The sequence below is a fragment of the Rhinolophus hipposideros genome (assembly GCF_964194185.1).
Source record: "Rhinolophus hipposideros genome assembly, chromosome: 8".
NCBI lineage: Eukaryota > Metazoa > Chordata > Mammalia > Chiroptera > Rhinolophidae > Rhinolophus > Rhinolophus hipposideros.
The window spans coordinates 11,718,910-11,863,088 of NC_138054.1; the positions used below are offsets into that span (position 1 = coordinate 11,718,910).

The following is a 144,179-nucleotide window of genomic DNA, read 5'->3' on the forward strand; positions in this document are numbered from 1 at the left end:
TCCGATTCCTCTCACACCACTCTGTCCTCAACCCTTCACTTTTTCTTTCAATCTGACCTCCTAAGGACGTCAATGATAAGTCAAGTGCTTCCAAAGCAGTGAGGATAGAACAGTGGTGCATGTGCGAAGAAGCAGACAGTGCACGTATATTTCAACAAATCTCAGAAAGAGCAGCAAAATATATTTATTCAAGGTGAGGGGACACTCTCAGAACCAAAAGTTCTCCCTTTTTTTCTACACCAATGTAATCAGGGTGCCTGGACTGGCAGTAAGACTGTCTGTGGACTTGGTTTGGTTCTGAAAAAGCAAAGGAGATGAGGCAAACTGAGAAAACTCACAAATAAGCTGAATTTATAACTACCTATCCAACCCCCCAGCAAACATGTCAGTGGACTGTGGAATCTCAGAAGCATTTTCTTTAAAAAGGATGCCCACTGTCACTCTTATTTTAAAGGAAATTGTAGCCAGCTGAGTAAGGCAAGAAAAAAGATATAAAAATTGGAAAGTCAACTAATTGGTTATTATTTTCAGACAACGTTTGTCTAGATAGAAAATAAGCTAAGACTGTACAGGAAAGCTACTAGAATCAATAAACGAGGGCAGCAGGTTACTGGATATAAGATCATTACATATCAGGAAATGGTGTTCATATATACCAGCAAAGTATATTTACAGCAATGATTAAAAAAACACAAGTCATTAAGGATAAATCTAACAAATGATGTCTAGGATCTTAACAGATAAATTTACACATTTTACCAAAGACTTTAAAATGGAGTGTTATATCATTGCAGTGGATCAAAAGACTCAATATTTTAAGGATGGCAATTCTCTCAAATTAATATATGAATTCCATGCAGTTCCAACAAAAAGTACAACAGGATACCTAACAGAACTGTACAAGTTGGTCCTAGAACTAATTTGCAAGTATAAGGACCCAAAACTGGAAGTCTCTGTAGTTCTATTTTAGTTGCCTTTATTAACTGTTTCCTTAGGTATTAGTTCTTCTGTTTATTGAATTGGGGGTTTCTTTCATGTTTTCATCTTCTTCAATTGTTGTTGATATTTGTTGGTACATCTGCTTCACTATTTTTAAGATTCCTTGTCGTCCTGTCTGTGGACACTGATATAGTCATCATAGTCTGTGATTTTGGGAAAAGGGCAGGCTATGCTTTCAGCTAGCGGATGTTGTGCCCTTTCAAATATATCTTTGCTCTCATTCCTCTAGTCACTAGCCATTTGGATATTGCACAACTTCTTTCCCGGTTATCTACACCAAGGGCCAGCAAACTTTCTATAAAGGGCCCGGTAGAAATATTTTATGCTTTGTAGGCCACATATGGTCTCTGTCATACATTCTTTGCTTTTCTTTTTTAATGCTTTAAATGTAAAAATGTATATGTAAACCGTAAAAACCAAATATGTAAAATGTAAACACCATAGCTACCTTGCAGGCAAAACCAAATAGGTCACAGGCTGGTTTGGCCTGTACACCATGGTTCCTGACCCTTGCTCTGATTCTACACTATTGCTCCAACCTAGGACGTGGCTCTCCTTCTTGTTGCTCAATGTAAGTGGAGGATGAAAAAGAGGACTGACTTATCAGGTTTCCCATAACTTAGTTTCCCAACCAAGCACTCTGACGTTTGCCCCAGGGTTCCAAATTCTTTCTTCTGAGCCTTCCTTCTGCTTCTGAGCTTGATGTGATCCCAGAACCCTTTTTACTCTAACCAGAGCCCATCCATTCCATAAGCTTTGGATTTTGATTTACTCTTAATCCTGTCCTATATGCTCTCTGTCCTCCAGAGGACCTTCCGATATTACTCTCCTTTGTTTTCCAGTGTTGTCAATTACATCTAAAAAATATACATATCTTTCCTGAGAGACAGAGAGATCCTTTTTCTTTTCTTTTTTTTTTTTTTTAAATTTTATTGGGGAAGGGGAACAGGACTTTACTGGGGAACAGTGTGTACTTCCAGGACTTTTTTCCAAGTCAAGTTGTTGTCCTTTCAATCTTAGTTATGGAGGGTGCCACGTTCAGCTTCAAGTTGTTGTCCTTTCAGTCTTAGTTGTGGAGGACACAGCTCAGCTCCAGGTCCAGTTGCCATTGCTAGTTGCAGGGGGTGCAGCCCACCATCCCTTGCAGGAGTCGAACCGGCAACCTTGTGGTTGAGAGCCCACTGGTCCATGTCGGAATAGAACCGGCAGCCTTTGGAGTTACGAGCATGGAGCTCTAACTGCCTGAGCCACTGGGCCAGCTCCCAGAGATCCTTTTTGTCATAGGTAGAAATTATGGCAGGAGGGAGAATATATCTACCTCTACTTTGCAGGAAAATTTTTTTCCTACAAAGTAGATTTTGTTATGAGCCTCAAAGCAATGTAATCAACAACTATTTAGACTTAATTGTGAGTTTAACTTATTTCTGTTTGCTATTTTTTCCCCTGTATTCCATTTCTCTTTTAGATTAATATTTTATTGAGTTGGAGTACACCTTTGAGTCATTATTTAATAAATGTTCTGAAAGCAGTATAAACTATTTGAGTTCTTGCGTTTGATTTCACTCTTGAGTGATAGGCTAATTTGATAGATAATTCTGTATTTAAAATAATTTCTCTTGAAACTTTGCTTGGACCACTTTCAGTATCAAGTGTCACTAATGAGAAATCTGTTACCAAAAGCTTTTTTCTTTATAGGTAATCTGTTCTCTCTCTTTCTCTGTATGGAAATTTTTAAAGGTTTTATCTCTGATTTTAAAGACATGAAATTTCATCAGGTAGTGACTTAATTTTTTCAATAATGTGAGGTAGTGATCTGAATTCATTCTTTTCCATGTAGTCAATTATTCTAGTATCATTTGTTGAAAAGATCATTCTTTCCCCACCAAATTGTCATAGCAACCTTATTGAAAAATCAATTGACCATAATTATAAGGGTTTATTTCTGGACTGGCAATTCTTTTGTATTGATCCAAATGTCTAGCCTTGTGCTAGTACCAAACAACCTTTTTTTAAGGCAAAATTCAATTTTAATTATTTTGGTAATACATAACACATGTCCACAGTACAAAACTCAAAGTTTCTAAAATAAAGGTTGGTAGTTTTTCATCTGTGACACTTTCCACCCCACCCCCAGCCATTCAGTTTCCTTCCTCGATCCAAACAGTCTTCATTGCTGTCACTTTGTAGTTAATGTTCAAATCAGGAAGTGTGCTCCTCCAATTTTGTTCTTTTTAGAGGTTGTTTTGGCTATTCTGGAGTCATTAGCTTTTGAAACTTACTCTATTCTTTATTATTTTTTTTCTTTCCTTATACTAAACATAACTGAAGAAGGCCTTCCTGTTTTCCTTCAAATTTCTGCAAGCTTTAGCTCATTCAGGACCTTATTGTCTTTCTTAATATTCACATGGGTTTACACTACTCATTTTTATTTATATCCCCTTCTATATCTATCATTTTAGAACCAAGATCATCAAATAGTTCTGCATAAGTCTCATGAGCTACTTCCCACTTTCTTCACTGAAATCACTTGTGACTATTGTCTGGTTCTTGTTCTTTAGAGCGTCCCGCCCCCTTCCCCCCTTTTTAAGAAAAGATTTTATTGGGGAAGGGAAAAAGGACTTTATTGGGGGAACAGTGTGTACTTCCAGGCCTTTTTTCCAAGTCAAGTTGTTGTCCTTTCAATCTTAGTTGTGGAGGGTGCCATTCAGCTTCAAGTTGTTGTCCTTTCAGTCTTAGTTGTGGAGGGCGCAGCTCAGCTCCAGGTAGAGTTGCCCGTTGCTAGTTGTAGGGGGCGCAGCCCATCATCCCTTGAGGGAGTTGAATCAGCAACCTTGTAGTTGAGAGGACGCTCCAAGCAACTGAGCCATCTGGGAGCTCAGTGGCAGCTCAGCTCAAGGTGCCGTGTTCAATCTTAGTTGCAGGGGGTGCAGCCCACCATCCTTTGCAGGAATCGAGGAATCAAACTGGGAACCTTGTGGTTGAGAGCCCACTGGCCCATGTGGGAATCGAACCAGCGGCCTTCAGAGTTAGGAGCATGGAGGTCCAACCGCCTGAGCCCCTGGGCCGGCCCGCGTCCCATCCCTTTTAAATCATCTTTTCTTTGAGATCTTCTGATCATAAAATTAGATGTTTCTATTTTTTTTCCTGAACTTCCTAAAATTTTGTTTTCTAAAGTCATGCTCCAGGGTCCATCCTCATTGTTATGGACAGTTGTTTGCTAAAAGGCTCCTGATTCTGCAAAAAATTGGTGGTGGTGGTGGTACCTGGGGAGAGGCATCAGGACAGCCAGCAGCAGCAGCAGCAGCTTTACATAGGAAATTTTTAGAATTGAAAATCTTCAGGTCCCACCCAGACCTATGCAGTCACTGAGGTTTCTAGTAACTCGGTGATTGCTCAGTCCTCTGACCAGCAATAAGACAACCATTTGTCAGCATAGCTTGGAGGGAGATAGGAGCAGAGGTAGAGAGTGCGGTAAGGAAAATTGCAGCTGCTCTGGAAGACAGGCTGGGGGTTTCTCCTAGGGTAGTAGCTGTGTATCTTGAGAGAAGTGGAGAAATCTGAGGTAGATATATTGTGACATAAAGGTGACATATTGTGATTTGTATAATTCCATTGCTATGAAATGCCCAGAATAGGGAAATCCACAGAGACAGAAAGTAGAATGGTGGTTGCCAGAGGCTAGGAGGAGAGAGAAATGGGGAGTTACTGTTCAGTGGACACAAACTGTCAGTTTTGCAAGATGAAAAGAGTTCTGTGAATGGATGGTGGCAATGGTTGCACAACAATGTGAATGTACTTAATGTCACTTAACTGTACTCTTAAAGTGTTTAAGATAGTAAATTTTATATTATGTGTATTTTAGCACACATACAATATTTTAAAACCCTGCTTTAAAACTCTTCTGCTCTGGGCACCTGTGAGGGCAGCCAAAGCAAGAAAATAAGCCTCTGCCACCCCACCTGGGCGAGATCTTCGTTAGAGTGGGCGGGTGCTCCACCACCCTACAGCCTCCATACCCACCTTTCCCCAGAGTCAAAAGCAAAACTTACCTTCTAGTAACAGCAATAAATTCATAAAGTTGTCCACCGCCTCGCTCTGAGATCCAAATCCCTTCATATTAAAGACAGGGGTATCCACAAGTATTTACCATTGGTTGATAAGAATATGACATTTATTGACATAGGTAAAAAAAAAAAAATGAATCCATTACAAATGTGGCAATTTTGCAATGCCTATTTGATAGCCAAGATAACTAGTCAAGTAAACAGTAGGATACACTTAATGTGGAGCTCCAAAGGCTTGTGCTGCAAAAATAAATGTGGGCTACTTGCACAGAATGCATAGAGAAGAATGGAATAGGAATGGATGAGCAAGCCCTAAGAAAAATGTAGATAGAAGAACATGCAGCCTAGGAGGGAGTGAACTAGAGGAATGAAATTGAAGAGCATCACCCAAGCATTTCTAACTTGTTCACATATATAAACATCTAACCACTATGCTGTACACCTGAAATTAATATAAAATAATATTGAATGTCAACTGTAATTGAAAAACTAAAAAGGGGAGGGAGAAAGGTAAAGGGTTTAAATTTCCAGGTATAAAACAAACAAGTCATGGGGCTGTCATGTACAGCATAGGGAACATGGTCAATAATATTGTGATAGCATGGTACGGTGTCAGATGGTTCCTGAACTTACCATGGTGATCACTTCTTTAGGTACATACTGTAAATGTTGAATAACCATGGTGTACATCTGAAACTAATATGATGTTGCCTGTTAGCTATCCTTTAATAAAAATCTTAATAAAAAAGAAAATGGAGAACATCACCCAAGTTTTTCTAACTTGTTCACATAGGATGGCCAAATGAAGAACTTGATTCAATTAGGACACTTTGGGTTCCAGTGAAGGAACTTGAACCCAAAAGGGAATTGGAAACTTCTGTGATTCCTAAAAAGAGCAAGGGTGCAGAAAATGAAACACTATAGAATAAAACACCACATGACTCTCTCCCTCTAGCATTTCTGTCTGCTTCTCTTTGTAAATTACTTCATCCTCCACAGTAGGAAACATTGCTGCAGCTGCTCCTGGGTCACATGGCTCCCAGCTTCATCACCAGAGGCCTGAGTTTCTTCAGAAATTCCAGGAAAGAACTGATGGATTCAGCTTCGGTCAGGAGATCATTCCTACCAATCTGCTAAGGCAGATACTATGTCTTCAGCTGGGTTGGGGCTCACCCCTTGACCAGTCACCAGCTGTGACCAGTGAGGATGGGTCAGTAAGGATAGGAAAGGCCTTATCAGAATCTCAAGATAAGAGGCAGAAAAGCATTTTCTAGAAAAGGTAGGCTGGACAGACGAAACCAAGTGCCCACTACACAACATCCAGACTCCGGAGGCAGAAGCCTGTTTATTGAAGGTACAGTGGATAAATTGATGCCAGCCACACTCCCTTTAAATCCCTCTCCTTGTTTCCAAGACAGGTCACATCTCAATAACTATAGGACACCTGCTGGCCTGTGGACTGCTGCTGAACCCCGAACTGCAATTCATTTGGGGGAAGCTGAAGCATACCATTAAGTTTCAAAGCATCAGTGTAGGACAATCAGCATACACCACCACAAGCTCACCCGGGAGGAGGGGGGCAGTGAGGGGGGGATTGGCATTTCCTCCCGCTTTCCTCACAAGGAAGAGCCTAATCCTTCAGTCCCATGTCCCTGCAGCTTACTCAATCAGAAGAAAGGGCTCATTGATATTGGACCATCAATCCTAATTGCCTCATCAGAGGCTGGGGATTCCACTCCACTGGCCCAGTGGTTTTTCTCTTTCTAAATAGAGCACAAAGTAGCAGCGCCAGAAATTAAGACATTTTTCCAAGCAGCGGTCATCAGGCAACAATGAGCACAAGGCCTTTCTTATCTCTCCAGCTCTCGGCTACTCATCTCCATGGACGAGATCATCACAAACAGAACTACCAAGTCCACTGGTGATTACCTATGACTCACACTGCTCCACAAAATAGGCCTCATGGGTTTTGATCACAATCAATTCGTTCACTTACTATCAACTGTCAGCAGAAGGACTGGAATAGTCTAAGGACTTGGTGGGGTCACAACTATCAGTGATTGATAATATCGCTATTACCCTGAACGTTAGTAGAGGCTTCTCCTTATCTGTACCAACCCACGAGAATTACAAAGTTAACATTGTGTAACATTTGTGTTTCTGTTAACCTCTTTTTTAGAATCTTAGAGCACCCAGCCCTTTTTGCAGCTGTAATTCGTTCCAATTGGCTGTAACCACGGCTTTGCATACTCAGTTTGCCACTGCCGTCAGAGAGAGCTCCTCTGCTCACACTAGACTGTCTGTCCCTATCACTGCTGGCACAGAAAATTCTGAAAGAATCATCGTTCTCCAACAATCAGCGATACCAGGCATTCTTGCTTCCTCTGTCCCACCATCCAGCATTTGCTGTCTCTCAAGTTACCTCACCCCACGAGGTAATGGAGAATGTAAAGACAACCGTCATGCCTCAGCTGGATGTTAACCATTTCACAGGACTAATAGTGATAAGCAGAATGGTATCAGAGGCAGTGTGGGCTATTCCAGCAAGAGAGTAGGAGACTTTAAAGCATAGGAATTCATGCTGTGGGCTTTCATTTTATCCTTCACTGAGTTATCTTACTCTAAATCTAGACCTTCTTAACGAAGCCTCATCAAACTTTGCATGTCATATATATTTCTCCACCAAACAGTTTCAATTACAATGCTGCCCCAAACTTTGAAACATGACCACTCACTTGCTAAATTCTGGCTATTCATCCCAGTCACATTATGTGATGCCACATTCCTTGCACATTTATAGATCAATACGCTGTATTTCATTGGATCCAAACACCATTGATGACAAGACCCATAACTATTGTATCACTGAGAAATACAAACCTTGCCAATTACACTAGGACAGTGCTTTCTTATCATTTAAAATATTTACTTAAAACTTTTTAAAGAAGTTCTTCTAGAACAGAGGTGGGCAAACCATGGTCCTTGGGCCAAATCTGGCCTGACCCTGTTCTTATAAGCAAAGTTTGATTGGAACACAGCCTGGTTCATTCATTTACTTACAGTCTGTGGCTGCTTTTGCATTACAATGGTAGGTAGGATAAAGACATATGTCCTACAAAGCCAAAACTATTTGTTATCCACCCCACCTCTGTTCTCGCTTCATTTAGACCCATTTTAAAAAACATATTTTCCTCTTTATTTATACACAAGAGCAACATAAATGAAATAGTTCCTTTATAACAAATATGCAAAAACACATGTATTTGTGGTCATTTCTCTAACAAATATTTGCTTCACTAAATTCAAATTTTTGCAGTGCTGATTTGTCTGTGCCCTGTTCCTTTCACTGCCAAATCAAGCTGGCCTGCCTTGGCAGCTCCTATGCAGGTCTCACCTGGGGTTATTCATGGGATCATAGTCATAGGGCAGTTGCAAGATGGCCTCACTCACACATCTGCCAGGTGCTGCTGGTTTTCTACGGAGGGCACCCCAGTTCTCCTCCACATGGCATCTCATCCTTCAGGCTTAAGTGGGCTTCTTCACATGATGGTGGAAATGTTCCAAAAGACCAAAACCCCAATGTGGAAGTGCTCATCAAAGCCACTGTTTGCACCACATTTGCTGATGGTCGATTGGCTAAAGCAAGACAACATGGTCAAGTCCAGCATTCACGTGAGATGAAAGTGCACAAGGATGTAGCTACTCACTTGGGGACAGTAAGTTAACAGTCTATCATAAGAGCACTAGAAAAAACACATCCCATCCCTTCTTCGGGTAGGGCAAATAGAAACAGAAACCCCAGCAAGGGAGCTTAAGTATTATAAAAGCCTTATTGGGAAAAACAGAGCATGCAACTAGGACCTAATTCTTGGTACATCCACTCAGGGTTTTTTTTCCATTAATATTTTAAAAATCTCTGGGAGAGGGGTGGGGATGGGGAGAAGGTGAGAGGATTAGAAAGCACAAATTGGTAATCACAATATTGCCACGGGGATATGAAAGACAGTTTGGGGAATATAATCAATAATGTAAAGATTTTGTAGGGGGTCAGATGGGCACTTGTCTCATTAGGGAGACCACCTCAGGGATGGTGTAGATGCCTGATCACTGCACCATACACCTGAAGCTGAATAATATTGAATATCAACTATAATGTGTGTGTGTGTGCGTGTATATATATATATATATATATATATATATATATATATACACACACATAGTCACGGGATGTGGAGTACAGCATAAAGAATAGAGTCAATGGAAATGGACAGCTACATATGATGTCAGACGATAGTAGATTGGGGGAGGGAGGTTATCTCTTTGTGAGGGCTGTAAATGTCTAATTATTACATTGTTTTGTACATCTGAAACTAATTAAAAAATCTCCATCATTTTGGTACTTTGAATTTAAAGAATAAAGGCACAAAGCGCCCATCCTGCCACTTGTTGAATTTCTGCAGAAGTTCTTTCTTTAGCCTATTTCCTCCTATTAGAGGCTACTCTGGTTAAACAAAACATGCATATACCAAGTTTCTTTCTCAGTAGGTCCACCAATACAAACATCTCAATAACGGTCCACATTTGGCTGAAGAGGCAGAAGGGGATAGATTCCTTCCTCCTGCAAGCTTCAAGCAGGAGTGGAATCAACAACACTGGTGGAGTAGATGAATCTCAAAAGGTTCAAGCAGTCCCTGCACAAAGTCTAACAGGCATCTCATTTCTAACCTGTCCATAACTGAAGTTTTGATAAACTACCACCCTCCTCCTCCCTCCCTACTGCTCTCCCAGTTTTCTCCATTTCAGTAATTGGAACCACTCTCTATGCAATTACTGAGGCCAAAATCTGAAGGCTAACTCTGGATTCCTTCCATCTCCCTCATTACTATCAACAAGAGCTGTCATTTCATCTCCAAAATGTACCACAAGTTTCTCCACCTCTCTCCCGCTACACAGCCTCTCTCCAGGGCAGCTGCAAGTTTCCTTACTGCGCTCTCCATCTTTACTCCTGTCCCCCTCCAAGCTATGCTCCATAAAGCAGCCCGAGTGATATTCTAAAGACAGAAATCAGACCTTGTGAGGCCCCTCCTTAAAATCCTTTAGTCACTTCCCAATAGTTTTAATAAAATCCAAATTCTTTGTGGTGACCTAAAATCCCTGCCTGAACTAATTTACGAGTAGCATGGTAACCCATGCATTCTCATTAGGGGAGAATATGGCCCCCAAAAGGTAAAAATTGGTTCTTGAGAATGGAGGAGGGGAATGAAACAAATCTTAATCTTTGCAATTTATAAAAGACAGATATACAGTATATATAATATCTATGGAACTAAAATTTCATGGAGGGGAATGATTAGGAAAAAAATGTCTAAAAGGTCTCCTGAAGGGGCTGTAATGAAAAAATGGTTGAAAAACACTGCTCTAACCCCATGTGTGAGCCCCTCACCCCCTTATCTAGTAGACCAGAGTTATACAATAAAACGTGTGCAGTGATAGAAATGTTCTGTAACCTGCACTGCCGACTATGGTAACCCCCAGCCACATATGACTACTGAATACTTGAAATGTGGCTACTGCATTAGAGAAACTGAATTTTTAATTTGCACTAGTTGGAATTTAAATTCCTATAGCCACATTGGGCTCTTGTATTAGACAATGCAACTCTGTCTTCTATTGTGGACAACCTGACTGTTTTGTTTTTTTTAAAGATTTTATTGGGGAAGAGGAAGAGGACTTTTATTGGGGAACAATGTGTACTTCCAGGCCTTTTTTCCAAGTCAAGTTGTTGTCCTTTCAATCTTAGTTGTGGAGGGTGCCGTTCAGCTTCAAGTTGTTGTCCTTTCAGTCTTAGTTGTGGAGGGCGCAGCTCAGATCCAGGTCCAGTTGCCGTTGCTAGTTGCAGGGGGTGCAGACCACCATTCCTTGCGGGAGTCAAACCGGCAAAGTCAAGCCCGCACTCCAACCAACTGAGCCATCCGGGAGCTCAGCGGCAGCTCAGCTCAAGGTGCCGTGTTCAATCTTAATAGCAGGGAGCGCTGCCCACCATCCCTTGTGGGAATCGAGGAATTGAACAGGCAACCTTGTGGCCTGTTGAGAGCCCACTGGCCCATGTGGGAATCAAACTGGCAGCCTTCAGAGTTAGGAGCATGGAGCTCTAACCACCTGAGCCACCGGGCCGGCCCCCTAATTGTTTTTTTATTTTTTTGTTTTTTTTAATTCTGAAGAGCTTTATTATTTTTTTTAACTAAAATGTGTGCAAATATCTATACTTTTATTATGAATACTGAAACATATTTCACCATTATTTATAACACAGTTGACCACTGCAGCTGGAAAGGTGTTTTTCTTCCTTCTAGAACTCTCTGGCCATCTTAAAACCTTTACACAAAAGTGAAACTACGAGGCCCTGAAAAACCTGTATAGAAAGAAAAGTTTTATTTGGTGGCAAAAGTAGTTATCTTTGGCTTATTTGCATTTTTCTGTTTACTTTCCCTTCAGAATTAGTTCCTATGCTCACAAGCAATTTTAATTTTTTTTCTCAATTCACATAGAACTTTCCTTTTTTTCTTCAGGAGTCTTAAACACTTTAGAAGAGCCCTGACTCTTTTTTGGGTAGAACTAGACTGAATCAATTAGGAATTTCCCAATGCCAGTGGTTCTCAGAGTGTGGTACCTGTGCCAGCGGCACCAGCATTCTCTAGGAAATTTTTAGAATTGAAAGTTTTCAGGTCCTACCCAGACCTGTGGAATCAAACTCTGGGGGTAGTAGCCAGGAATCAGTGTTTTAACAAGCCTTCCAGGCAATTCTGATGCACCCTGAAGTTTGAGAACCATTGTCCTATTTCAGTGGTTCTCCACTGGGGGCAATTTTGTCCCCAGGAGACATCTGTCAACATCTAAAGACATTTTGGTTGTCATACCTGGAGTGTGGAGTGCTACTAGCATGTAGTGGTGGAGATCAGAACAACGCACAGACAGCCCCCACAACAAAGAAGTGTCCTGCCCAAAATGTCACTAGTGCCAAGGTTGAGAAAGCCTGGCCTAAGCTATGAGGTAGAGCAAGCTCCTTTCATGTGGCTGCAGCCGACCTGGCTCTCCATATTGGATTTGGCGGTTTGAGCCTCGTTGGGACAAGGATTAGCCTGTCTTCACCACTCCAGAGCAGAAGAGACTGATGAGCTCTTCTAAGCAACAAGTTTTCAGGCCTTCAAGTCACTCGGATCGGTCCGAGGGGTCTCACTTCAGTGTCTATCCATGGCCAAGCAATAAACAGGACACAGTGTCTATCTTCAGGACAAAAAAAGAACACATTTAAACACAAATAAACAGGACACAGTGTTTATCTTCAGGACAAAAAAAGAACACATTTAAACACAAATAAACAGGACACAGTGTTTATCTTCAGGACAAAAAAAGAACACATTTTATAAGGGGCACAGTTGATATATGCATTGAAGTTTCAGAACCGGCTTTTATGGAAGCCCAATTCCTCTCTTAGAAGCCTGACAGGCAAACTTTTTCCATGCTTAGGAATTTTTCTGTTTAATTGAGAAGAGTCCCTCTCCCCTGTCTATACTGTCTAGCTCTTCCAGGAGAGAGCCTGAGGGTCAGGAAATGGGAGATCAAACATCTAGTTCTAATCGCCATTTCCTGTACAAGATGTAGGTGAGAAACTGCATCTCTGTGGATAGGATTTCTCTCCATGAAAGTTTAACATTAGGGCAAGCAGCAAATCCCATCACGGAAGCTAAGACCACAATCAGTTCAGGTCAGAACCATCTCATATTAAACCTATTTTCAAATGTCTTACGGTGCAGCTTGTTCTACCATGACCTCTTCTGCCACTCATCTAACATGACACACTTCTAGAAACAGATGTGCTGGTAAAGTTTATTTATATTATGTTCTGTCATATCAATCATATTTAAGTCCCGGAAATTTGTATTTAGATGCAGAAGCCAGTACGTTCCTGGGGAAAAAAAAAATTCTTTTTTTTGTTTTTGGAAAAGCAGAAACAAAACAGGACACAATTAACATGATAATTGGATAGCTTAATGAAGATCTGGCTTCTCTGGGGTCTCATCTGGGATTTTAGAGTCAGCTGTATCCAGAGGCTGCCAGTGGCAATTCATGAGAGAGTCGTAGAGTTCTTCACTTTTCACCATAAACTCTTTGTTTAATTCCTCAGTATTCATATGAAGGTTTGGATCTGCAGAAACCAATAATGCGTATTGGATTAATAATGCAAAAAAAGAAAGTTTGGCAGGACATATATTAGAAATGACTTAGTTTTTTTAAAAAAACATTAGTAGGAAATATTGCAGACAATTAGTGTTAAAAATTTAAATTGTGTCTTTCCTTTCAATAAGACTTGAAAATAGAAAGTAGATTAAAAAAAAAAGAAAGAGTAGTGCTACCAGACTCAGTTAGCATCTGGATGGTGAATGAGGAGAAAATAGATGGAATCAAGAGAGGTTTTGGAGATGAATGGACAATATTTGGAGATGGAGTCAACTTGGGGTAAGAGAGAAGGGGAGGGCTGAAGATGACTCCTGCCTGAGTTTCTGGCAGCAGCACCTGGGTACATATGGTGCCAAACGGTGAGCCACGACCAAGTCCCTGATAGGGCTTTGAAAAACTAACCACGCTGCTTTATCTGTTTAGTTAACAGATTGATGTAAGTGAATAAACTGTATATAGCAACTAATTCAGAAACAGAGAGGAAGCTGGCCTTCCTTCTCTAAAACCTGGAATCCTGGGATGAGGAGGTGGAGTTATGTTATTAAGAAAGCATCAAATCTAGATATTCATTTTCTGTTGCCAGGTTTCCAAGGTCACTGACTTCTTAAAAGTAGTCCATTTCTTTTCTCCTTATGCTGAATGTAACTGAAGAAGCCCTTTATGTTTTCCTTTATAAGTTTTGCAAGCCTTAGCTCATTTAGGGCCATAATTTGCTTGCTAATACTCACATGTGTTCACACTATTCACTGGCATTTATATGCTTGTTGTAGACGGTTGGTACCCCTCTAAAATTCACATCTTGAAACTAACTTCCAGTGTGATGGTATTTGGAGACGGAGCTTCTGGGAGATAGAGTGAGATGAGACCACGAGGGTGGGGCTATATAGTCTGATGTAATTTCTGCCCTTATAAAAAGGAAACGAGAGCTCAGGAGCTCTCTGCCCTCACCACATGAGGGTATGAGAAGGTGGCCATCTGCAAGTCAGGAAGAGAGCCCTCACCAGAAACCACATCAGCTGGCACCTGCCTTATCTGGGACTTGCCAGTGTCCACAATTACGAGAAATAAATTTCTGTTGTTCGAGCCACCCAATCTGTATATTTTGTTATAGCAGCCTGAGCTAATACAATGTCCTTCTGTATTTGTCATTTTAGAACCAAGATCATCAAATAGCTCCTGCCCATCATATGTTTCATGAGCTATACTTCTCATTTTTCTTCACTGGAGTCATTTGTGACTGTGGTCTGATTCTTGTTCTTTAGAGCTTCCCATCCCTTTTGAACCATCTTTCCTTTGAAAGCTTCTGGTCATAAAATTAGATGTTTGTATTTTTTTTCCCTGGACTTCCTGAAGTTTTCTTTCATAAAGTCATGCCCCAGGGTCCTTTCCTTCCTTGCCATGGGCAGTTGTTTGCAAAAAGGCTCCTCCTGACTCTGCATGTTCCTGCTAAGGGGAGAGGTGTCAGGACCACACGCTATGAGTACTTTCTCTCTGTAACCTGTGGCCTAGAAAACAAACACAGTGTGGTCAGCTAGGAACCCCAGATGAATGATGCAGGCCCTTCCAGTGATGTTGGCTATAGGGGAACAGAAGCCTATAAAAGACAAACTAATTACATCGTCCCTAAACCTGTGGGCCCTCTGTACCTGTGCTGTCCGAAACAGTAGCCACCAGGCACATGTGGCTTCTGAGCACTTGAAATGTGGCTAATCCCAGTTGAGATGTGATGTAAATATACACTGCATTTTGAAAACCTGGTATTAAAATTATTTTATCTCATTAAGTTTTTATGTTGAATACATGTTGAAACAATGTTTTGGATACATTAGGTTAAATTTAAAGTATTAAATTTAATTTCCCCTGTCTACTTTTATTTTTTTTAACGTGGTTACTAGAAAATTTAAAACTACCTATGTAGGTGGATCTGTGTTTTGTATTACATCTCTACTGGACAGAGATGCTCCAGATAGATGACTAGCTAACACTTGAGTGGTTATTATGTGCCAGACCCTGTCAAAGCACTTAAGAACACTTTAGAGCTATTGTCATCACACTTTCTAGAAGGTAGGTTTTAACATCCCATTTTATAGCTGGGTGGGGACACCAATGCACTGGAGATTAATTTGTCTGGAATTATGGAGCTAGGAAGAGATGTTCACATCTGGCACACCCTGGCAGTCTGGACCCAGAAAGCTCATTTCTTATTGCACGTCTTCCTCCTATTTTTATAGACTGTCTGCAGAACTGATGAAAGCAGGGAGAACAGACTCACACTTTAACCAAAACGAAATACCCCTGAAAGCTGGAACGACCATCCTTTATTCACATTTCAATCAAAGTACTAAAAACTAGAAATGCCCTGTGGCATTTGAAGATTTCTTTTAAACATCGATTTCATTCCACTTAAACACTGAGCATTAACTACCACGGAGACTTTGTATCAGTCACAGGGACTACAAAGACACATGCCCCCATCGTTGATAAAATCACAAAGGCACTAGGTGGGCTTGTCTTACAGGGGTGGGGTGAGATTAGGGGAAGAGACCAGAGGGACATGTGATAAGACAGACTTGTGATAAGAAACGGGCAAAAGTGTTCTCTGCATTTCTCTTCGACTTCTCTTTCCCATAACTTAAATAAAAGAAGGCAAATGTTTTCCTCCCTTCCTCAAATAAGACACATTCAGAAACAGGATTCTTCTCTGGGCAGACACATTTTGTTCTTTTCAGAACAGATCAACACGGACAGGAAGCACCACATGACACTCTACAGGAGGCCTGCTAGGTCCTGCAGAACCAGTAACACTGAGGAAGGGAGGAAGCCAAGGGCACAGCGACTGCCTCATGTTTTTCTCCTTAAAACTAAAACTAAAAACTAAAACTAAAAACTAAAACTAAAATCCCACAGTCTAAACTTATGGAGCAACAGATCTTAAAATCAGCTTATGGCCTTCTTATTGTTTGCAAATGTCCCCACTGCCCAGTCCTTCAGAAAGACCAAGAGAGGAGGCTCAGCTAAGGCTGTTCTCACAGAAGCCATTTCCCCAAATCAGAGGAACTGCTGCAGAGAATGGCTTAGGCAACCTACATTGGTATTTTCCAGTAGGATCTCTCAGTTTCTAGCCAGCTGAGTGAATGAGGAACCTGGAAATTGGGTTAGTTTTGTTTTCAACTACCACAACACAAGGTTTATATTACCTTCTAGTAGGTCTTTATCTTGGTTTTCAGCCAGAGCTGTGGTTTCCTACAATGGAAATCAGTATTTTAGGAAAAAATGGTTTTACTTAAAGGTTTATTATCAACACATGCTTTCTTGGAAAAATCTCGTTCTCAAAAATAATTATCTAAAATACTAAACTCCCTTTAGATCAAATTTATTTTGAATTTTGATTAGAAGAATCTTTAAATGATATAGTATTACAATTATGAAATGTGTGAACTGAGTCCACAGAAGAAAAGTCACACAGGAGGAAGAAGCCTGACAGAGGCCTCTAGCCTTTCTGAAGCTTCTGAGAACTGGGGTCCTAGGGCCTGGGCTAGAAACCGGACACCAGCGAGCCTGGCATCCATCCAGACTCCATAGTCCCTGCACGAGATGCCCAGCTCTCTACCTGGAGCTCTGCCCTTCCTTCCAGATGACAATCCGCAGACCCCACAGTCACATCCCCCAGCCCTGTGGCTCAGCTAAGGACCAAGACAGTAGTGGGAGCTTAAGGAAATGCAGAGGCTACACAAAATCAAGCTATCAGCCATCTTTTTACATTATGAAAGAAGTCCAGAAGCACTCCCAAAATAAATCTTGGCAGGTTAATCGAGAGGCTGCTGGCTCTGTTGGGGCAGCATAAGTGTTTATGACTCCTCTTTATGGGCACCTGCTGGGAACCTGTCTTTGCTAAGGATGTCCAGCTGTTCCACGGAACCACCCCCTCCAGGAAGGGCTGAGCGAGCTCCTGGCACAGGGACCTTGATGAAGCCATTAGGCCTCCACTATTGATAAGAATGAGATTATATTGAAAGCCAAAGGTCCATCACCTCTTCTTTTCAATCTATTTGAAAGTATGCCCCCCTTTCACTCTGAAATAGATACTGATTTGGAAAATCAATTATATGGTTACCATAAATGTAATCACACCATCTGTGTATTTTTGTCTATTTAGAAATGGCTAAGACAGCCAGACTCTGTGCTTAGAATACAGTGTGCTTATAATACAAGGTCCAAGTAACCTTACATTTCCTCCTTGTCAATGTGTGCTCTGGTAAATGTGCATCCTAACATACCAGGGAAAGGTGTGGTGTGGGACCCCAAAGACCCGACAATCATTTTGCAGACATCCACTTCCTCTCACCTTAAGCAAGACACAATGTTAGAATGGGGAGGGCTATCAGAAGCCTAACCCCTTAACTTCGGGAGATACGGGCGACGGACACAGGTGTGCCATAGTGGGGGAAGTGGACAATAAAGCTGTGACATCTCACAGAGGACACAATTGATTAGGGGAGGCTCAGGAGAGGATGTGAGTGAGAGAGACCCACTGCAGAGCCTTACCATCTTGAATTTGCTGACCAGCTGGGAACTGGGAACTCCCACCAGGTGAGCAGGCAGGTGGCAGGAGTACCGTAACCAGAGCTACCAAAGAGAAAGTAATTGCGGTTTAAAAGATTAAAAATAATTGCAAAAACCGCAATTACCTTTGCACCAACCTAATATTTATAATTTTTGAAGGAAAAACTGTATGGTATAGTAATAATTTGACTAGAGAGTGAGATTAAAAAAAAAAAAAAAACCCGAAAGTGCCAACAAAAAATTGGGAGGGGAGAAAGGGTAGCGGGGAGAATAAAAAAGGATGTTAATTTCTCAGTTTTTTAATAAGTGGAGAGAGAAATACTTTCATTTCTGCAGTCGATAATACACTCAAAACTATACTCCTCTATTTAAACATGTAAAGATAACCACTAGAAGACAGACCATCTCCCAAAAGAGCAAAATAAAGTAAGGGGTAAAGAAAAAAGTTATGATAAAACCTCAGGCAATGCAGCAAAAGAGTTCTTCTTCTTCTTCTTCTTTTTTTTTTATGTGATATAATATCAAGCATCTGCTGAAAGGGTAAAACCCAAATTGGGTTTAAAAGAAAAAGAAAAGCCGAGAAATCTAACAAAATATTTTCTCTAAGAGGTACACCTGGAATAGACTTGAAAAACTGAAAATGAAAGTTTGGGCACAAAAATACCAAGCAAATGCAAGTTTTAAAAACTGAGGGTTTAGATGTTAAATTCGACTCTGGCGTTAAGGACAAGGGCATCACACAAAGAGCGTTACTGTGCACAACTGGAAACACACTGGGAGTAAAATCTGTAACACTTTGACTGCAAAGTACTGATTTCCCTAATATGTAAATATCTCACACAGTCAAAAAAAGGGGGCAGAACCCTGCATAAAAAAGGTAGACAAAGTACATCAACTAAGTTGCAGAACACAGATACCAGTAAACATTTGAGAAGGCATTTGCCCTCAGTAGACAAATGCTTTCCTCACCTGTTGGATTGGCTAATCACACACAGGAAAACATAGACAAGAAAGGTCACCTACAACGGCAGTGGAAAGCGGAAAGACTCAGGCAGGCTTTTCAGTAAGTTGCTGTTTAAAATTGTGTTATATCCTTGAATCCAGATCTCCCACTTCTAAGAATTTTTTTTTTAAACAAAAAAACACTCAAATGCTTGAAGATAGGTAAAAGGAATTTTGTTAGAGCGCCGAAAACATTTAAAATGTCAGACAATAAGGGAGGAGCTAAAATCACAGCACAACCACATGAGCAACTTTTAAAGAAAGCTGTCTTGATGCAACTACAAGCAGAGGGAAGGATCAAACCAGTATATACTACAGTCCATTCTTGCCCAAAGCGCCCCCAACTCCCCAGAGATAAAGGCCAATCCCACCGATTTAGCAAGAGTACAGGGGAAGAATCTAGAGTACAAGACCCACTTGAGCAGTGTTTTCTTCTAAGTGAGGAGGGAAAAGGGAAGTGGGGGGAATGAGGGACATTTCCCTCACTCCAATACATCTTTGTGTGGTTTCAGAAATAGATTAGTAACCAAAGTATTAAAATATCTTTTTAAAGCGTGTTAACCTTCACTGTTATATCAAGACAATAAAAAAACTACTTTGTGTCCTATTTTAAGTGTTTAAGAGTACAATCTATTGAAAGACAATAATCTAAAATTTAGTCTCAAGAATTTAGGCACAGACGTCATCAGTCTATTTATTTTTGGAAGACAATGAGGACTTAAATCATTTGCAAGTCAAAATTTTGTCGCAGGTCATCAGTTTTTACTCCTCATATTAAAATAGGGAGCAAAAGCTAAGAGAATATGAATGACAGGATGTGGAGGTGTGAAGCTAGGAAAAAGATGTTTCCATGTTGGGCATGTGAATGACACAGGATTCATTTTAGAAAGAGATACCTTAGGCCTAAAGGAAGTTTTAGCTGGGTGTCCAGAGATCCCACGCTCAGAAAGGTTGTGTCCACTCCTGCCCACTGCACAGTCACAGCTGTAGTCAGAAAGAGGACAACAGCTGGGCTGTTGCTCATACCAGTTGATGAAGGGGTAACCCTGGCGGGGCTGGAACTCCGGCTTCACTCTAATAGCAGAGGGGAGACAACGGGAATGACATCAACAACCAAGGTGGAATCATTCAAAACCCCAGGATTCTTTAGCTTCTTTCCCAGGAGTTACAAGTAAGGATGATTTCTGCTTTAACTGTTTAAAAATATCTATTTTCAAAGCAATAGTTTGTAAATTGCCAAAAAATTATATGAGAAATAGGACACTAACAGCTTTCATTTTCAGAGTAAGAAAAGAACAGCTCACCTTTGCCAGCACCAGTAATAATTATTTTGTTGAGCTGTGTCAAAACCTGCAAAACTCTCCTGTCCAGCCATTTATCCAGAAACCTGATAAAACGAGACAAGGAATCCTGTTTTTGTTCCAGCATCAAAAATTCCAGCTCTGAGCTAAAACCTTTCAACCAGATAAGTAACTCTCACAACTGCCTCAGAGAGCTTAAGTAACTACATTTAGTGGCAATTCCTGCTGGGCAATTAACTGCTTGACTTTCAGGACAATTCAGGGGAGGATGGGCAGGAGTGCATTGAGGTCACCTGGGGGAACTTGTGCAGACTACTCCACGTTGCCAGGCCCTCTCCCAACTGTCAGGCCTGCGGAAGCTTTCCAGAACCCCGGATGGAAGAAGGGGAAGTGTGTGATGGGCGACTGGGAAGAACAATGAAGCCGTCACCACACCTCCTACAATAATAGGACAGTCACTTTTAATAATTAGAGCCTTAAGACAAATGCCACAATTTGATGGTTCCCCCCTCAGTTCAGTTATCTGCAAATAATAACTATTAGAACCAGCATCTTAGTGGACTTTTGTTTTTAATCTCCTGCAGGTTGAAATCATACCAAACCACTGGGTGGTATGAGAAGAAGTGGTACATTGCACAAACACACCTTAAAGGGAGTACAGAAAATTTTTAAAAGTATTTCTGTGGTTCAGTATTTTTTTAAAAAAGCATAACAAATCTTCCCAAACTTCAGTGCACTTTCATATAACCTGGGCATGTTTAAAATGTAGGTTCTAATTCAGTAGATTTGGAGTGGAGCCTCAGATTCTGCCTTTCTAGCCAGCTCCCATGCACTTTAAGTACCAAGTCTACATAAAGTGTCCGAATTTAAGAAAATAACTTTTGAGTCTAAATAGGAGCACTTAGGGTTTGGCCATTTCCCTGAAGCTTGTTAATAACCAACTATTCCACTATTAATTAACTATTCCATTATTCAAGTGCTTGATGTATTCTATATGTACCTGTCATGTGAAAAACAATAGTCATGATGAATTTAAATCATTCACCCTATATTTCCTGAGCCTCTATACACACAAGGCAGGGTGATTGACACTTGGTGATGTCGTGGAGCTTATTACACTGTAGTGGATGTCCCCATCTTCAAGGGAGATGTCATTGGTTAGCAGCTGTGGCACACATTGCTAGGTGCCACCCGGTGTTGTTTCCTTTTCTTCCTTAATAACAGAACCCTGATTTTATTTGGGGGCAGCAACAAGCCTCGCTCAGAATATACCTCTTAGCTTATCCCCTTGCAGGGAGATATGGCCAGGTGGCCACAGTCTGGCTGATGAGACATAAATAGAACTATTACAAGGGGATTCAGGAAAGCTGTGTGGGCAAAGGGTGTTTGATTAGCTGGAACGCCTTTTTGTCCTCCACCCTTTCCCTAAGCCTAGTGCTGAGATGACAGATCTGATGGCTGAAGCCAAAATAAGTCTGCACCTATCTTGGCCTATGAGGCAATAGCAAGGAGATGGTCATGCGCACAAATACAGGATAAGAAATAGAGCCTGGGCCTGGGTCTCAATGACGATGCACTCTGTACCTACGCTTGACTGGCCTACCTCCAGATTTCTCTTAAGAAATAAATGTCTTGTTTAAGCCACTGTTGCTTTAAATTATATGAAGTTAAACATAATTCTTAACTATTATAGCAGCTTAGACATCAAACATATTGGTTAAGGATTCCCTTTTTGCAAAAATTTTAATATTGGGTTTCTTTTTTCCTTCTTTTAGGATTTTTTTTTTAAAAAAAGAAAACCAAAATTTTGGCTATGAATGGGTGAGAGATGAAACTGCAGTTGGAAATGAGCGTGGGAGTTGAACATTAATAATGAGGTGAGGAGGCCGAGGAAAGGAGAGGCCAATGTAGTATGAGAATGTTGAAACCACCCAGGAAGATGGCAGAAGCTGGAGCACAGAGGACCGTAAGCAAGGCTCCAGAGACAAGACAGACCAGGGTTCACAAATACAATTTTGTTCTGTAAAAGCTTCAAATGCAAACTTCTCGCATTTCACCTGGATTATTCCCATGAAGCAGGTGAAGCAAATTTCTATCAGGGCAGAGCATTGGCCAGTGTCCAGAGGAAGGAGCCCATTCTCTGCTTCTCTTCGCTCTATGTGCAAAGGAGACCACAGCCCTCTGGGAATATGATCACATGCGACTTCTGGAGTTCTAAAATTTAACACACTTGCTACCTGTCGCGTTGAAAAAGGAGGGTAACTGGGCAGGAATATTACAATCACATATTTTTCTCCACTGTATCCTGCTTTTAGCCCAGTATATTCACTTCACCACCATCCCTACCCCCCCAAAAAAGAAAAACCGGCTGGTTTTTCTTTAGCAAATCAAAAAAAGCTAGACACTCAGTAAATATTCGTTGAAAGAATGAATAAATCAATGTGGCTCAACCATAAAAAGCTTTCAATGAGTAATTTAGAAGCAAAACTAAAAATCCTTTTGTGTTTTAGTGTTAATGAACAGCTGGTTGTTTCTTGGCAACTGCAGTTTTCACTAGATGAGATTAAATGGATTTTTTTTATCCTGTGTTTGGAAAGAGAACAGGAGGTTTGGCAGGAAGTATGCTCAGTTTGAATCCAGTTTAACAGGTATATAATTTTGTATTGTGTTTTTCTTCAGACAATGAAAAGCCACTGTTCTTCTCTGTTAAAAAGAATGTTCAAGCCCAAGGAAATGCAAAAAGCAGCAGCAGCACTGGGTCTACTGTTACCTAGCTGTGTGGTTTTAATAGAGTTCCTCTGTTGGACATATTTCAGCATTTACAACCTTAGAGGTTATAATGAGGCCCTCATCTTTTTGAAAATGTAATGAAATTTTATCAAAATTTGCTCTTCTCTAAAAATGTACATACACGACTTTGCATACAACTTCGGGGGATTCAAAGCCCCCTAAACTTACCCATGAGCTCCCCCAGGTTAGGAGCACCTGAACTAGATGCTCTCTAAGGTCATCTGAGCTCTGTAATTGGTTCCACGAATTTCTAACAGTATAAACAAAGAAAGAGTAAACCACTCTGAGTTATGTTTATGGTGCTTACACTATGGTTTTCATTCTAGAACCAACTATATTCTAAAAAATTCCTGGCTGGAGGGAAAGATTTTTCAAGCCAGAAGATTCTTCTCTAAAATGTGACAAATGCTTACGCAGGTAAAAGTGTGACAATCGGGTAATAGAAGCTGAATGTAGCAATCACCCTGTTTAGTGATAGGTTCAAGTTAATTTCAAAGGAATATTGAGTCCTAATTCTTCACAAACAGCAGGTGAGGTTTCCCTGGGGTAACGGAGCAGGACACCAGGGGCAATGCAGAAGCAACACAATATATAAAAGGCACGTGATTTTGAAACAGTTTTATTCAAAAACAATTTTTTTTGGGTTGAGAGAATATTACTTTTGCATTAAACAGATACGTCATGGAGTAAAATACAAAAAGCGCTATTTTTAAAACTAAAATGTGAGACGTCCAAGAAGGGTCCTGCTTACTCATTCTTGGTCCCACGCCCAGGGAACAGCCACTCAAGCAACTCATTCTCTTGTGACGTTCGTGGTTCTCCGGTGGTGACAGTGAAGACGCAGCAAATAGGAAATGATGTACACAGCACAATAACTTGTCTTTGTGACATAAGATAACGAGCACAAAGCAAAGGAATTACTATAACAACGGAGAATGACTCTGCTTCCCAGAGACTGAGAATTACTCTGACGAGCAGCAGGTCCGTGCCCGGGGCGCGTTTCCACGTGGAGCCCCCGAGGGGCACATGGGACGCCTTCCTCGAGGAGCAGTGACCACCGAGGCGGCCCAAGCGAAACCACGCCTCCCGGACGGGCATCGATTGCAGCGGGGGCCCATCCGTACCGACTGTTCACAACAGCGGAGAACAAACGTTCCGGGGAACGAAAGGGTCTCGGGGCTGCAGGACGAGCACGGAATGGGGGCTGCGGAAGTGACGCTGGCGGACTGGCATGCTGCTTGTCACATCCCCGCCATGTCTGGCGTTCATGACACAATTATACGTCCCAAGATTTATCCCACTGGAGGTCTGTGCGAAGGTGTGATTTCTGACACATCCCTGAATCTCTAGAGCTTGTGAAAATCTCAACTGTAAATCACGGCCATCTTGCTTTCGGTTACGTCGGACGTGACCGCTACCCGGGGGGGCGGGGGAACGGACAGACGTTTCCTCGGGGACGCTCACCGACAACGACTGCGCCTTTCTTCCTCCAACAAGTCTGTCTACACCCTCCAGGCAAAGCGTCCTTCTCTCCCCCCAGGATGTGCCGCAACACCGGCCAACGGGGCCCCGGGGCTCGTCAAACGAAGCACGCTGCAAGGAAAGGTGTGCGGGGCGGGACTGCCGGGCCTGGCTCGCGGGGAACGCGCGGCCTTCGCCGCCGGCCGACAACCGGGAACCGCAATCCCACCGCCTCTTTGCCCCGCTACGAGACAACGTGAGACAGAAAGGCTCACCCCACTGCTTTCCGCACGAAAAGGAAACCTAACTCCTACCTCACACGTCACACAGCCCACATTACACAGGAAGCCACACTAACAGCACCACGCGGCCAGGAACCCCGCCCCCGCCAGAAGCTGGCACGCCCCTTCCTTAGACGTCACGGACAGGAGGGGCTTCCGTCCGGGATGTCCCGCCCACTCCCTTCAGCGCCCAGCTCATAGCCTCCTAGAATATGCCTGCTTGCCCCCAATTTTTTTCTCATACCAATGACAACCTCCCCATGTGGAGTCCTTCATTAGTCTCCGTTTGGAAACTTCGCGTTATCTCCGAGCGCTGAAACCGTTTCCACTGATGCAGGCGCTTAAAAGGCAGCCCTGAGGCCATGACGTCATCTGAGCGCCGACGGAGGAAGGGCCCTCTTCCTCCGGCGTCCCCTTTCGTGTGCGCTCCGTGGGCTGAGAGCGGCTCGCAGCGGAGGCACGTGCGCTGCTGAATGGAGCTGGTCGCTGGTTGCTACGAGCAGGTCCTTTTTGGGTTCGCTGTACACCCCGAGTCCAAGGCGAGCGGCGATCACGAGGCAAGTGCCGAGGGACCGCCGCAGGTGTGGGCGGAAAAAGGTCCGGTGTGCTTTCCACCGGACCGAGGTAAACGGTAGGACCTCTTAGGGAGTAATTGGGAATCAAACTCAGGAGACTCAAGTACAAGTTAGCTTTTTAAACCACGGAGTAGGCATTTCATAAAACGAGATAATGTCTGTTACCGGGCACATTGTTGACCACGGTGCACGAAGGCAGCTGGCATTTCTGCAAACGGGCAAAGGAGTCGTAGGGCATGGATTTAAAGGTCGCTCCCTTGAGGTGACGTTCAGGACTTAAGGAGGAACAGTTCGCTTTTTCACTGAGTTTCTGTCCTGAGTTTTAAAAAATATCAGAACTGGATCAAGATAAATCTCTCGTTGGTGAAGAAAGTGACACGAATTCATTATTATTGGACCCTTATTTTGGGGCCGTTATTTGCAGTGAAGTTGTAAAGAAGCCAGAGGTGTGGATCCTGCAACTAGAGTCTTCCCGACGCAAGAGGGGAGAGAGGCCTGGGAGACAGATACATGGAAAGAAATGACAACAAAATATAAGCATCTTACTGGACGTGTGAATACAAAGTTAAATAAATTGCTATTAGTTAAACAGACAGTTAGGATCGACCCAGGATTGGAAATAAGGTCTTTTAGCCCAGGACAGTTTTTACCCGTAAGCAATCCCAGGTATGGCCTCAAAACCTGTTTCACCGAGTGCTTCTTTCTGGGGAAGTCAAGGTGCTAGTCTTGAATTAACCAGAAAATTGGAAGTATATGACCTGACTGATTGCTTTTGTTTGTTTTGTTTTCTTCTCTGGTTATTTAATGTGTCTTTGGCTGAAAGATGACATTTTTTGAATATTTAAAGCTGATGCTACTGATTCTATTCTCTTTGTAGTAGTGTTGCTTACTGCAGACACAGGTAGTCCTCAACAGTCCTCTGGGGCAGATACAGTTGTCCCCACTTTAAAATGAGGAACCTGAAGTTGAGATAGGTTAAGTGACCCGCCCAAGGCCACACAGCCGGTATTTGGCAGACTCGGGACTCAAGTGCCTAGGTGTCTCTGACACTTGAAGCTCCTAACCATTGCCCAATATTTCTTCTAAACCTAGACAGACAGCCCAGATAACCAGCATTCCTTCTGTAATATGCACAAGCCAGGGTTATTCTTTGATGAATGGTCATAGCAGCCCCTCGGGAATATTGGGCCTTTACTCAAAAGACGCTCCCTTTGGTTTTCATTGATGGAAGAGCTATTTGTTGCTGCAGTTATTTAGGAATTAATTTGCAATAACACATCTTAAGTGTGTTCAAACAAATTTTGGTGTTTTTTTTTTCTTCCTTGTTTTGTTGTTTTTGCTGATAGTTCGTGATGCATCTCCTACAATTTGAGAGGTGTGTGTGCACTCAGTCACACTCATACAACCCAAAAGTTACCTGTCAATAAGTGTAGAGTTCTTGAGACCTCATTGGTCATGCTCTAGGGCTTATATTCATACTAATGAAACATACTCTTAATCTGTTTGTTTTTCTCTATAGGACTTGTCATTATACTTATATCTACGTAACATCATATAAATTTGTTTATTGTCTGTCTCTCCCGCAGGGATGGCAGATCCATTAGAATAAGGACTTTTGTTTCTTGTGTTCACTGCTATATATCAACATCCTAAAATGACACCAGGCACATAATAGTCATTTAGTATTTGAGTGAATAAATTCAGATCAAAATGTGAACAATTGAATGAATGGACAGTATGTGAGTCTCACATATAAGTAAATATAATAAGGAGTTAAGGAGTTGGATGGGACCTTAACATCTCTAGTCTGGTCTCCGTAATTGTTTTGGAGTCACCATGCTTAGCGTCGCAGTCCCATCTTCTTGCTTCAGCTTTCTTGTTCAGTTCTCGGGCTCTTTGTTTTCATCTAAATATCATGGCATGTTTTTTTTCTCCATTTGTAGGATCCTTTGGTAGTCCTCATGGATCGTGGAACCACTTACCTGTTTCTAGAGAACTATGATAATGATTGTGACATTGATTGTGTGTTTCACTCCACAGCAGAAATGGACTCCTGTGGCTGACTTTACTCACCATGGGCACACTGCCTCCTTGTCAGCAGTGGCTGTAAATAGTCGTTTTGTAGTCACTGGGAGCAAAGATGAAACAATTCACATTTATGACATGAAAAAGAAGATAGACCATGGGTCTCTAGTGCATCACAATGGTAAGAAAATGATACCCTTTTAGATAACAATGTTGAGGCATTATTCCTTTACAGATTGACTCGAGAGTTCATTAAGCACATTCTGTGCTAGGAAATACAGAAATGAGAAAAATGGGATTCTTTGTCCTTAAGTTGTTTACAGTCTGTATTGGGAGGCACTTTACTCTGTTGGGGGTAAGGGGAAGAAATGAATTTTCACTAAAAATTTCCTTAAAATGACATCTGAATTACCTTAAAAGAGAAATATCAGTTGTTAGCCAGCTGAAGTTTGCAAAGAGGGAGAAAGGGCATTACAGGCAGAGCAGGCAGCATTTTGATAGCTAATTTTACTGAGGGTATGCCAGCAGTGTGCCAAGAAGGTACCGCTATATCTTCAGTTCAGAGAAGAGAAAAATCCTGGTTCAAAGATGTTTCATGGCTTGTTCAAGGTCACAGAACAATGGAAGTAGAACTTAAACCTAGGTGTAGAGCCCATGTATTCTGGAAAGTGGAAAGGAAGAACTCAAAATAGTAGAATCAATTAGATATGTACTTAATTTAGGGAAATTCAGCCAAGGAAGTTAGTTTCCTGCAATTAAAGGCAGATAAGACGGGTGCCGTTTTTCCTACCCTGTCTTATATATTTCAGAAGTGCCACAGCAAGCGTGGTTGTCTAGCAGTAAATGTGGAGTGATCAGTGTCTTTCTTTTGTTAGGTGGTTCTTAGCTACTTTGACAAGTGTCTTGTTTTACACAGAAGCTAGGCTTTGAGTGATTTCAACATACGTTCCTTTTCCTCTCTGTCTTCTACTCCCAGTTCATACAAGAAAAGCTCTCTTTCTAAGGCTTAGAAGAAATAATTTAAACAAAGCTGGTGTGTCCAAACCTGTTGGTACAGGTATTCAACAATAAGAAAGGAACTTAGAAGGAGTTTGGATGCGGGACAAATGAAGTAGGGCCCACAATTTCCTTCCTTCCTTCCTCGTATTAATCTTGGTTTTCTAACAGTTGGTAATAGATAAGCTCTTTTCCAGAGAGCAGATGGAGTCATGGGCTGAAGGAGTAGATGTGGGAAAGCAAAATTTCCAGGGTAGGAAATAATATAATCGGGAAAGAGGAAAACCCAGGCAGAGATAGCTAAAGCCTCCCACTTTGAGATGGTGGTATGTAAGCCCATATAGTCTTAGTGCATTTTTGGGGGGGTGCAAAATTACACATCAGAGATCTTTGGCTCTTTCAATATAAAGGGTAATGTAAAGAATTGACCAGGAGGTGTGCAGACGAACGATGATGACCTGGGTTTCATATTCTGTAAATGACAAAGTAGTAAATACTTAGGCTTAGTGGCCATGTGGTCCCTGTTAGGATGACTCTCCTGTGCCGTTGTGGTGCGAAGCCGCCAGAGGCGTCTTGTAACTGAATGAGAGAGGCTGTGTTCCAGTAAAACTGCACTTACATAAACAAGCCGCTGGCCATATTTGTTCTGCAGACAGTTTTGCTCACCCCTGAGCTATAGGGAGGCTAAGCTGGCTGACAAGCTTCAAAAGATGAGGAATTTCACTTGAGGATAAATGAATAATGGCATGGACTGCTTTGGGGAGCTAGAGAAATGCTGGGCTCTTCCATCACTTCACCTCCCTTCAGCCTTTTAATATTTGAGGACAATGAATGTATCTCCCAGTCTCAAGAGCTGTAGGGGAAATTCATAGGAGATCCAGACATCGGTTTACGTGTAGGGGAGTGAAGTGTTTTGTGAAGAAATTGAAAAGATGTAGGAAGATTTGTTAACTATAGGAAGGAGATTATAGAGGGCACAATGAAAGAGTGTAACATTTTAAGTTGGAAAAGTCGAATCAAAATCAGCTCTGGAATAATAATTGGTTTATGGATGATTGGGTAGCTAACTATTTAGAAAGTCGAAGTCATGTGGCTGTACATCGCGGCTTGTTCCCCAGGTTAGCTGTTAGCTGGTTAGTTTTCATTGACTTCTGCTCAAACAATCCTACCACCTCGCTCCTAAATTTATGATTATGGAGATTGAGAGCATGAAAGTGAACTTATGAGCTTAAATCTGTACCTAGGTATATGAAGAGAAACTGCTGAAAATATTTTTATAGGCTTGAAACTTATATTAAAAAAATTAATTTCCTCACTGAAGATATTAAGCTTTATTTCAGTAATACTTACATTGGATGTTTTACTTACCGCAGCATAGCCTTCAAACCAGAAATGGAACTTGCATTCAAAATGAGCATTACTTTTGCCTATTTTGTTTTTCCACAGGCACAATAACTTGCCTGAAATTCCATGGCAACAGGCACTTAATCAGTGGGGCGGAGGACGGTGTCATTTGTGTCTGGGATGCAAAGAAATGGGAGTGCCTGAAGTCGATTAAAGCGCACAGGTGAGTCCTGCTCTTGCCCATGGGTGGTCTCCAAGTGCCAGTTAAGTTGGGGGCTAACTGTTGGTTTCCTTTTAGAGGCCATGTGACCTTCCTTTCTATTCACCCATCTGGCAAGCTGGCCCTGTCTGTGGGTACAGATAAGACGTTAAGGTAAGTCATTAGTGCCCAAGAGCAACTTGACTAAGTGATGGTCTTTGTTCTCCAAGTACAACAGGAACCCACCGCCAGGGTATCTTTTACTACAGTGAGTAGATACTGTTTCTGTATTGTCTCACACCTGTCAGCCATTTAAAAATACTGCGATACGAGGAAAGGTTGAAAGCCAGTGGACCTTTTCACACTGGGAGGAACAAAACGACAAGCTCTGTATTCAAATTACATTTCATTTCATATGCACATTACATTTCAGTAATTGTAAGCTTTGACATAAAGAGGAGCATCGTCCTAACAAATGTTTTACGAGGTGAAACCTTTGGAAAAATAAAGGGATGTGGGAATACTCCTTTAACGAGTTAATCTTGCTTGATAATAAATATTACAGATGTTACTATAAGAAGATGGCTGTTCTTCTAAATAGCCATGTATCTAGTAAATTGTCATTGGAGTGTGTCGTCATTGTGCTTACTTTTATACATAGTAGAAGTTAATGATCATGCCATAAGTGAGCTTCTTGTTTTGCAGAACATGGAATCTTGTGGAAGGAAGATCGGCATTCATAAAAAATATAAAACAAAGTGGGTATTTTTGTTTGGAATGTATTTTATAATACCTTGGTGGAACATGACTACACACAGACACACACACACTTGTGTGTGTGCATATACACATTTATGTACTTGCATGACAATGGACACCTCTGAGAGCAAATGCTTTCGGTTACTTTCTCTTCCCATTTTAGATTGGGGTTCCTGTGGCTCTGCCACCTACCAGCTCTACTTACCCAGTTTATTGTCTAAAATTTTACATGCAAAATGTATCATAAGTTTGTTGTGAGTATTCAGTAAGATAATGGATATGAAAATATACAGAATAAATATTTGCTATTTTTTAAAATAAATATTTGCTATTTTTATTATTGCTGATCATTTTGTTTTTATTTATGAAATTAAAAAAGCTTTGTTTTTTAACTTAACAGATGCTCACATAGTGGAATGGTCCCCAAGAGGAGAGAAGTACGTGGTTGTCACACTGAATAACATAGATGTCTATCGACTTGACACAGCGTCTGTTAGTGGCGTCATCACAAATGAAAAGCGAGTGTCTTCTGTTACGTTCGTTTCAGTAAGTGGTCAGAAATCAGTGGTAGAAGTTTAGTGTGTACACGATGGTCAGAACTGTTGATGACATTCTGGATACTGTTCTTTTTCTCCTAGGAGTCGGTCCTTGCAGTGGCTGGAGATGAAGAAGTTGTAAGGTTTTTTGACACTGATTCCCTAACGTGCCTCTGTGAATTTAAAGCTCATGAAAACAGGTTTTTTGGTTTTTTTCAATTTCTGTGTTTATGTGTAGTGTCCCAATAAGTGTTATATATGCAGTAGTTTTATAAAGCAGGGTATATGTTTTTTATGAAGAACTGCAGAGACAGACATACCTGCATATATACGATACCCACGTGGAAATGTCTTGGCTTTAGTGATGCGAAAGTGGTGAAGTTGTCATCAGGACTAGTCATTTGCACAAGACAATTTTCCAATAATTTCATTATACTTGGGGCTTGGAATCAACCATATTTGAACGGGGAAAAAAAAAATTAAACTATCTTGAACTTTGCCCCAACCAGTCTTCCCTTTTTGCTTTATTCCCCCTTTTCACCTCCCTCCCTCCCCCCTTTATACCCTATTTGTTTTTCTTGCAGGAGAAAGAAATGACATTACTGACTTCTGTTTTGTGACAGTCTCTGTTGCCTCTTACTGTTCATTATTTCTAGGGGTAGACACTGAGTCTCAGAGTAAATAGTTAGGTGCCTTGGCCAAGATTACCCCACTGTTAGGTGACGGAGCTGGGACCCAAACCCAGCTCTGTCTGACTGCTCCTGCTTTTTCCCTATAATTTTGAAAAAAGGTGATAATGTATAGAGTTACACTTTAATGTGTTTGTTTTATTTGTACGTTCTCCTACATCTTAGTTCTTATTTTCTAAATACGTAAAAGGTTTTGAGAAATCTCTCTTGGTAAATACTCAGATAAATACTTTGTAAATAATGCAATCAGTATACAGGCCGTACTTAAGGTGATCAGGGAAGGGGAAGTGGGACCTTAGGGATAAAAAAGGAACTCTTTCTAACGGGAGAGATCGGCAGGCACATTGATCCTGAGGCAGGGAAGAGCTGCGTGTATTTTAGGAACAGATAGAAGACCTGTTAGATAGAAGACTAGACCAGATTGAGCCAAATGGTGCACAGCTGTGTAGGCTGTTGTCGTAAGGAGCTGAGATTTTACATTAAATGCCTTTGTAGGTTTTGTTGTGTTTCTTATTACGGAAAAATTTAAAGATAGATAGACCAGTTTAAGGAAGCAGCCCCTACAGACCCACCACCCAGCTTCAGCAGTTGTCCGTTTATAGGCAGCCTTGCTTCAGAAATATCCCTAGCCACTTCCTCCTGTCCCGTGGTACTCTAACACAGATCCTAGCTTTGTAGGATTTTAAGCTTGGGAGTAACATGGTTTGATTGACATTTTAAAAAATTGTTAGTGGGCAAAAGTGAAAGCAGAGAGCAATTAGACTACTTTTATCATTCAGAAGAAAAATGATAGTTACTTCGACTAGGGGTGGTGGCCCTGGGAATGAGAAGAATGGAAGTATAGGGGGAAGCCTTGATTCATCTCGTCTTACTTTTCTCTCTACACTGAACTTGTCGTTTCTTGCGGTGAGGGGCTTTGTTTAAAATAGTACGTTTCCTTTGCGATAACCTGATTATTTATAGTTATAGTCATCTTTACAACTTTTTCTTAAGATATGGTTAATAGTCAATTTTATCTTAGAATTTGGACCCTGAAAAATGACTCCCTGACTCATGGGATGTGAAGCGTAGTTATGTTTTAGCAACATTCATGGAGCAGTTTGGAAGCACTTGAAACATTGAAAAATCAAGACTGTGTGTACTATTGTACTATTTGAAGAAAGAATCTTTTTATGATGTTAATATTTCTATCCTAGGGTAAAAGACATGTTCAGTTTTGAAATTCCAGAGCATCATGTTATTGTTACAGCATCGAGTGATGGTTTCATCAAAATGTGGAAGCTTAAGCAGGATAAGGTCAGTGTTTGAGCACAATATAAATATACTCTAATGCAAGTCTTGTTATTAGTATTACTTTGAGTTTAAGGGAGGTGCGATTTTTTTTTTTTTAAGGGTCACAAGTCAGAGATCTTTAATAAGCTTTTTAAATCTCTTCCAGGCCTGATTGAGATTTTATGATTTTAAAGTTAGGGTTCCACAGTGCTGTTCAGGGGTTGGAATGGGTGAGTCTGAGCTGCCAGGATCTCAGAACTGCTGTTTCAATCAGGGAAATGCTACTTTCTTCTTTTTCATTTATTGAGGCTCTCTGTAAAAATTTTTAGATAAAATTACTGTGGTGGCTGGTTAACTCAGTTGGTTAGAGTGCAGTGCTCTTAACAAGGTTGCTGGTTTGATCCCCCGTGGGCTGCTGTGAGCTGTGTCCTCCACAACTACATTGAAACAGTTACTTGACTTGGAGCTGATGGGTCCTGGAAAAACACACTTAAAATAAATAAAAGTTAAAAAAATATACTGCCATTACTTAAAAAAATTTTTGGAAATTCCTGATCAGTTCTGGAACTAACAATAGTTTTGAATGAGATAATTGAAAAATTAAATTCCCTTCGATGGTCTCCCTCTCATACACTGTCTTACTTTATCATGCTTAGTTTTCTCATAAACACATTCTGTGAATATGGTTTGTTAAGTGCCTACTTTGTGCAAGGTTCTTTGTTGAAAGAACAAGAAATGAACAAGACATAGTCCCTTTCCTTAGTGAACTTAAAATTTCCGAGTTCTCAGAAATTGGTTCTGAACGACATAGTCAAACCAATCATGAATCAAGATAATAAATGTCTTCTAAACAGCATATTTTATGCTCAGGAAAATAGTGTTTTAAATTAAGGACTTGATTATGGAGTAATTATTTTAAAATTCCCATGTTACGAATTTTTCTTTCTTGTTTTAGAAAGTTCCCCCATCTTTACTCTGTGAAGTAAACACTAAGGCCAGGCTGACATGTCTCGGAGTGTGGCTAGACAGAGTGACAGACACGAAAGAAAGCCAGCTTCCAGCTGCAGCGCCTTCTGGTAAATGAATTTGATCATTTATAAAAATGGAATGATCTGTTATCTCTTGAATTGTAGAAGTGAAGGAGATCCAGATAAAACTTCACTTTATTGTCAGCCTGTGTTTGTTTCAAAGGGAAAAAACAATCTTTAAATGCACTGTCTCTTATGTTTTAGTAAGTGAAGAAGAGCAGTCCAAAGACAACAAAAAGGAAACTGGTGATACAGTGCAGGAAGAAGAAAGGCAGTCAAAACCTAACACGAAGAAATGTGGTTTAACTGGTGTCAGCAATAAGCCAACAAAAGGAAGTAGCCAGGTGTTGGCCAAGAAGAGGAAAATGGTAGAGAAGTTGGAAAAAAAGAAGAGAAAAAAGAAAATACGAATGATGCAGTGAATTCCAGATTTCTCCTAGGAGAAAAACTTTTTAGATGGAATCATTCTTTTCAAATGTAGCTATTTTTTTTTTCCCCGAGTAAAAGGTAGGAATTTTTTCTTTTGGAGAAAATGTACAGCTTTAAAATCACTATATAATTTTTAGGTGTTTTTTTTTTAAAAACAGTGGTAAAACTATTTTTGGTAGGCAACTTTTTTTATTAATTAAATATGGTGATATATAGTATGTTAATGTGTAATATATAATTTTTACTGTTGTGTAAGGCAAATAAAGAACTTTCTCAAAGTAATGCAGTTTAAAAAAATACAAAATCTTGAACACATTCTTTACCAGAGGTAGATAAAAGTTATTTTTCAAATTTTTCTCCTAAATGAGGGAAGAATAAAAAAACAGCCTTACTTTAGCTTGTTCAAATGGTTCTAGTAATTTTAATGCACATTTTGTTAACAAAAGGTATAAAAAGATTTTCATATCAGGATGTTGGGACAAACTTAAAATTATGGACATATAAAATATGCATGTATAAAGCATATATTTAATTTTAGAGCTGTGTACATAAGAAGATTATTAGAGAGGTTGCCAAACCTCGTTAAATTGTTTTGTTTCCAAGCAGTGGATGACATGGGAATTTAAGGGCAGGAAAAGGACATTTCCATTTTTTACCCCCATCCATTTCAGGCCATAAAATTAGCTAATATGACAAAGGTAGTGTTAAATTCAGCCAGTTGATTAATATTGTCATCTTTTTCTTCTTCCCTCAATAGATTACTGGATGTTTTGAAAAGACACATTAATAGGGGATTTTAGGTTTGCATTAGCTGGACAGATGTCAAGTACATGAGCCCACCAGAGGAATCCCTCCTGATTAGGCAAAATAAGATACCTGACACTTGGACACTGGAGTTGCTGCTCACTTCATAAAAGGAAATCATCTAGGGAATGACTCAAATTATGTGTCTGATATTTTTGTCTACCTCTTTTTTAACTTATTTCAGGCCCATAAACAGAGAGGAGTATAGATATGGTTTTTGTTTTGAGACTTTAGTTTTTTAAGAGCTGTTTAAGGTTTATAACAAAACTGAGACGAAGGTACAGAGATTTCCTGATACCTCTGCCCCCACACATGATAGCTTTCCCCATTGTCAGTATCACAGGAATGGTACATTTTTTTACCAAGGATGACCCTATATTGATATAATAATCCAAAGCCTACAGTTTTCCTTGGGGATCACTCTTGGTAGTGTACGTTCTATGGGTTTGGGCAAATGTATAATGATATACCCGTTAAAGTAATAGAGTATTTTCACTGCCCTCAAACAACTCCTGTGTTCTGCCTATTGATCTCTCCCTTACCCCTACAATCACTGGTCTTTTTATATATTATCTCCATAGTTTTGCCTTTTCCATAAGGTCATGTAGTTAGAATCACACAGTATTATAGCCTTTTCAGATTGGCTTTCATTTAGTAATATGCATTTAAGCTTCCTCCATATCTTTTTATTGCTTGATAGCTCATTTTTTTTAAGTGCTGAATAATATTCCATTGTCTTATATGTATCACAGTTTAACATTCCCCTACTGGAGGACATCTTGATTCCTTCCAAGTTTTGGCAATTATGAATAAAGTTTCTCTAAATATTCACGTGCAGGTTTTTGGGTGGACACAAGTTTTCAGCTTCTTTGGGTGGATACTAAGGAACGTGATTGCTGTACTATATGGTAAAAGTATGTTCAGTTTTTGTAAGAAACTGCCAAACCCATTTCCAGAGAGGCTGTACCATTTTTCATTCCCACCAGTCATGGGTGAGAGTGGCTGTTGCTCCACATCCTCACCAGTGTTAGGTGTCAGTGTTCCAGATTTTGGACAACCTAATAGGTGTATAGTGGTATCTCATTGTTTTAATTTGCATTTCCCTGGCACATGATGTGGAATATCTTTTCATATGCTTACTTGCCGTCTGTATATCTTTGGTGAGGTATCTGTAAAGGTCTTTGGTCCATTTTTTGAATCTGATTATTTTCTTACTGAGTTTTAAAAGTTCTTTGTGTATTTAGGATAACAATCCTTTATCAGATGCACCTTGCAAATATTTTCTCCCCATCAATGACTTGTCTTCTCATTCTCTTGCAGAACAGTAGTTTTTAATGAAGTCCAGGCTATCTGTTATTTCTCTCATGGACCATATATTTATTTGGTGTGTCAAAAAAAGGCTCCACCATACCAAGGTCATCTAGGTTTTCTCCTGGGTTACCTCCTAGGAGTTTTATAGTTTTGCATTTTACATTGAGATCTGCAATCCATTTTGAGTTAATTTTTGTGGCAGCTGTAAGGTCTGTGTATACATAACTTTTTTTTTTTTGCATGTTTTTTGCACCATTTTTCAAAGAGACTATGTGCTTCATTGTGTTGCTTTTGTGCCTTTGTCAAAGATCAATTAACTATATAGTGTACTCTTTATGGGCTCTCTATTTTGTTCCATTGATCTACTTGTCTATTCTTTTGCCAAACTGTCTTGATTACTGTAACTTTATAGTAAGTCTTGAAATTAGGTTGTGTCAGTTCTCCAACTTTGTTCTTCTTCAGTATTGTGTTGGCTATTCTGGGTGTTTTGCCTCTCCATATAAACTTAAGAATCAGATTGTCCATATCCATAAAATAACTTGATGAGATTTTGATTGGGATTGCATTGAAACTAGATCAACTTGGGAAGAACTGACATCTTGACAATATTGAGTCTTTCTATCCATCAAAGTGGAATATCTCTCTGTCGCGTCCAGCACAACACGGGCAGTGAGGATGCAAGAAGGGGCGGTTTGGGTTAAGTTTTTAAGAAAGAAACAAACAGACTTAATGCAGTTAAATCTCTCCAAAGGCCAGGGGTCTCTCAGTCTCAGAGGACTGGAGCCCTGAACAAAGCCCACTGGAGGCTTTTATTGATGAGTATGCAAGGGAGTAACTGTTTTATGGCACGGTCTGTGAGACTCATTTATCATAGAAACATCCCAAGCCAATTATTTTAATCTTTAAACAGCCGAAGTACAAGGTCCCACGATATCTTACGTAAGGTATATATCTTCTCAATGTCAAGTCTCTCATATATTAGAGATAACTGGTCTCTGTTCTCATTATTTTTCTGACAGCTGTGAGGGAAAAGCCAGAGCCCGCAACAGACTTTCCCAGGCAGGGGCAAGGGGAGGCAAGGCCCCTTCCCATATTTTTCTAAGGCAGCTCATTGGGGGTCCCCACTCGGTTCCACCTGGCTTAGGTTGTATCTCCCGTGAGATATCTTACCCGTCTTTGGCTGCAAACCGTCTTTTGGGGACCAGACAGAGAGACATAAGGTGTAAACACAAGGATGGAACAGAGTCCCAGAAAGGCACCATCTCACAGACTCTTCTTTCCTTAAGGAAAGACATGGAGGGACAGTTGGCTAGGCTGTTGTGCGACTACATCTCTCCATTTGTTTAGTTCTTTGATTTCACTTATCAGAGTTTTGTAGTTGTCCTCATACAGATCTTGACAATTTTGTTAGGTTTAAACCTAAGTACTTTATTTTGGGGGGTGCTAATGTAAGGGGTGTTTATAATTTCAAATTCCACTTGTTCATTGTTGGTCTGCAGGAAAGCAATTGACTTTTGCATATTAATCTTGTATCTTGCAACCTTGCTGGAATCACTTAATTGTAGATTTTTTGTCGATTCTTTCGGATTTTCTACATAGATAATCATGTCACCTGTGAACAGAGGTTTATGTCTTCCTTCCCAGCCTTACGCCTTTTATTTCCTTGCCTTGCCTTTTTGCACTAGCAAGAACTTGAAAAGGAGTAGTGGATTTTCTTTTAATTCACCTTTTTGAGATAATTGTAGATTCAATGAAGTTATAAGAAATAACACATAGAAATACCATGTACCCTTTGCCGTCTCCCCCAATGTTAATATCTTGGAAACTATAGTAAAATATATTTGGGATGTGAAAAATGATGCAATCAAAATACGGAACACTTGTATCACAAGGACCCCTCATGCTGTCCTATAGCTTCTTCCATCCTGTGCTTTTACACTCCACCTTCTCCTTAACCGTTGGCAACCACTCATCTATTATTTGTCTCTAATATTTGACAAAATTATAATAAGTGGAATTACACATTTTTGGAGGGATGGCCTTTCACTCAGTATAGTTCTAGAAGATCGATCCACATTATTACATACTCGATATTTATTAATGAGTGGTATGGTGTGGATGTACCACAGTTTAACCATCTGTTGAAGGACATCTGGTTGTTTCCAGTTTTTATATACGTATAAAGCCACTATAAATATTCCTGAACAGGTTTGGCAAAGCTTATTGCTTCCGGGCAGAGGTGGGAGCTTTGGATCCCTGTGGGGTCTCCACTGACACTGGAGAGGGGACTTGTATCAGCCAGTGTGGATGAAAGATCTTTTCTGACACCACCCAGCAGGGGCAGGGGCACCTTATTACGGCCTCTTGAGGCTGAAAGCTGAGGCTCCCACTAAGACTTAGCTGGCATGGATCAGAGTGGGACCAGGTTTTTTTCTGTGGTGTTTGGCTGGAGTCGAGTGGTTATTGTCTAAACATTTTCTATCTTGCAAGGCTACTGCTTTCCTGGTCCTTTAGAAAAAGCTGGATTTTGTTGGGGCTTTTCTTGTCTGCACCATTGGCATTTCTGGGCTGCCAATTTCTTCGCCTCCTAATCTAGAGTGTATGGGGCGAAACAATTTAGGGAGTTCACTACCACATTGTTCCTCTGGTCCTGAGTTTGTAGTTGGTTTGCTTTCCCTCCACCTTTCAGAATCTTATATGTCAATACATGATAGCCGTGGTTTCTTTGTGTCTTTAGGAAGAACGGGAAATTATGTCTACTACGTCTTCCTGGAAATAGACATTCCCTCGATAGAGTTTCAGATTGAAAATGGATACAAATAATTCCCCTCATGCCATTCTCTCTAGAATAATGATGTGGGATCAGCTTATCATAAAGAAGTTACTTGATGCAGTTTCCATATATTTGATTCCAGTGTCTAGGAAATACATATGACATTTTCATCGGCTGTTAATTGATGGCAGCATTTAACTGAAAGAATGAAATGACATTTTAGCCTCGTTAAAAACTTAGGTTGGATATTTTATGTTATGTTCTCAGAAAGTATAGGATCCTGAAGTCTTTTCAAAATATCGTTACCTTTGCTTTTCCATAACATCATTTCACATGGTTGCTTGTGAGTAATTCTAGTTACTTTAGCTCATCTCATCGAAAGTGAAGATACTTGATTAGGAGGACATAACTAGAAGGGTGACTGTTAAACTCTCCAAAGTGCTCTTAATAAACCTAGGAAAGGGAGTTGTGTTTTAACTCTAACTCTGTCACCAAACTCCCTACTTAACCCTGAGCCCTTTATCCTTTCTGAGCTCAGAATTTGACGTATTCTGTGAAATTTTGTCTTATTGGTTGCCAGCAATCCCAGCATATTAGCCGGTTCCCATTTGTACGAGTACTTTGCAACACCATCCATAAATGTGAGTCATTCAGTTTGACAAGTTGTTAATGAAACCAGCAGATGTCAGCGTCAGTGCAACGTCATCCCTTTAGGGTGATGGTGATCCACAAACCCTTGTTATTAAAATATCTATTCCCATAGAGTGTAGGAACTTTCATATTCTCGTTAAATAGCCTGTGTTTACTTGCTTCTTGATTTATATTTATAAAATTGACTTAAACTTTAAAATGTCACTGAATTATTTTGCCAGTGACTGACCTTTAAAAAATTTGACAGTTTCAAAATAGATTAGAGAATTGGGGATATTATAGGTGGGGTTTTGTTTTGTTATAAAAAACCCTTTGAGAACTGAGGAGTTTTGCGGGCTTTGTTAATTCCTATTCCCAAGTCTAATCTCTGATACAAGACATGGGTTACAGAGAGAGTCACCTAGTGATTAAGGACAGGGGCCCGGGAGGTAAGTAGCCTGGGTTCAAACCTGGGCTCATCCATTTATTTCTGTGTGCCTGCCTCAGTTTCCCCATGTGTATGACGATGACAGTCTTTGCCTGCTTCATAGGTTATGAAGATCAAACATGTCGATATACTTAAAGCCTTTAGAACAGTGCTTAGCATGTTGCCAGTACTCAGTAAAGGCCAGCCGTTACTACCGTTATCATCTTAGTAGTAGGAACATATGCTGTCATTTGGTCAACAGATGTTAATAGATGTCACCTTGATGTCTGAGATCTCGAAGGGGGCTTCAAAAACGGTGGGGGGTTGGGATCAGAAATAAAAAGGAGATAAAATCTATAGTAGAGTTTGGTATTATTTTTATTTTATGAAAGGTAAGCCTTTAGAGGCTTTACATACAGACTTGTTGGTTTTTAGTTATGTTAACATGTAAATTGGAATCCCTGTGGTGCCAAAATTTTTGTAGTAATTCAGGATGGTAACTTCTATGTAGTTTCATTGCAGTTTGGAGCCTCGACCTCTTTCCTGGTGCAGAGAAGTGAGTTGCACGTTCCATCTGATACCAGTTTTTTAAGGAGCTCCTTTGGTTTCAGGTTTCCAAAATCTTGGTGCTCTTAGCCACCATCATACCCATGGTGGCAAAGGGGTGGTCTAACTCGAGACAAAGTGCTGGTAATAAAAGTATATGAGATTGGCCTACAAACAGGAAAGAGTTCAAGGCTCAGTGAAGGATTTAAAGCCTAAAGAACAAGTCTTCCATTTCCTGTTTCACCTGCATTGATTGCGAATGTTGGACAAAGGAAAGTTGGGGAGAGACTAAGCAGAGGGGTGAGGAGACATTAAGAGGAGAGAAATGATCCCTTTAATACTGCACTCAATCCCTGACCTTTCCTCACACGCTTTGACTTGCAGCTTTTGATTTGTGAGAGACCTCAGCACCCCTGTAGAGCTCTAAAGAATAAAGGTGCCTTTATGGATCAGAGTCATGGGCTGCCAGAGTTGGCAGGGCTTTCAAGTTCACCCAGTCTAGCTCTGTCTCTTTGAATAATTTTAGGTTTACAGACAAATTGCAAAGATCACAGTCCCCATAAAACCCTTCACCCAGCCTCCTCTAATATTAATGTCTTACATAACCATCGTATATTTGTCAAAACTAAGAAATTAACTTTGCTACAATACTGTTAACTAAACTGTAGTCTGTTTAGATTTCACCAGTTATTACATTAATGGCTTGTTTCTGTTCCAGGATACTACATTGCATTTAGTCATGTTTCTTTAGTCTCCTTCAATCTATGACATTTTCTCAGTCTTTCCTTGTTTTTCATGAACTTGACAGTTTTTTTAAAAAAATTGTGGTTGAGTCTATATATAACAAAATTTGCCATTTAAACCATTTTAAGTGTACAATTTAGTGGCATTATCAGTGTTGTGTGCCCATCATCAATATTTCAAAAACTTACTCACCCAGACAGAAACTCTGTTCCCATTAAGCGACAATTCTCCATTTCCCTCTCTCCCCATCCCCTGGTAACTTCTCCTTTCTGTTGCTATGGATTGCCTATTGTGAACATTTCATATAAATGAAACTGTAATCATGTCCTTTTGTATCTGGCTTACTTAGCATGATATTTTCAAGGTTCATCCATATTGTGGTATGTGTTAGAATTTCATCCCTTTTTATGGCTAAATAGTATCCCGTTGTATGTATATAGAATATTTTGTTTATTCATCTGTTGATGGACACTTCGATTGTTTTCACCTTTTGGGTCTTGTGAATAATGTTGCTATGAATGTTGACATACAAGTCTCTGAGTCCCTGTTTTCAGTTCTTTTGGGTATATACCTAGGTGTGGAATTGCTGAGTCACATGGTAATTGTATCTTTAACTTTTTGAGGAACTGCCAAACTGTTTTCCACAGTGGCTACACCACTTTACATTCCCATCAGCAAGGCACAAGGATTTCAGTTTCTCCACATCCTCACCAGCACTTATTTTCTTCTAATAGCCGTCGTAGTCGGTGTGAAGTAGTATATCATTGTGCTTTTGATTTGCATTTCCTAATAACTAATGGTGTTAAGGATCTTTTTATGTGCTTATTGGCCATATGTATATCATCTTTGGAGATACACAGGTCCTCTGCCCATTTGAGCATATTTCATGTCTGTTGTCTGACATCTGTATGAGGGTCTGGCAATTCCAGTAGGAAGAGCTCAGAGTTCTTATTACCAGCTTTGGCTGTTTAAAGTCAGATACAGTACACGTATCTAGAAGCAGGAGCTGTTGTAAGTGGAAACTTGTTACTTTAGAGTGTGTATGTGCTGCAATTTCCTTTTCACTCAAGATTGCATTTATAAGATTTATCCATGTTGATACTTGTGAGGGATGAAGAAGAGACGTCGAGGATGACACCCAAATTTTGGTGTACAGCAACTGAGTGAATGGTGCAGGAAAGGCAGGGAAGAGAAGCAGATCTGGAGTGGGAGTTGACATAATGTCGTGTGGGCACTGGGACATCACAGAGGAAGTTGGAAATTATGTGTAACTTGCCCTCTCTCCCTTTTAAGATGCTTCTCAAGTAGCCTTACTCCCTAAAATAAACACCTAGGTGAGCCAGTCATCTAGCGTGTGGTCATCACATTCTCCCAAGGTAGAAAGTGGTCCTTTCCGTTGTAGGCAGGCAACGTGATCGGGTAGTGACAATCCTCCCGGATGGCCTGCCTCTAGCTTCCACCTAGTAATGTGTCCCTCCATTAACGGGGTGCTTCAGAACTGCCTCTGACCTCCTCCCTCCTCGGTGGCCTCCACTGCCTTCCTGGCACAACTCATTTGGCCTCTAGCAAAATCCGACTCGAACTCTGTGTTTTAGGCATTTGGCCAGGCGGGCTTGCAGCTGAACGTGGCGCTGATGGGCCCTGCCTCGGGATTCAGAGCTTGCAGGGCGACTCTCCGCTGCAAGCCCCGCCCCTGCCCCACCCCTCCCGGTGCCCCGCCCCTATCCCCTCCCCTCCCTTGCCCCGCCCTGACGCAGACGTCGTGCAGCGATTCCTCGCCTCAAGCCCCGCCTCCACGCTCAGCCCCGCCCCACGTCCCTCCCGGCCCCCCGGGCGCAGAGCGCGCTTTGCGACATTTCCGGCGCCGGGGTCCTAGCTTCACGGCTTTCGCGCGTCGTCGACTGGCAATCTTCGGGGGAGCGATTCTGGTACTTGGAAATTATTGTATGCTTGTTTTGACTTTTGTGGAATTATATAAGAGGTTTCGTTGCCGCCTGTTCTGTCCCCTAGATCCAGGCGGGGGCTTTAGGCTGCGTGATAGTTGCTTTTGTAGTAGCGCAGTTTCTGCTTTCCTCAAAACAGGCTGGGAATCCTGCGGAAACCTTGAGCTCTGCGGGCAAATGCTTACCGAAATAGTGTAGTATTTAGTTTCCTGGAGACGTTATTGCTTCATCTCCTTAAAAACCTCGGTATCGCACTGCCGCTCCGAATTAATGTCTCTGGGTGGGATTCCAAGCCCCCTTTCTGTAGGCAGTAGTTTAAACAAAACAAAAGGGGTATGTGTTGCTTCCAGCCGTAGCGTCGCGGGATGTCAGATGCATTCCTTGCCAAAGGTGTAGTGTCGTGATTACGTTATTCTCCCCGGCTCGCCCCCACTCCCCGCCCCCGCCCCCCTCGCCCTCAGCTAACAGGAATTAGGAGTTGGATGCAAAAGTAAATAGCGAAAACCTTTACAAACGTTAAGGATTGCAATAACGTGATTTCTTGGGCAGGGGCGAAAAGCAGTGCCCTTCCCCTCCAAGAGACAATTAAAATAGTTGGATTAAGGGCACAGGAGACGCTTGCTGATTTACTAACACGTGACTTAGTGAGCTGTTGAAAAGATGAACTCACTAGCTGTATGTACAGAGCTGGTCAGTGAATTTTGCTGTTGCCTGTGGGCCTGTGTTAGGAGCGTTGAGGTTATAAAATGGTGTCTGCTCAGCATTTACTGTGTGCTAAGCACTTTTACATATTGCCCCACGTAATGCCCACACCAACCCCAGGAAATTTGTGCCGTTGGCCTCATGGTGCGGTGAAGGAAACAGGCTTAGAGAGGTCGGTAGCTTGCCCGTGACTTCTTAGCTTCTAGGCGGTGCAGCTGGAAGCTGACTGCCGGAGGACTGTGCTGTTAACCACCTCTGCTCCAGCCCTCTGCAGGTGCAGGCCCCGCGGGACCTCCGGTCTGGACAGAGTGAAAGGACGATGCAGAAGGACTCGGGCCCACTGTGAGTGCTCAGTGACTGCGAGTGGGATAGCCTGCACGGCCTTCGAACCAGAGTTTCTTCCTGGGCTGGAAAGGGCCCTAGGAGTAGACTGCTGGGGCAGCATGGGGTACAGGGGAGGGACCGGCAGGCCAGGGTCTGAGTGCCACTCTGCCACTGACTAGTTGTGTGGCTTTAGGCAAGTCACCTAACCTCTAGGCTTTATTTACATTTTTGTACAGCGATAGGATTGTTCGGGAATGACTACCTTCTAGTCCCATCCTATGAGAGAGGTTTTTTGTTTTTTGTTTATTTTTTGAACATGGTTGGTTGGCACTGACTTGCTACTCTTGTTTTTCAGAGTGCCTTTACATTGGATTGGCTTTGGCTATGCCGCACTGGTTGCTTCTGGTGGGATCATTGGCTATGCAAAAGCAGGTATGGTTTGTGGTTACTTAACCTCCTAAGAGCTGCACTTGCTCCTGGTGAAGAGTGAGTCCCAGGCTCCCCAAAGTGCAGGCTGGTTTGAGTCCAGTTTAGTTGAGTCTTAGTTAAGTCCACTCTAGCTGGAGTGCAGGCTTCTCGTGAGTCCCGTAGCGCCTCCTGCAGTACCTCCTCCTGCACGTGACTTTCGGTTATCTGGTTGAGCTAAGCCAGGCTTCTTATCGAACCGCTTGTGTTTGCCTCTTTATCTAAAGATACTGGGAAGGGATGGGAGTAGATTGTTACTATCATCAACTGCCACACATCAGCCTTGACCACAAGCTGCCATCTCTGTGCTCCTTAAATAGCAGGAAGCTTCTAGTCTTCACCTGCTCATTTTTTGAAATCTCCTCATTAAACGAGGCAGGGGTGTGTCAGAAAGTGTGCTCGTTTCTGTCCCCTTCCTTGCCTGCATCATGACCCCAAAACACACACACGCACACACCCCAGAATTCTTATTCTCCAAATCTTTTTTAAAAAAATAAAAATCAGTGGCCGTGTGGGGATCAAATCAGCAACCATGGTATTATTGGCACCATGCTCTAACCAACTGAGCTAACCGGCCACCCCTCCAAATCTTTTTCTAAGTTGCCTATTTCCCTCTCCTTTGGGGATTTGCCCAAGGTCCTGCCTATGGATAGTTCTAGTCCTTGACAGGTTATAAGGCCTGCCTAGGGACCCTTCTTCATAGGTGGAAGTACTCCCTGTTCAGGAAAGGGGGATGGTGTGGTATGACCCCGACTTCACTGGTAATTTTACCAGAGCTATTTAGCAAACTCCACAAAACATATTTGTGCTTGAGAACTTTCTGGTTGTGAACTGTGTTGAGAGTTCTCTGCTATTTTCCTCTGTCGGGAAGAGAAGACTGGTGGATTCTGTTAATGAAATGAGTGTCGGGCATTAAATGCGGGCGTGTGTTTGCTTTCCTCCAGGTAGTGTCCCATCCTTGGCTGCTGGGCTCCTCTTCGGTGGTTTAGCAGGTCTGGGTGCCTATCAGCTGTCTCAGGATCCGAGGAACATTTGGGTTTTCCTAGGTATGTCAGCTTCACTGGCTCCCCAGTGCAGCTCTGTATACTGAATACTCCGCCAGAGGCCCTGGTTTGTTGGGGTGTGGCAGGTTCTTCACATTAAGACAGTTTCACTACTTCTGCTAAGTCCTGGGGAAGTTTTAAAATGGAGGAGGGGGCGGTTGTGCTGGTTTCTGCTTGTCTTTTACGTACAGAACATAGACCGGTTTTCATACCTCATGGATTTAGATTTATCCACTGAAACTAGTATTACACGTGTGTAAGGCAAGTATACGTCTTGTAACCATTGAGACTGTCCACTGAACATTGTCTGCGTGAGCGTCACTAAAGGATCACCTGCCTGGGTTAAGTTTTCATCAATATTAAAATTTTCCCATTTTGAAATCATTAGCGCTTGAGCAATAAGCTAACCGTGTAAGAGAGGCCTTGCCTTCAAGGAACCTGTACCCTAATTGGGGACATAACAAGTGACTGGGGCTGCTGACGTGCCTTGCGAGCTGTGCAGACAGTGAGGAGTGCAGGCAAGGGAAGATTACTTCCTATCAGGATGGCTTTTGGTGTTTCTATTCAGCTCCACCCATGTGTCAGACACTGCTAGGAGGGCGGGCTCCTCCCTGGCTCTGCAAACCCACAGTAAGAAAACATGCCGTTCTGGCCCTTACAAGTGTGGAGGGGAGAACAAGCTTATTAACAGAGAGGTTTGCACGAGTCAGCGTGGGCTGGGAAGGGAAGTCGGCGCTGGCTGATTTTGGGGTTGTTGGGGGAGGAGGAGGTGGCCAGCTCTCAGCTCTGCCTAACAGCTCTGGAATGACTTTCAGACCTCTTTTCTTTCCCATTTGTGTTTCCGCTTCTCCACCCTAGCAAATGACCCTCACTCCCTACTTAAAGAAAAAGTAGCAGCCATCACATGGGGACTCCCTTCATGCCGTTGACCTCCAAGCCTTCCCTTGTCCTTTTTCTCTCCTCTCCAGGACCAGTCAGTCCCCCCACCCCAGCTTTGGGTCTCTTCTCCCACTCTTTCTCGGACTTTTACACTGTCAGTGGTGCCATGTCTTACTTGTATTCCACCTTTGGGATGGATCCCTCTTATTGATGTTCACATGTGCTCATTTCACCCATTTTTAAAAAAAGGACGTCTCGTGACACCACTTCCTTCTCCAGTTGCTTCCCTTCTTCCCCTTCAGAAACTTCTCTAAAAGAATCTGTTACATTCCCTATCTTCATTTCCTTACCTCAGACATTCTTGGCCCTTTGCAATCTCCATTTGGGTCCCCTTTGTCCATGGAAAAACAGTACTTTTCAAAATCCAATGTACATTTATTAGTCCTTGTTTCATTCAGCTGGTTAGCTGTACTCAGCACAGTACAGCAATCCATTTTTCACTCTTGTGCTTTTCCTTTTTATTTTCTCATTCTCTTTTGTTGTCCCATCATTTTTGGGGGAGGGCCATTAATATTAAAAGTTCCTAAAGCCTTGCTCTTTTTATCTTCTTTATCCTTGCTCGCTTGACAGTGTCATTGAAGCCCACGCCTTAAATTACCACTGATACATAAATGACTCACAAATTTATCTCTCTCCAAGCTTTACTCATATATACAGTTGTCTGCTTGAGATCTTTTAGATGTCTCAAAGCCTGACTTCATGTCCTCACACACATTGGGTCTGCTGGTGTTCTCCATCCATTCAGGTCTTGATTGCACTCTTCCTCTCCATCTTTATGTCTGATCCATCAGCAAGTCCTACCAACACTACTTCCAGAACATATCCTAAATTATCTCCTCCACTATCTCTCCACAGCCACTGCCTCCATCCCAGTCATCCCTCTCTCTTCCCTGCGTAACATCCTTTCACGGCTTCTCGTTGCTCTTAGGATGAAGACCACAATCCCTAATATGGCCTTTAAGGCTCTTTATGGTCTGGCCCCTTTTCCTCACTAGCCATATTTTTATCTCTGCGTCATACTGGTCTCTGAGCACAAGGCCTCTTGCCACCAGGCTCCGCGTATATTATTCCCACTGCTTGGAATGTGCTTTCCTCCCCTGTTAGCTGTTTAACTGTGACTACAGAGATCTCTGCTCTATTGCTTCTTGGCCTTTGGCTGAGATCAAGTGTGGAGATCTCAGCTCAGTCTTCATTTCCTCAGCACATCCTTTCATGGTCATCCCCCATTTATTATGTTATTTGTATTGCATTAATTGTACCTGTAGCACAAACTATGCTTTGAAGTTTTTGACTTGTGTGATCTTTCAAGTCTGTCCATCAAACTTGAAACCCTGTTAGGGCAGAGACCTTTTTGCTGACAGTTCTCTCCGATATCTATTGCAGTGGATATTTTAACATGTGGAGTGGGAAGAACATACAGGGTAAATGGGATTGGCAAAGAACAGGGGGGAAAAAAACCTAGAGCGGTTGTGGACAAAATTAAGAAATTTATATCTAAATACTGGTAGGAGATGAGTCTGGAAAGGCAGACTGAGGGCCTTTTATTCTAGTATCTACTTAGTCCTATAGGATCTGGGCGGCCAGCTTGGGAGGTATGAGATGGGCAATGGTCCTTGAAAGATAGGTGGGACTTTGGTAACTTTTAGTTTTCCCAAATATAAGGTGGAATGATCTTTGACTCTCTTTATTTTTCCCATCAGTTACATCTGGAACCTTGGCTGGCATTATGGGAATGAGATTCTACCACTCTGGAAAATTTATGCCTGCAGGCTTGATTGCTGGTGCCAGGTACTTTCTGTCCTGTTGCTGTTCTTCACCAGTACAGAGTTTGCTTTAATGCTCTAAATACTTTGTACATCCACAGATAACTTGTTTAAATATACCTGATGCTGGGCATCAACCGAAATGATTTAATTTACTCACAAATAGGAAAGACTGCAAAAATAGTAGGTGATTTAATGTCAAAGTGAAATAAGCATATTCACTATGGAAATAATTGCTCTTACATTTGCTCTCTGGTCCATTGTGGCTCCTCCCTACAGTGGAAGAAGCTTCATTCAGTGTAAAGCCAAGACTGCGGCTCTTGTGTGACTTTCAGCCTGGGTTCCATGGTTCTTAGTTGTATGGGTGCCCTTTATTATTGAAAATATTGCTAGAAGGGAGTTTTGATTGATTCCTGTTTTCTTATTAACTTTGACTATAAAATGCAAACCAGATTGTTTTTAAAAATGCAATCCTTAAGCATAATAAAGAGACCCTGAAGATGTGGGAGTTTATAAAAGTCTGTTTTGGAAAAGTTAACTCACCCACCACTGATGATACTTATGATGCTGTCAAGCAAAATGTTTTCTAGTCAGTGTAGACCGAGGTCAAGAGCAGTAAACGGGGCCGCTGCAGGCCTGCCATCCTTTCGCCAGCTCTGTGACCTGGGATGGTCGTGGTCTCTCCAGCCTTCAGTGTTCTCTCTGAATTATTGGCGGATGAGAAATCCCCGCTCCCATGGTGTACTGTTCCAAGGCCTTAGCTCAGTACTGCCCCCTGGTGTGGGTTTCCTTTGCTGCCTCCAGGGTTGGGAGTTCTGTCTCTTGCCTTGGTACCTGCTCGCCATGCAGTGAGTGACCTGCAGAGTCCTAGTCCCTTTAAAAGACAGTCAGGTGCCTGTTCTGTACCTGACGTTTTTGTTTATGTGTTTTTTTCCTAACAGTTTGCTGATGGTCGCCAAACTTGGAATTAGTGTGCTCAATGGACCCCATCAGTCATAGTCATGTCCCAACTTGAACTCATGAAGAATTTGAAAACTTGCACTATTTTTAGTGTATTAAGAGAAGTGCTGTGAGGGGTGTAAATGTCTAATCATTATGTTGTTTTGTACACCTGAAACTAATAAAAAGAGAAACAAGTATAGCATTTTTACATATTCTGACATTTTACTTCAAAATAAAAAAAGTACTGAACTTTGCAGAGAAAAAAATCAGTCATTATTACAACCCTTAAGAAGTGGGAGCTTATTAACCCTCGTATAGTTTGATTCTTATATGTTGACGTTATTTCTTCTTTCTGTATTTTTACATAAAGTCTCAAGGGGTAAAATGTTAGGTGTCAACATTGGGGGCCCTGAAACCTCACACCCTACCTAGAGGAACAGTGTGGAAAAAAATCCCTTATGAGATTTAGGATATCCTTTATTTTCTGTTCTTTGGCTCATCTTTGAGCACAGACCTACTTTGAAATTATGTTAAATGAAATAATCAATGAAAATAAAACTTACAATAAATAATATTTTCTGTGTTGTCTTTGTTGCCAGAGCTGTCTAGAACATAGAGTGAGATGTGCATTGCAGGAAGATTTGGGACCATGAAAGTGTGTTTTAAATATTTTATTTAGGAATTACCCATTTTGAATAAGTGAAGGACCAAGGGAAGTTATTTGATTACACATTGTGTTGAAGTTTGTTTTAAAAATGGTCTGTCGTGAGGATTTCTAAGGTTAGGACTGTGTAACCAAAAGAAAAAATAAAATTTTGGTTAACTAGTTAATCTGTCAGTGTGAAACTAAAAGACATGTCTGGAACTTGAATTACTTAGGTTGGTCTCTGCTTCGGATACATGAACTGGATACTGATACATTTTCACTTTGGTTTTTTTCAGCATTGGGAATTCACACATTCTGGTATCCTTGCTTTAGTTTCCTCTTTAAAAAGGAAGGGATATTTGCTGCTTATTTCTACCCTCACTGGTATTGATTGGATTTAGAGTAATTTGATTTTATGTACAAATGTTTGCTTACGCTCCTTGAAAGGAGTCCTAGAATTTTCTCATCTTTGTTTTATATGGTATGGCTCAGTTGTAAAGCATAATGCTCAGTGCTGTACACAAGGGGTTGTGACGAGAGCACAGTATTCTACACCATGCATTTCTCTTAATGTGACCAGGATCCAAGTAAGAGTTTTGGACAGCCCCATCACAGCAAAGATTCGTCAAGGTTTTGGTCTACTGAGGCCCAGGTCTTTTTCTCAAGTACTGCTGTTAATGATTACTCGTAGGTGGTGAAAAGGTTAGTGCTTAATGTCACATACTTGCAAATATGTAGACTAAAAAGTTATTCCATAGTTTTTGGCATTGTCAGTGATTGCCTTTTATCATATAATTATACCAAATTCATGACTTAAATAATAAAGCCAGATAATGTTTACAAACAGTTCATAGATATGTGGTGTGATTTCATGTCCTGGTGAATTGGATTATTGTGATCTTAACATTAGTCCTGTACAGTCTAAAGGAAAATGGACAAAGAAAATCAAATAGGAATAACATTTCATTACTGTTTTTATTTATTTTTATCTATTTTTAAATTTGTATTTATTTTACGTGTTTTTTCAGGACCTATCAGCTCCAAGTCAAGTACTGTGTTTCTCCGAAAATAAGGCCGCGTCTTATATTAATTTTTGCTCCAAAAGACGCTTTAGGGTTTATATTCAGGGTACGTCATCATGAAAAATCATGCTAGGGTTTACCAGTTAGGTCTTATTTTCGGGGAAACATGGTAGTTGCTTCAATCCAGTTGCGGAGGGCGCAGCTCACTGGCCCATGTGTGGATTGAACCGGCGACCTTGTTAAGAGCACCACGCGCTAACCAACTGAGATAACCAGCTGCCCTGTTTTTTTTCTTTCTTTTTTCCCCCCCTTTGTCGACCTCCCCCCTTCACTCCGGTTCAAGCCGTTGTTTCTGTCTAGTTGTGTAGGACACAGCTCCCTGGCCCATGCTGGTATTACGAGCCTTGTGCTCCCCCCATTTCCCCGGCTGAGGCAGTTGGTCACCAGTGGCCAGTCGTTGGTCGGCTGTTCACAGCAGCTTCCGACAGCTCTCGCCAGCTGCTGGCCGCTCAGCCTGGCCACCGACCTGCCGTTTTTATATTTTAAAAATCGCTTTTTATGAAAAGGTATTTGGGAGAAAAGAAACAACTGGTTGTAGTTAAGTGTTGCGAAAGTCGGAACACCCACAGGTGGCTTGGGTGTCCTTTTAGGCAGTGAAGAGCTGTCTGTGTGTTGTGTGTGTTTACAGAGCTTCCATTCATCATTGTGCTTATTTCCTGAAACCCCGGTACTCTGAGGGCCAGGTAGAAGTGAACATCATTTGTGACTTGGTATTCCCCAGGTGTTTGAATCATGAATTGTAAGGGCCAAGGCACAGAAGAAGATTAAATAGACAATACTCATTGTATATTAATTCATCAGAAAGATGCATTTTGGATTCTAAGCTAGCCCTTTGGTGGTTGTCATGATAAATAGCTACCTAAAATATTATGGTTAAATGTATTTAATAATCCTTGTCAGTATTTTCCATCCTCCAGACACAGCCGCCCATGCACGTGTGCATGTGATGTGTGTGCACTGGCACGACACGCTACTACTTGGCTGTTGACAATCCATGGCACTTACGTTGTGATGGTGTAGGCATCGGAAGGCCGTAGACCGTCTAAAGCTGCCGTCCACCCAGGCTTCCATTGATAGGATTTTGAATCACCGTGTTGGCCCGGGTTTTTCATCTGTCTGCAGTGTTTCCAGAGGACATCAAGCTTGGCCTTCAATTCTAGGGGAGGGGGCCCTAGCATCAGACTGGCAAGGTTCCCTGAACGTGGGGATTAGTTTAGGTCTAAAGTGGATCACCAGTAGTCAGCTCTGAAAATTCTAAGGCTACCCACAGACTGGTGGATTGAGGGGAGTCGTTTGTTGCCAGGCAGCCCTGACAGTTCCCTTGCCAAGCTCCCTTCCCCAGGAAAGATTCCTGAGTAACTACTGTCCTGAGATTATGCTGGGTCCTAGGACGGAAAGAACAAACAGTAGCTTGCCCTTATGGAGTCTAGTAGAGAAGACTGATGTCTAAACAAAGGCAATATAGAAATAAATGCATAATAGAGGTAGATACCACCCGGGCACACAAAAGGGAGTGGTCAGTTCTGTTTAGGGAGTCTAGGAGGGCTTCACAGAGGAGGTGATGATTGAGGTGAGTGTTGAAGAAGGAGGAATTCGTAGACAAGGATGGACACATGTTGCAGGTGGAGAAGGAGTAATATGTGCAGAGCCTCAGGTGTGACGCTGGCACAGTCGGTAACTACAGATTGTTTGGTGTAACTAGAGGATATGAGGTAGGCTACAGCAGATGAGACTGAAAGGCAAGATCGAATCTAGATGGCTTTGGTATCCCAGCCTAAAGAGTTTGAACTTAATCCATTTCCTCCTCATTTTTGTTGTTTGTTGTTGATGGGTGGGAGCTTTGTGTATATGATGAGTATCCTCTGTTGTATATTGCATTTTCTCCCATTCTATTGCATGTCTTTTAACTTTGTTTATGATGTCTACATTTTTAGATAGTTAGATCTGTTACCTTGCTTTATAAAGTCCTCTCTCACTCCAAAATTATAAAAAAATACCCTAGTTAACAAGGTTGTTTAAAATTAAGACAAAATATTCTTGTCTTATTAAGAATGCACACAAGACAGAAGGATGTACAGTAAAATAAAATCTTCCCATTACAGGCTCTTAATCTCTCAACTTAAGAGGTAACATTATTTACCTTATTTATAGGCCCAGAAGTGTTCTGAGAATATATAGTACCGTGTTTCCCCGAAAATAAGACCTAGCTGGGAAATCAGCTCTAATGCATCTTTTGGAGCAAAAATTAATATAAGACTGGGTATTATATTGATATTATAATTATGTTATATTATAGACCCAGTCTTATAGTAAAATAGACCAGGCCTTATATTAATTTTTGCTCCAAAAGATGCATTAGAGATGATGTTCCCTCTAGGTCTTATTTTCGGGGAAACAGTATATAAACGTATCCTTTCTGGTTATAGTTAACATTAAATGAGGGCACAGGATAAACACTGTAATACACTTTGCTACACTGTGCTACACTTAACACCTTTTCCTTATCTGGACATAGAGACCTACCTCATTCTTTTCAATGGCTTTTTCATTTTGTGATGTTACTGTCTAGTTCACCATTCCCCTACTCTTAGAAAAGTACCTTGTTTAAAGCCTTTTGCTATTACAGAGAATACTGTACCAAGGAACATCGCTATCGAAATGCTGGTGCACATGTGTAAATGAATCTTGAAGTTATATTCCTGAAAGCTGAGTCAAAGCAGATGAGCAGTTAAAATTTTAATTGTCCTCCAAAGAATTGCACTGATTTACACTCCCACTGGTAGTAGTTGAGATTTTCTTTCTCCACCTTTGCTGACATTGTGTATTATCAGACTTTTTATATTTGACAAATTAAGCTAGGAGTCTGCAAATTTTTTCCATAAATGGCCAGAGAGTAAATATTTTAGGCTTGGCGGGCCATATTGTCTCTGTCCAGCCTTTGTAGAGCAAAAGTCTCATTAATACATAAATGAGTGACAATGGCTATGTTCCAACAAAACTCTGTTTATGGACTCTAAAATTTGAATTTCAGCTAGTTTTCACATATTACATAATAGTAATCTTATTTTGAGTTTTTAAAAACCATGTTATTTTGATTAAAAAAAACCCCGAACATTCTTAGTCTGCCAGTTGCACAAAAATAGGCAACGGGCTGGGTTGGGTTCACAGACCACAGCGAGTCAGCCTTGATCTAAGCAAAAGATACTAATTGTTTTAATTATTTAGTTATGAGCTACTAAGCGTCTCTTCATATATTTATTGACCAGTGATATATTTTCTGTGAACTGTTTATATCTTTTGTCCACATTTTTGGTTTTTGGTTTTCTAATTGGTCTGTGATTACATGGCAATTACTTTTGCACCAACCTAACATATTGAATTCTGTACTTTCCAATCAGTTTTTCTATAAATCTAAAACCGCTGAAAAAAAAATAAGCTAACTAAAACAACAACGAGGCCTCACAGAGTATAAAGTTTAAAAATGTATAGAAAACAGTGGGTAAACATATCATTTTTAATATTTAGAATTTAAAAGTCCCAGCAACATAAATGCATTTTTTAGCTTTGAGACAGTAATTAAAACTGTACAAACATATATAACCATTACCCCCAACATAAATTACTCTTTAGATTTTAACATTTTTCACAAGGTGAGCTGAATCTTCTATACAAAACACCATATTATTATTATAATGTGCCTTTGAATGTTTACAAGATGACACCAATTACATTAGAATTTGTTACAGTCATAAAATACAATATCAGTAGTTGATAACATTACTCTTTAAAAAGAATGTGCGGTCCTAACGCCCAGTCCATAAAATGGCAGGTTTATATAGTCGTGAGTTCAAAATGTCTATTTTAAATACCAATTTAGAAATAAAACTAACACAAAATGTACTGAGTGAAATCACTGTCACAGCAGCTGAGTGGATTTGCTCTTCAGAGCACGTGTGCAGGTCTGAGCTGGGTGTGTGGTCTGCAGCAGCAGAGCAAGAGTCTGCTCTGTGGCTGACACAGCTGGCTGACACACCCACGCTATACCTGGTAGGAACACGGAAACATGGATTTTGAAAGTCCGATGGACACACATTACAGTTTCAAGAACGTTGTTGATGTGAAGACCGAGAGAACCATGAATTGGTCCCTTGGGAGTCATCGTGCCATTGGGTTTGACAGTTACTGTGAATTCACAGCAATTGTACTGGTTCAAATAAACACCAGACTCTTCCCACTAAAATCAGGAGGTGTGATTTTGAAATCTCTGTTAATGATAAATTTCTAAGACATCCCACTAAAGATTGGCATTACTATTGCTTCCGTAATTTCAAAGTAGAAAAATAATAAATTATCATTTTTCTGCCATTGCCAAAGTGGTAGAGTAGAGCCGTGGCCACATAAGAACTACACTTGATCTTAGCCAAAAGGCCGAGAAGCGATGGCCACATAAGAACTAGAACTGACAGCCCACAAACATCTGTGGTCTCCCTAATCGCTATAAAAAACAAAAACAACATACCTCTGAGGCCCAATGAGGAAATATCCAGTAGTTGAGGTAAATATACAGCAAATGAAAACTAAAACACTCTATAAACACTTTCTGGAGGCATTTTTTTAAAAAAAGCTTCTTATTCTACTTAGTAGCTATTAATTTGTATATTAAATACTGGATACTTTGGCAAATAGTTTATTCAATACTTTGTAAAGTCCTACCCATCTATCAGCACTGTGGGCAACGATGCTAAGAACATGTATTTCTAAGGAAAGAAAATAGGAGATGATTTTGCTCTTCAAAGTGCCCACTATTGCATAGTTTTTCCAGAACTCAGTAGAAGCGGACATCTGTAGACACTTCCCAGGTCGGGATTCTGGAGCAGTGCTACAGGGCTTCCCAGACTCCTACCGGTGGCCTCCATACTTGGCCACCCAGTCTATCCTCCCGTGCACAGAGGGAACTGGCTGTGCACGGGGCACAATCTTTAGATTCTTGGCTGTAGGCGTGTAAGTAGGTCCAGAAACCTGCCCCCGACCAATTTTTGTGTTCCACGTATATTCTGAAAGAAACCAGAGTCAGAAATTGAATTTTATTCATTTGATAATTAAACTCAAAATAAAGCAACTCATCCTCTCATGGGGAAATTTTGAATTTATCTTTAAAAGGTTAATTCAGTAGTCTCAAGGGTTTTTTGTTTTTTTTTTTTTTAAATATTAAAACTAAAAGTTCTGGTGTAGTATTTTGTTGACACCAATTAGAATTTTCAGTAGCTTCAGAGCTGTTATTTCTGGTTTACAGTTCTCCCACTGCTGTTCTTTCTTATTTGGGTTCCCTGAACTCCCATAACATTTAGATAGGCAACACCCAACTAGGATGACCAAGTTCAGCTTCAATGGGCAATACCCACAGTGTTGGTGACTTTATAAAATTACTCTGTGGTTACATCTAAATAACACTCAAACACAATATAACTACAGAAAACGTATTGAAAATTGTGAATCCTGTAAAGCTCTGGCTTCACGGAGCTACATAATAGATTTCTTTTTAAACATTAAAATGTGGTTTTCAGAGTCAAGAAATTTTTTATTGGGAAAAGGATGAATGATAACAATCCCTCTAAAAGGGGAGCCATCCCTAGAATGCCAAACCTTTCATCACAAGGTTTGTTTTATTCATACATTTGGTTGATTAAAATTTTGTGAAAATTTTCATTGTTCTATCTGAATAATTTATGTTAAAGTTGCTTGAATATCTCAAGTGACAAAGTAGTAAATCATTTTACGGAGAACTTGAACATCTTCAATCCCTCCTCTCTTCATACTGAGAACTGTCTGGGATCTGTCTGAGGAGGGTTGTTTGATCTTTACCTTCGGGATAAATGTCTTTTCAAGCTGTCATTCTTGGTTTCACCTCTGAGTCAATTTTGAAATGAGTGTGACCATCTTGTATACCTAACATAAGCCATTTGTGTGGTTTCCCTGGTTTTGCTTTATACTTTTCACTGTAAAATTGGGAGTGGAAGAGGAAATTATGGGACCTGATGTGCTGCTAACCTCAGTGTAAAGGACCACCAGAGCTTTAAGTGAGGAACCACCCTGCCGACAGTCACCATGTCTGCTGTGTAGTTTGGTTGGGACAGGAACGCCAAGAGCTGTCCCCGTGGTGGTTTGACAGGTCATTTCGTCCCACCTGTACTGGTTTTAAATTCTCAAAGGTGAAGCCAGTGAAAAGCTACCTAACAAAGGCAGGGACAGAGTAACCAGAAAGGCCAGTTAAGTGCATTGTGTTTTCCCGGAACCATCCTTTAGTTCAGACCCACTGGACACAGACAGGCATCAGTCTGTTCCATTAGTGAGCTCACACATGAGGTGTGCAGGTCAATATGGTAGCACGGCAGAAGAGAGAGCCCTGTGAGGGAATGGGAGTGGAGGAGGGAGAAAGAGGCAATAAGCCCGGAGGATTCAGAGAGGGGAAAGGGAACATGTTCTTCAGCTACTGGCTGGGAAGCGAGGGGCTTGAGGAGAAAAAAACAGAAGCTTTATCCCAGGTCGTGACATAAGTCTGAGTTGGGTCCTCAATGCATTTGAATGAAACTGTCCAGACCAAGATTTGTAAAACCTTCAAATAAGGAATCATTTTGCCAAGAAGGCAGTAATGTTGACATTAGGATTCCTTTCTGAGAAATAATAGTTTCAGGACTCAAACACCCTTGGTCAAGACCTTAGTCGCTGACAGAGGTGCCCAGATCTCATGGCAGGAAGTGCCTTTGTGCCTTAGCTGTACCAAGCCCTGCACCTCGCCACTCCCGGGAGCAGACAAGCAGCCCCGTAATACTGGCTGTGCATTCACTGTAAAAACTGCATGTGTCCTATCAAGGGCATTTAACTTCCCGTAGAAAATGTTTTCTAAAGGAAAAGGTATTTGCCTCTGGTTGAAAATGTAATCAGTGCCACTGCTGTATAACTTTTACAAGATTCAACTCTGTAAAATGGAGATCATAATAGTAGAGACATTGGGAGGACTAAATAAGTTAATGTCCGTAGAGCTCTTAGAACAGGGCCCCCAAAGGGCAGCTGTGGATGAAAGAAGTCCTTTCTCAGAGCCCTTGTTACGGTCCAAGCGGGATGAGGAGGTACTAGACAATTTGGGATGAGAGGTTAAAATGGGGCGGGGAGAAGACATGAGTCTGACTTTGCTTCTCAAAATTTGAGGGTGAGGAAGAAAAACAGCAGAGAGAGACACAATGAGAGCAGGGGAAATAGTTGAATAAATATGGTAATGACCTGGTTTTATTTTCCTGTGGGAAACTCACACAAGTGGGAGGACTGGAAGACACATCTCTTACAGAACAATGTTTTCCTAAGGATTTGCATCGACCATTTGAGAATGATTAATATTTACTTCTTTTTTTACCTTTCCTCCTATCACAATCTGTAGAAAAATCTGATAAGCAGAGTAAATGAGATGAAAAGTTATGAAAAAGCATTTACTTTAAAAATGAAAACAGGAATATGCATGCTAATCTGAAGGTTAATTACTATAAAAAGGTCTTCACTATCTTATAAAAATATGTTTTAAAATACCCGCTTTCACCTTGTCAGAGCAGGGACTCAGATAAACAAATAATTTGACACATTATGGTTTTCTGCTTTTATATTAAATACTGCTACTAAGCCATGGCTAACAACGCATTGTAAAGCTGGCTTAAAATATTTGAGGCTTTATAAAAAAGATTGCTGTATATACAATGTTTATTTTGTTTCAGCAAAGAGATAATGAAGCAATTTTTTGTTTTCCACAGATAAGGTAACTGAGTACTGCTTAAGCAGCTCTACTGTGGTAAGAAATAGAGAATTACAGAAGTCCGGTGCTTTTTACAATTTTAGCTCCACTAATGTGAACTTTAAAGATTTGCAACCCTAATTAGGAGTTTTAATATAAGTTCCTGGTTAGGATAGGCTGTGAGAGTACTTTTGGAGTCAACTTTTAAATTAAACTACAACTAGCTACCTTATCAAACTTCTGATTATCTACGTTAATGTTTATTTTAGGTGCTTTAATAAGATTACAGTAGTTTAGAGAACATTCATAGTCACATTTGGTCAGCTCAAGTACAGAATCACCACTCTCAGTTTCAAGAGCTTATCCCTGAATGTGGCTGTCACATGCCACGCCAGTGCATAACATTGGAGCGTGGAGGGTAAACCCTGTCCCCACCTAACACCGGCAAAGCCACGCCGGTGAAGTTCTGCCCCAGTTCAGTTCTACACTCTACAACGGAGCCATAGCGGAACTGCCTGCTAATGGATACAGGACAGTCTCAGCGTTTATTAAGCTTTCACTCTGTGCCACGTACTGGGTGGGAAGCTCTGAAAAAGGCATCTTCTCACATCTCGTGATACAGCGCATACTCACTCTTTGGGATTAGACAAACTGAGTTTCAGCCCCGGCTCCACCATTTACTAGCTGTGTGACCTCAGGTAAATTACTTCGTGTCAGTTCCCTCATCTGTAAAAGAGATCTACCTCCTCGGGTCGCTGTGAGGGTCAGCTGGCACAATCCGTGTAGCTGGCAGAGAGTAAACGCTTAATTAGAGGTAGCTCTTCTTATAATTACTGGACTCTCAAACCACAGCTTTGGAAGAAAACCAGGACATTTTGCCAAAACAATTAGAACTATTGTTAATAAGGTGAGACTAACTTAAAAGTCTTCACTCAGGAAAAGTGACTGTGGAAACTGAAAAAGATCAGAATTCTCAAAAACTTTAAAGTTGTTCTTACCTGAAGCTGTTGGACTGAGAGGTGCTAAGTGTATCCTCTGGCCAGCTGACCCCACTTCTTTTTTGAGAAAGGAAGGAATATATCCTGACGGATTGTAAGTAGCATAACTTCCAAGATTTCCTAGAGACGTATGATAAAGTCTCATTGTCAGAAGATGAATGTTTTAAAGCACCAGAGAGTAAAGTAATTTTGAATACTACCCCTACTGATTGTAAAGTCTATTTTTTTAGCATCTACTATAGTTCAGGTGCAGCACTATGGTTTTATAGCTATTTCTCTTCAGTCCGTATAACAGCCCTCTTAGATGCATGTTATTCCCCACACCTGGGGCTCTTAGGACTTGACTAAGTTCTCAGTTAGTAAGTTACTGAGCTTGAACTGGAACCCAAGGCCTAGTTCACCCTGAAGATACCAGATGTTTATGACTCCAATTCTTAACACGAGAGTGTATTTCCTGCCAAGAAGCCCCACCCCTGCAGTGCTCTCTGCTCGTCTTCATTTTGTAAAATCACTGTACCAAGTACACCTGTTCTCACGGGGTTGTTGTAGGGACTGAATGAGATACATGCAAAGGGCTTGGCATAGCATCTGGTGCTCAGCAAATGTCAGCTGTCATCATTCTCATTACTGTCAGTGGATGGTCAATCTAGGGACAACGCAGGGATGGGCTGAAGGGGGGATCTAAAGGCAGGAGGAGCCCAGTCAGGAGGTCACTGCGAGAGGGGTTTGAACTAAGACAGTCACAGAAGGCATGGAGCAGAAGGGAACCGGGTGGGTATATGGAGAGGGAAGCGTAAGCAAAGAGGAATATGAATCCCTAAGTTTGAAGCTGAGGTGACTGAGGACAGCAGCAGAGGAGGTTTGGGGGAAGATACGGTGCCTGTGGGATATTCAGGTCACAGAGGTGGAGCAGGCCTGGAGATTTGGGACTATCAGTCTATGGCGGTTACAGGGCATGGAGGAGTCATCTCAGAGGGATTGCAAGATGTGCAAAGACCCAGAAGAGAGCCCCAGGGAATGCCAGCATTAAGGAACAAGAAAGGACCCAGTGGAAGGGAGAGAATAGAAAGGCAGATGGAAGAGCAGGGTCTGAAAATTCAAGATAAAACATGTGAAGAAAGAAGGAAGAGCAAACGAGGCAAGGAGGCCTGGTGGGGTTAGCACTGCCCATTGGATCCGGCCACTAGGATAATGTCAGGAGCTGTTTCACTGGCCTGAGGATAAGCTATAGTGCGTAAGGAGCAGCCTGGACATACGAGGAAAAGTGAATAGAACTGCTCTTTCAAGGAGCCTAGCTATGCCAGGAAGGAGACACGTTTGTCAGCGAGAAGGTGAAACAGTGCTCTGATCACCTGGGTGGCCTCAAAGAACTGTTCACTTGGTCGTTGCAATTAGGGTTTCCAGGCGGGAGTTCCCACCCGTTCTCAGGAATTTGTTTTGCTTTCCCATTCCTGAATCCCAAGAAAAGTTGGCAGGGAAATCGGAAAATTGGCTCCTTGAACCCAGTAATACCCGAATGGGAAATAAATGTACTACTCATAATGTATCTCTTAGACATTTTTCCTACTTAGAGCTAGGGTTCTCAGGAATTTTTTTCACTTTTCCGTTCCCGAATCCCAAGAAAAGTTGGTCAGGAAATCGGGAAAATCGGCTCCTTGGACCCCGGTGGTTGGTAGTATCAGCCATCACTTTGTGGAAACGATTCATCATGGAGAACAGAAAACAGTTTATATCTCGGGATTCGGGAACAGGAAAGCAAAAAAAATTCCTGAGAACGGGCAGGAATTCCCCCCTGGAAACCCTACCTGCAATTGAAGCATTTTTTACATGGTGTTATTTGTTCACAGTTGTGATTCCTGATCACGGTGCTATGCAGAGTAGGCTCTCAATAAGTGTTTGCTCTTGAACCCACAAGTGTCAAACAGCAATAGTATTTATCAGACCCTAAAGGGTTAAACACGTTACCCGTTTATACAGTTTTTAACACTACTGAGTTTTGCATAAGCCCAGCTACCTAATTTGACCATTTACCTCCAGTACTCACTGTAAATCACTAATCAGCCCCTTCAAACAACTCTGAAAGGAAGTTCAGGGCAGTGATCACATTCAGCAGCAACTTCAGAACATCTCTTGCCCTTGACCTCATCATCAGAGCAAACACTTATTACATGCTTACTGTGTGATAGAAATCCTAGATATGGTTATGTAGTAACACCCAGGTAAATATTATTTCCTCAATTTACAGATGGGGAAACTGACTTAGGGAGACGAAGTAACTCGTCCCAAACCACAAGGCTAGTGAGTGACAGAATGGGGTTATGTCGGACTCCAAAAGCCATGCACTGAACAGTTCTGTGAGGTTTCTTCCTATTGGAAGAAGAAATTGCTAAGGAAAAATGCACAGAAAATGAAGTCTTACTAAATTGTTTTGCCTTATCATTTGAAATACCTCGTGAGCTGCAAATTTTAGGTTGGAGCCAATAGTCAGTCAGCACTATTTAAACCAGCAACACCAACCCTCTAGGTAATCTACCATCTTTATTAACCTGGTCAACTTTTCCTTTAAAATGACTGTTAACACTTAAGAATTAAGTTTCAGAACTAAAAAAAATTTCAGGAATACTGATTATAAAATTAGAAAATATCCTTTTGAGAAGATTTACTTGATTTGTATAAATTGTCATAATGAAAGAAGATGAGCATAGTGCTTTTCGAGAGCAATTTTTTCTTAGAATCCCAACTACTGAAGAAAGATGTTCTTGATGATGTGGAATGTGTCTCTTTCTCCTAGACCTGATCTGACTCCTAAAAGCAGGTCACCTTGGACTTCATAGTGGCCTTTTATGACAAAGGTAAATGATGAGAGGAAAATTCAACAAAAGATTCAGAGAACAAGTTGTACTCATCTATAATGCCCAGGAATTACCTTGTGGGTCCTCTAATTTTTCAGGGAAACTTTCATTGCATGATAGTTTTTCAATTGGTTTAATTATGCTTTCTTCTCAAGAGAAGGCAGATGGGAAGAAAGAAAGAATAATAAGGAGAATGTTTTAAGAAACATAGAGAAAAAATGGGTTAGATACGTAATGAAAAGACCCAGAAAGAACCCTTAACATAAAAAAAAAAAAATCTTCTCATGTTGTCACAGCTTTCATTTCATGCCAATCTTTTATTCCCCTGAGACTCAAAGTTGTAATGCTGTCATTTAAAATGATTTGTATTTAACTGCTTGGTTCAGTGAATATTATTTTAAATTAACTGAGAAAAAATAAATTACAGTGCTGTAGTGTTTGACATCTCAGAATTATTAAATGGATAGTTGAGTCTTCGAAGTGTCTGGAAAACTTGTAAAATGCCCAAAGTGTGTTGATGTCACTCAGAATACCTCAGTAGACTACTCAATAATTACACCATAATCCTCAAACTTTTTTGACCCAAAACCACCTACATTTTTTTTTTTTTAAGAAAGAACTCTTCTTTACATACTTTAAGCTGTGGGTGATATCTAAAATTTTTTATCATAAGTTTCAAAGTTCCAAAGATGTAATTTTTGGCATATTATAATTACAGATGTTTAAAAATATAAATCTTCTTTACATATAACCAATGGAATTTAAATACCATAATGATTTTATGCCCTCAATATTGACTTAAGAAATACATAACAGGTTTTATTTTTAACAGATAGAAATTTTACAATAATTCTTTTTCTCTCTCAAATTTTACTTTCATTCATAAGTTAACTCCCAAATTTTATCCAAATAATAATTTTAGGCTTAAAAGTCTTTAAATTGATCCACACACTCAAAATGTACATAAATTGAAACCTTTAAAAAATTTTCTTGCAACTATAAGCATATTAAAATACTCTTTTCTGAATTCAGTTAGTTATACTTATAATGATTCATTGTAAAAAAAAGATAAATATTTAAATTTTGGTTACTAAACATGAAAAGTAATTTTTTGGGGAAATTAATCTATTACCAAGAAAGACGGGATCTTTTTCAAGTAGTTAATGTATCCACAAACGAGTATTACTTATTGCTAAAATTAGACAGGTTCAACATCAATTCTATTCCCCCCCACCCCCCCCCATTTTTGGAGATGGAAGCACTGAGAAACCTTCTTAATATAAACAAATAGTTAGGAATGAAAGCTATTTTGTTACAGCTTTGTCACTATATTCTGAACTCATCATATAGTAGTCTCATAAAAAGTGATTTTTAATTATCAGCTAATAACTCAATTAGGTTGTGCTTCAATTTTTAGAACATTAAGAACTGGAACCACTTGACTTAAAAAGGATTTGTTCCCCAATCACTTTCTTAACACTAACACCAACATATCAAACTATCCCTCTCAGTGGCACCCCGGATATTTTTATTTGCACTTTGGGGAAATAGGAAACACGCCATAGTATACAGTGAAAAGTCACTTCTTTTGTAAAGTAGGGGAATAGAGACAGTTGCTCAGGCAGTCCGTGTTAGGAAAGAATCCATATGGAAGCTGAGATGGATCTGGGAAATGACTCCCTTAAAACTATCTGTTTTCCATACCAGTTGGAAAAACCTTTATTGTATCTCTACCAGTGTCTGTTGGAAGAAGGCAACTGCAATATATTTAAAAGTACAAGTCTGCAGAAGAAAAACAATGTAAATTTATATTTCAAATGTATTCTTGCTTTACCTGCGTTACTCCTTTTGAAAGCAAGTTCTGCCCCAATGGGTCTCAAAGACTTAGGAAATAACTGATTACTCCAAGTATATGGGTTTATATCCTTCCCACTGGCTATCAAGGACACAGTCTTAGGATTTACACCTTAGGAGAACAAAACAAGGTTTAGAGTGTGACCATAAACTTGACAGAAAAAACACACATTCAGTCAAAGGTTAGAATAGGGGGAAGAGAATGGAAATAAATTTAGGTTACAGTGTAACAAATATTTGCTTTTGGATGAACCCTAACATGATCCTAAGCCCTAAGCCCAAGAACCTAGAATCCTCAGTGTATTTTATAAACATAAGCTAAATCCCAAGTAATAATTAAATATCGGACATTTCTTGCAAAATGCCTGGTCAAAACAGAGGTGGTACAAAAGTTTTCTTCAGAAAGCTTATTTCCAGGTCTTTCTGAGTGTCTTCTGGCCAGACCCTGAGGCCCTCTTTGTGTAGCAGGGAAAACAGACGTGTAACCAAGAACTCAGGGAACCTGAGAAGTTTGGAAGTAGATGTGTACAAGATCTATATGGGAAGCTTATTTGTATATTAGACGTAGTAAAATCTAAGCAGTTACGTTATTTATGATTTTCTGAAATCTGTGAAATGTGGAGTCAACCTTGGCCTTGGGTACTAGTAGTCAAAGGGTGTTGTTTTAATCCATTTTTAAGAGATTTGAAAATTTCCTGACTTGCTTTCTTTTTACTGACAATTAACTTGGATTCAACTTATGAGACACTAGAGACATAACACAGTCTAAGCCTCTCGATCATACATGTAGTGTTTTCTGTAGCTACTATAGGAAAAGTCCTCACTGCGGACTGACTGCCATCAACGTAGGGAGTTAGCACCTGCTTTCAGGCAGTATGAGCTTTGGCTTTTCACAAAGGGAACGCCTTAGCAAGGTTTCACATGTATGAGACACATAACAATATCCTTGTTTTGATGCCAGAAACAAGCCTGGTGTTTCTGTACTGAGCCTCAAGGTTACCTGTCATTAATTCCCTAAGGAAACACTCCATCAGGTAAATAATTTTCCTTTCTTACAGGATATAGCTCCTTATGGATTTTGCTTCCTAATATAACACCTACAAATAGAACTATAAGAGGGTATTACCTGACAATTAAGAAGATGCACTAGACAGGAATTATGCGTATTAAGAACATCTTTACCATAATAAAAAATTACCCAAAAAGGAAGTGTGAAGTAGGGGAAAAATTAAAGATCTCTTTAAGCAGACGGTTTTCATAAATACAATTCAACAAAGAATGGACCCTGAATATTTAAATTGTTTTATTAATCCAGTTAGCCTTGGGATATCCCTAGTTTTTTTTTTTAAGTAAATATATACACTATCGAATATAATTGCTTTAATTTTGTTTTTTTAAAGACTCCATTTTTTTTCTTTTTGGAAACAGACACAATCTAGAATTTTAAATAATTTATGTATTAGTTTATACGATTTTATTGGGCACCTATATACCAAACACTGTTAGAGAGAAGTAGAGAATTAACATACTATCATCCCTCACCTCAAAGGTGATTAAAAAGTCAGGTAGCAAATATTTACCGAGCACCGGCCACATGCCAGGCAGTGTGTGTGGCACTGGAGAAAAAGTGGTGAGCAAAATAGACAAGTTTCTACGCTTTTGGTTCTTAAAATTTACTTTAATGAGAAAGGAGACATTCATAGTTAAAAATAAATTAGGTAAATAATTAGCAGTGTACAACAAATAACAGAAGCAAAGAAACCAGATTTTCTTCAGAAAAAGTAATTTTAAGCTAAAATGTGAATCATGATTAGAACTCGGTAGGGGGTGGGGAGTGTGTTCCCAGGGGAGCAACAGTGCAGCCAGGATGCCAACCTGAGATGGGAAAGAACTCAGACACTCAACATGGATGGAGGAAACACCAGGAATGGCACAAAATGAGGTTGTGGAGGGGAGCAGGGGTCAGAGCACATAGGAATTTGTGTGTCTTGTTAAGACATTTTAATGCAGTAGGAGTGGCAAGTATAGAAATGATACAGGACAATGAATACACTGGGTGGAGGAGAGGAGGTTAAGTGATAAATGGGACTCAAGCAAATCCACAGACCAGGCTTTCAAAGTGCTACAGAGTGAGCTACTCTGCCTGCCGGCTTGGTGGTATCGATTCAAGCGAGAGTCCTAGTTGTGGGACAGGGAGTGAGACCAGAGGGCACTGCTGGCGAGATGTCAGTGCTTCCACTGCATACTCTATTTGCAACTACCTTGTGATAATGAAGTACCTAAGGCTTACAGGGTGAGCTGATGACAGCAGTCGCATTGTAAGTAACAGAAAAACAGAATCTCAAAGTCTTGTCCCAGCACACAGCCGGTCAGTAACTAGGACTCTTGGTGTCCTTGTCCCTGAAGGCCAGTGTCACACATCTGCCAATCCTTGTAGTACAAAGCCATGCTGCCCTGAAATTATATGGTACATTTCTAGAGCTCCTGTAATCCTGCAGGTTGATACTTAATAAGACCTTTTATACTTGGTTTTACAGTAAAAAAGAGGGCCCCCGAAGTGATGACTTTGTTTTTTATCCCTGAAGATACTCAATTATAAAAATAACGTTGGATCACAAATGTCAAGAATCACTTCTCATTTGGGTTTCTATCCTCTGCAGTTGCTGGCTCACAATAGGTGCTCAGTAAATATTTGTCTAAGTGATCGAACTCAATTCTATTTCCAAATCTCACCCAGCTCTAGAGAGGCCATCTTTAAGTAAAAAAAAAAAGAGAAAAATGCCAATAGGGTAACTGTAAGCCTCCAATTTAGATTTCAAACAATTCTTTCTAATTTTGAATCTATCAGTAATTCTTAAATCTCAGTTACAGGCCATATATTTGACCCAAAGTAATTTTCAGAATTTTAAAGATCTGTCTGGCTAAAAAGGAACAATCAGATGGGTCTCAGATACCCTGAAATATGTTTCTGAAAAACCACATTAGGGAGCGAACTATGAAAACAGGGTTCTTTGGGTCCATTTATCCCCTGACAAAAATTTGCAGTAGCCTGTCCCACCACCAGAGGGCTCTCTTCTATAGGTATTATAATTGAGTTGCTACATTTCAATCAGTGAAATGTACTCAAAAAAACAAAAAATTAAAAAATTAAAAAACAACAGGCAAAAGGGTCCCCTATGAATCTGCATTCTGCTAACTTTCTTATAACCCTGCTTTTGCAGGCAGATCAGAACTCCCTCAGGATTTCAAAACTCAAATTTACAAATCTACTGGAATCAAAACAGGTAACAACGCAAGTACCTTTGCTTCTTTCACAGGCATATGGTATTAACTCCAACTCTTAGCTTCCTAAGCCTGTCAGTCCCTCATTCATTCCCCTCCTCTTCTGCAAGACCAACTCTGGAAACGATCATTCCCATCCATATGCAAATCTGCTCCAAAAGTCCAGAGTCACCACTGTGGAGCTGCCTTTCCATCCCGAACCCCAAACCCCACTCTGGTACGCCTCCATTTCTCAGCTCCTCTTCACAGCCAAATGCTACCAAAGAGTTGTCTGCATTTTCAGTTGCTAATTTCTTATCTCTCAACACTTTTCAACCCACACCAACCTAGATCTCCCTTCCCCATTCCAGACTGAAACTGCTCATCAAAGTCACCAGGGACCTCTCCACTGTCAAATGTAATCAGACATTTCTTTTTCTTTTTTTTTGAGAGGAGCAACAATTTTTACTGAAACGAAAGTACAGCTCTCTTGCAAGAGAGAAATTGGAATGCGCCCAGATATTTCTATCCACTCCTATCCAACTGCTCAGTAGCAAACAACTTTTTCGGGTAAACTTTCCCTTCATGACCTCTGGAAACCACCGTTTTATGGTTTCCCCTCATGTGACCAGTGCTTCCTTCCCCTTTCCTAGCTCCTCCTCCTCCCCTACACCCGTTCTGCTCACAGTCTCTCCACAGGTGATCTCAGATAAGCCAGTGTCTTTCCCACCTCTGCCTGAAACCTCTTCTCTCAGCTCTTTACATAACTGCCTCCTTCTCATCATTCTGGTATCAGCTCAAATGTTAGATAATGAGGAGTGCGTTCTCCTCACCCCCCAGCAGCCATGCTCTAGTTCATCTCTCCGTTTTCACAATAGCACTTACCACTACCTGCTCGTGTTTTTCTCTCTCTGCTAGTACACAAGCTCCTAGAGAGCCCCTAGCATGCTCCACCCAGCAGTGGAAATGATCCCTCAAAAACATAGATCAAATCATTTAGGAAACAGCATAAAATTCTACATTTTTATAAAAAGTCATGTGGGGATAGAGAATTGTTTCAATAGAATTTAGCATTTCCTAAAGGCATAGCTTTGGGGATGGAGGATGGTATTTTTTGGTATTTCATCTTGATATTTGGCTGCTCGGCATTTCTTGAGCAGACTTCACAGAGGCAGGAGGCCCAGAAAAGTCCTTGGCGACAAGCACAGCAAAGAGCACTGTGATTATACATTTCATTTCATGGGTGCCTTTTCTGCAATTCCAAAATACATGAGCTTGACTTATCTGTACTCTAGTTAGCAGTAACATTTTATTTTCTCTACTTACCTGGAAGGTATCTTGATTGTTTCAAGTAGTACTGTTTAGCTGTTGAAGTGGTTGACAATTCGGAATCAGATTTTAGGGAGATAGCAGCAGGTAATCTCTTGTTTCCCCCTGCTGAGTGGTTGGTGCCTGAAGGTACTGATTCTGGGAGCCTTGAAAGTCAACATAAGGTAGCATTCAGTGTGAAAAATGAGAAGATGACAGCTACTGGTGGGTGTTCTCACCCAGCCTCTGCACATCTTTACAATCCGGTCGCGGTGACCTCACTTACATGGTTTCCATCGGAGTCCTTTTGCTGACAGAAACACTAAATGACAACGTTTCCCCCAATGAACATTAGGCAGCGCATAGAATCATTTCTAATACTAAACATTATGTGACAGAAAGCTTTATAACTGAGCAGCAAATAGATAACGTGTTTCTATCTTTCCTACAACTGCTGCAGTTGAGGATTTATAGTGTGGAAAGATGGTATGTAGAAAGGGGAGACCATCAAAGCCATCGTCACTGTCTACTACGAAATGTATAACCAGGAAGGTTGTTAGGACCCTTGTGGAGGCTGACACTGACTCGGTTGGCCCTTTGTATTGCTGGCTACCCCAGCTCTAGACACAGGTAGGTCCCCTTCATTAGAAACAGCCCCACCCATTTCTGGCTTCTTTCTCTTCCCCTTAGCCCACTGATTACACCAACTGCTGAAATTCTACCCATTTTCAAAACTGCTTACTCTGAAAAAGACTTTCCTCTCCTCCTCAAAGTAGCCTGCCCATAAACACAAGTCTTACAGCTCCCGACAGCTCCTTATTAGAGGTACTTAATACACACTTTATCTCGTGTCATAGTTATCGAAGATCTGATTTCTGCTGCTAAACACTGATGGCTAGAAGACAGACTATACCATGTTCATATCTTTGCTTAATACCAACTAGGTATTTAGTAAATGTCTATCGGGTATAAATACAAGTATAAATATAAATGTCTTGCTTTTCACTTAAAAAAAGACAACCATTAAGTAAAGGTTTTACACTTCAGTACTTGGTACTTTGTGTTCTTTATGGGAAGACCAGGCTGCCTATGAAACTGATCGGAGGACAGTGGAGTCTATTCTGTTCACCAAGTATTGGAGCTTAAGAGGTAGAGTAGTGCAGGGGAGAGAGGGGTTTGGATTGGAAGTAAGCCTCGTCTGACCTCGGGCAACCTGTTTATTTAACCGACCTGAGACTCAGTGTCCTACTCTGTGGATATTTTTAATGGAGTATGAAAACGATAAATAAGATTTAGACAGGTTCTTAAGTGGTAGTATATTAATCATTATTATTATATGTTTAGAGTGTATAAGGCCATTTAAAGTTACTAAAAAATAAAAATGGGAGAAATACCTACATTAAAAATTCATTGTCATATAGTTTTTCTTTTTTTAAAGAATTTCAAGAGAAAAAGAATATTTGATGTTGAGGAAATTTACCAGTTGTTCCCTTGCCAGAGTCAAGTATAGGGACTGCAAACTTGATCTTAACTATAGGTTTTGATTCAAACCTCTTCCACCCCTAAAAATATATGATGAAGTTCAGCTGGAATTAGAATGAAATCGTTTTAAAAATGGGTTTCAAGTCATCTGCATACCGCACCAGTGGTCTTCAGACTCTCTTGCTCCCAGACGCAAAGAATTTTTTTTTAAACAATTATGTAGTTTCCTGCATACCTTCAAGTTGACATCTATAATTTTTCATAATAATTTTATTTGTTTCTTGTTAATAACAGAAAACAGTAAATACTTTATAAGATGAAATGTGAAGATTGACTATAATTAAGAGTATTTTATGGTATAGCTCGATAAAATAATTTTTAACTACTTTATTCCATAAAACAGTCAGAATCTTTAAAAAATTCTGTACAGTTTATATCCATAGGTTTTGAAACATCAGATGGTTTTACAGTACATTTAAAAGACTAAGTATCACTGGGCTCTGGTGCTTCAGTGGTTCTGAATCTCCATGCTTTCTAACACGGAACAAAATACCCTATTTCTCCCATCCAAGTACTAACCAGGCCCAACCCTGCTTAGCTTCCAAGATCAGATGAGTTCAGGGTGGTATGGCCATAGACTAAAATACCCTATTTGTAATGCAGGGTTTTCCCCTTGAGAGAAACATGTACAGGACAGGGGACAACAGAAAGCCTTTTAAGTCGAAGGTGGCAGTCTTCTGATCTCTCCCTTTGTTCAGCACCTCATAAGTCATTACACCCTCACACCATGCAAGATTTGAAATGCTGAGAGGTGTGACTTTCTGGCAAAGTAGGAGGGGGATTTAGCACATTCATTCTCAAGTTCATGTATTTTAGGGAAGAATACCTATGAAACCTGAGGATCTGGAAATCAATTATCCAAGAATTATCCAAGCATGTGTCACCCTTAGAGAGTCTTCATGTACCTTCAAACCTTCAGAGGTATGTATACCCCAAAGTAAAGACTTCTGCACTATACAATGCCAAACAGCTTAGTAGATAAATTCCCCAAATCATGCCACATCTTTTTGCCCTAATCCCCCTCTGTTCAAAGAGGAAAAAAGAAAATATTTTTTCAAAACATTCACCAAAATTTAACCTACCTTACTTCAAAGTTGAATAATGATTCAACTTATAGAAAGAAAAAGGATTGCTAGAGATACTGAAATTCTAGAAAAAGTTCAGGGAATGATCAAAAAAGTTTAGAACAGCAAGAAAACAAATAGTTGAATCTGGACACCGTTACTCCTGTAGATTGTGCTTTCCTTTCTACAGGTAGGTATGTGAATTTCAAATGGGGGAAACGCTGATCATAGTTCAATAGGGCACACTAAAAATTTAACAAGAACGCCTCCCTCCACATACACGCAACACTCAGCCATTAATACTGAGAATTATTTCTGTGAGAAATCAAGAATCTTACCTTATCAGACATAGGCACAGAGTTTTAGGCTTTATAGAAGAAAACATTAAGGTACTTATTGTCTTTCAATATTTACATTCATTTATATTTAATGAGTAAAATAAGGTTGATGCATGATAAAAATATACTTTTGGGAGGAATTTGAAATCTTACCGAAATGGAGAATCTTTTCTCTTTTCTTTGAAAATTCCCATGCTTGGCTTCTTGGAATCGGAGGCTCCGAAATCACAGTCCTCAAACTCTTCCCAATTATCTCCAGACTTGAACACTGTCTGACCCCAACGCCTCCTAGCGCCTTTATGACCCAGCATGCCATTGGGCTTCTGTGGTGGAAAGTCAGTCATCACCATCCTTAATCATTTGCTGAATGCCTTTTATACACAAGCTATTATATGTGATACTAAGAGTCCCCATTCTTAATAAGCCTCCCCTATAGTTAAAGAGGTAACATATATATACATTTAAAAGTATTAACAAAAATAAGTAGCACATGCTAAAAATACAATAGGAATTGAGAGGGAAGAGAGATCTCTGTGAACTTGTTTTGAGTCTTGGATACTTAGGATCAGAACTGACTCTTCATTGATGTGTAATTTGGAAAACTGCCATGTGTGACTGTGTCTCTTTGGGCAAGTGACTTAACTTTTCAAAGCCTTGGTTTCCTCCTCCTAAAATGGAGACATACAGAATTTATCTAACTTAGTGTTTTGAATTTAATAGTAAAATACATCAAAAGTCCTTAGGATATAATAAGCACATAATAAGTTACTAAAGGTTAGGTATTACTATTGTTGTTGTTATTGTTTGGAAGAGGAAGTGTGTCAAGTATGGCTTTTAATAGGAAAGTGCCAGCATTTGTTCCATGGAGAAAGGGTAAACTACGTATACTGAAGCAGATGGTTTGTGCTGGGAGTAGTAGGAGACAAGGTTGCAAAGACAGACTGATACTACATTACGAAAGGCCTTCAGTGTCTGCCTGAGAAACTGCAGCTAGACTATGGGCAATGGAGAACACTAGATGTTTCTGAGCTAAAAAAGTGCTGTGATAAAGGTAACATTCTACAAGGTCAGGCTCTGCAAACAGAAGGGCTTTGCAAACAGAGACCAGGATAACAGATTCACGGTGGTTGGAACTCTCAGGAAAGAACAAAGTTGCCATTAACAAGGAACAGGAGGTCTGGACTTTGTGTCTCTCTGAACAGATGTCAAAGGAGAGCGTGGCAGACACTGCTAGTCACCCACCCAATAGCCATGTTCCCCTTCTTCCTTACTAATATTTTGTTCCAGGCAGCAATATGCCCATTTGAAATATCTGAAATCTCAGCCTCCCTTGCAGCTATCTAGCCATGTCACACGATCTAGCCCGTGAATTGTAAGTACAAGTCTATTGGGAGGTACTTCCAGGATAGCCATTTTTGGACTCTGCTAGCATGTGACAGTGTCTTTCACTCTTCCCCCTTCTAGAAGGCAGATGGAACCCCACAGGGGCCGCAGCCATCTTGCCCACAGGAATGAAAACTGCCCGCTAAGGGTGGGAGAACAGGAAGACAGAAGCAGTCCATTTCCTTGTACAAGCAGCTCCAACCCTGGCTTGGCCACCAAGTTCTTGTTTATGAGAGAAAAACAAACCGCTATTGTTTAAGCCACAGTAGCCAGCTTTCTGTCATAAATCACTAAATGTAATCCTAACGGACACAGAGAGACATGTAAACAGAAAAATCCAAAAGGCAATTGAAAATTAGGACATGTGGAAGCAAGGCCAGCAAACACAGCTATGTTTGAAGCAAGAAGATGCTTACAGAGTGGATATACTATTTTCTGAAGCTGAGAGTCATGGTGATGGATGATGACAAAAAGTGTTATTTGCCAACCTCTATTACACTATTGTTTTCTTTGTCAGGGATAATGAGCTCCTAACTAAGGAGAATAGAAAGGTCTAAAGCTCCAGATGAGCAGAGTTAATCAAAGATCATACTTAACTGAGTTCAAGACTCTTATTTCAGTTGACTTGTATTTCAGGGCGCTGATGCTGTGAGCTGCTAAACAATGCCAGTATTATCAAGTAATCTTGTATATTTGAGAAAACAGGAAAGGGGCAAGTAAAAATAATTTTTATAAAACAAAAGGTGGATTTTTACAAACTCCCTATTAATAAGTTTGATACAGGATGAGGGCATAGATTCTAAAATTAGTTATTAAAGGGAAAGTTCTTGAGCACTGAGTAAAAAAAGTGGTAGAGCAGACAGGCCACCATTTTTCATAAGAAGCAAGCAATGAATACACGTAGTCAGCAAAATAGGTGACAGGGTCTTTCATTCTATCAGTGAGATGAAGTAATGAAAGGACAACTAAAGTGGATGTTTAAGTCCCCCACCAATTTATGTTGAAATGTATATGTTCCCGCCCAAATGTAGATCCCCAACTCCAACGTGATGGTATTTGGAGATGGGGACGTTGGGAAGTAATTGGGGATTAGATGAGGGTAAGGCCCTCGCGATGGGATTAGTGTCTTTATAAGAGGAGACTAGAGAGCTTATTTTCTCTCTCTGCCATGTAAGGGCAAAGTGAGAAGGGGCTGTCTGCAAACCAGCAAGAGGGCCCTCTCCAGGAAATAAATGGGCTGGGACCATTATCTTCAACTTCCCAGTCTCCAGAACTGTGAGAAAGTAAATGTCTACCGTGTAAGCCACCCAGTCTACGGTATTTTGCTATGGCAGCCCTAGCAGACTAAGACAAGTACATAATTCAATATTCTGACCAAGAGTACTGATTAGTGGATCAGGGACAATCAAGAAGAAGGTTCTAGTGGCCTGCCCAAAGACTCATTGCTATTCTGTTCATCATGGAGGTTAACAGGAGAAAGAAAAATAAATGAGCAGCTAAACAAATCCATAGCTGTCAACAAGTTGGGCAGAATGGTTAAACTGAAAAGACAAAATAAAAGATCAAAAATATTTATTAGAAATTTGAGAGTTAAAAGTAAGGTCTTACAATTTTTTGAATTCTAGAGATCAAATACACAAAGAAAGGTATAGAATATGTGATTTAGCAGAATAGGCATAGGAATCTTAGTTGACAGAATGCTCAATCCCAACTGTGGAATTTATTAGCTATTTACAAATTTAGGGCTAGGTTATTGGGTACTTGAACTTAGCGAATACATACAGGGGGCCTAGCATAGTGCATGGCACTTAGCAGCTACTCAATAAATATTACTTCCTTTCTTTCCCTCTCAGTATGAGTCAATATTTGATGTGTGTTCCAAGAAAAGAAATGTAATCTGTGGTGGCACAAGTGAACATATGGTTCTGGAATGTTGGAGGTGATTCATTCTGCTTTACACTCCCTGCCTGCTGTCTGCCTCTGGTTATGGCAGCCTCATGCTAAGTGGGAAACAGGATGGTGAGGGGACTGAAATGCTCCTTCATGCACGGGAACCGAGGGTTACTCAGTCATTGGTAGATGATGTTATATATGGAGCATGTGAGGGAACTGGGGATACTTCTCCTAGAGAAAAGGGCAGATATGATATGGGCCACTTTCAAATACCTAAAAGGCAGCCTTCCTAGAAGAGTGATGAACTTTTGTTAGAAGTTACAGAAAACCAGATTTTAGCTCAGTATAAGAAGAACTTTTTAATAGTAAGAATTGCCCCAAAGATGATGTAGATTCCTCAGGACCCTGGAAGTGGCTCAAAAATAGTGTGAACAATCACTCACTCATTCATTCATTCATTCAACAGATATTTGTTGAGAATTTACCATGTGCCAGGCCCTGTTCTGAGTTCTGGGTCTGTATTCAAAAACAAAACAAACATCACTGACCTCATGGAGTTTACACTCTAGTAGGAAGAGCCAGATAATAAACAATACACGTAAGAAACAATAATTAATAGTATGTTAGAATGTGATTAGTGCCATTGGCAGGCAGGACTGGGTAAGGAATTACACAGTGTTCTTCAAGATCTCTTTGAGTTCTAAAATGCCCATGTGCTGATGCATTTGAAAGTATACATCCTAAGAAAACAGCTAAAATATAAGGCACCAGACGAGCTCCCTGAACTACACAAAAGAAGTGGGTAGAGGAGGTTTTACACTATGCCTGACACTTTAAAAACCCATTCTGTTCATGTTCATCAGTGTTTAAAAACAGTATAAAATTACTATTAAAATCCCTAAGATTTAGGATCAGCTCTCAGATTCTTTTCAATTCTTCCTTTGAGTCCTTTAGCATCTAAATAACTTAACTGTTAAAGTCTGTAGCATGCAAATTTTATTACGATCATCCTTCCAGTTTTAGAATTTTAAGTTATCGCATGCCAAGCTCTTGCCACAGGAAGCAAAGGCTTTAACATAGAATAACCTTTTATATCTCCTCTGACATTTTTAGGACTGCCTAGAAACAAAATCCTAATTGAACCAGTCAAGCTATTGCATCTAATGTGTCACGGGCTACTTACGGTTGGCATGTTTCTGACGATACTTGGAAACAGAGTTTGTGGCTGTTTTTGTTGACTCTGCTGCTTTGGCTCTTGCTGGACACTCATGTCCTGTGGTGGCTGGATGGGCTGCAGTGGCTGGTGGCTGTATTTCGGCGGGGGCTGGCCGGCAGTCTGATTGTTTACGTCTGGCAGAGGCTTAGGCTGTAGGTCAGCTAAAGATGGCTTTGATTCTAGTGGTTGCACCTGCTTATTTAAAGACTTTTTCGATTCCAGATGATGTGAGGAAGGGCCTAAGACTTGACCAACTTGAAAATATGAATGTTTTAATGCCTACAAAGCATAGAAACAACAAATGGAAAACAGTTTCACCTAAAATTATTGCACATAGACTGTTGTTTGGCACTGGGCTAGGCGTATATCACTAGTCTAGGTAAGCTTCAAAGATTTAGAGACCATCCAGCTTCCCCCATGTGGTGGCTTTAAAGAAATAACCTGGAAAAAAATGACTAGAGAAATAAATTTCTCAAGAGAAATAAAGTACAAGTTGGTAGGAAGAATGTAAAACTCACTTGTAATTTTCACACCCAGGCAAAGCATCTGTTCTATTTATTTTAAGATTTTGTATGAAAACAAAATCTAGCTCATAAGCATTGGTTAACTTTCATGTGATTAATTCAAACCAAAAATGCTAGATACTGATAATGATTTAGAGTTCATCAAAAGGTATTAAGACATGAGTTAAGAAAACCTACATTTTATTTAAAATGATTATAACAGCATGTAAAATTACAATTCAGCGCTACTCTTAGCCTAAGCATAACAATATCCTTACTAGCAATAAAAAAATTCTAAGAAAGAGATTGTAAAGGCATAGGTGTTAAAGCGTATTTATCAGTATGCTAGCAAAGAGAAGATGCTTATGGGGGAAAAGTATAAAAATACTAACAAAAACGGTCACTGTTTTGGGTTTTAACGAGATCAGTCATTCAATTGATGCCAGTGCATGGGTTTTGGGGGTGCTGATGACTGACTAGCTGGCATAGTCTAGGGCCGTGATAATCAACTGGGGGTGATTTTGCCCTTTGGGAGACATGTGGCAATGTCTGAAGATATTTTTTGTTGTCATACTTGGGGGTGGGAAATGCTCCTGGCACCTCGGCATGCCGTCAGGAATGTTGCTGAACATCCTACAGAGAGCCGCAGCGCCCCCAACAATTATCTGGGCAGAACCATCAGTAATGCCGAGGCTGATGAAATGTCAGAGAATGTCTGAAGGCTTTTGTGCAGCTGAGCAGTGGATACTGATCCTCTCGTCAGTGTCCTATGCCTGGATAGAGGAGGGAAGGTCCCAGCTCTGCTGAGGTTGTTTGTGTGGGGGAGGGGGCGCCCCATAAGACAGCCCAGCCCTGTTTTCCTGCACCTCCTACCCTGTGTGAGCGGCACTCTGACCCGCAGTTAACTTCTTCTCAGGTGTGTAGGGGCAGAGGAACTCTGTGCATGGTCCCTGTATCCTGTAACTTAACCTTCCCCTAACTAGGTCTCCCTGCTTCCACTAAAAAGCAGGGCTATGAAATAGGAAGAAAAAGGTTAAGGGCAGGGAGGTATCTTTTGGCAGAGGTGAAAAGAGTTTTCATTCTAAGATGTCTCCTACCACAACTGATGTATTTGTTAATTACACTGACACTACTAAGTGGAACTCAACAAATATAGACAATTTAAATACATCAGTGCCCGATGCACAGAGGCACTCCAATTCTGAATTAAGTCACATGCATTAGTATGTCAGCACTTCTACATTAATAATGCATATTTTGGAGCTACAACTTTTATGAACATTTTGTAATTTCAAGGTTTCATCTCTAACAACTTTTCCCCTTTAAGATAGCAGCTACCACCCCTCAGGAAGAGAATCTTTAAAAAAATAATTATTTTTTCCTGTTTATTAAGGGAATATTTTACATTAGATAGAATAAGGAATGTATAGAAAGTTCTCAAGAAGAAATTAAAAGTCTCTAATGCCAACACCAAGAGGAAACTACTGCTCACATTTTGACGGTTTTCTTTTCAATATTTCTTTCTAGTTACGTAACATTTGTATATATTTTCAAATAAAATCATATTATGTGTATAATATTATAGCTTACTTTTATACTTTGCATTTGAGTTTGAGAATTTTCTGACATGGTTTATTTTCAAAATTTCATTTTTAATGGTGGCATAATGATATTAAGGATATACATACTTTTAATGTTCCCCTGCAAACACTTAGGTTTATACTTTCAATGGGCAGTTTTTAATTAGCTTTGAACATCTCAGCATAAATCTTTTCTCAGCTTTGATTGCTTTTAAGGTTTTTTTAAAATTAAATATATTGGAGTGATGTCAGTAAAATTATATAGGTTTCAAGTGTAATTTCTATAATACATCATCTATATATTGCATTGTGTGCTCACCACCCAGAGTCAGTTCTCTTTCCATCACCATATATTTGACTCCCTTTACCCTCATCTACCACCACCCTTCCCTCCTATCCTCTGGTAACCACTGAACTGTTATCTGTGTCTATGAGTTTTTGTTTATTAGTTTGTCTTGTTCCTTTGTTGCTTTCAGTTTTATATCCCACATATGAGTGAAGTCATTTGGTTCTTGACTTTTTCTGTCTGACTTATTTCGCTTAGCATGATAATCTCAAGATCCATCCATGTTGTTTCAAATGGCAGTATTTCATCTTTTCTTATGGTCGAGTAATATTCCTTTGTATATATATGTACCACATCTTCTTTATCAAATCATCTAGCAAAGGGCATTTTGGTTGTTTCCATCATCTCACACCTGTTAGAATGAGTATCATCAACGAGACAAATAATAAATGTTGGAGAAGCTGTGGAGAAAAAGGAAACCTCATACATTGCTGGTGGGAATGTAAATTGGTATAGCTGCTATAGAAAACAGTATGGAGGTTCCTCAAAAAATTAAGAATAGAATTAACATATGACCCAGCAATCCCTCTCCTGGGTATCTACTGAAAAAAATCTGAAACAATTTATCCGTAAAGATATATGTACCCTAATGTTCACTGCAGCACTATTCACTGTGCCCAAGACATGAAAACAACCAAAGTGTCCTTTAAGGTTCTTTATGTACATTGCAAAATTGCTTCCCATTAGTATTTAGAGAAATAGCCTTTAAACTATGTTGTTGTTGTTGTTAATTTGATGGATAAAAAACAGTATTTCATTTTTATTTGCATTTTATGATAGTGAACAATGGTTGAACATTAAAATTTTCTTTTTTGGTAATTTTTTTTGTGGCATTTTTTTCTTGTCTCATGCCCATATTTCTTTTTTAGGTAACTTTTAAAGACTTCTATTACATTTTTATTACAAAAGTAATAAATGTTTAGAAACATTAGAAAATGCACTGTCATGTTTGTTAAAAATTATTCTTACGTTTGTCTTTCAATGTTAAGAATTTTATATAGGAAAATTTTCAATTTTTATGATCGAATCTGAGTTTTCCCTTTGTGGTTTCTTCTGTTACTTTTAAATCCATCTTTTCCTTTCCTTGAGATAAAAAATTCACCTATACTTTCTTTAGTTCTTAGACAGTTTAGTTACCCCCTCCTCCCATTATTTAAACCTTCCATGCTTTATTTGTAAAGTATAGTGAGAAGTAAGAACCTAAACTTACTTTTCCCCTAAGAGTTAACTAATTGTCCCAGTAACAGTCACTGAACAGTCCCCTCCTGCCACTTTGTGATGCCATGTTACCTGATACGGATTTAGCTTCTGCAGCTGTGAGCTCTTGGTCATTCTTATGCTAGTACCTTCATTGTTGTCATTACTATCACTTAACAGATTATTTTAATATTTGACAGGGCAAGCTGTCCGCCTCTACCACCATCTTCCAATTACTTAGTTTTGCTCAAACCTGTTTTGACTCTTCTTTCCCATGTTTTCTTCCAGATGACCTTTAGGAAACATTTTCTCAAGTTAAATTTTTAAAAAGCCAAATAATTTTTTTGTCATTTTAATACTGAATTTATATTTAAATACTAAGAAGACTACAATAAATCTTATTATGGCTTTTAAATTTAAGCCCTTTTTAATTAAAACCCATGTTTTTCCTTTGAAACCATGGTGTTTTGCAGACCATGAGACTTGAGATACGATGTAAGATTTGTCACCAAGGAGCCCAGCATGAGTGCCACATGCTGCCCCCTTGTGGAAGCCTGAGAGTGAACAAAAATTCACCTCAAGCCATAAGGAGGAAAGCATCAGAAAATCTACTACATGCATTGTACTAGTGGACAGATGCCTTTTTCCTACCTGACAAGTTTCTTCCTGACTAACCTGTCACATGCCTGGATTTTTATCATTAGAGATTTATTCCTTTCAGCCTCAACTTCATAGAGTTGCTCATTCGAATCACAAAACACAGAAAATCACTGGAGTGGCTATTTTTGCAATTTTCCCAAGGATCTTAGATGCCTAGAAATTAATTTGTTACATACACTGGGTGCCTTAAGGTTTTAGGGCTTAACTGTCTTGGTAAAACCCTGGTTGAGAATAGACTTATCTTTGCAAATGTAAATATCCCTGATACTTTAAATCGTTAAAACTTAAAAAAAAAAGTATACCAGGAAGATTTATTTTACCTGGCTTGCTGTTGGTCGTTTTTTTGGATCCCAATTTAACATTTCTGTCATAAGTTGAATAGCTTCATTACTGGCATTAGGAATTAGAGTTTTTAAGTTTATAGGAACACATTGGGGAAAGCGGAAATTCATCAAGGATGCCAGCTGATACCCTTCTGGCCAGTCACTCTGTTTAAGCAACAGGTAAGTGTGTGGGGGGGGGGAGAGCAAAAAGAAAATTAGTAACCAATTTTAAAACATTGTAATAATATAAAAACCACTCACATGTGAAAATTTTAATGTTGATTCATATAAATAAATGTGAGAATGAAATACCAGACCACATATACAATTCAGTTTTACAAACAGTATAGAAACAACACTGAACTGAGAGTTAGGAAAAATGAGAAAGCACTTTTATAACTTTCAAAATACTAAACTCTGGTATTTGGATTATGATGAAGAAGATGATGATGATGAGATCCAGGTGACTTTGAATAACTAAGAGGCAGGTTATTACAAAGATCCTCATTATATGTTACACATTGCATCCAATGTTAAAAATTGTACATAGCTGGGAAATGACAATAATGTTAAAGCTTTAATAGCTATATTTACTTGTCTACTGTTAACTATAAGGCACAAAGCTAATTTAATTAGAATGTAATTATACACACACACAAGTTCTGACAATTAAGTTCGCGAACTTGTTGCAATTATGTTGCTAAACTTTTTTGCTATCGGAGGGGTTATTCATCATGAATTTGTACCAACTGGACAAACATTAACCAAGTTGACTACCGTTTTTCCCCAAAAATAAGACCTAGCCGGACAATCAGTTCTAATGCGTCTTTTGGAGCAAAAAGTAATGTAAGACCCGGTATACATTATATTATATATATCATATCATATCAACCCGGTCTTATATAAGACTGGGTCTTATAGTAAAATAAGACTGGGTCTTATATTAAATTTTGCTCCAAAAGATGCATTAGAGCTGATTGTCTGGTTAGGTCTTATTTTCGGGAAAACACAGTATTTGGAAGTGCTGATAAGGCTGTGTGAAAAAGTTAGATGAAAACAACCTGAACTTTTGGCCAACAATTCATGGCTCTTGCATCACGACAATGCACCAGCTCACACAGCACTGTCTGTGAGGGAGTTTTTAGCCAGTAAACGAATAACTGTATTGGAACACCCTCCCTACTCCCCTGATCTGGCCCCCAATGGCTTCTTCCTTTATCTGAAGATGAAGGAAATATTGAAAGGAAATTTTGATGACATTCAGGACATCAAGGGTAATACAATGACAGCTCTGATGGCCATTCCATAAAAAGAGTTCCAAAATTGCTTTGAAGGGTGGACTAAGCACTGGCATTGGTGCATAGTTTCCCAAGGGGAGGACTTTGAGGGTGACTGTAGTGATATTTAGCAATGAGGTATGTAGCACTTTTTCTAGGATGAGTTTGCTAACTTAATTGTCAGGCCTCGTATACTTAAACTTATTAAGTATATACCAGAAAGTAAGTTCTGGCTGAAAGCAGTAGGTAATTGAAAAGGTCTCAGTTCAAGAAATCAAATGTCCATGGCAGAGGTATATAAAAGGAAAGAAGAAAAGGTTAAGAGAAAATAAGATCCAAGATGCCTAGGGTTAATGAGGTGATGCCAATCGATATTCACAGAGCAAACAGGAAAGAGTCTAAGGAAGGAAGTCTGTGTTCTTGTCAGCTGTTCACCAACCCAAAGTTAAATACATAGAATTATAAATATAGAGCAGTTTTTTTAGGTTCTTAAAGAAAGGCAAGCACCTTTCTTCTTCAGTCTGGTGGGATTCTGACTTCTTGTAATCCCCAGCCTGCTCCAGTATAAAAAAAAGTTAAGGATTATAAGAAAATTAACCAATAAATCATAAGCCTGTTTGAAAATTAAATTGTCAGATAGCTAGGCAAAAGTTATCAGTAATCAAATAAAAAGTTACAACAAGCACAAGAGTACTTACTTTTTTCGGAGTTCCTAAAACTTGGCAAATTTTAAAGATTTCATCGACCTCACTTGTCCCTGGGAAAAGGGGTCTTAATGTATATAGTTCCCCCATTATACTCCCAACAGCCCACACGTCAATGGGAGAGCTATAAACTGAAGATCTTAATAAAACTTCAGGAGCACGATACCTATGAAAATAGAAAACAAAACAAAACGAAATAGATTATTTTGATTGTAGTTTCAAAGATGAAGTGGCAGTAGGATTCTGTTCTGTTTGGTCATGCATTTCAATCGTGGAACAGGTAATAACTACCTTCTGTGCATCAGGCATTTGCACAAGGTGCTGGGGTTAAATTGGACATAAAATACTTTCCCTGACCACAGACAGTAGAGCTGGAGACTAATATAAATATAAATGATATGTCCAAAAGCGTTAGGAACTGAAATAACTATGGAAATAAGTGCTACCTGATACGTTAAGAAAAAGGAGGTGTGCTCTGAATGGAAGCAGATATATTCCAAATGGCAACAGCTGTATAATTTTTACAAAGCATTGTATCCATGATATATTTATATGAAGAACAGAAAACAAAAGATTATCCCTGAGTACTGGGTTTTTTTTTCTTTCTTTTTGCTTATCAGCCTGAAAGTGCTGATTCCCTCAAATGACTCAATTTCCTCAACGACCAATATTTTTGAGAAAAATACTCTATTTACAAGAGCAAAGGTATCTGGTGGAGGATAGTCTCAATTCTAACTCTTTTTTTTTTCCACATTGAAATGTGTAAATATTTCAGCCCAAATGTTTCGCAGTATTGTCTTTTTTGTTTCGTTCAGAGTGTCTTTGCCAGCTTTATTGAGACTTACATAATACACAATTCCACTGCTTAGGAGTGTGTGATTCAATGGCTCTAAGTATATTCCCCGAGTTGTGCATTCATCACCACAGTCAACTTTAGCACAATTTCATTAATAAGGAAACCCCGTACCTCCCCAGGACCCTCTGTGCTGCCAGCACTAATTTACTTCCTACCTCTACAGACTTACCTACTATGGACATTTCATATCAGTGGAACCATATACTAGCTCATCCTTTATTTTGTGAAAATAAATAATTGTTTTTCATATCTGCATAAGAAAACTTATAAATAAAAGAGTGAAATTGGGGGCCGCCGGATAGCTCAGTTGGTTAGAGCAGGAACTCTCAACACAAGGTTGCTGGTTCAATTCCCCCATGGGATGGTGGGCTGCGCCCTCCACAACTAGACTGAAGCATAATGACTTAGAGCTGATGGGTCCTGGAGAAACACACTATTCCTCCAACATACCCCAATAAAATTTATATATATGTATATATAATAAAAAAATGAAATTAATTTAGAATATTCATTTCCTGTAAATGAAAAGCAGTGCCTCTCAGAGTGACGTGAAAACTTATCTTCTAATGCTGCCCTTGCTAATAGCTGTCTCTGGCTTAGTCCTCTTAAAATATGTAACTTTTAAAATAGATGCTGGTGCTGTTTCTGCAGATTTATGTGTTCTGCTTTTCGCCAGGTAAGTGACTCAGGGCTCCTGTCGTGGATGGCATATGTCAACAAACATTTCATGTAAGTTCATCAGCAACTTTTCTTGAGAAACAGAAAAATACTGAATTTTTCACTAAGTATGCACTTTTGATTTTTGGAGTCATTGTTGATAAAAGAGTTCATTGCAAGATACTTTTTTAAAAAAAGCATCACCACATGCATTCGCTTCCTAGGGCTGCTATAACAGAGTGTCACAAACTAGACAGTTGAGACCAACAGAAGCTTATTCTCTCACGGTTTTGCAAGCTGGAGCAAGGCGTCGGCAGGGCCCTGCTCTCTCTGACACCGCTAGGGGAGCATCTGTCCCGTGCCTTCCTCCTGCTGCTGGCGGTGCCTCGTTCCTAGGCTTGCGCATTCCAGTCTCCGTCTCCATCATCTCATGGCTTCCTCCCTGTGTGTCTTCACATGTCTTCCTTGGGTGTGTGTCTGTCTCTTCTCTTCTTAGAAGGACACCAGTCATATTGGATTAGACCCACCCTAATGACCTCATTCTAACTTGATTACATCTGCAAAGAAGCTGTTTCCAGATCAAGTCACATGCACAGGTATTAAGGACTAGGACTTCAACATATCTTTTTGGGGGGCACAATTCAACCCGACGCCAAACAGCAAAATCGCTGTGGATTTGTACTATGTAATAATCACTACAAAATGAACACTCAGATCACCTTCTGTACGTCCTACAGGTACCCTGCTGAGTGTTGATTTCCCCCACATAGTTCCCTGTAACTTCCTGTGCTTCTCATGACCCCACCAACTGGCACCTCAGAAGTTATGGCAAAGGCCACCGCCAAGTGTCCTATCTGCATGTGCTTGGCAGGGCCAATAGTATCAGTGCTACTCCCGTTAGCACCCATCGTGAATGAGCTGGCTGAGGACACTCTTGTCTAAGCACATTTTGTTACATCGCTTCAGGAAAGGTTCAGGTAATGAGACAGAAAATCTCCAAATTAGCCATATGTGAAGGCACAAACTTGTTTCATGGTTCAGCGTTTACATATCTCTCACATTTCCAGGTAAGACCATGGAGGAAGCAGGAAGCATACATGGGAGGTCTCCCAGACCTGTCCGACCTCATTTTAACGAAACCATTGATAACAAGCATTGGCCAAGACTATCCTGGGCAAACGGGGCATATGGTCACTCTGTCTAGACTCAGTCCTCAGACCTCTTCTCTGACTACAGACACTCCCTCAGTGACCTCATCTAATCTTGTGATGTTTATCATCGAGGTCTCCTAAATCTACATTTTCAACCCAGCCCTCTCCCCTGAACTCCAGTTCAGATCCAGCTTCCTACTGACGTCTCCGTTGGTTGTTTCCTAGGCATTCACTCATGCCGAAAACAAACTCTTCTCCCCCAAGAGCTCCATAGCATTCCCCATCTCAATCAGTGCTGACTCCATCCTTCCAGTGCTCAGGGGAAAAACTTAGGGAGACTTGACTCCCTCATATCCCACATCTGATTCATTGGGAACTCATATTTGCTCTACTGGAAAAGCATACTCAGCAGCCTACACCTCTCACCACTTCCACGGCCAACCAGATCCAAGACACTATCATTTCCTGCCTGAATTATTGGAATAGCTTCCTACTTGGTCTCCCTGCTTCTGCCCTTGCTCCTCTAAAATCTGTTTGCAATACAACAGCCAGAGGGATACTTTTAAAACAAGTCAGATCACATCATGCCTCTTCTCAAAAACCCCCCAGTAACTCAGATTAAAAAACTACTGCAGTCCTTTCAATGACCTATGAGATCTGGCCACCCCTCACATTCTGACCTCATTTCCTACCTCTGCCCTCCTTACTCATTCTTTACTCTGTGGCGTCTACATGTGGCGCTGCTGTGTCAAGGCCTTTACCCTCGGCATTTTCTCTGCCAGAAAATCTCTGCTTCCCCAACACCTCTGGCTTTTCTCACCGAGACCCTCTATTGAAAACAGCAACATTCCTCTTTCTTCCCTTCTCTCTCCTAACTCTCTGACCCTTTCCATATTTTATGTTTCTCCATAATAATGTATCACCATCTAATATGCAAATATTCTTAACTTGTTTTTATTGGAGTATAATATATATACAGAAAAATGCACATACTGGAAGAGTACAGCCTGATGATTTTTACCAACAGAACACACCCATGGACCCAGCACCCATCAAGAAACTGCCTGTTGGGGCTGGCCCGGTGGCTCAGGCGGTTAGAGCTCCATTCTCCTAACTCCGAAGGCTGCCGGTTCGATTTCCACGTGGGCCAGTGGGCTCTCAACCACAAGGTTGCCGGTTCGATTCCTCGAGTCCTACAAGGGATAGTGGCCTCCGCCCCCTGCAACTAAGACTGAACACAACACCTTGAGCTGAGCTGCCTCCCAGATGGCTCAGTTGGTTGAAGCACGGGCTCTCAACCACAAGGTTGCCAGTTCGATTCCTTGAGTTCCGCAAGGGATGGTGGGATGCGCCCCCTGCAACTAGCAATGGCAACTGGACCTGGAGCTGAGCTGCGCCCTCCACAACTAAGATTGAAAGGACAACAACTTGACTTGGAAAAAAGTCCTGGAAGTACACACTGTTCCCCAATAAAGTCCTTTTCCCCTTGCCCAATAAAATCTTTAAAAAAAAAGTAAACGGCCTGTTATCAGCATCCCAGAGGCCCCTCCCGCACTCTTCCAGTTTCTACTCCCCCGACCCCCCTCACCATGAAGCTGCTGACTTTTAACAGCATAGATTAGTGTTCTCTGTTTTTGCACTTTATATAAATGGAATCATACAGTATGTGCTCTTTTTCTGTTTGGCCTCCTGCTCTCAACATTATATCTGGGAGATTCATCCATATCGTAGCATGGAGTTATAGACCTTTCATTTTCATTGCTGTAAAGTATCCTATTGGGTCGTATATCATGCCACTGGCAATAGACATCTGGGTAGTCTGCAGTTTGGGACTATTACATGTTTTTTGATGAACAGGTGTTATGTTTTTCTGTTGGTAATTCATGACATGTGTAACTTATTTGTGCATTGGTTGTCATGTAAGAAGTATAAGGCAGAGGTTTTTTTCTCTGTTTAGTTCATTTTTGTGCTCCTAGTCCCTAAGATAGTATCTGGCATATAGTAGGTGTTCAATAAATATTTGTTAAATGAATGAATGAAATCCTTTTTCCTTCTTTTTTCAGAAATTAGTGTAGTCTGAACCAATCTTTCTCTTTCTCTGAAGAATACAAAATTCATTTCTATACTTTGTTTTAAATACTCAATATAGAATTTCAGAAAGATATATAATGATCAATTGTAGAAAGACTTCAACACAACATGCCCTTGGAGAGTTGCATAAACCCACTCACCATCTGGTAGACACATAATCAGTATATGGTGGCTGTGACCTTAATTCTCTGGCAAGTCCAAAATCAGCAATTTTCACAAGTTCTGGACCCATACAAAGCAAGTTTTCTGGTTTCATATCCCTATGAAAAAAACCTGGTAATACAGAGAGGAAAAACAACAATATATCATGATATTTAAACATATTTGACTTATAAACAAAATATAACTGAGCCTCTCTCTTATAATTAAGGATGTGAACATAAAATAAACCATATTTGTTGTCTAAAAAGTGACGGGAGGTGAGGACTCTGCTTTCAAAATAATTTGGCAAGAAACATATAATTCAAAATAATTTGGCAAGAACACAACATATAAGGTCATTAAAAATAATGTGTATTTCTATTTGTGAATCCAGTAAGTTCAAGAATTATGATTGTCTCCATTACTTTGCACAAAAACTTTGAGGAGGTATTATGATCACTCTTTTGTAACAGATGGGGAGGTTGAGGCCCAGAGAGAAATAGCCTAATAAAGCCTGTGGAGGGCTTCGTAATCAGGCTTAAGTCAATGCAGCTGGTCTTTTACTTACTGTTATCACGTTGTAATTTAACACAACACTCCTTGACTATAATCACTGATTTGCAGAGTTCATTAAACAAAATTGGAATTCCACACATTTTAATCAATTTCTTCATTTAAAATTATTTTATTTAACAGTTCATTTCTTTCCTGCTTTATTGAAAAACCAAACAATTATAATGCTTGTTTCCCAATCAATATATAAAATAAATGCTTAGTTATAGAAGCTAAAAGGCAGCCCAATGAAAATTAGGCAGAAAACCCAGGAAGAAGAACATGAAAGCCCTCTGTGCAAATTTCTGTGGGAGATCTAAAGCACACTGCTTGTACACAGATGGCTGTATTCCAATGACCTTGCAGGTAGGAGAATAGAGAATGGGCCTGGTCCTCATGAGAGGGTTTTCACGCAGCTTTGGGCTGGGAAGACTGTCGAAGCCTAAACTCTTAATTCCTTCAAAACCAGTGTAGGCTCTATGTGACCTCTACAGATTTTCTGAACTCAGTTTATCTGGAACTTCTTACTCAAAATAGCTGTTAGGATCTATTTCAGTAACTTCCAAGAAAAATACACTGCACTTTAGTAACACGAAGACAGGAATGGAAACACTTGATGTAAAGTGACATTAATCCATAAAATCTTAGAATTAAACCAATTACATATTTCCACAGTTGAGATTTTCCCCATCCTAGCTAATATAAATATATTGGAAACTTGGTCCTATTTTAAATAAAATACTAGTTTCATTTTCAACAGCCACTATTTTAAAAACATTTTCTCATAATATTATGTCTCAGATTCTTATCAACTATAATAAAAATAATAAGTTTTGAAGAAATGTCTATTGTTAGAGTCTGGTTTCACAAACCACTATGTGGCCAGTTATGTAGCCAACTCTCAATTATTCATGTTATTGACTTTCAGCAGCAATTTTTAAATCCCAAGCTAACTTCTTTCAATCCCTCATGCTCTGAAGTTGCTGATTGTTGATATGTATCCAAGGAATATAAACCAATTTCATTACTAGCCTAAAAAATATCAATAAAACACAAATCTCTTTCCAAAAATCAAACAATCCATGGGGTTTTTGATTTTCCACATCACACTTGCCACCATTAGTATAAATTAACTAAGGCAAATATTAAGAATTACCATGCTGACCAGAGTTTAAGTAGCATGGTATATTCACCCATTTCTATATTTTGAGCTGAAGATCAGGAATCTACTATGAACAATTAAAATAGCATACATTTTTCACTTCCGTGTAATTAATATATGACTGACTTTTACCAGTGGGCTGTAGTACGTTATCATGGGTTTTGGACTTTTAAAGACCTTAATAGTTTATATAAGACAAAAACACTGGGGATTCAGGAATATTCTTACAATGCTTACATGGAATTCTGCATAACATTTTTAGAAAACAAATTATTTCCTAAAAAAGAAAAAAACGGAGAAAGGAGACAAGGAAACACAAAATATAGGATGAAACACAAAGAGACTAATGATAGTGATTTTTGAATGTCTATGTTCAGAATGCAGCAATGGTATAGCAGAAACTTTTCTAACGTAACTATCTAACCATCCAGTGACTCTAAACAAACATTCACTAAAATTTTTCATAATGACCATACTAACATTTTGGACTAATTATTTTGGTTTGATATGCAAAAAGCTATGTAAATGATGATTACATTTATAAGAAATTTATAAAAATAAGAACAAACACTTGCTTTAATTTCACCCAAAGAATAGAAACAACTAAATGTAAATACTAAGGAAAACTATAAAGTACCATAGCATGGGTGATTTAAACTACTTAAATTGGTCTTGATAGATCAAAGCATTCCAATCTTTTCCAAAAGAGGGGCCAAAATATATATTATATAAATATAATATATATATATGTGTGTATATATATATATATTTTTTTTTTCTCCTCATTTCCATGATAAAATTAGGAGGAATTTGGTTGCAGGATGGGTTTACGATGACTGAAACTAAAGGCTGATGATCAAACTGTTAAAAAATTCTGCTCCAGAGGAAAATTATAGATTATAGAAATTTTATTTTATATAGAAAGACAGAGATTCTAAATTTTAAAAACAAAAATGTCAGTGTATGTAGGGACATACCCCAAACTTGTAGTTATCCAAACATAACATTATTTAACAGTTTATATACAATTCCTGTACATGACCTTGACAACAATCTAAAGAGGCAGGGAAGTAAAACTCACAAGAAACCTACCATGTTTATGGATAAATGCCAGCCCTTGCAATATCTGATACATAATATTTCTGATGACTGACTCAGGGAACAACTTGTTTCTGTGAAGAAATGAACAAATACACAGTCATGTAATTCCGCTAACCAACCAGCTAACCAAAACAAATAAGAAGGTTCCTTCTCCCTTGGAGCCCCTGTTGGCCTCATAATACTGGCCAAAGGTACGATTTATAGTTTCATAGTGTTAAAGGTCATAAATTTAAAACCTGAAAATTAGAATTGTTTTGGTTTTGATGTATGGTAGAAACTGAAATCCAGTACTGAATGTATTGCACAAATATTTAATAGCTGCATTCTAAACTGTCCCAAGAGGAGTGAAGTAAATTGGAAAACTGATAACTATCAGATAAGCCAAGTGTGCAAATCTGTATTACATAAGGTGTTAAGAGTTTTAGGGCATAACTGCTTTAATTCTGCAGTGTGCACTGGTACTGACCAATAAAAATATAGTATCACAAATAAAAACCACTTACGTGTTTAACAATATGTTCTATTTAACCCAACATATACCAAATACGTATTATTTTTAACATGCAATCAATATCAAACATTACTAATGAATTTACATTTTTTTGGACCAAGTTTTCAAAATCTGCTGTGTAATTTATTTTACATTTACAGCACGGCTTAATCCAGACTACCCACATTGCTAGTAGCTACTACATTGCACAGTGCAGCTTTATGTGGTATTTACATAAAGACTAAAGTAAGACCCAAATAAGGGCTAAATTAAGGCTGAAAAATAATGATCGATAGCATGCCACAAACAAATGTGATTAACATTAATTCTTTGACCCTGATGCCATGCTATGTTTTAGAAGTGATCACTTTAATCTTTTCAACTTTATCATAATTTTAGCATTTTCTAACACTTTACTTCAGCACGATTGATTACATTAGAGTGTTTATTCAAATGTTCTCAACACGTGGAAAATGGCCTATTTTTTTAAACATCAAATTGTTAACTATAGTATGTGTTTACATAATATTCCAAAATGTCCTAGAAACACACAATAGATATAAAAAGATAAACACTGGTCTTCTATCAAATTTGAAAATAGTACTGAAATACTTTAAAAACTCACTTTCATAAACTCTACATTTTAAAAGAAACAAACTATTTTTATCCTGCCAACAATTTAAATTTGTAAAAACAATGTTATATGCTGAAGGTACAGTTTATAGTATCAGACCAAAGGTTTAGGCACATTGGTCTTCAATTGAACTGTAATAAAAGTTTACTAAATAAAAAAGGCTTTTAAATTAGTCTTGTTCAAAACAATGTTTCAGGAAGTTAAGCTACCAAAAACAAAGTGTAAAAATACCACTTAACCTCAAACAGGCCTTTACCATATACAATAGTTAATGGTTAAATTTATACCTTTGACATTGAATAATTTTCTAAACAATATCACTTTTATTTCCATTTACTTTAGAAATCCAGAATTGAATCATGAAATTCCAAAGTTGATTCTTTTTATTGTTCATTTGCAATTGCATTAACCACTTCGACTGACATATACATATTTAAAATCAGACGAAAGTACATTTCATGTATTTATATGTACTTATTTCTGTTTCTTCAACAACTATCTTAATATATCATGCATATGTTCGTCATTTCATATATTTTGAACAGCATAAATTATTATTAGAAGCCAAAGAGTTAGATTACCCATAATCTCACCACCTGATTAAGAAACTATTTTGATTTTTTAATATTCTAATCAAATTCTAATCCATTTGCATGTATAATTTTTAGATTAGGTATCAATGTTGTATATGTACAATTTTGTTTTCTGTTTTTTATCCACTTATAAGCATTTTCATAATCTTTATAATTATCACTTTTAATGGCTATAAAACAATTTTATCCATATTATGCGCTATAATTTTCAACCTATTCTCCCATTGATAGTTATTTCTTTTAAAATAGTTCAAAAAGCTAAGTGAAGCTTGGTATAGTCATTTAATAGAACATAGTAACTATGGTAATTATGAAGATTATATATTAGCATAAAAAAATGCCTGTAAGTGAATGAATCAAGTAAAAAAGTATCGCCACTAAAGTTACAACTATGCAAAAAGCATGTATGCCTGTATACAAGAGCTAGAAAGAACTGTAGAAAAATAAACACCGATTTGAGAGGTAGAAATTGTCTTTACTTTTAACTGCTATTAATGTTATAATGAGCCTGGAACATAACAGACATTCAATAAGTATTTTTTGAAAGAAGGAAAATATGATTAAAGAAAAATTCACTCACCATCCTTAGGCCGTGAGTGTGTGTGTGAAAGAAATATGAGAGAAATCAACATCATTCCACTGGGAAATTTATTTCTAAAGTATTTTGGAATCTTCTGTTGAACAACTCTGGCTTTGAAAGCACGTACACTTTTGGACATTAATCTTTCATTTGTGACCAATAGCTACCACCAAAATATTATCCTCCCCAAGCTCATGGCAGATGACTGAAGCTCTCCTGCTTTAGATTCTGTTCATAGATTTAAAAATTACAATGAGAATTTCCTTGGGAAACACATCAAGTTTTACCATTCACTTAACCATTCTAATGAGTGAGTTTATTAGATCCTTTTTTGAAAGCTACTTCATTCCTTCCTCAATCTTTCATTAACCTTTCAATCACGAGGTGCTTGGGAGACCAATGAAGGTAATTTTCTCAGTTTTGCCCAAGGCCAGCTTAATAAAGTAATAACTGAGTATTAAATTATAGATTTTTGTTTCAAAAAGTATAGATAGTATGTATGTTTATATGAAATATTTATCTTGACTTTTGAGAGATTACAGCAGAAAAAGTCATAGTTTTTCAATGTTAGATATTATTCTTTGATAAAGATAACAACTAATTAATTGAAATCCATCTCTTCGAGAGAGAAATCTGCATATCGTAAACGTGACATATTGAAAGGATCCAAGGAACTCATAAAGGAGATAATAGGGGAAAAATACAATTTTCATAAAATACAGATATACCTGTCTTTCATTAATTGATAGAGGTTTTCTTTCATATATTCAAATATAAAATAAAGATGGTCATTTTCTCTGATAACTTCTTTCAGTTTAATCACGTTGGCATGATTAAGTTTCTTCAGGGACTGCAACACAGCAAATAAGCTTTAAAATTCTTACAGCAAAGTTACAGAAATTGGCAAAATCTCATCAATGCTAAGCATGATAATTACCTTAAGTAATTTTCCATTTCTTCTGAATTCATTAATGAATTAAGTTTTAATATCTATAATATTTTAAAGGTCTAAAAACATGTTAGAACACCTATTTAAAGTAAGCAGTGACTGTTTTAAGCAATGAATGTAAGTACAAAAATAAACCAAGTCAACCAATAGCCACCAAACATTTCAATCTGTCACTTTTTTTCTTTATTAAATAGGTCTAACTTTTTTCTGACTTAACCATGCAAAATTCCATTGCAAAAGTCTCCAAAATTTTATCCAAGTCATGCAGCATAAAATACGAAGAAATGGTATGTAATAATTTAAAAAGTTGTCTTTCCTTTAACAATATAAATTAAAATGCTCTTTCAAGAGTGAGAGTGTACTTTCAAATATGAGGGTGTAGTTATTTTCTGTTTTCTACTGACATTAGAAATTATTTTAGGAAGATAAAGGAAAAACATAAATATAATTATCTTTGGATTGCCTCCCACAGAGAAAAGAATAATCTCCTTAACCACCATCCTCAGAAATAACAGACGTGAGGTAAAGGCTTTCTCCGGTTCTTTTCAACTCTAAAATTTTACCTTAACTTCTCTCAAGTTCATACATTCATCCCAAGAATAGAACTTTCTCTTCATCCTGAAATTTAAACAGATAAGTTTAGTGTATGGAGGACTAAGGATCTGAAAACACAAATTACACCATTGGCTTTCTTACTCTGTTATTAGTTAGTTCACTTTGGGCAAACTATGGTATCTCACTTCCCTCCTCCTTAAAAGCAAATCATCTCCGTTCTATATGTGTCAAGGCTATCGGTACAAGCTCACAACTATGTCACATCTGAAATTCTGCTTTAATATGAAGGTGAAAGAATTACCATTAATCTTCCTTTCTGGGTGAGTTCTTACATTTCTCTAAATCAGTTTAATTGTGCTTTTTAAAAAGAATTCCTTCCAAATTTCTCTCTACATCTTAAAAGATAAATATGAAAAACTATAATTAGGTGGCATGGGGAAAGAAATTACAAATTTTGGTACCAAATTTAGTAGAATGATTTGATCTGATAACTTCTACGTCATTGCTTCAGCTTTAAACAAGAGGCCCATAAATTTACATGATTTAAATCAGTAAAAATTCACAAATAACCAAAGTTTAGAAATAGCTTTCTTGAATTTTGTTCTTTACTTCCCCTATTCTATCTTAATGTTGGTTACCATCAGAAATAAACAAATCAAAAGAGAATTTAGAGTAATAAAGTAATTCTACTATATATACCATAGATAAAGGTTATGTTACTTATAATGAATGGATTTTTAGTCACCATACAAAATGGGAGACAAGAAAAAATGGGATTCGTTTTCTAAAAAATATTTCTTAAGGTATAGAAATTACAAGGCTGGATTATGAAAAATAAAAACGCTACATGTCCTCCTGCTTTCATTAGTATTATAATCTCCTATTGGATGTTCTACAAGATTCTCAGGATGCTTGAAGTTATTCTTATTAATTTAACTAATTTCTACAGGAATTATTCTGAGCGTCTACAAGAGTGTAATACACAGGGGTAAAGAAATAAGGAAAGGAAAGGCAGCCTAAAAAACTGACAACACTCCATGCTAGTCAAGAATGTAGCTATGGAATTGCACTGCCTGGATTCAAATCCTCACTCAGAAGCTCACTGATTAAATGACCTTGGATGAATTACTTAATGACCTCTGTGCCTCAAATTCCTTAGCTATAAAATGGAAACCACTGCATAAGAAAAGCTCATTGTAAACTGCTTAGTTCAGCACTTAATAAATACTAGATGTACCAAAATTTATGATTGTCTACAATAAGACATGAAGGGCATTACTGCTATTATTTCTAAAATATCCTTAGTGTATTAGAATTTCATTTATACTCATGCTGATATTACAAATTTATGAAAAGGACCTTGAAGAAATTGACGGCTTACTGATTTACCAAAAGTTACTTTTCAGTGCTATAAAGATTTATTTAAAAAAAAAAAAAGGAAACTAAGATTTATTTATAAATGTGTTGCTAAAATGATAAAGGTAAATCTAGGACAATGATCAATTTAAAATAAAATAGAAGTCAATTCCAATGTAGCTATAAAAGTTTAATAAAGTGATTAAATCCATCTAAAAACTGCACATAAAATCTGCTATGATTCTTAAAAAGCAATTACAAAATTTTTTAAATTCAATTTTTTCAAGGCTAGATAATATAGTATTAACTTCCTTTTCACAATTTAGTACAAATTAAAACTTTTATTCTACTTGAAAATCTGTAGTAGCTGCATCCACATATACCATTATGTTACTTTCTTTCCAGCAATTACTCCTTCTCATCAATACTACCCCTAGGCAATGCATGTATCTTATTACCATCTTCTAGAATTAATTGTTACAGCTTTTCTAAAATGGCACTAAACAAGGTTTCTTACCAGTGATCTAAATTAAAACTTCCCAAAGGAAATTTTCAAAACGATTCTTTTTATGTTGTTCTGGACAGTGTTCTCCCAACTTTTAATCACTCACCTTCCATTTCATCCTAACCAGTTTTGATTGCATTTCTAGACTGCTTAAAAGCCTTGTCCACTGCTTACCGAATTAAGTACAAACTTTCTTCTCTATGTTCACATTCTCAAACTATACCACCATGTCCATCACCTACCAACTGCCACGCCCACCCTATTTTTTCCTGGCCATCTCTGTGCTGTGCTAGGGATCGCTTTCTTCTCTACATCAGTCCCCATCACAGTTCTTAATTGAGCATGTCTAATTCCAATAGCCACCCCCAACCCCAACACCCAACTCCTGGTTCTTCTATTTAAAAGGCTTTCAGAATGAAAAATACCTTCTTCCAGGTAATCAATTTCCCTTCAAGGGGACATGATTATTGCCCATTTTGAAAATTCAAGACAGTCAGCTCTTTTATCTGCTTCACAAAATATATTCAACATAGAATTTATTTTTAATCAAACATGGATGGATTTAAAATGTTATACAAAGTATCATACCTGGACTATTTATGGCCTAAATTTGCAGTACCTAAAATTTTACACGACCAAGCATAAAATGATGGTCCTGATTGGATATTATAGAACATAGGTTGCTTTGGTAACAAATAAGGATAAATTGAGAATGGAGATGTAGGGGTCTACTATCTGTAATTTTCAGGTAAAGTTTATTCCTTTGCCTCAGGCTTGAGAGAACTGTCAGAGCCTTCTGTCTGACTTGTAGGCAACACAAGGTCAAAAACTATCCTATGATTCTGTCTCGTCCAGAACCTCAGAAAGTAATGGCTATAGTGAACATTCATAGTAATAATCCTGCCAGTAGCCTGTTTTCACAGTTCTTACCTCCAAAGAGATGTTCACCTCTCTCCCACCAGTCACTCATAAACACCTTGTTATCATGAGGAGTGGATCTACGCTCTAAAATCTCAACCTTTAAAACTACAGACTCTGACCCTGAACTCCTAACCTTTTATCATCCTTACATCTACTGTTTACATCTACTTGTTCAACCCTTAGCTTTTCTTGGTGGTCCTCCAGCGTGGATCCCATAATCAGCCTTTACACCACTATCCCCTCAAGAGCACATATGTAATCTGAATGTTCCACTCTCCCAACATCCCACCACTTCTGTCTTGCCATCCTCTAGTCTCTGCTCTCTGCACAGACTGGTGAAGGCCGGAAGGAAAATCATGTAAATGCCCTTACTAGCTCTACTTTAGCATTCATGCCATGTAATCTCAGGGGGCCACCTACTGATGCTTGGCAATCCTGTGACTTTCTTAGCAGCTCAGTAACCTGTCTTCCAAAACTATTCACAGCTCAATGCTTGACTGCTCAACCTTTTACTATTTCTTGCCCTCCTGCAATCTGGCTTATTTCCTCTTCTATTCCAACTGGCACAAGTCTCATTACAGTCACTAATTATGTCCTACTCCCCAAATCCAAGGAACACCATAGCAGATAACAGTTTGGATACCAGAAGTCCATTTCTAGCCTCCCTTGGACATACGAGAGACCACGTGATCCAGTTCTAGCCAATAAGGTATTAGGGGAAGTTTCTACTTGGGGGCTTCTGGTAAAGAAATTTTACTTCCTGATAAAATTTGAGAGACATGTTTGCTCATATTATTCTCTCTTCCTCCCACCTTGAACATGGATGTAATGCCTAGAGGTAAAGTAATCATAATGTGGCCATTAAGTGACACATTTGAGGACAAACAAATGCCAGCAACTCAGTATGAAGAAAGTAGAAAAGGCCTGAATTCAATACATGTTTGAGCCATTGAAAGAGCCCTCAAATCATCAAACTCCAGATTTCTTGATATGTAAGAAAAACTTATTTAAGTCATTGGTTCTGTACTTGCTATTAGTTAATTTATTTGTTACTTGCAGCAAGAAACATTCCTAACCAATCCAGATGTCTTTCAGTATTAGATATTACATATCTTCTAGCTGAGCACTTTTTCTTTCAATCTGTCCTTTGGGTTGAAATATTTTCTACACTGTCCTGGTTTTCTCTGGTGCCCCCTTCTGTCTTCTCTGTAAGACCCTATTCTAGGGCCCATCCTTTATATGCTGGAGTTCCTTAGTGTATGAAGACCTCATTTCTTTTCCTTCTCTGTAGCTTCAATTACAATCTATAGATGAATAATTCCCAAATCATCAGCCCAGACCTCTGTTTTTGACCTTTAAATGCAAATATTCAATTACCTATGGGCACCTCAAAGTCATTAGGTCCAAAATTTAAATCAGCTTTACCCCTAAACCTGTGATTTTGCCCCTTTTTGTCATGGCGAATGGCACCACCACTACCCATTTAAGCCAGAATCCCAAAAGTTAGCCTGGACTCTTCCCCATTCTTTACTCCTTCCCCCCAGTTCCTATAGAGCCTGCTTCCTAAATGTCCCCTGAATGCTTCCATTTATGTCTAAACCCAATGCTATTTTCCTAGATCAGGCCTCCACCACCTCTAACCAAGATGGCTGACCAATCTCCTAACTGGTCACCTTGCGTCTAGTCCTGACCTCATCAACTCTCCAATCTTGTGCTAAAAGGACTTCTAAATCAACATTTGATCACATTAATTCTCTTGCTTAAAATCCTTCATCACCTTCTAGTCCTCAAGATGTACAACTTCCTTAATCTGGCTTTATGACGTCACCCTTTTGCCTCACGTCTCTTCTCTCACCCAATCACAGTCTACACTGCAGTCTTCTCACTTCCCTCCATTACTCAGCCCCAGCCAAGCCTTCAGTCTCTCTCACCTCCACACCTTCGTACATGTGCCTATTGCCCTAGAACATTCTTCCCTCTCCTCTTTTTCTTGATACTTTTTTCTCATTTTTGAGATCTCCTTTTTCTGTGGGAAGCCTTCCAAGATATTTCTCCAGCATTGCTTCTTTATGCTCCCATAGGATCCAGTATTCCCCCATTGTAGAACTTAACATATTTGATGTTGTAACTTGTCTAATTTGTTGGTCTTCCTCACTGCATTGTAACTCATCTGTTTCATCACCATTTTGTCCTGAATGCCCAGTGTAATAGGAGCTTAACCTTCTGTGCTGAGTGAGTATTTTGGTTTTCTTCTAGCCTTCCATGTTCCAGCTTCTCTTCTCATTCATTTTTCCTCTGTCCTTACTTAAGTTAGGGACAGTCTGGCACGTAGTGGATACTGAATGTGTGAGTTGGCAATGCAAAGGCCACTCTTCCCCTTTACTGACAGAACTCAGCATAACTCAGGATACAATATGCCCAGCTGAGTCCTCGGTTACCCAGTCTACCTTATAGCTAGGTGGGCCATGTGACACACACTGGCCAATGAGAAGTAACCAGAAGTCTTCTGGATAGGGCTGTGGGAAAGCTTCTGCTTCCCCAATTAGAAAACAGTGCAGTAACTGACTTCCTCAGCTTTTCCCCATGTGTTCTTGCTTGGAACTCATACTTAATGTCTGGAGGTGTGGCAGCTATTTTTGAAGACAGAAGAGCCTAGGTCTGTGATGACAGCATTGAGACAAGGTACCAGCCTTGGGCTGCTTTATTATGGGAGAAAAATAAATCCCTATTAAGTTACTTTTGGTTACTAGTTTTCCTTACTTCATATACCAAAGCATTCCAAAATTATATGCTGATGGCCTCTTCTCACAGCCCTCAGAAGGAACCAACCCTGCTGATACATTTTAGACTTCTAGCCTCCAGAATTGTACATCAATAAGTTTCTATTATTAAGCCACAGGGTCTGTGGCTTAAACTTTGTTACAATAGTCTGTTATGGGACAAATTGTGCCTGCCCCCCACATCCATATGTTGATAACCCCCAGTACCTCAGAGTGTGAATGTATTTGGAGACAGACCTTAACAAGGTGATTAAATGAGGTCTTTGGGGTAGGTCCTAAAACAGTATGACTGGTGTCCTTATAAGAAGAGGAAATCAGGACACAGACATACACAGAGGAAAGATCATGTGACGACACATGATATATCATATATATGTAATATATATATAATATATACATAATATATCACAATATATTATAATATAATATAATGTACTGCATCTTATATTAATTTTTGCTCCAAAGGATGCATTAGGACCAATTGTTTGGCTAGGTCTTATTTTCAGCGAAAGATGGTGCTTGTTCTTATTTTAGTTTTGGGATACTTTTTTTTTTACATATAACATTAATAGATAATAAATACAGTATATTGAAAATAAATAAATTAATAATAATTAATTCTATTTAATTGGTAAGCTTAGTAAAATGCCATTTGCCATTCAGAACTCAATTTGATATTATGAATACCACCTGATTTTGAGGCCTATTGTTTTAATGAAATAATAAGCTCTACTATGCACTCAACTTTAAACTCTGAAAAAATCCCATACGGTACCTTCAGTTTCTCAAGCAAGCAAAAGAAAAGTTTACCTCAAAGGTAAACTTTGCAGGCTGCACACAGTACCTTTTGATGGCCACCAGCTCCCCAGATTCGTTACTCTTGCCCATCAGCACACTCCCATAGGTGCCATCCCCCAGTTGTCTCATGGTTGTGTACCGGTTCATCTCGGAAAGATAAGGCAGCAGAAGTTGCTGATTGCAATGGCTTCTTTGTTGGATATAAATGTCAATGCTTCTTTTTTTAAAATTTGTTTTTGCCCTTAGACTGTTGTTGCTACTCTGGTGATAGATTTGTCATCATTTCACATAGGCTCTTCTCCAAGAATCTGAAGGTTCATGAGCTACAGCGGCAAGGAAACAGTGCTTCCATTCTTATGAACGCCCTATAAAAAATAAGAATAAAGGGAATTTTCATTAAAGAATCTCTACAAAAAATTTTACCGCTAACTTACTACACAGGGAAAAGTTATAAGTAACATGAATACCAATGTGTTAAACATTTGTCAGTAAATCATTTGTGCTGTGTGGAATGCAGTTCACATATAACCAACTGATAATACTCATTTGGTGAATGCTTCGTTTACATGGTACTGTACCATTTATCCCATGGATGTTCAACAAATGTTGGCTTAATGATTTGTACGATTCCTTTTTATTGACTATAATCTATATTATTCCAGACTAGACCAAATCATACAATTATACTCAGTATATTCATTTTCTGAAGCAATTTCTGCATCAGATTTTATTTGGCCCACAATCCCTTATGTGAAATTTGTGGGCCAGATGTGTTTGGAATCCAGGAGTTTTCATATTTGAGGAAAGTAATATAGAACACATACCTTATGTTATGTAATACTTTGCATTAGCCTCTTAACATACAACAGAAACATGTATGAAAAATATACTAAGTAAAATAAATAAAGATTATAAATGGCCTCACGTCATTTGGGTCATGTTTTGTTGCAAAACAGTTTTGTAAAATTTATTTTTAAAATTTCATCTTTCAGTGCTTTGTGGATTTTAGAACTACAGCTAAGGGATTATGGATCTGTATATATTTGAAGGGCACAGGTTTCAATAGGTTCTGGTTATATTACTACAACTAAAGAAAAACAAAGCACTAGCCTTAGTGCCTACCTCATTACAACAATATTCAAGTTTCCTCCCATTCATTTTAGTTCCACATTTCAAGGAACTATTTCTCAGTTCATACCTATTTATTATTCTTAATTTGCTTTTAAGAATCTCCATCATTTTGTTATAAGGTTTTATGTTTAGTTGCAGATGGTAATAAAATGTTTGGCATCATTAAAATACTTTGTTTTAAAATGCCTTTTATACTTTGGTACTTCATTCACAGATCATTTTCCTTTTACTGTACACCACTGCTTCATTTCCACAAAATGTTTCCACAAAATAAAACAAAATCATAGAAACTGCTTCTCTATTTTATGCATAAATTTAGGACCTACAAGGATGTGATTCAGTTGTCAAAGTGTCTAAGACTTCTAAAAACAGGCTTTCTGGAGAAAGAATAAACAAGTGTAGAGAACTACAGTAAAACTATGTTGTTTCCTATACACAGAATGTATTTGTCCACAGGAGAGTTTGGCAGAACCCAGTGGGGCTTTTCAATAATAGAGAGTGTGTATTATAATAATTTATCATTTATTTTACTTCAGACAGAAAATAACCCCTTTGATGGCACATGTGAAATAACCTTGGCTTTGCTAACTCTGGCCAAGATCTTGAAAGAGATCACGATAGTAGATTCCAGTTCTAAGCAGGGATTCCTTCATTTCTTTCAGCTTAAGTCTGAGCAAATGGTCTTATCAAATGCCAGCAAATGGTTCACCCTTTGCCTAAAAATGCATTTTTTTTTGCAAGTGGTCTTTACATTATACATAGACACAGATTTTAAATATTAAGGTATTAATATAGAGAAAGGCAACATCCTCTGCAGAGCTCCTGACCAAACATGTATTTGCTTTTCTTAATTTTTCCTTTATTTGTATAAGGAAATATAATTTTGAAAGATCTTTTGGGTTGTTTTATACTATGTGCTATGTATGGGCTAAAATGTATTAGGGGCTGAAATATGTATTTCTTCTGATCACTTAGAATTTTATTAAAGCAGTATTTTGCAATTCACTATCAACATGTTAAACTGCTTGACATTCTTTTCTACCTACCCTATTTAAGGTGACATACACCTATCTCTTTTAAGGAAATGGTGCTTTCTATAGGTTTATTGCATAAGTAACAATATAGAGAATATATTTGTCCAAAGGCTATGATGTTCATTATTTCAGTAAAATTGTAAAATAAAAACACAGAAGGATTAAATGACCTATTTATGATCATTCAGAGAATTAAAGATGGAGTCCATTAACCATGAGCTGTGTTGTTGGGTTTTTTTTTTAGTGTAGTCCTTAACTTCTAAAGAACCCTTATTGGCTTTTACAATCATTAATGGAACTGATTGTAAGGAACCACCTCTCTTTGCTCCAAAACCATGTAGAATCTATCACACAACAATAGCTGCCTGCCCCCCCACCTCCCTCCTGCTCCCCCCCCATCTTCCTAGACCAACTCCCAACCCTAAAACACCAAGATGCTACTGACTAACTGGAAAGTGCAAACGGTGCTTCCTACCTAACAAAACCCTAGGGCTACATCTAGCTTATCCTATACCTGAAGGACACTGTAAAAACAATAGGCCCAAAATAGTGAAGGGAAAGAAAGTCTGAGTAAGGGAGAAGGGAGTTGGAGCTCCCATCATGAAAATTATTTTTTTAACTTCACCTAGGAAATTATTTAATTAAGAAATTTAATGGGATAATAGCACTGTCTTTCCTTTGCAAATTTTTTGCATATTCAACAATTATTTTGAAGTTAACACCTAACTGAGGACAAGCATTAAGGGTCTGAGAGATAGAAAGTAATATAGGCAATTCTGGAAAAGAACACATTGCTTGAGAAGGGAATGAAAGATGGAGGTGCCCAGGTGGGAACAGAAGTCCACAGGTAAGAGGGTGCCAGAAAGAGTAGTCAAAACTGTACCTTGCAGTGACTTAACCTGAAAAAGTAGAATCCATTGTCTCTTTCTCTTCCACTATTAAGACCACCAACCACCACCATCACCAGTATGATTAGCACAACAATTATTCAGTCATTGATGACTTTTCTGCTTTTGGCATGGAAGCCCAACCAGGTTTAGAGTAGCTATTGGAAACTTCATTCCAAGCCAAACCAACCAACCTTCAAATATACACTAAACACAAAGGTGTTTTAAAGTGAGAATGGCTATACCATATGGTGTACTTATATTTAGAGAAGAATAAACAAGGGACATGGTCATTTCCCAGCTTCTCTCGTTTGGGAGGTGGTCGTGAAGATTAAGGATATGGCATAGATTTTAAAAAGGCAGATTTGTGGCACTGAGAGAATCTGTCCAGTTTAAATCCTACGTGACCTTTAGGTAAAACAAATTTATATACTACGCTCCCAAATAACTTTAGAAAGGCCTCTTTTGAATCATGTTAATTACAAATTAAATAGCTCTCCAGGGTGAGAAGCAAGCCATTTTTGCTGTCCCCTCATCCCTCTGAAAATATAAGGACAATGGCCTAATGTAAAGAGGCATAGATACAAAGGTAAAGGTTTTTTTAAAAAAATCATATTCCTATGTACCCACTGATGGATAGCATATAAACACCTATTTTTTTTTAATCAGTATAACATAGCAAGGTCCTAAACTGATTACTAGTCAAAAAAGCAGCACATATAACTTAAGAAACAGAGTGTGCCGCTCTGTGGGGAGTGGCGGACGTGGGTCTCTGTTCCACAGGATGGGGTTTGTTAAAGTTGTAAAGAATAAGCCCAACGTCAAGAGATACCAAGTGAAATTTAGAAGACGGCAAAAGGGTAAAACTGATTACTATGCCCAGAAACGCTTGGTAATCAGGATAAAAATAAGTACAACACACACAAATATAGGATGATAGTTCATATAACCAACAGAGATATCATTTGTCTAACTGCTTATGCCTATATAAGAGGAGATATGATAGTTTGTGCAGCATATGTCCATGAACTCCCAAAGTATTGTGTGAAGGGTGGCCTGACAAAAGATGCTGCAGCATATTGTACTGGCCTGCCGCTGGCCCGCAGGCTTCTCAATAGGTTTGGCATGGACAAGATCTATGAAGGTCAAGTGGAGGTGACTGGAGATGAATACAATGTGGAAAGCATTAATGGTCAACCCGGTGCCTTCACCTGCTATTTGGATACAAGGCTTGCCAGAACTACTACTGGAAATAGAGTTTGAGGGCTCTGAAGGGAGCTGCGGACGCGTTATCTTATGGAAGAAGATGAAATGCTTACAAGAAACAATTCTCTCAATACATAAAGAACAATGTAACTCCAGGCATGGAGGAGATGTATAAGAAAGCTCATGCTGCTATATGAGAGAATCTAGTCTATGAGAAGAAGCCTAAGAAAGAAGTTAAAAAGAAGAGGTGGAACCGTCCCAAAATGTCTCTTGCCCAGAAGAAAGAGCAGATAGAGCAGAAGAAGGCAAAAGCTTCCTCAGAGCTCAGGAACAGGCTGCTAAGTTAATAAACCAAACAATAATTTTCTATGAAGATTTTTCATATTAAGACAAAAATAAACTTATTAAGCAGCTAAAAAAAAGAAACATAGACTGCCTATGGGTCCCCCGTTCACACACAATAATATTTCTCTACAAGTTACACATTCTTCTCTGTTGACCTATAGAAAGCTAATTCTGCAAAATTTGCAAGCATTAACAAGATTTCTTATGTACATATATACATATTTTCATATACATATACATATGTACATATATTCTGTATATATGTACATAAGAAATCTTGTTAATGCTTGCAAATTTTGCAGAATTAGCTTTCTATATATATACATATATACATGTATACATGTATACATATATATGTATACATATATACATATAAATACATACATATATATATACGTATATATATATATGTGTGTGTGTGTATATATATATATATATATATATATGGACAGAGGAGTACAGTTTCCAGGCTCTCAGTCTCACGTGGAAAGCTGCTGGTTCAGGTAGTAAATGGCCGTCAACTGTGAATGGATGGCCATCAGCTGTGGCTAGTTGGCCGTCAGCTGTAACCAGTGAGCCACTGGCCACTACTATAACTGCTGTGGCTACGCTAGCAGAAAATGGGGGCTAGCAAGAAGATGGTGGCTGGCAAGTGCGGACTGCAGTTAGAACGGTGGAGTGCGGGTTGAGGATTGCAGAGAAGTGGACAGCAGGTTTCAGACAGTGTGGCTCCTGCTTCCTGTGTCTCCAACCCAGCTGCCAGCGAGACTATAGTGGTATGACTCCCTTACTTATGGCTCCGTGGGTGTTCCTTTTTGGCCTCACCATGTCCTGCATTCTTATGGGGGGAGAGGGAGCAGAGACCCTGCAGGCTGCCCCGCGTGACTCCCTGCATGACAATATATATATATAGCAAGGCAAAACACAAGTACATGTTATAGAACTATGATCCTCAATTAATTTAACAGAACTTGAAATTTTCTACAATCAAGCTGTATTTACTTACTTTCCTATGTGTTAAACAAACCTTATATTCTGATTTAAAGAAAAAGACATTTATGTAGAGGCTTATTATAGACCTACATTAAATAAATACCCATATAATTTCTCTCCCATTCTAGTTTTCTTACTTTTATCTAAGAGTACAATTGCTGCTTATCTAAGTGTACAATGACTGTAAACTTGAGCTTTATTCTCAACAGCTTCTGCCAGTTAAGAAGGGATTTAGATAGGAGTAAAGAAGATTAACATAGAGGTCAAAGGGAGGGTGAAACTTGTGTCTGCCAATCACTGAACAGATGCCATTTGAATGTCTTCAACTTGCTTTGTAGAACCTACTGTAATCACTCCTAGGCTCGCATTAACGTTTAAGAAAAAAGTAATGTCTTAAGAATCACTTAATTGTTTAAAAAGCAAAACAAGAAAAAGATGTCAAACTAACCAAGTCATATATTTACAGAAATTAAAAGGGGAGCTTTTACAATGGGAAAACAAAGATTCTGTGTTAAAATATAAAAGCATTAGTGCTTTGTGGTAATATTCACAAATCATTTTAAAACTAACAAGAACAAAAAAAAGAAAAAAAGAAAAAAAAAAGTATCCCAACGAAGAGATAAAACATCCTTGCCAAGACTACTCTCGCGTAGGTAGCAAGTGGCAGCCTTCAGAGGAACATCTCCCGTGCCCATCACTCAGCGGTAACTGGAGGATGGGAAAGAGAAAGGCCAAAAGGCTGAAAAGTAACTTTTGCCTCCACCACTATATTGACTCAACGTGTTGTTTTTCTGATTAAAATAAGTCCGATAACTGCTCCATGAGAATTCCGTTATCACTAGAATATCTGCTGATTTAAAAAGATTATCGACACACAAATACATAAATCTCTTTCCTTTTAGAACTGAGATTACAAACCACTAAAAATCAGTTTTATTGGTTTACTTTCCCACCCGTCTTATTTGCAATAAAGAAACAGTTTTCGTTACACGGACGCTGTGAAGAAAAATCAGTTTTTTCTGCACACCGGAGCCCTTACAAGACTTCTAAAAAGACTTGTGCCTTTTTTATTTTGTAAGCACTTCTGAACTCAATTCGCTCTCTTTCCGAGACCCGACCACGCCCCTCACTCCTAAAAGTAGTTTCCCCTTAAGCAGTAGGGGGAGCGGAGGAGGGGTGTGTGTGTGTGTGTGTGTGTGTGTGTGTGTGTGTGTGTGGCGGCGGGACCCTAGGGAAGAGGTTCGGGGGCAGGGTCCCTCAGATTGACAGATGTCCCGTCGTCATCCCCCCCCCGGGAACGACCCCCGCCGTCTAGGAGCGCAGGAAAAGTGGTGGAGGGGGCCTTAGACAGCATCCACTGCAGCAGCCGCAGGCCGGCCCCTCCCGCCCGCTCCGCCTCTCCCGGGATCTCCTCCCTCCCGTCCCTTCCCCTACCAGTGTCTAGGCCCCTTCTCCGCAGAGGTTGGCCCTGGTAGGACAGAGCGCAGCGGGGACATGCCCGGCCAGCGTCACAGGACAAGCTCGGGCTGGGTGGACGGAGGATGGCAGCGCCGCAGCCGGCTCGGGATTACCGGCCCCCGCCAGCGCTTACCTCGCTCGCTCCCTTGTGAAGCTCTGGCGTCTTGTGTGTTTCGTCTCCTAGGAAACGGCGGGGGTACGCCAGCTCCGGCGCGGCTCGACGCTGACACCGGCCCACAGGGGGCGTGGTCGAGCAGGACTAGCCTCGCCCCAACGTGCACGCCCCGCCTTCTTAGGGCGGGGTTTCCGGGAATACCTGGGCGTCTATTGAGACCTTTCAGATTTCTGCCGTTTAGATTTGGGGTTTAGGAGATTCCTTTTCAGTTCTTTATAGAAAGTTGGTTGGTTTGCCCTTTATTTTGCTTGGGTTTGCTCTGATTCATTCTACAAAGTTTGGTTCACTAAATCTGGTTCCCAGACTCGGGAAGGGAAAGAGAAAGGCGTTAGGTTTGCCTTATATTTGTATTTGTTTATGCAAATACCGCCTGGAGAAAAACTGCTCTTGTATTACAGTTCCTTACATTGGTTAATTCCTCGGGTATGTGTTCTCTCCTACGCCAAACTTCTAAGTTCATTTTCATTTATTCATTCAGAGCATCTACTCTGCACCATTCACAATTTTAGATTGTAGTAATTACAAGATAAATGAATGAATGTTTGAATAAATGAGTAAATAGTAGCTAGCCTAGAGTTGTGAGAGTTGGGTACACTCGTATTACTGCAAAAAAAGAGTTCAGATTGACTAGTGTAAAGAGTTTCTAATACATGAGGCAGTGATGTATCCATTTAGTAATTATCCATTAGGTGTCAGGCTCTGGGCTTGGCGCTGAGATTAATGCCAAGGTAGCAAGACAGACATGCTCATGGGCCTCTTACAGTTTAAAGTGAAATAGGCAGGCATAGGTTAGATCATGGAGGTCTTATATGCACTGTTATGAAACCTAAACCATATGATGCAGTGATAGGGGACCACTGAAGAATTTTCCACAGAGGAGTGACATGTTCACATTTGCATTTTAGAAAGATCACAAGAGCAGCAGTGGGTAGGTGGATTTGAGCAGTGAGTATGGAGATAAGAGAAAGAAACAGACGATTGTAATTTATCAGGAAGAAATGATGACAATCCAATTATATCAGTGATGATGGAAATAAGACAGAAAGGGACAGATTTCAAGGAATATTTGTAGTTAAATTTCATAGGACCATATGGCTTAGATGAGTGGTAGATAGTAGTATCCATAAATAAGTTGGAAAATATTGGAAGAGGAGCAGATTTGAGGAGAGGGTGGGGGAGATTATAGGACCAGTTTTGAAAATTTTGAGTTTGAAGAAAATCCAAATGGAGGTCACAAGAAGACAATTTGAAATGTAGATTTGTAACTTTGGGTTATGTCAGAGCTGGAAATACAGAAATATCGGAATACTGTGAATGAAGTCATGGGTGTAGACAAGATAAACTAAGAAAAGAGGGCTGACATTCTGGAAAACTCCGTCTTCTAAAGAGTGGGGAGAGAAAAATTGATGTGATGGACAAAAAAAACTAACCAAGAGAATTCAGAGAACCAGTAGGAGATCTCAAAATAATATTTCAGACTGAGAAAAGGTAGGTTAAAAAAAGACAAACCCAAGAAACAAGGAGGAAGACAAAAAGAGGACAGCATGACTGACTAGATCCTCTGAAGAACCCTTCTACTTGGAAACAACTAGATCATGTGTAAAGCATACTTTTTATTGCACTGTTGAAATAGGAAGAATGGAAAATCTCCAAGCATTCCCATACATTGTACTTGAGTAGGAGAGTAAACAAATGGGAAAGGCAAAGCTGGGCCAAAGGCAAATCCTGCTTGAGCACAACAAGAAGACTGGCCCTGGACCAGTGGCAATGGGACTAAGCTGACCAGAGACTAGAAAATTAATCAGGGAACTTGGGAAGGGGCCAAAGTGGTACCAGGCCAGTAGAACCATCTGAATCCCAGAAGAAACAGACACAGATTATCTCCGAAGAAGCATCCTCAATTTAGGACTACAGATTTTTTTCATAAAATGTGAGCTCATGACCATATGACAATGAACCCTCTCAGGTGAGAATTAGCAGAAAAAGCAACAACATATTCAGACTTTTGAGAATTTCAGAAATTGGAAATATTAACTTGAATGTAAAATAAGTATGTATGAAAAGTATACAAAAAAGCATACAGAATCACACAAATGAACCAAAGTTGACCAAGAATATTAGAAAATAATTAAATAAACTGCTAAAATGAATATAATAATTATTAACTTTTTTTTTTTAAACAATGAGTTAAATCACATATTAAAACCAAAGAAAGAATTAGGGGATTGGCACAAAATCTGCAGAAATCACCCAGAACATAGCATAAACAGACAAGAAGATAGAAAATATTAATGAGAGATTAAGAGGTATGATAGAAGAAGAAGTCTAATATATATCGAAATAGAATCTAAGAAGTAGAGAATAGAAAGATTAGAGGACAGCCAAGTTTTGCAAAATTGTGGCTGTTTTCTGCAACTAACTGAAGACATGACTCCACAGATAAAGGAAATACAAAGAATTCCAAGCCAGGCAAGTAAAAAGATGTTCACATCTAGACACAGGTAGTACAACTGCAGAATGCCAAAGACAAAGCAAATTTAAAAGCAACTAGGGAGAAAAGAGAGACGACCTGTAAAGGAAGAGCAATAGACTAACAGTGAAATTCCTAATAGTAAAACTGGAAGCCAGGAGATGAAATGAAAATTTTCCCTCAAGTGCAAATGAAAATAATGAAACCTTTTCCTCAAAGTATTGCCAAGAAATAACTGTCAAACCAGAATTGTACCTGAGAAAACAATGTTTCAAGGGCAAACAGAGACAATTTCAGATTTAAAATACAAAACCAAGATATTTTACAACCAACAGACCTACTCTAAAGGAACTTCCAAAGACTGGACTTTAGAAAGAAGGAATGTAATCCCAGGAGGAAGGTCTGAGGTGCCAAAAAATAAAGTGAGCATGTATAAATGCATACATGCATAAATGCATACATGTATAAATGCATAAATATTCTCAGTGTAAAATAGCAATATTCTAATTTGTGGCGTTAAAAGTATGAACCAAAATATTTAGATGACATTAGCACATAAGTTGAAGGGTTAATCAGAATGAAAAAATTATAAGATTCTTGTAGTGTTCAGTGACCTGTTAAGACAGAAATTTTAGCCTTTGTTCACTTTCAGTATATTCTTATGGCAGTCAAGTGGATCCTGTTAAAACACAAGACAGATTTTGTCACTTTGTTTAAAACCCTGGAATAGGCTTCCTTCTCCCTCCCAAGGTCTTTACCATGACCTACAAGCCTATGAAGATTATCTGGCCACCTTTTATCTATGTGACCTCATCCCTGCTAGTCTCCTTTAGTTGCTCTGCTTCAGCCTTTTCACTGTTGCTTGAAATGCTCCTGTTTCTGGCTTTCCTTCTACTTGGAATTTTCATCCCCCAGATATCTGCATGGCTCAGTCCCTCACTCCTTTTTGGTCATTATTGAAAAAATTGCTTTTTCAGTAAACCCTTCTCTGGCTACCCTGACTACCCCACTGCTAGCACTTCATGCACATCCCAATGCTTTATGTTTTTCTTTTTAGCACTATCACCATTTGACATCTCATATATTTTACCGATATGGGTTGTTTATTTTCTGCCTCCCCCACTGGAACGGAAGGTCCCTGAAGATGGGGATTTATGTGTTTGGTCACCAACATATCTGTCCCTTAAACAGTACCTGGCACATACCAGGAGCTCAATAAATATAGGAGTGTTTGGAGAAGGGCAAGTGAGAAGTTAGGAGACTAGTTAGGAGATGTTTGCAGTTGCGGGGTTAAGATATGATGGTGGAATGGAGAAGTGTGACAGCAGTGGAACTAGATTGAAGCGTTGCAGTGTCCAGTCACAAGTGAATTGATTCAGTTGATTGCTTGAAACCTTAGAAATGTAAGGTTACTTGTAAACTTACTTGGAAATGTAAGTCTTTGATGGACCCTCCTATGACAGAATTCACTACCTCTTCTAATCTCAACTTGGGATGGTTCTGATGGTTTAAATTGCCCTTTTATTGAATGGTAACAGGTTACTTTGCAATCCTTGGCCATTACTCTCAATTTTACTCTGTATGATCTGCAGGACCCCTTGTTTTTGCTTATCCAGCATTTACTACTCCCTTTCAGGTATTCCCTCAATTTTCCTTTGGTGAGACACCCCTGACCCGTTTGTCTTTGGTTCAGCTTCAGGGGTGTCCACGTGAGGCACTCAGAGTCTCAGTGGTGAGCTTCCATAGGTGGGCACATGCTTCTGAGATACTGGGACAAAGATGTTCCCTTTCTGTCAGGGAAACTTAAGAAAATGACGGTCCAGAGCAACTGGGCTCCATCTTTGCTGCATATCTTTGCTGAGAATGAACACAGAGGATGCAGGGCTGAGAGGAAATGACATCATTTCCAGATGACAGCTCTTGAGCACCTGTATTGAGCCATGCCTGAATGTAATATTAATCTTTTCAACTGGAAGAGCCAGAAAAATCCTCTTTTTGCTTTGCCATTTGATTTTCCTTTCCACTTAAATTGAAAGTGTCCCTGATTTATACAGGACCATTAAGAAGACATACTTTTTCTCTCACATGTTACCCCTTCCAGTATTTGAAGTTAGCTGTCCTGTATTTCCATGCCTTCCCCTGGCAACTGAGAATTGCAAGGTGAATGGTCATCCAGTCAGCCCAGCCCTGCATTAACTTCCTATCTCAGTCTCAATGCCAAGTGTGGGAACCTGATGTTCAGTGAGTGACTAAGGAATCAGAACATTCCTGGTTCAATACATTCTTCTAACTATGCCATTCTCTTTTACTTTTAAATTAAACTATTTTCTAAAGAAGTATATCAACTATATAAGATCATGATCAAATTTTAACTCGAAGCAAATTCTACATGGTCATAATTTTAAGAATGACCCGTCTTGTTTTATTTTTCTTCATAACACTTATCACCTTTTAATATACTATACAGTTAATTATTTGTTTTGTGTATTATTTGTTTTCCTCTCCATCCCTGCTAGATTATAATTTTCACAGGGCAGGCATTTCATGTGATTTGTTCATTGTTGTTTCTATAACATGTAGAAAAGTGCTTGGCACATCGTAGGTGCTCAGTAAACATTTGTTGAATGAATGATACAGACTCTGCCCTTTAGCAACTCATGTTCTAGAACAGAAATTTGCATTTTGCTAGAGGAATGTATAGACTGGTAGGGGCTATGTCTTCGAGATTTGGTTCACTTTCATTTTTATAGAGATATTCTCATCAAATTGGTTCCTGGATTTCTTTTACCTGAGCAACTGCTTTGCATTAGAAGCATTTAAAATTTTATTTTAAAAAATAGAACGTTTATTTTGACTTTTTCAAACATAAATTAATTGGAAAAAATCAGAAAACACAGGCAAGTTTAAAAGGAGAAAATAAATATTATCTTCCTCTGTTTACTGTTTAATATTTTGCTGTATTTTGTACCACTTTATTTTTAAACCAAAAACTTTATTGTAAAAATGAAAGCTGGAATCACTGATGAAGCCAGTGTCCTACAGAAATAAACAAACAAACAATTTCCTCTCTAAATGAAAAAAACCATTTCATATCATCATGCAAATAGATTTTCCACTAAAACGAGCATAGGTTTTAACCAGTGTTCACAGCTTGTAACTTTTTACCAGAACAAGGATGTTGGTGCCATTCAATGATACACAACAGCATCGTGGCTAAATGCCATTCCAATACTGGAAGCTTCTACACGTACCTGAGATAAACCTGAGATAAATCCGAAGCTACAGGCAGAAGCCAGGGAGGGCCCCTATCTAGGAGATCAAAAGGCACTTGATTGGAACTTCAGGCACAAAACATCCCAATGGACGACCGTGACCATCTTGAAAGGACAGGGTTGGGAACCTGAGATCCGGCTTATCTGTCAAGAAGCAGCTACTTCGCTGCATTATGTTTAAACAGACTATTCAGTTCACTTCATTCCTGTCACTAATAAGTCTAGAGCCTGTCCTGCTTAGGAGGAAGTAATAAATTATATCACCTCAGGTATGTTTGTTTCTGTCAAATGAATTTGTGGAACTGATCTTTATCAATATGTTTCTAGGTCCAGCAACTTTGTTTATATATTTTATTCACTGACTTAGAAGATTTTACTGTAATATTATATATCATCAAGTTCCTGTCCAAAGGAAACTCAAAAGCTCTGAGGTAAAAATTTAAAAACACTAGAAAGACATCACAAAGACAAGTAACTATTGAAATTACAATTTTCATTCCCATCTTTTTTGATTTCTTAAAATGCATACTTCTTGAGTGGGGTCACAACGGAACACTTGGAAGAGGTTATGTTACAAAAACTCAGGATATCAGTGTAGCTTTTCTAAGCACAGCAGGTATGTGTAAGCTTCACATTTTTAAAACACCACACAAGCTTTTGTAAGTGTGGTTTTAAATCGGCTTCATATGGAGATTTTAGAGATATTTATTTAGATGTGATTTTATTTAAATGTCAAGGTTTATGGTTTTTGCATAGCAAAGAGTTTGTTGTGTTAAGCTTGTTCAGTTATAAATTAATAATCAGACTTCACCCAGTCCACTAGATATTATAACAACACTCATGCTCATTTTTGATTTAGTCTCACAAAGCCTAAATTTTGGGTGCATTAGGATTAGGAAAAGTGAAGTATTTTTTTCTGAGGATAAATGATCATCCTTTCAAAATAAAAATATAACTGCAAAGACTAAATGGCAAAGGAGAAGGAAGCTGATTCATACTGCCAAGTTCAGATGGAGTTGCACTATTGGATGTTTCAAGGGACCTCAGAAAGTGGCTGGGCCAACAAAAGAGGACTGGCTGAAAGTCTGTAAAAGAAGCAGTTAGACCCCCACCCAACCAGGGGCCACTGCCCCTACCTAGGATAGCAGAAGTCTGAATAAGGCACCAGCTAAAAATAGGAAGGTTAAGTGAGCTACTGCATTTTGGATGGTGAGCCCCTAGGCCACTTTCTCTGCTTCCAGAAAGATGACAACTGTCTTATGCCATAGGTGATAGATTAGAACATTACCCTCTGGGAAAGTGGATTAGAACAAAAAACTCTGTAGATACTGATGGTTGAGTTCCCCAGTTGATAAGCCCCAAACAAATAAGGAATCTGACACACAAGAGGAAACTCTGTGACTCAGAGGGAACAAAAGCAATGCAGGGAATATTTTTTTTTTAAAAGCAAAACAAACCCAAATTATAATTAATATTCTTCAAGACATAAAGAGGAAATATTTGTATCAATGAAACAGGAAGATGATTCTATAAAAAGAAGTAATATTCAAGAGGTAATAAATAATTATTAGGAAATAAAACTAGAATGGCAGAAATCTAAAATACATTAATAGAATAGTTTAAGGTAAACTGGAAATCTGAACAATACAACATATAGTTTTAAAAAACAAACAGAAGAGAAAAGATTAGGAAATAAAAGAATCAAGTCTAAGTAATGAATGTGCAGAAGGAAAAAAAAGAAACAGGATCAAAAATCAAAGAAATAATGCAAGGATAATACAGAATTGAAGGATACTTGTTTTCAGATTGAAAGAGCCCACTAAATGCCCAGTAAAAGAATAGGGAGGGAAAAAAACCACGAAGACACATCACAGTGAAATGTTAGAAAACTAGTGATAAACAGAAGATTCTATTAAAAAAACAGGTCACACACATATGATTAGGAATCACCATGCAAGCTGATGCTGAAAACCAGAAAAATATCCAAACAAGCAAAATACAGAGCAATGCCTTCAAAATCTGAGGAAAAATCATTTCCACCTTGAATTTGACACTCAAGCTATCCCTCAAGTTTGCGATGTGTACTCTTCTTCTTGAACCTTTCTTGCATCCTTTCTCAGGATGTTTCTGGAAAATGTTATCCACCGAAAGGAGAGATAAATCAAGAATGAAGACATAGGATCCTGGATGAAGAGGATCTAACACAGGAAAGAGACAAAAAGGAAAAGGACAAATAGAAATCCCAGGATAAGTGTAGAAAGAAGAAATAGCAGTCTAAACTTGTGGTTTAGAAATATGGAGGTAAATGTTGGAAAAAATGTTCAAAGGATTTGGAAGTGGTTGCCTCAGGCTAGTGAGAATCAGATTAGGAAACAGTAGCCCATTATTATACTCTGTGTGTGTGTGTTTGTGTGTGTGTGTGTGTGTGTGTGTGTGTGTGCAGGCGCGCGCACACCGACAAAATAAGAGGTAATTTTAGAAAAAAGATTAGCACTTAACGGCTCCCTGGTCGTATGTATTGCCTACTGTAATGAAGACTGTAATGAAAACTACTGATTCTAAGGAACTCTTTATGTTGTCTGGCTTTTTAGTGAATCACTTTAAAGTCAATGGAAATATGCTTAGAATTTGAATATGGTAAATATTCGCAGCTAAGTCGAGCCGAAACTGCTTCTGCTAACTAAAGATGATCATACAATAAAGCAAAAATGGCCCATAAACAATTACTTCTGAAAAATGACAGTTCTGGAAATTTGTTGCTGTTGTTTTTATTAGAAATTAAGAGACTAGAAAATTCAATTGCTCCCCATTTCCTCACCTCAACAAACACAGTTCTGGATTTTTAACTTTGGAGCAACTGAATTATCAGAGGTCTGACAATTAAGTTCGCGAACTTGCCACCGTGCACTTACATTGGCAGCACTGTACAAACAGCTCGCTAAGGTTTCATAACCTTGTATCAATGTCTCACAGCTGTTTTTGTGTTGATGTGTGTTGGTGTCTTGCTGAGTGGTGTTCATTACTGTTGTTGCATGTTTTTGTGTGCCATACAAGAATGCCTGAGCTTGAATTAGATCAATTAACAAACATTAAATTTCTTGTTAAACTTGGCAAGAGTAGAAGTGAAATAAGGGACACGCTAATCCAAGTTTATGGGGATAACGCCAAGAAAAAAACGGCAGTGTACAAATGGATTAAACATTTTTCTGAGGGGAGAAAACGTGTCACTGATGAAGAGAGATCAGGGTGGCCAGTAACTGACGAAAACATTGCAAAAATTCATCGAATTGTGCGTCAAAATCATTGGCTGACTGTGAGAAGCATAGCAGACCAAGTAAACATTAATAGAGAAACAGGAAAATCTTAGCTGAAAATCTTGGCATGAGAAAGGTGTGTGCAAAAATGGTCCCAAAGGAGCTCTTGCATCACAACAATGCACCAGCTCACACGGCACTGTCTGTGAGGGAGTTTTTAGCCAGTAAACAAATCACTGTATTGGAACAGCCTCCCTACTCACCTAATCTGCCCCCAGTGACTTCTTTACTTACCTTAGAATAAAGGAAATATTGAAAGGAAGACATTTTGATGACATTCAGGACATCAAGGGTAATATGATGACAGCTCTTATGGCCATTCCAGAAAAAGAGTTCCAAAATTGCTTTGAAGTGTGGACTAGGCACTGGCGTCAGTGCATAGCTTCCCAAGGGGAGTACTTCGAAGGTGTCCGTAGTGATATTCAGCAATGAGGTATATAGCACTTTTTCTAGGAAGAGTTCGCGAACTTAATTGTCAGACCTCATAGGCTCATGATTTTCAGACAGCTGAAAAAATAAAAATAAAGAGAAAAAAATCTTAAAATCTTCAGATAAAATGAGGAAAAATGATACAAATAACTTCTATATTCTCATTAGAAATAATGGAAGACAGAATAGCATCTTAAAAGTTCTGAAAGAAAAAGAAAACATGTCAACCCAGAATTCTATCTCCAGCAGAAATGTTTTTCAAAAATGAAGGTATATTGAAGACACATCTCAAAGGCATCAAAAGGATAAGGAAATATGTATTATGAAAAACTGAAACCCAGTAAATTAGACAACTGAGATGAAATGAGAAAATTCCTTGGAAAAAACTTATCAAGACTGACACAAAATAAAATAAAAGTTATTCATAATTTGATTATTAAAGAAGATGAATTTGTAATTTAAAACTTTCCTGCAAAGAAAACTCTAAGTCTAGATGATTTTTACCATTAATTGCTACCAAACATTTAACTAGGAATAATATCAGTCTACCCAATTTTTTTTAGGAAATAAAAGAGGAAGGAACACTTCCTCGCTGTTTTCATGAGTTCAGCACAGCCCCAAAATGATAATTTGACAAAACACTATAAGAAAAATAATTTTCAGATCAATATCCCTCCTACGAAGGTGACCACAGTGATATTCAGCAATGAGGTATTGTATAGAGCATATAAAAATGTATTATATATGTCGGATTGAGGTTTGCAAAATAAGTTGTTTACTAGTAGGGACAGAACTATGGCCCTACATGTGTGAGACTAATAAGAGTAAAGTGAAAGTAAACATGTTTATGTTTAGAGCATATACATGAAAGTAAACATGTTTATGTTTTGGTGTGAAACTGAGCATAACAAAATTGAGTGATATACACGTTCACCTAAGAGGTAAATAACTCCTGGCAAACAACTTCTAGTTATCATCTAAGAAGTAAACAAGTCCAAGGAAAAAAAGATAAAAGCAGAACTCCAGAGCAATGCCATGAGAAGTCTGACTGGGCGCTCCGGCTAAGATCCTCTACGAGGTGCAAGCCGTGATACTCCAGGACTCTCCGAAGTTCTTCCTTGCAAGACCAGCTTGCCTCAGACCCGTCATGGGCCCTGTCATCTCTCCCAGACCAGGGACCTTCTCCACCTCAACTGACTCTGGGACTTGTTTCGTTATTAAATTCTATTCTATTCTGCACAACCTTCTGTGCTTACCAGAGCATTGGCCTGTGGAGGGACATTGGCTCCCAAATAAAGCTGTGTTACTCTACCTGAACCTGTGTGCTGGGACTTTGTTCCCCGCTCGAGTCATGAGTACCCCACAGGGAAGTAGGGCCCTGCGTAGGGGTTAATGTCCCCTTGACTTTCAGGAATAAACTGAAGTGTGGCAACTGCCTTACAAGAGCTCGCAATAGGTATGTACCGTGTTTCCCCCAAAATAAGACCTAGCTGGACCATCAGCTCTAATGTGTCTTTTGGAGCAAAAATTATATATAAGACCCGGTATTATTTTAATGTCATATAAGACTCAGTCTTATCTAATCTAATCTAATATAATATAAGAACAAGTCTTACTAAATTTTTGCTCCAAAAGATGCTGATGGTCAGGCTAGGTCTTATTTTTGGGGAAACAAGATAGTAGCACTTTTTCTAGGTGAGTTCACGAGCTTAATTGTCCAACCTCGTAGGTATGATTCTTTCTGTAGTTCTCATTTTGAGACGCAATGAGCACTTTAAATCTGTCTCTTGATATTTTTCACCTGTTTTTGGAAATTTAAGAGTGTGGATTTTAAAGCAGTCAATTACCAATTAATTAACTAGACCTTAAAGATGCTTGCTATTACACGTTTAAAGATGTTTGTTTTAGTTTTGCATTAGTTCTGGGGTAAATTCTTTTAGACCAAAGATACAATCTTTACTCCCTATCGCCCTTTTAGGGTCTTGATGGAAAGCGACATTGCCAACCAGACACTTCCAACTTGGTGAGATACCAACACCAAATGCGGTCTCCCTTACAGTGGGCGGCTCTGCTTTTGCAGCTTTCCTGCTGCTGCTTTACTTTGGTCTTCCTGGAGTTTCATCTATTCAAGAAGAGTTCACGGATCAGGAAAGAATTTAAAGTGAATTTATACGCAAACTTTGGGCTTCCTCTCTGCGGATCCCTCTTTTCTAAGACTCTCCACTACTCCCCCTCAGTTTCCAGCTGCTTTGGCAGCCCCAGACTCCATCATCTGACAAGCCAAACCACTAGAGCGTTATGCTCTCGTCTGGCTGCTCCATGCCATGTGGGCCGGGGCGTGCTCTCAGGAGACATGCTGTATAAACATGACCTACAGTCAGTGTGGTTCCCTTCTCTCAAAAAACAAACACCACCCAATGTCTACCTAACTTTAGTGATTTTTTCCAGGGCCTTCAAATAGCTAAACTTTATATTTATCCAAAGTTTACTATTGTTACCTGAAGGAGAGTTAATTTAATATAAGCCACTCTACTATTTCCAGTACCACACATTCAAGAATTTACTTTTAAGTATTGATACTCCAAATATTTCAGAGCAATATTGTATTTTATGACCCCAAATATTTCTATTTGTGTGTTTTGGACTGACATGTAGATATTAACAGCAAAATGGCAAAACGTGTTCTGATCTTCAACATAATATCAAGATTTGCAGTAGTTTAATATAATCATTATTCTTGGGAGTCCTTCTTATACACCTTCATTCTTGTATTTTCCATAAATTGTTCCATCTGCAAATAATCAGTTTTTCAATGGTTAATATTATAGTAGTTTTTTTCTCCTTATCAGAGAGAGTGTTCAAAAGTGCATATATTTTTAAACTACCAGCATATTTCTTACCAAAGATTGGCAGCATACCCTTCAGTACATGATTGCTATCAAGACGATGGCTGACCTAGCAGCTTCATGCTTCTTTAAGACTGTGAATTTCACATTCAAGCTTTTCTGTTCCTAGGAAGACAAGCATCCTTGACAAAGATGTCATTACATAGCCTTCTCAGAACTTCCAATGGATAATACTTTGCAAGCCTAAAATCAATTGAAAACCTTTGAACTTCTTAATATTTAAAACCAGCAACAAGATAGTTCAGTAGAACCAAAAAGTTAGCATTTGTATATGTCCTATTTTCCAAAAAATAATTGTGTTCTATTAAAAATATCTTTAAAAAAGTATCATTGGTGTTTCAAACAGAGAAGTTAGTAAGCCAGTGATTACACTGTGTTATATTCATGAGTAATTGCTAAGTAACAATACTTTATATTTGAATAACATTTTACAATCTACAAATGCCAAGTACAAGGTATAACGATTAAGTTTGCGAACTTGCCACCGTGCGCTTACATAGGCAGCGCTGTACAAACAGCTCGCTAAGGTTTCATAACCTTGGTATATCAGTGTCTCACAGCTGTGTTCATGTCGACCTGTGGCAGGGTCTTGCTGAGTGGCGTTCATTATTGTTGTTGCGTGTTTTTGTGTGCCATCGTGAGAATGTCTGAGCTTGAATTAGAGCAACGAATAAACATTAAATTCCTGTTAAACTTGGCACAAGTAGAAGTGACATCAGGGACATGTTAGTCCAAGTTTATGGGGATAATGCCATGAAGAAAATGGCAGTGTACAAATGGATTGAATGTTTTTCTGAGGGGAGAGAATGTGTCACTTACTACTAAGCACTTGTCTATGCTGGACAGAGTAAAGGGCCTGTGGGATTAAAAATATTTATGTAGTGATAGGCCATATTATAAGTTTTCTTATTGAGATCTTGTGTGTTGTCAACTTCTAGAATGTAACTAGAATGCAAATTCAATGAGGGCAGGGATTTGAGTCGGTTGTTCTAGACTCCATCTTCAATGCCTAGACAGTGTCTAGCATGCAACAGAAGCTCCAAACATATTTGCTGAATGAATAATACAAAGCACTTTCATACATACCGCCACATCTAAGCCTTCCAACAATTCTATCTCCATCTACTAATGAGGAAAATACCTTCAGTGTGACTTAAGGCACATAGTCAATTTCAAAGACAATAATCATATATAAGATTTCTGATTCTGGAATTTCAGAGGTACTGCTTCCATGGCACTACATTGTTCCGCCCCAAAATCGACTAGTGTGGCTCATGAATTATCTCAACCCAAAGAGTAAATGCAAATGTTGTTTTTTATAAACCAGCAAGAGAAGGATTTTTAGGTGTTGCTATTTCTGTGCAAATTTCTTAAAATTGAGGTGAGATTTACATAATGTAAATTTAACCATTTTAAAGTGAACAATTCAGTGGCTCTGAATACATTCACAATATTGTGCAATCACCACCTTTATCAATACAGAATTTTAATTGTAGGGTTTCCTTCCTTTCTCCTTCTCTCCTTCCCTCCTTTGTTCCTTCTTTCTCGCTTTCTCTTTCTTTTTTGTTTTCTTCAGATTGTGCTATAGCAGATATAGAGAACAGAATCAGAAGAAAACTTAGAGAACTCAAATTCTTTTCTGTGAGTCTGTTCCTTCTTTTCTAAACACTGATATTTTTCTACCATGTTCCTTGGACTATTAGTAGGCTTTAGAACTTTGGAAGTACTCATAGGGCTTTGGAAGAAAAATATCTTATAAATAGCACTGTGGTATATGAATTTTTGAGGTGGGGTTATTTATTGCTACTCGTAGCATATTCTTGAGACTTACATGAGAATTATCCACAAAATGTAGTTCATGTTATCTGGTGTCTGCTAAGGGCTCTCCTTGGTCTGTAGGCTTTTTGTAAAACTCTAATTTTACATTCACAAAATCTATTTATTATTATTTATTATTAATTATGTATTACATAACATAGTATTTTATATAAATACCATTCTTGTGAGATTGTCTCAAGGACATACCATACTCTGTCTTGTCTTGTATCTTCTCAGGGCTTCATTTCCCCCGAATGCCATCTCTGTTCTCCATCTACCAAATTCTCTCCATGCCCCAAGGCCTACTTCTTCTGTGAAGTTCTCACAAGTAGCTCAGAGTATCGCTGATTTTCTTCCCCTCTGAATTTCCTTTATTGCTCTTACTGTCTGCGCCACTGGTTGACCCCTTGATTACATTCTATTCTGTCTTATTCATTATCATTTCATCACCAGCTATCCTGGGGCCCCGCTGCATTTTCCATAAACTGAAAAGATGAGATTAGATGCCCTTTAAAGTTTCTTCCCACTCTGACAGATACATAAAATTTTTTAAACCCACAAGGCACTCTACTCTGTCCAGCACAGACAAGTGCTTAGTAAGTGACTAGCTACTCCAAACATGCACATTTATGTGTGGTTAGGAGTGTGATACCACTCCTAGAAATGATAATGATCTGTTAGGTCAAATTAATAAACTTCTAGCGTTCAGGTTTTGGAAGTGGCAGTCTTGCTACTTGCACTGCTGACAACACACCTAGAATAATATATTCTACATTGGCAGGCTCACATGAAGATAGAGATATTTCATTTGGAAATCATAATATAGAAGGTATTTAGCCTAGCTAAGGAATAATTAATAGGAGATAAGAGCACTGTATTCAAATGTTTACAGATATAGAATGAAAAACAGAATTATTTTGCGTGATCTAGAAAATAAATCTAGGACAAATGGATGACTTTTCACACAGAGGTGATTTCAGCTTAGCATAAGTAACAACATTTTCATAAATTTCTCGTAATTCGAGCTATTTAATAGTAGATTAAGCTACTGACTTGCTGGGTCTATTAAGTGTGCAAGTATTTATGAAGTGCCTGCTATATGCCAGACGCAATTTTTGGTGTGAACAAGTAATGACTGATATCGTCATGGACATGCTGTAATGGAACTTACATTCTAGTGGGGCAGAGAAACAATAAGCAACATATACGAGTATATAATTTCCACAAAGTAAATACAATTTCCATGATGAAAATAAAAGAGAGCATATGATAGAGAGAAATGGGGTGGGAAGGTTTGCTGGGCAAGACTAGATGAAGGGTCAGCGAAAGCCCCTGTGGAGATAACATTTGAGCTGCTACCTAAATGAGCAGAAGAGCTAACCATGTCACCTTCCAGGGAAAGGCAGTCAGTACAGCAGGGGTAGGTGTTGGGCACTTGGCCAGTGACCCTGAGAGGGTTCCAATTTTTGTGTCCACTGGACTAGGCTCTGATGCCCAGTTGTTTGGTCAAATACTAACCTGGATGTGCTGTACAGGTATTTTGTAGATGTGATTAACATTTATAATCTGTTGACTTCAAGTAAAAGAGATTATCCTCCAAAATGTAGGTGGGACTCATCCAATCAGTTGAAGGCCTTAAGAGCAAAAATCGAAGTTTCCAGGGAAAAAGGAATGTTGCTTCAAGACTGCAGCACCAAATTCTGATGCGTTTCCAGCCTGCCAGCCTGCTTTGCATATTTTAGACTTACCAGTCCCTAGAATCATGAGCGGCACTTCCTTAAAACAAATCTCTTTATGTGTGTGTGTTTATATATGCTATACATATATAAACACAAATATATACATCTATACACACATATATGCATTTATGTGTGTGTGTCTGTGTGCGTGTGTGTGTTTGCGTGCACGTGTTTTTCTTCTTGGTTCTATGTCTCTGGAGAACTCTGACTGATCCATTTCTGGGAATTTCTTCACTACCTGACATGAAGTTTCTATGATTCCATAGCCAATTTAGTGGATGTGGAGAGTAAACTCCAATGGGTTACGACGCCAGAATTATTTAAGGACTGAAAAGGCTGTGGGTGACATTTTTAGAAAGGATTCCTACTTCACAAATATTTCTGCTGTCTACTGAATCCTGCAATGTTGTGGGGGTAGCCTATTGTTGCAAATGTTTAATAAAAAATGGAGAATTCATCCCTTACTCCATTTCTACATTTTAAAATTGATTTCTTAATTAAGAGTTTCCCTTGGAGAACATTTAAAGAGCTAAGATGTAATTCTGGGAGTTCAAATCAGAGCTGTCCATTATTTGCTGGATTATTTTCAGTAGACAGACCTATATTTTTGAGAGCAACTTTTATATTTACAGTCCAGGGAACACTCTAGATTGTCAAGGTGGAATGTATGATGTTACTAGCTGGCAGCCATTTTTGATTTATGATCTATTACAAATACCTGAGAAATCACCTTGAAATTATTTTTCTGGCATTTGCACAACTGATGCAGGTCACTGATAACATTTGTTATTCTGTCATCACTTGCTATTCACTTCAAATTCAGCAAATGCCTGGTATAACATTTCACAGACTCAAGGCGACCTGTCCTCATCAGAGAATTGAATCTGCAAGGCCTCATGGCCGTAGCTGACAATCATGGATGTATCTTCAACATTTTCCACCAGCAGTGCAAAGTGTCATTAGTTACCAAGTAGCTAGTATCAGAGAAAGAAGTACAGATTACTATGGTAAATTTACCATGTTGATGAGTAGACAGAAAGTCTTACATATGCTAACGTTGCATATTATTAGTTCTCTTTTCTTCTCCATGTAAAATACATTTTATTTTTAAAATGCATTTTACTTGTCTAATCTTAAATTGTGGTAATTAAATTTTGCCAAAATAAACCAAGCCTTCAGAGTGTCGGTATTCTAAACTATGTTTCATAGATAGACAGTCTGTATCACTTGAACTCTTGTCCTGAGCAAATCATGAAAGAATACAAAACAGGAAATGTGTGATGAAAATCGATATTTGAAATGTTGGAGTGTCACCATGTATCTTCCTTCTAAGGATGAATTGAGTCCCATTTTTCAGAGCACTTAGCTTGATTCATGGATTTCAAGGCCCAGGGAAAATGTTCTATGATAACAAAATGCTTTTGCTTTACCAGATTCATTTTTCTCCAGTCTTTTCCTCCATACCTTAAATAGGTTGATTTTAAGCAAACTTTTACACCCCATCCTGGTTTCTGGCTCACCTTTACTCTGAATTATTTCAGATCTTTAAGCACATATTTTCCATGTTTTCATATAAGTCTTCCAAGTAATTTTGAACCCTAATACATCAAGCAACAAAATTTTTTCATTCTCTCAACCTCCTCATTATTTTCTGAATATGTTCCAGGTTACTGATACCTCACCTAATATACTCAAGGTGAGATAAGTACAAGGTAGAGCAATATATTCCCATCTTATCTTAGCCCAGTATAAGAACAAAGCCTTATATATAGAGAGAGCCAGATTTAAGACCCCATGTTACAATTTTGTGACTTCAACAAGTTACTTAATTCAATCTCAGTTTCTTTAAACCTCTAGATGAGGATAATAATAGTAACTGCATCGTAGTATTTTGTGATGGCAGAATAAAAAGATCCTCTACTCCAAGGAAAGAATTAGTTCTTTGGCTTTAGCAACAAGTGATCACCAGAACCAGGTTTAAATCCCCCCAGATTGATCAGATTAATCAATGACAACTTGCCACAGTAACCAGTAAGCCAATCAATGACAGCTCATACTTAAAAACAGTCAGTTAGCAACAGCCTCTCTGAATGACCATACCTCTGAAAGGTTAGCCAATCAACAACTCTCTTACTTGAATAACTATCTTTCTAGAGTTAAATATCAATCCATCCCTAACACCTCCACTTCTGAAAATGCATGAGTCCCTCAACTCCATGTTTGCCTAAACCCTGTAAAAGCGCATCAATCTGCTCTGCTCAGAGACACTAGCTTGGAAGCATAGCTCTCCCTTGATTAGCAACAACTGCAGCTTTTCTTTCAGGCATTCAGTGTGGCCACATCTTTTGACTGAGAATCAAATTAGATCATGTATGAAAAATATTTAGCTCAATGTCTGGCATAGAATAATCATTCAATAAATATTAGCTGCTATCTTAATATGTAATTCTATGTATGTATCTGATGTCCTCAAAGGCTCTCAGCCTAGGAACGAGGTTGAGGTGGACACCCACACACAAAATGGGTATATTTGGGCCATGAAGCCAACATCAAACTAGACCTGGAGGTGACTAGGGAGAGAAATGGCCAACCGGGAAGGGTGATCATGACAGTAGTGGTTCCCTGGGAATGCCTGTGACCACGGCCACGTCTTGTCTAGCCATGCTCGTGTCTGCTACATGAGCTGCTGTCTGAGAGTAACTCTGTTACCTGGTAGAATCACAATGTCAGCTAAATCCCAGAGTTCTTTCCACAGGGGCTGCTGATGACCCATCAATCCCAAACTGCATTCGTTTGTTTGTTGGACCCCAAATTAGCAGGATAGGACCTTTATTCCATTAAATTTAATCTTGCTGAATTTGGTTCAATGCACTGCTATGATTAAGATCTGGTAAAAATGCTTTCAAAGACATAGTGAAACAGGATACAATAAGGTTTTAGACACATAGATAAGGATATTTTTGTCCTTTTAGTGAAAGGCTCTGCTCTCTCATTGCTTTGTGTGTGGGATTCTGCGGACAAAGATGGGGCCCACTAAGGTAGAATATTTATTTTGTACTTTAAATAGACTTTACTTTTAGAACAAGTGTAGATTTACAAAATAACTGAGAAGATAGTACAGAGTTCACCGATTATCATCTTAATAATGTGTAGTACATTTGTATTTGATATATTATTGACTAAAGTTCATATTTCATTCTGACTTTCTTAGTATTTGCCTAGTGTCCCTTTCCTTTTCCAGGATTCCACCCAGGATACCATATGACATTTAGTTGTCAGGTAGGTCTCATTAGGGTCCTCTACACTGTGAGCTTCTCCGGCTTTCCTTGCGTTGATGACCTTGACAGTTTTGAGGAGTGCTGGTTAGGTATTTTGTAGAATGTCACCCAACTGGGATTTATCTGTTGTCTTCTCATGGTTAGATTGGGATTTGGTTTGGGGGGAAAGGAAAAACACAGAGGGGAAGTGCCATTTTCATCACATGATATCAAGGCTGTATACTATCAGCATGACTTATCACTGCTGATATTGACCTCGATCACCTAGAGGTGGTGTTTGTCAGATTTTCCACTATGAAGTTACTCCTTTTTCCTCTTCCATTCAGAATTCTTCGGAAGGAAGTCATTATGCGTGGCCTACCACTTAAAGAGTGGGGAATTATACTCCATCTTCTTGAAGGTTGGGTATTCACATCAATTATTTGGAATTATTCTGCACAGATCATTTGATCTTTTCTTAAAACTGATCATTTGATCAGTTCTTCCCATTTGCTTGTTTGTTTAATTATTTATTTATATCAGGATGGACTCATGGATCTTTTCCTATACTTTGGGTTATAATCCAATACTATTTTTTTTTTTTTATTAAGTTTTTCCAGCTTTGGCCATTGGGGACTCTTTCAGATAACTTCTGTGTCCTTTTGACAGGACCCCTGTCATTGTAGGGTGTTTTGGTTGTTGTTGGGTTTGTTTGTTTGTTTAGTATTTCCTTATGTTCTAGTGCTGCAAGATGTTCTGGGCTCATCTTGTTCAATTGGAAATAGAGCTGTTTTACTATATCTGTGTAAGGTATTGGTGCAGGTCGATATCCCTTCTGACCAAGTCTAATGCAGGAGGCCTTCCTCTACTTCCAAAGTGAACACTGGCAGCCGTAAGTGTTCTCTCCCTTTTCTCCCCTTCTCCTATTTGCAACATGGTTCTCAGGTCTCTCAGTTTCAATAGGGGGTGGTGGTAACCAGCTGACATGTGGTGACCAATGGACGTCCAGTACAAAGCTGCAAGATGATAAGGAGTAAATTCCTTTGTGAAGGACATTTATTGGAAGCCAATTTCCTAAATGGATATTTCTCTGAGTTTGTTTTTTTAAAAATAATAATTTATAAAGTTTATGGCAATTATTGTTGGATGGGATGGGGTTTTTCTTCTAAGTTTTAAGGACTTCCCCCAAACTTTGGTATGCTAGTTTTCATTTTCTGGTCCCCACAGCATGTGGAGGAATATTTAGTTTGTCTCTGCCTCAAATGTCTCCTGTTGTGTCAGAGAGAGTTGGGTAGAAAGGAGTCTTTTTGCTGGTGGAAAGACAAGGAACACTGACCAGCAGAGATGGGGAAAATGAGCGTATTACATTATAGTCTTCACTAATATTTCTTAGTCATAGGAATATACATAACATTTCCCTCTTGATTGAGAACATATTTTTCACAAGGAATATAAGCTCCATGGGAGCAAGTACCAGGCCTGGTCTGTCCCACATTGCCTTTAGGATCTATACCAGTGCCTAGCACATGTTAGGTGCTTGAATATTTGTTTAAATAAATAATCATAAATATGTTCATTATGAATATGAACAATAGATAATGTCTACTTAGATTCTTTAAAAATAGGAACAATGTCGTATTCATTCTTTTAAGTATATTCTTATGAATCTATGAAATACTTGTAATCAAGAATCTATGAAATACTTATAATCAATTAATACTTATATTAATGAATATAGCCATTGAATGTATTCATATCATGAAGAATGCTTCCGTAAAGACTATTTCATGAGAAAATGATTTTTGAGTTAATTTGAAGAATATGTACATGATGAGTTGGTTTTTTTTTAAAGATTTTATTGGGGAAGGGGAACCAGGACTTTATTGGGGAGCAGTGTGTACTTCCAGGATTTTTTCCAAGTCAATTTGTCCTTTTAATCATGGTTGTGGAAGGCGCAGTTCAGCTCCAGGTCTAGTTGCCATTGTTAGTTGCAGGGGCACAGCCCACCATCTCTTGTGGGAGTCGAAATGGCAACCTGTTGTTGAGAGCCCACTGGCCCATGTGGGAATCGAACCAGCAACCTTCAATTTTAGGAGCAAGGAGCTCCAACCGCCTGAGCCATCGGGCCGGCCCGGAAAGAAGAACGTTTTAACAAGAAAATTCTAGGGAGGAAAATCTTTTCATAAGAAAAGATTAATGATGAAGAAAATATTCCTGAGAATGTGGCTCATCTTCGCCCTCCCTGCCTGTCTGGTTGGACTCTTCTGACTTCCCCTTCCCTTCATCCTTTCTTTGGCACCAGGTTCCTCTGCCCAACTCCTCCACCTGCAGAGACAAATTCACCATTCACAGCTTTAATGTTTTCAACCACTCTAAAATTAGAAAGGAAAGAGTCTTAGAAACACTTTAAAAAATATTATAATGCTTATGATAATGTAGCCTTACCTGCTATTTAACATGTTATTTCACATGTCTTATTTCTTTCACTTACTAGGAATTTCTTGAAGGCAGAGATCCCATATTATGCTTCTCTATAATTCCTATCGTGAGCACTTTGCATACAGCTGGTGAATGAATATATTCTGTTGAACAAGTCATAATTTTTTCAGTCATTTTTGCAGACACTATCTGAGGTAAACTTGGATTTTTTTTTTAGATTCACAAAACCAAAACATAAAGTTTTACAAGCCCCTGTTAGAGTTCTATGATGACTGTAATATTCTTGTAATAAGGATAATAACATCCAAAGCAGATATGGATGGGTCTGTAGGAGCACTAGAGCCTGTAGACAGAGACAAGAATAAATGATTTCTGCACGTCCCTTTCTGGTGTTGCAATTCTGAATGCACTTAAATAGATGGGCTTTATTGCTACATCTTGGCAATAGCCAGAAAATGTCTTTTAAAGCATAGTGCTTAAGATGGTTAGAAGAAGGAATTCAGGTGGTTTATGGAAACCTGAATCAGTAATATAGTTTATTAAATAGGCTAGCTCTAGGCAGAAGCCTTATTCAATTGGATATTTTTAAAAGCTCACCCTTAAGAAGCATTAGAAAAGAGAATGTTTATTTTCCACAGGCAGGGGCCTCCATAGGCAGGCAGGGGCCTCCATAGGCAGCCAGGTGGCCTTTTTTCCCCAGTAGCGCCCTTCTAGTACATGAGTCTGGGGAGCCACAGGTGGCTGAGGTCAGAGAGTGGCTTCTTCAAACTCTTCTCCCCACATCCCAGCCCAAGAATGCCTCATCTTTAAAAAGATTCATCAGACAACCTGTAAAATACAATGTTATGTGGGTAACTCAGCTGTCTGAGAGAGGATCAGAAGAACTAATTAATGGAAAATCCATTACTGATATATGCTAAAAAAACACTCTTCTACTTTACGAAGTGGTATAGAAATATGTATAAATAGGGTGACTATCAGCTGAAAAGGTTAGTGTTAGGAAATCTGGTTGACTGTTCAATGTGGTTTGTAAATAGTAAAGTTAAAGGGTGATTTTTGGCTTTTAAAAAATCTTTATTAAGTTATCTATGATGTTTATACTTTAAAGGATGATAAAAACATATTCTCTCCCATTAAATAGACTACATAGTTAAAATAAATATTATTTCCTTATAAAAAATCAGCAAATTTTTTTATGAAAAGACATTTTTAGACTCTTTGTTCATCAAATGTCATTTACCATGTTTTGAAGAAGAATGAAATTACATTATAGTATTTTTACCAAATAGTGCCAGATAAAATACTGAACACTCATTAAATTTGAATTTCAGATACACAATGAATAATTTTTGTATGTCCATGCAATATTTGGGATATACTTACACTCAGAAATTACTTGCTATTTATTTGAATTCTAATTTAACAGGGCTCCCGGTTTATTTGCTAATTCTGACAACCCTATCACCAAGGCAGATACCACCTCACACCTGTAGGAATGGCTATTATCAAAAAGACAAGAAATGACATGCTCGTGAGGATGTGAAAAAAAGGGAACACTTGTGCACTGCTGGTGGGAATGTAAATTGGTAAAACCACTGTGGAAACAGTATGGAGGTTACTCAAAAAATGGATAATAGAACTACTATATGACACAGCAATTCTACCTCAGGGTATTTATCTGAAGAGAATGAAAACACTAATTTGAGAAGATATATGCACTCCCAGGTTTATTGCGGCATTACTTATAATAGCCAAGCCATGGAAACAGCCTAAGTGTTCGCCAATGGGTAAATGTGTTGCTGAAGAATGGGGGTTCTTGGTAAACGTCACAGGAAGGAATTCCAGGATGTACGCGAGGAATTAAGCCATGCAGCCAAAGCCAAGCAAGGTGAGCATGGTGAATTTATGGAAAGAGAGCGCACTCCCAGAATGGTGGGAGTGGGCACACTGGGAGAATAGCCACTGCACCAAATAGGGTTATAGCTTGGAATTTATTATTTTCTAAATGAGGAAGCAAAATATTCAAGTTTTAGGTGGTGACATTGTAGGTGTTCCCAGACAGGTCTTTGTTGACCACTCCTTCCTGTTGGGAGGAGGTATAAGTTTGTCCTTATTTGACCCTTGTCAGAATTGTCACAGTGACACAGCGGGGTGGAGATTTTCCCTCCCTGTAATGCTAATAATATTAGAATCCATTACAATTAGAAACAGTGAGGGTCAAGATGGCATTCTAGGTCGGCTATCTGACACTAAAATCAAGTTCTGGCTGGTCTGGTAGCTGGACCTTTTCTTAAGAATAATCTCATCTCCTCCCTCCTGTGTTTTCCTGGCACTTCCTTCTTCCCTTCCTGCCCCTTTTCTCCCCGTGGCCCTGTTCTTTTTGGCTACGGTAACAAATGGATACAAATGTGATATATATATATATATATATATATATATATATATATATTCATATATATTATATATTCATATATATAATGTGATAAAGAAAATGTGATATATATAATAGAATATTATTCAGCCATATAAGAGAATGAAACCTTCCTATTTGTGACAACATAGATGGACCTTAGGGGCCTTATGCTAAGTGAACTAAGTCAGACAGAGAAAGACAAATACCTTATCATCTCACTTATATGTGCAAACTTAAAAACAAAAAAAAAAAATACAGACTTGAGCTCATATATACAGAGAACAGATTGGTAGTTGCCAAAAGCTGGGGAGGAGGGGTGATGGATAAAATGGGTGAAGGGGATGTCAACTAAAATTAAATTTAGATAGTAATAAAGAATAAAAAGCATTTATTTGAGCAAAAGGAGCGGCAGCTGGGGAGACATAGATTCAGGTATCAACCTAAATTGTGCTCCAGAGAGAACAAAGAAAGGCAGGGTTTATAAAGGCAAAACCTGCAAAATATAATTCTCTCATGCAAATGAAGGATTGCTGGTTAGGTTAACAGGGATGGTTAGTTCCAATATGCAAACAAGGGAAGCAAAAACTGCAGGGAGGAGATAAAGTCCAAATGTGTCCATTCAGCAGTTTTTGCTCCAGGAAGTTTATGGCTCAGCCTGGAACTGAGTTTAGCAACATGTTTAGCAAGTAGCAGATCTGAGAACTGAGGCACAAGACTGCACAGGCCCCCCTCCCCTAACAGACTCCTGACTCTAAATTACTGTCTTAGCAATGCTTATTCCACTTCAATTTTTCTCTTAGTAGGAGTCAAAGGTATGAACCAATCAATCAATCAACCAACCAATCAACCAATCAATCCATTAATTAATTAAACTACAAAACTGTTAAGCAAGCCAATATGTTTTAATTTAACAACTATTTCTCAGGTCATAATATGAACAATTTTTTTTCCTATTTCTCTTTTGAAATAACTTAAGCATCGGCTACATTACTTTAAAACTTCTTTATTACATTCAATGGAACAACACTATCAGTTACATTTATAAGTCACAAAGGAACATTAAAGCTATATTTGAATAAAACATCTCAATTCTAATTTTGAAACCTAATCAGAAAAAATATATTTTAGGACAATAGTAATCCATTAAATACACATCATCATTAGTTAGGCTGCCTCTGTTATGAAGACATTCGTCAATGTTAAGAAAAGATATTCAGCTAACACTGGAAAACAAATTTCTCTTAAAAATAATTGCATTTTACCATTGCAATACATAGATTTTTTTTTTTAAAAGCTGTAGCTATATACTTTGGAGATGAAATGACCAAAATTACTTTCTGAAGCTCCGTTAACAGGTTGTAAATGTTAAATAAAAATCTTATGAAATGACTCAGGAGATAAGATTATAAAGATTTCTTCCTGAAGTGATTTGACAACCTCTAAGGGCCAAATAAAGATTTGTGACATTCCCGAATATGGTCTAATGGTAAAAGGCTTAGCGTGATCACCATGATTCTTGACTTCCACTCCAGCTAATTAGCCACATGAACTTAGTTTATTAATCTTCATGGCCTTCAGTTTGCTTACTCGTTCATTTGGGAGAGTCACATTCCAGGCCTAATTCTGTGTAGCGAAGTGGGTTTTAAAATGCTGTACTAGATAAATGTCCCAACTCAACTAGAGATAGTTGCCATTTCCTGTTTCATCGCCTGCATGGACACCACCACTCTGTTGTGCCCAGGTTTGTTGTTTAAAAGTCCTCATTGTCATAGCTGAAGAATGGACTAACTCTGTCTGAGTAACTGATTGCAGACCCCAGTCCCAATGTACACACATCCCAGGTCTCTGCTCTGTCTGTCCTGGAGGGAACTGACTCTTGAGGAAAAGCCAAAGTGGTTCTAATGGGCCTGCCATCTCCTAGAATTTTCAAAGGAAGTGACCCTGTTGGAGAGGCTGCCCTGGTGACTACAGCTGGAAGGTCCAAGGAGTCCGGATAGACAGACATTGGGATGTTTTCAGAAGTGTAGTTACAGCCCGAAAGGTTCTTAGCTTCCCGCACACTGTCACAATATTTCAGAGCAGGGGGTTGGTAGGCCTGGTAGGACACTTTGGTGGTGGTGGTGATCACGGTCTGTAGGGCTGGAGCACCTGGGGGGGGAGTCGTGAGGTACCTGCAGGGAAGCTCTGGGTTATAATAAGGGTGAGTGGCCTGGAACTGTCCAGGGTCAGTCCTCTCCCCAAGGCCAGGTTTTCCAAGAGCTGGTTTCCAGTCATGTTGTTTATAGGCGAGATCACAGCTTCTCTCGAAGGTGCAGTATGAGTTGACATTATATTGTAGTGCGTTCAGACGAACCCAGTCTGTGTCATTAGGCTTATTGCTGGCATCTTTATAAAGGGTGGGATATGGGTTCACATTTGTATAACCAGGACCTGCCAATTCATAGCTGCAAGGGGGCCTAGGCAAACAAATTCTTGAGTTTGGATATTTCTGAAAGGGTGGCATTATGTCTCCTTGAAAGGTGGCTAGGTCACAGGTAGCCTTGTAAGCATCAGAATTTAGGAAAGCAAAGCAAGGCTGCGCTGGAATAGGGAAGCCAGTGTCAGTAATTACATCTAACTCTTCTGGATTTTCTGGGGGAGGAATGTTGTTGAAATGTCCACTGTTGTCTTGATCCTGGCCTGCCTAAAAAATAATATAAATTGTTATTTGTAAATAAAACACAAATTGCAGGGACAACCTCACCTGTTAACAGTAGCCAACCAACCAAATGAAAATAAACTTCCAATTGGTGGGTTCTGTGTTGTGAGTACTCTGCTGCTCAGGTATATGATTTGGGTGCGTGGGGCAGGGGTTGCACAGCTTGAGCTTACTCAGGCCTGATACCGCACTGCTGAAGACGTGGGTCCACAGTAACCAGGTGGGGTGGGTTTGAGTGGCAGATGGTCTTGTTCCCCACACCTCTCCCGCCAACCCCCCACCATATGATGTTCATAATAGCTGAGACTCAGGAGCTTGACACAGATTTGGGTTCAAATCCTGTTGTGTCCCTCATTAATTAAAAAAGTACTTAACCTCTGTGAGCCTCAGATTCCTAATTTTTAAAGTGGGACTCAATAATAGTAACTTAAGTCTTTTGTGACTATTTCATATGTGAAACTATTAGCCCCTATGTGCCTGGCACATAGGAAGTGTTCAAACAATGTCTCTCTTATCCTCAGACTAATACTCTGCCTGCTTGGCATGCTTTGATTGAAAAGCCAGACTGGACCAAGTTGCCCAAATAAATTTTATCTGTTCCATGTAACTAACATAAAGAACATAAAGGATACATGTTAGTTTATTGTTGGCATGCACATATGTCTTTATTACCATTGGATAATTGCTCTTGAATCACAATGTCAGTCCACATTCTCACTATATCATTGACTGTGGAGATTGCTTTTTTTTTGAAGATGATGATGAAGTTAGAAACACTATCTAAAATGTTGATTCAATGACATTTTGTTAGAGATATATAATTTCCACACATAATCAAACCTTTCTATTTAATGTATGGCATTAATATTTCACATAATTACCAGTATTTTTTGTGATTAAAATAAACACAGACCACAGTGTAATGTCAGCTCCCCGTTACCTCTGGTTCTAGAATTCTCTTTTTCTGAGGTTGGTACAAAGAGGCCATTTGTCTCTTGTTGGAACTTCTTCTAGCTTCCGTCTCTGATTTACTCTCTGGTCTTGGGTGATCATGAACTCCCTTGGCCTGCATTAGAAAGGAAACGAATCATAGATTGTTCCTCTGAAGGAAGCTAGCAATGTTGGTCAAAAATCATGTCTTCTCCAAATCCAAAACACTAATTTGAAAAGATACATGCATCCTTATGTTCACTGCAGAATTGTTTATAACAGCCAAGATATGGAAGCAACCTTAGTTCATCAATAGACAAGTGGATAAAGAAGATGTCGTGCATACCGGGGGTGCCAAAAAATGTATACACATTTTAAAAGATGTTATCTATATATTCCTTTTCGAAGTTGAATTGAATTACATAGCAATGTGTAGTATGATGTTTGCTCAAAAGATGGCATTAATCAAATATTAATGCTAGCGTCCTTCATTGTATTACAGTTTCAACGCAATTTTTTTCCTTTCTCATAATGTGTATACATTTTTATGGCAACCTTTGTATATACAAAGGAATATTACGTGGCCATAAAAAAGAATGAAATCTTACCATTTGCGACAACATGGATGGGCCTAGAGAGTATCATGCTAAGTGAAATAAGTCAGATAGAGAAAGACAAATATATGATTTCACTTATAAGTGGACTCTAAAAAAACCCCAAAATAAACAGACAAAATGGAGTCATAGATACAGAGAACAAATTGATGGTTGCCAGATGGGAGGGGTTTGGGAGGTTGGGTGAAGAAGGTGAAGGTATTAACAAGTGCAAATTGGTAGTTACAAAATAAACACAAGAATGTGAGTTACAGCATAGAGAATATAGTTGATAATATTTGTAGTAATTATGTATGATACCAGGTGGGTAACTAGACTTATTGGGGCAATCACTTTATAAGTTATATAAATGTCTAATCACTATCCTGTACACCTAAAAGTAATATAATATTGAATGTCAACTATAATTGAAAAAAATAAAAATTAAAAACAAGTGATGTCTTCCTCAAGATCCCAAGTTGTTGTTTTCAAACTGCAGGGAAAAAATTCTTGAACTAAGAAACCCACATCAATAATAGACATCTCAAAAGGTTATATAACAGTCCTTTCACTATATTAAATCAACTCTAACTATAACGTGCTTCACTAACTGATGCCCTTACAGAGCACACAGTAGGTGGTCTAATTCCTTGGAGCCTGGGAAGGCCCTGGGAGCCCCGCACCTATTCCTGGCCACCGGAGCAGCACTTGGTTCGCTCCAGCGTTCAATATTCATCACAAACGGTGGGTGCCCCTCCCTCCAACAACAGGCCTACCTGAAAAAATATGGCACTGCCATCAAGCCGCCAGAAGTTGGTTACGGGATATCCGCTGTGCCCTCGACAGGGAATCAATTCCAAAGCGGAATGACAGTTGGGGCATGCTTTCTCTGCAAAGCCAGAGGGGAGAAGCTTTAATAACAGCCTTGGCCCCAGGCCCTTTTGAAGGAAGAAAGGGGACATTAGTTGAGAGGCAGGAACTCAGGAGTGCAGGGCCACCCCCACCCAGGCCCGTGGCCTCACTCTGCTGCTTCAGCCGAGCCTTGTCGCAGATGGCAGGCCGCAGCTGCAGGCGGGAGCCGTCGGGCAGAGCGCAGGCCCGCGCACACACCACCACGCCCAGGCACGACTTCTTGAGGATGTGGCCATTGTGGTTGTTGGTGTTGCGCATGGCCCAGCCACTCAGGTGGCGCTGCGCCTTCTTCTCGTCGCTGCGATAGATGAAGCGCACGTAGCCATCCGGCCACTCGCAGAAGAGGTCGAAGTGGGCTGGCTCCTGGATAGGTGCACAAAAGGATGGGCAGTCAAGTTTATTCAGCCCAAATGAGACATATTGCGCTTTTCATTTTTCCAAGCACTTTACAATAAAAACTGGTTCCTTTTAGCTTCAGAAATGTAAAACTCAGAAACCATGCCATTACAAAATGCTACTCATTCTGTCTGTGATGTCTTTCTGACAATTGGCTAATTGATGTTTATATAGTGCTTATCTTCTTAATGCTGGACATGTATCAATTCATCTATACTTCCTAAGACACACAGACAATAGGTAATATCATTATCTCCATTGTATTGAAGAAGAAATGGAGGCCAGAAAGGTGAATTGACTTACCCAAGGTCACATAGCTAGTAAGACCTAACTCCAGGATTTGAGCCCTAGCAATTTTATTCCAGAGCCTGCTCTCCTTTCTACCATGTTATACCACTTCTTGTGTGTTTAAATATTGAAAACATTTTCAAGTATCAAAATGCGAGGGCAAAAAGTGGTTGGAATGCTCTCTCTCTGACATTCAATTGAGCCTGTACTTTAATCCAGCACGTTTTCTTCAAAACTCTTGGCTTTATCTTCAACCTGTCAGTCACACCCAGAGCATCATCAGAAAGGCAAGAACAGCTTTCCTTACTCCTCCCCACTTAACTCTCCAAGTTTACAAAGACATTGTGATGAAGGGCATAACCATCAAGGTAAACCCTGCTGAGCACTGTCCCCAGAGCAACATGGATAGTTATTCTCTACAAAGACCCAATGACCGCAATAGTAAGTTACATCTAAAACACTGAGCACTGCTTTACTACTTCAGATTTGGTGGTCTTGGTCCATGTTGTACATTATTTACACTGCAATGTCATTCTTCTATATGAGTTTATTATAAAATTATCCTTTAATTAGCACTTACTATTTACCAGGTATTCTTTAGGGAAGAGGTTGGTAAACTATGGATTGTGGGCCAAATCCAGCCTGCCACTTGTTTTAGTATGGCTCACAAGCTAAGAATAATTTTTATATTTTTTAATGGTTGGGGAAAAAATAGTTATATTTTGTCACATAAAAATTATAGGAAATTCAAATTTCAGTATCTGTAAATGAAGTTGTATTGGAATATGGCCATGTCCACCCATCTTTGTATTGTCTATGGCTATTTTCATACTACAATGCAAAACTGAGTATTTGGGACAGAGACAGCCTAGCTCATCAAGCCACATTACGCAGTATGTATAACCCTCACAGCAACCTTGCATGGGCATCATTACTCTTATTTAATAGATAAGGAGGTAGAAGTTAGAGAGAGAACCTTTTACAGTGGCATAGCTGGGATTTATACACAAGATCTGTGGCAGCCAGATCCTACTGGCTTTAGTGGTATGACAGAGGCTCAGAAGAGTATTATCACAGTAATAAGACATTTGCACCTTCTCTCCCTTCCATCCCCCAGGAAAACCAGATCCAACATTTGCAAAGCAAAAGTATTCTCAATTGGATAATTCAGACTTGCATACATTATGAGTATTGTATATTCTAACAGTTATAGGTAAATGGGCAATTTTGCTTCCAAAACCACAGGGATATTGTTGAAATCATTATTATTACTAACAGGCATTATCTTTTCTTGGAAATATTAGAATTGACATAAATTACTAGATTGACTTCAAGTCAGTCAGAAAGGAAATATAAGTTCATACTAAATGCTAATATCCTCGTTGTTAAAGTGAACATTTCAATTTAAGGACCTTAGTAACAAATTGACAATTTTCCAGAAGAGAGTATTACTTTAGCACTGCCTGTAGGGGTACAGACTAGGCCCCTAGGTCTCATGCCAGCTACCAAACTAGTGACACTGAAAATAAAGCCACAGAGACTGTATTTTAAAATTAGAACAAGAATGGAAGATTCCAGGGTTGGGTTTCATTTGTCCTAATGTGTTGGCACATGTGAGTGCACACACCCCCCCACACCCCCATCCTCCCCCCACACACACACCCACACACACCCACATACACAGACAAGCATGCACACACTGAACATCATAGTAGACTAGATTGTTAACTAGTTCCGCTACTTGATGACAGGTAAGTAGCCTGAGACTAAGGCATATTCGGGAGCAATCTCCAGGCCACACAGCTAGTTTAGCTCTTCCTCCCTCAGTTAGCCAAAGCAAGGCTAGAAGCCAAAGTTTCTCCAGTTCTCCTTTTATCCTTTAATGTGCCTGTCTCTTTTGAGATGCTGCACACCTTCCTTGCTTAAGAGCCAGTCTCCAAAAGGAAACATAATCCACAGTTACATAGGAAGTCTAGAAAAATGCTTGCGAGAGAAGCCATCTTTCCATTAGTTAGATGTGTCTCTTTCCTAATATGCAAGATTCGATTTTTTTCCCCCATGAAGATTTATGTGGACCAAAGTCAGTGAGAAAGAGATGTCCTTGCTGTAGTGAGGTCCAGTTTCACAAAATGCTACAGTGTGACTCTAAAGCAGACAGACTTTAAAACAAATATGCACATCCAAAAGAAAGCTCTGATCGCTGTGAGGCTACCCAATCTTGCTAATGAATGGCTATCCATCTGAACTCCCATATGACACATAGATGCTGAATAACGGCCAAGTCTCTTATTCCTGTGCCACAACATTGCTGCAAGTCTATCTTTGCAAATGCTCAGGAGGCCACTCTGACTCTCCCTCCACATACACACGTTTTGAAGTCACTCCTCAGTGTTTGCCCCAAACCAATGAGATCAAGCCTAACTGTCCAGTTCATTCCTTGGACTTGTCTCCAAACCACTTTGTTCCATTAAAACAAAACGAAAGAAAATAAATTCACCTAAGGTGATTTCCTTGTCATTAGAAAGTTCAGAAGTTACTTCCAAAATCCAGATTCTGGAGGCTCCCTGGGAACCTACGCCTGGTTAGCATGTCTATGGAGCTGCCTATGAGCTGTACTTCATCCAGGACGCCTACCTAGGGTGTCTGAATTGCCCAAGGGGTGCTATTTGTTTCAGATTCCGGTCACCACAATTTACAGGCGTATCTCACAGTTTTACTGCGGGAGAAGCAGTGCACCTGCATTTGATGAGATTCTCCTCTACCTTTCTCATGGATTGCAAAGAATGGATAAAGAGAGAATCACCGGATTTCTACCTTCGTTAAAGGAAAGTTAGGAACAAGGAGTCCTGTTCCCGCCAGAAAACTGGGAATGTGGAGCCTGCTACTTTTGGTATGTTTTTAGACAAACGCAAGGAAAGACCTGAGGGAAGACATATCTCTAACCCCAATTGTCCCAATTGTCCAATTGTCCCAATTGTCCGTGTGTGTGTGTGTGTGTGTGTGTGTGTGTGTGTGTGGCCTGGGGATGAGGTCTGTCCAGTCTGTGCAAGGACTTGAATGCCATCCCTCCTTCTTTGGATGAACAATGCCACATTATCCAAAGACGCCTCACGCACCTGAGGCATCTGCGGATCGTTGATGTCCCAACTGAGCTTCATCCCGTAGGAGCGCGCGCAGTCCGCCGTGTGCCCCGCTTCCGCGGGCATCTGCCCACCTCGCTAGTGGTCTGCAAAGACCCTGAAGGATAGAGGAAGAAAACTAACCTAGAGGTGTGCAAGGTGATTTTTTTTCTCTCTCTCTCTTGTTGAGAGAGAGAGAGAGAGAGAGAGAGAGAGAGAGAGAGAGAGAGAGAGAGAGAGAGAGAGAGAGAGAGAGAGAGAGAGAGAGAGAGAGAGAGAGAGAGAGAGAGAGAGATTTGGAAATGCAGAAGCGGCGGAAGCGGGGTAAGGACCGGCGCAGAGCTCTGTTCTCGGCCGCGGTGCTGAAGGTCCGCCCTCAGTCAGCAGCATCAGGGCCAGACCGCTGTCTGCAAGTTTATAAAGACACACCTGACCCTGCTCCGCCTTTCCTCTCTCTCTCTCTCCAGCTCCCACGCTGCAGGCAGCAGTTAGGCCGGTCGCCCCCTCTAGGACAGAACTAGGAACAGAGCAGGAGGATGACCTGAGCCCTTGGGGTAACAAAACACTGAGACTAGATGTTAAGGGGCGTGGGTGGGGGTGTGGAGGTTGGAATGTCTCATTTAAGTTGAACTTCATTTCCCCCCCCTAACCTCGCCCCGCCTCTGGGGTTTTGGATTGGGCTTCGTTGGAAGCATACGAGACACTGGCTTTTGAGCGAAGTCCCCTGAGAGCCAATACTCAATTCCCAGGCAGCGCGGAAACGGTGGGCCCTGAAGTCTGAGGACCCACGCCCACCGGGCTGGGGCAGGCCGTCTTTGGGCCTCTACTACGGGCTTTTGCGGTAGCTGTCGTGAGTGTCCCGGAGTCTGCGCTCTTTTGTTTGTTTATTTGTTTGGGGGTGAGGGGTGATGTTCGAGGGAGTGCTCGCGGGCGTGCCCCCAAGCTCCCGGGGGCCGCGGAGGGACCCGGCCTAGTGGGAAGAGTCCTGGAAAGCGAGCCTGAAGAAGGTGGGGGAAGATAAGCTAAGAGGCAGGTGGAGGAGGCGGGAGGAGGTGAGCTCCGCGGCCCGGGCGCAGGAGCAACCGCAGAACGCATAGCGCGCTCTCTCGCCTCCTCTCCCTCTGAGCCTCAGTTTCCTTCTTTGCTTGAACGAAGGATTGGGGCTCGATAGGTTCTCAGTCGCCATCCACCTGACACGACCCTTTAAAAATCGGCGGTGTTGGTATTGTGGAAATACCGCGACAAAATCGTGTTTACCCTCATTCCACCTGGGGAGGCTTTCTAGAGACTGCAGGAGCTAGGGGAGGGGCCACAGGACTCGGAGGGCTCCCCAGGGCCCAGACCAAGCCTTCTTCACCTGTTTTCCACCTTACTAGAGCGAGTCCAGGACTTAGAGCGGCTAATAAAAAATGCGATTGAAGTGACTTAAGTCGCTGATTGCCACGCTGAGCGGCGAGAGAAGATGGGTTTCCGGAATTTATTCCCGGTGTTTTGTTTTGCAGGCGGCACGCTGGGGTTCCCAGCTCTAGTCAGAGAGGAGCTGCTCCCGCAAGGCCGAGCAGTGTTGCAGGCGCATGCTCCGAACCTACGTACCTCCAAACCCCGAGACTGGGGCGCCCTAGACCTTGGCCTCGCCAAGCGCGCGCGGGTCGCACGGACAGGCCGCGCGGGACCCGGCGGGGAGGGCGCGTAGGCCAGCACCTCCTGCAGGATTAATCTTTTCCTTTGGTGACAGGCGGAAAAAGCTGATGAGATGTAAACCCACAACCTGTGCTGAACAACGGTCTACGCCCCGCCCCGGGTACTCTCACCTCCCTTACCTGACTGGTCCAGGGCACAGTCAGGCTTGTCAGAAAAGTTGCCAGATGGGAGGGAGGCTGAGGAGCTGGGTGGAAAAGGTGAAAGGATTAAGAAGTACAAATTGGTAGTTATAAAACAGATACTGGGAATATAAAGTACAGCATAGGGAATATAGTCAATAATGTAATAACTATGTACAGAGCCAGGTGGGGACTTATGGGCGATCACTTTGTAAATTATATACAAGTTTAACTACTATGCTGTACACCTGAAACTAATATAAAATAATATTGAATGTCAACTGTAATTGAAAACTAAAAATTAATTTTAAAAAAGTTCATCTAATAATGAAGTGCTCTTCGGCGCGGCCAGCCAATCATTGGTAGCAGGTCAGCGGAGAACTCCCGTGAGGGGATATCGCAGTTTTGGGCAGTTCCACAAATTTTCTTCTTTCTCTAGTTTCAATCTGGGATTCTCCTCCCAAGCAGAAGCGAAATGTCCAAGCAGAAGAAAGTGACATGTTCATCCCCCAGCCTCCTCTGCTTCAAAGTTCTCATATCCTGAAAGGTCGTGT

The 144,179-nt window shown here is 39.5% G+C and overlaps 5 protein-coding genes and 1 pseudogene across 14 annotated transcripts; 3 read left to right on the plus strand and 3 right to left on the minus strand.

The window, feature by feature from the left end:
• Window positions 1-11,316: 11,316 nt before the first annotated feature.
• Window positions 11,317-24,810, minus strand: LOC308500492 (uncharacterized protein C6orf52). 3 transcript variants are annotated; one of them, XM_081055453.1, is made up of 6 exons: window positions 24,733-24,810; window positions 20,171-20,253; window positions 19,763-19,940; window positions 17,847-17,927; window positions 16,499-16,544; window positions 12,351-13,269 (listed from the first exon to the last, which is right to left on the minus strand). In XM_081055453.1, exons 2-6 carry the CDS (start codon window positions 20,239-20,241, stop codon window positions 13,112-13,114), a joined length of 534 nt encoding a protein of 177 aa, XP_080911579.1. In that variant the 5' UTR covers window positions 20,242-20,253; window positions 24,733-24,810; the 3' UTR covers window positions 12,351-13,111. The 3 variants fall into 3 exon arrangements, with proteins under 3 accessions (XP_080911580.1, XP_080911579.1, XP_080911581.1); XM_081055454.1 differs by lacking the exon at window positions 17,847-17,927 and having other exon boundaries at window positions 11,317-13,269; XM_081055455.1 differs by lacking the exons at window positions 17,847-17,927; window positions 24,733-24,810 and adding an exon at window positions 20,461-20,605 and having other exon boundaries at window positions 12,385-13,269.
• On the plus strand, window positions 24,252-35,858 carry PAK1IP1 (PAK1 interacting protein 1). Of its 4 annotated transcripts, none has more exons than XR_013993738.1 (11): window positions 25,125-25,256; window positions 27,318-27,480; window positions 29,742-29,862; window positions 29,938-30,012; window positions 30,544-30,596; window positions 30,998-31,143; window positions 31,236-31,333; window positions 33,019-33,118; window positions 34,050-34,170; window positions 34,327-34,629; window positions 35,309-35,858. XR_013993738.1 is itself a non-coding variant. In XM_081055450.1 (10 exons), the coding sequence occupies exons 1-10, from the start codon at window positions 25,173-25,175 to the stop codon at window positions 34,542-34,544; spliced, it is 1,182 nt and encodes a 393-aa protein (XP_080911576.1). In that variant the 5' UTR covers window positions 24,252-25,172; the 3' UTR covers window positions 34,545-34,833. The 4 variants fall into 4 exon arrangements, 2 of the variants coding, with proteins under 2 accessions (XP_080911576.1, XP_080911577.1); XR_013993739.1 differs by having other exon boundaries at window positions 25,158-25,256; window positions 27,315-27,480; window positions 35,309-35,412; XM_081055450.1 differs by lacking the exon at window positions 35,309-35,858 and having other exon boundaries at window positions 24,252-25,256; window positions 27,315-27,480; window positions 34,327-34,833.
• Window positions 35,859-43,620: 7,762 nt separating this feature from the next.
• TMEM14C (transmembrane protein 14C) lies at window positions 43,621-51,403 on the plus strand. Of its 2 annotated transcripts, none has more exons than XM_081054883.1 (6): window positions 43,621-43,714; window positions 44,696-44,773; window positions 45,111-45,187; window positions 46,165-46,266; window positions 48,903-48,990; window positions 49,907-51,403. In XM_081054883.1, exons 2-6 carry the CDS (start codon window positions 44,751-44,753, stop codon window positions 49,962-49,964), a joined length of 348 nt encoding a protein of 115 aa, XP_080911009.1. In that variant the 5' UTR covers window positions 43,621-43,714; window positions 44,696-44,750; the 3' UTR covers window positions 49,965-51,403. The 2 variants fall into 2 exon arrangements, with proteins under 2 accessions (XP_080911009.1, XP_080911010.1); XM_081054884.1 differs by having other exon boundaries at window positions 43,644-43,730.
• A 3,727-nt stretch (window positions 51,404-55,130) lies between these two features.
• On the minus strand, window positions 55,131-108,818 carry MAK (male germ cell associated kinase). Of its 3 annotated transcripts, XR_013993715.1 has the most exons (16): window positions 108,771-108,818; window positions 101,630-101,948; window positions 95,232-95,286; window positions 94,448-94,569; window positions 91,414-91,493; window positions 88,607-88,739; window positions 83,706-83,877; window positions 81,728-81,895; window positions 77,089-77,400; window positions 72,783-72,952; window positions 69,704-69,852; window positions 65,097-65,228; window positions 63,337-63,408; window positions 60,411-60,530; window positions 56,090-56,689; window positions 55,131-56,039 (listed from the first exon to the last, which is right to left on the minus strand). XR_013993715.1 is itself a non-coding variant. In XM_081054885.1 (15 exons), exons 2-15 carry the CDS (start codon window positions 101,728-101,730, stop codon window positions 56,535-56,537), a joined length of 1,941 nt encoding a protein of 646 aa, XP_080911011.1. In that variant the 5' UTR covers window positions 101,731-101,948; window positions 108,771-108,818; the 3' UTR covers window positions 55,138-56,534. The 3 variants fall into 3 exon arrangements, 2 of the variants coding, with proteins under 2 accessions (XP_080911012.1, XP_080911011.1); XM_081054885.1 differs by having other exon boundaries at window positions 55,138-56,689; XM_081054886.1 differs by lacking the exon at window positions 63,337-63,408 and having other exon boundaries at window positions 55,132-56,689; window positions 108,614-108,810.
• Window positions 105,420-106,229, plus strand: LOC308500957 (large ribosomal subunit protein uL18-like; annotated as a pseudogene). Its single transcript has one exon. The product of its transcript is annotated as a large ribosomal subunit protein uL18-like (transcript).
• Window positions 108,819-134,619: 25,801 nt separating the features above from the next.
• On the minus strand, window positions 134,620-141,892 carry GCM2 (glial cells missing transcription factor 2; the record flags this gene model as incomplete). Its single annotated transcript, XM_081055826.1, has 5 exons — window positions 134,620-135,552; window positions 136,508-136,633; window positions 137,867-137,979; window positions 138,113-138,365; window positions 141,803-141,892. The coding sequence occupies 5 exons, from the start codon at window positions 141,890-141,892 to the stop codon at window positions 134,620-134,622; spliced, it is 1,515 nt and encodes a 504-aa protein (XP_080911952.1).
• Window positions 141,893-144,179: the final 2,287 nt, after the last annotated feature.

Bases quoted from the DNA above. Each gene is read 5' to 3' on its own strand.
- LOC308500492 (XM_081055453.1), bottom strand. From the start codon at position 20,241: ATGGCTGGACAGGAGAGTTTTGCAGGTTTTGACACAGCTCAACAAAAT. The intron at 19,941-20,170 runs GTGAGCTGTTCT...CTCTGCTATTAG, and splicing joins TATTACTGGTGCTGGCAAAG to AGTGAAGCCGGAGTTCCAGC. The intron at 13,270-16,498 runs GTAATATAAACC...TGGTTTCTGCAG, and splicing joins AGATAAAGACCTACTAGAAG to ATCCAAACCTTCATATGAAT.
- PAK1IP1 (XM_081055450.1), top strand. From the start codon at position 25,173: ATGGAGCTGGTCGCTGGTTGCTACGAGCAGGTCCTTTTTGGGTTCGCT. The intron at 31,144-31,235 runs GTAAGTGGTCAG...TTTTTCTCCTAG, and splicing joins CTTCTGTTACGTTCGTTTCA to GAGTCGGTCCTTGCAGTGGC. The intron at 31,334-33,018 runs GTTTTTTGGTTT...TTTCTATCCTAG, and splicing joins TTTAAAGCTCATGAAAACAG to GGTAAAAGACATGTTCAGTT.
- TMEM14C (XM_081054883.1), top strand. From the start codon at position 44,751: ATGCAGAAGGACTCGGGCCCACT. The intron at 44,774-45,110 runs GTGAGTGCTCAG...CTTGTTTTTCAG, and splicing joins CAGAAGGACTCGGGCCCACT to AGTGCCTTTACATTGGATTG. The intron at 46,267-48,902 runs GTATGTCAGCTT...TTTTCCCATCAG, and splicing joins GAACATTTGGGTTTTCCTAG to TTACATCTGGAACCTTGGCT.
- MAK (XM_081054885.1), bottom strand. From the start codon at position 101,730: ATGAACCGGTACACAACCATGAGACAACTGGGGGATGGCACCTATGGG. The intron at 95,287-101,629 runs GTACTGTGTGCA...TTTAAATTTCAG, and splicing joins GAGCTGGTGGCCATCAAAAG to GATGAAGAGAAAGTTCTATT. The intron at 56,690-60,410 runs GTAAGAACAACT...GGTTTCTTTCAG, and splicing joins TCTCAGTCCAACAGCTTCAG to AATATACGTGGAACACAAAA.